The 144,179-nt window shown below is 33.9% G+C and overlaps 2 protein-coding genes and 1 non-coding gene across 4 annotated transcripts; 1 reads left to right on the forward strand and 2 right to left on the reverse strand.

Moving 5' to 3' along the window:
- Positions 1-841: 841 nt before the first annotated feature.
- Positions 842-914, reverse strand: TRNAF-GAA (transfer RNA phenylalanine (anticodon GAA)). The gene has a single exon. It is a non-coding gene; the product is annotated as a tRNA-Phe (tRNA).
- Positions 915-24,510: 23,596 nt separating this feature from the next.
- On the reverse strand, positions 24,511-53,637 carry TGDS (TDP-glucose 4,6-dehydratase). 2 transcript variants are annotated; one of them, XM_051984007.1, is made up of 12 exons: positions 53,420-53,637; positions 49,283-49,349; positions 48,325-48,393; positions 45,371-45,461; positions 40,393-40,535; positions 38,531-38,629; positions 35,838-35,897; positions 34,907-34,950; positions 34,163-34,328; positions 33,537-33,595; positions 30,474-30,571; positions 24,511-25,232 (listed from the first exon to the last, which is right to left on the reverse strand). In XM_051984007.1, the coding sequence occupies exons 1-12, from the start codon at positions 53,503-53,505 to the stop codon at positions 25,225-25,227; spliced, it is 990 nt and encodes a 329-aa protein (XP_051839967.1). In that variant the 5' UTR covers positions 53,506-53,637; the 3' UTR covers positions 24,511-25,224. The 2 variants fall into 2 exon arrangements, with proteins under 2 accessions (XP_051839967.1, XP_051839966.1); XM_051984006.1 differs by having other exon boundaries at positions 24,511-27,501; positions 53,420-53,636.
- Positions 53,638-59,581: 5,944 nt separating this feature from the next.
- GPR180 (G protein-coupled receptor 180) lies at positions 59,582-98,422 on the forward strand. Its single transcript, XM_051984009.1, has 9 exons — positions 59,582-59,805; positions 62,004-62,165; positions 75,630-75,830; positions 82,870-83,050; positions 83,189-83,238; positions 86,727-86,884; positions 89,096-89,287; positions 91,235-91,312; positions 92,626-98,422. Exons 1-9 carry the CDS (start codon positions 59,658-59,660, stop codon positions 92,782-92,784), a joined length of 1,329 nt encoding a protein of 442 aa, XP_051839969.1. The 5' UTR covers positions 59,582-59,657; the 3' UTR covers positions 92,785-98,422.
- The last annotated feature ends 45,757 nt before the right edge of the window (positions 98,423-144,179 follow it).

Genomic DNA, 144,179 nt, shown 5'->3' on the forward strand with positions numbered 1-144,179 from the left:
AAAGACCGTGATTCAGTCTCAGGAACAATCGGACAACACTCCGCTTCAGGCTACTGACAACAACAACAAACAAAAACAAAAATAGTAGCGATACTCCCAACCCCTGTAACAACGAGCCAGCCAGAAGAGAAGCACAGTGTTGAACAAATCCAGAGTGCGGGTTTTTCCTGACTTCCAATTTCTTCCTTTTTCTATCTTCGCTCCGACACATAATATTTATTCCTCCCTTTTGTGCCACCCCGTCTCTCAGCACTATTGCCACTAATAATTAGAATATAGTTATATTTATGTAATGCTTTAAGATTTGCAAGTCTCTTTTACAAATATTATCTCGTTTTATCCTCACAGCAATTCTGGAAGGGAAATGCCTACAATTATCCCCATTTTACAGACGAGGGAACCGATTCAGAGAGACGTTATTGGATGACTTCTCCCAAGTTAACAAAGTGTTAGTATGCATTACTAATGTATGCATTCTCCATTAGGTTCTCCAGTGTCAGCCTTTGTAAAGACGTTTTTGGGTTCAGCTCCTATAGGGACTCGCTATAAAAGGAAGTTCAGGACTTACACTGCAAAAAGAAAAAGAGCGCAGAATTATTTTGCACATATGTCCCACGAATAAAGCAAGGGAAAGAAACGAGAGGGAGAGAAGACCTATTCCCATCCGATCAAAAAAATGCAGGGATGGAGAGAGACAAAAAGCTAACGAACTGAACGCGCTGAAAGAGATATGGTCGGAAACTTTGAGATAACTCAATTCCGAAAGGTATTATTATTATAGCTCATTACTTGGGGATATCCCCCATCGGGTTTCTATATTTTGGAGACATTCAAAACCTTCTGCCGAAACCCGGGATCGAACCAGGGACCTTTAGATCTTCAGTCTAACGCTCTCCCAACTGAGCTATTTCGGCTCTTACGGAAGTGCTTTCTGAGTTGCTCAATCTATTATTATTTAACCCCCTTTCCTTTTGTAATCGGTTTTTCTAGTTTCTAATTTAGCATAACACTTCAGTGTTTATTCTCCACAATCTCAAAAGGTGGTGCTAAAAATCTTGTAGTATAGTTGTCAAGATTATATATATGTATATACTATCCACAATTTTATTATGCTTGAGAATGTCATTATTGTTACTATTTATTATTATAAACAATCTCTATTAATTTAATAAGCATTACTTTAATAATAACTTACATTTCTAAAATTCCTTATTAAAAAAAAAAAAAAACAATTTCCTAACTGCTCCAACCTCTGTTATTCAGATTAATTTACAGCCCAAAGCTTGAAAAAAATAAGGTAAAAAATTATGCAAATTTGAATAAAACATAAAACATTAAAAAAAATATCATTATATATGCTACCATAATTACATTGGTGACTGAGAACCCAGGAGCCATTTGTCAATAAATACAAGAGAAATCATTTATAGAATAGGTGAGAATTTTTTTTCTAAGCACGCACAATTTTAGCCCTTTTTGTAGTTGGATTGGCTTGCGACTGTCATTTCCTTGATAAATGGACCTTTAATTTAAGCTTTTTATTTTCAAATTATATAAATGAATAGTTTTCAACATTCATCCTTACAAAACCTTGAGTTCTAATTTTTCCCCTCCCTTCCCTTCACCCCCTTCCCTAGATGCAAGTGACACGATGTATGTTAAACATGGGCACAAATATCATGCTGCACAATAAAATTTAGATCAAAAAGGAAAAAAAAGAGAGAAAAAAAAAACCGAATGCAAATAAATAACAACAAAAAGAATGAAAATACTATGCTGTGGTACACACTCAGTTTCCACAGTCCTCTCTCTGAGTGCAGATGGTTGTCTTCATCACAAGACCATTGGAACTGGCCTGAATCATCTCATTGTTGATGAGAGTCACACACGACCTTCAGAATATCATCCTATATAATCTTGCTGTTGCCGTGTATAATGATCTCTTGGTTCTGCTCATTTCCCTTAGCATTAGTTCATGCAAGCCTCTCTGAAATCATCCTGCTGATCATTTCTATCATTTCTTATAGAACAAAAACATTCCGAATGGACCTTTTTCTTGTGAATGAAAAGAATAAGGTATAAATTAGCATGTTTGCCACTAAAAATCTGAGAAAGTTGTCTATGGTCCCAAAAGCATTTTTTATCTAGATCTGCCTAGATTAAAGATTGACTTTCCATACACCATCTTGTCTAGCTGAGGTTCGGCACAAAACATTTCTTTATTATGTTGAGGCAATTGTGGTTAAGTGATTTGCCCAGGGTCTCTCAGCTAGGAAGTAGTAAGTGTCTTGAGGACAGATTTGAACTCAGGTCCTCCTGACTTCAATCCACTGCACCAACTAGCTGCCCTAAAGAAAGAATCTATTAAGTGTCCATCATGCTGTTGTGCCACATGTGTTTAGCAGTAGAATACTATGATAAAAGGAGCTCCTCTAATGGAGGAGACAACATGCAAAGAAATATGTGCAAAAAGTGTAAACATACTATAAATTGAAAATAATGAATAGAGAAGGCAATAATATTAAGGATACTTGGAAAAGTTTTCTTGAACAAAGCACTATTTTAATTGTGGCTTTGAAAAAAGCCAGGAAGGCCAGGAATTCTAGGCATGGAATAAGTAAACAGCACCCTTAATAGGGAGTGTTTTGTTCCAGACATAGCAAGTACAACAATGTCACTGGATCTCATATTAAAGGAGATGAGAATAAGATGCAAAAAGACTGAAAGGGTAAGAGAGGCCAGATTATGAAGGGCTTTGAAAGCACATTCCATCTTGGAGACAATAGAGATCCAATATTGAATAGGGAGGTGTCATTATCAAACTGGAGAGTTAAATTACTTCAATAAGCAGTTAAGAAGTGGAAGCCAAGAATTATAGTCAAGGAAGAACTGTGGAGCAGAAAAATTGGTGGCCACAGAGTTTGGAGTGGCAAGGTAAAAGGAGATATAAAATGACAGATTTTAATGAGAAAAGAATCTCAGGATTTATGAATGTAGAAGTATAAAACTTGTGGTTAATGATAAGATCAATATATAATGACTACAGATATATGTATATGTCTGTATGTATATAAAATGACAGTATATAATATATGTGTAGCCAAGAGGAGGTGCCAGAATAGGCAATGAGAAAGAAGTGAAGGAACCTGGAGGATATGAGGGTAAATCAGTATATAAGTTGAAGTCTCCTACTACATGGTCAAGCATTAAGGAGGAGATGGATAGGCACTAAACTCATTAACTTATCAAAATCCTGATAGGATGGCAAATATGAATGTAGTGACATATTACAATGCTATAAGAAATGACAAATGTGATGAATACAGAAGAATATAGAAAGATCTAAATGAACTAATGCAGAAGAAAGGAAGCAGAACCAAGAAACAATTTAAATGGTGATGCAACAATGTAAATGGATAGAACTGCACCCCCCCAAAAAAAAAATCTAAGATGAATGTTGTAAATTGCAAAGAACAAACATGACACCAGAGAAGAGCTATGAGAAGACCTTTTCAAGTTACCCCTTGCAGTGATGGGAGGCCCATGAGTATGATAAATCACATATATTTTTAAACTTTTTTTGATGCTTTCATTAATTATCTTTTCTTTTTTGTTTTTGTTTTACTCTTAAAAAATATTATTTGGCATATGGGATGATTCCCTGGGAGAGGGGAGGAATATTGGGGGGGGGGGAATTTTGTGACTGACATCAATTAAAAAAAACTTTTTTGAAAAGACATTTGGATTTGAGTGAATCTCAAAAGAAGAGAGGTTACTGAGTGATGGAAGCAGAAAAAAGCCTAAAAGTGACAAAGACAAGCAAGGAATATTCCAACTTTCCCTCTTCAAACAATAAGTTACCAAAAATAGATTTCAATCATGCACAATATGCTCAATAACTATTTACAGATTGTAATGAAATGCAAACAGGTCAAACAAACAAATAGGCCTACCTTCTAATTTATATGGATCAATTTAGGGGCTAATCTAGAGGAGAAGAGAAAGCTAGCCCTAAAGAAAAGGATAAGACTGAGATAAAGACAGAGACTGAGACCAGCAAAGAGACTTTTGCAGTAAGTGAGATGGAAATCAGCTAAACAATTGGGAAGACAGAAGAGCATTAAAATCTCTAGCTTTATAACTTTCCTTTGTATTGTCTCTGATGGTACATCTTGGGCTAAATGAAGTCTTAATGAATGGCAGCAAGAGGAGGTGCCAGAATAGGCAATGAGAAAGAAGTGAAGGAACCTTGAGGATATGAGGGTAAATCAGTATATAAATTGAAGTCTCCTACTACATGGTCAAGCATTAAGGAGGAGATGGATAGGCACTAAACTCATTAACTTATCAAAATCCTGATAGGATGGCAAATATGAATGTAGTGACATATTACAATGCTATAAGAAATGACAAATGTGATGAATACAGAAGAATATAGAAAGATCTAAATGAACTAATGCAGAAGAAAGGAAGCAGAACCAAGAAACAATTTAAATGGTGATGCAACAATGTAAATGGATAGAACTGCACCCCCCAAAAAAAAAATCTAAGATGAATGTTGTAAATTGCAAAGAACAAACATGACACCAGAGAAGAGCTATGAGAAGACCTTTTCAAGTTACCCCTTGCAGTGATGGGAGGCCCATGAGTATGATAAATCACATATATTTTTAAACTTTTTTTGATGCTTTCATTAATTATCTTTTCTTTTTTGTTTTTGTTTTACTCTTAAAAAATATTATTTGGCATATGGGATGATTCCCTGGGAGAGGGGAGGAATATGGGGGGGGGGGGGGATTTTGTGACTGACATCAATTAAAAAAAACTTTTTTGAAAAGACATTTGGATTTGAGTGAATCTCAAAAGAAGAAAGGTTACTGAGTGATGGAAGCAGAAAAAAAAGCCTAAAAGTGACAAAGACAAGCAAGGAATATTCCAACTCTCCCTCTTTAAACAATAAGTTACCAAAAATAGATTTCAATCATGCACAATATGCTCAATAACTATTTACAGATTGTAATGAAATGCAAACAGGTCAAATAAACAAATAGGCCTACCTTCTAATTTATATGGATCAATTTAGGGGCTAATCTAGGGGAGAAGAAAAAGCTAGCCCTAAAGAAAAGGATAAGACTGAGATAAAGACAGAGACTGAGACCAGCAAAGAGACTTTTGCAGTAAGTGAGATGGAAATCAGCTAAACAATTGGGAAGACAGAAGAGCATTAAAATCTCTAGCTTTATAACTTTCCTTTGTATTGTCTCTGATGGTACATCTTGGGCTAAATGAAGTCTTAATGAATGGCAGCAATCTCTCATCTTTACTAATGAACAAGACATTTTCAGCTAAGCTAATATTAAGTTTATTATTTCTTAGATAATATAAAGTTTGGAAAAATATTTTTTTACCTTATACTTTTCTTGATATTGCCAGGCCCAAATTGACTTTGGAGGCTTTTTTGTTGTTATTGTTTCTTGTATGAAAATAGATGTAAAATAAAATTCTATTTCTCTGTTTCAAAGCTCTCTGTTTCTAACAGGCAATATAGTCTAATGGTTACAGACAGTCTTGGAGTGGGTTAAGACCTGTGGGATCTTCAGTGGAAAACTTTTAACAGTTCAGTGTCCCATGCAGCTTTCCATGACCATAAATTGCAGAACCCATACTGATTTGCATTAGTAAAGCAAACTTCTCATTCACAGCTCCTCACCCTAATGAAATTATATATCTAATTAAAAAAAAAAGTTCTCAGTAATATTTGTTGAATTGTTGAAGAGAAGATATGCGCTCTTTTGTACAGCCACATAGATCTTATTTTCTATGTATTTATTTGTTTAATTACTTTTTTATTCATGTTTGTTTGTTCACTTGTTTATTAGACTACTGAGCCTCCCTATCTCTCCCAAATTCATAGGCTCAATCTCACTGTTGATCATCACCATTTTACACCTAGGCAGTTCACCCAGGTCAGTTTTTCTAACCTTGGCTAGTTTGCCTCTCCTTAGGCAGCCTGGTCCCTAATCCAACTTGGGGATTGGAAGCTCCCTATCTTGGTGCTAGACTTCAAGCAGATATTTGATCCGACTTTTAGGATTCTGAGACTCAGAAATCCAGAGCTCACAAGATCTACTTCCTAGCAGCAAAGAATATGGATGTGTATTACCACACCTGGCTCTTACAGGGTTTCTAGTCACCTCTAACAGATCAGGCAGATTGCCTCTATGCCCTTGCATCAGCTCAGCAACTTTTTCCTGAGACCCTCCCAGGTGAAAGTGCCTCCCTCTACAAAGGTTACTGTGTATCTGCTTTGTGTGTATTTTGTATAATCTCTCTATATGCATACTGTCTTCACTTTGTTCAAATGTAAATTTCTTGAAGTTAGAAATTCTCTTTCTACTAGGTAGCACATTGTTTGGCACATAGTAGCTTCATACTTGTTTGATGAACTTTTTTTGGCTAGAGTGAATAAAGTGATTTCTCCTCAACTATAAATTAAAATTGTGATTTTTAAGAATATAAAGGAACAAAATCAGTGTAAATGGTTAATCCAAGGAAATGTACTTATTTAAAGCCTTTAAATCACATGTTGATGAAGATCTTATTGTTTTTATTGTCTTTGTAGACATCAACATAAAGCTTCTGTGTGTGTTTGCCAAGCCAAAAACAATTAACTCAATTATCCTCCAGAATATCCAACTAACTTTTCCATATGCACTACTCCCACATCCATCAAACAAATGCCTGAATAACCAAATGAATTTGGCTCAATGCCTTAAAGGCCAGAAAACTTGGATTCTGGAGGATGAGTCCTAGAGGCAAAGACTCTTCTTAAAAATACCTTGGCTCAAATCCCAGTCTTTACTTTAATGAAGTGTGTCAGACCCTAAAAGCAAGAGTCCTTGTTCACAAAGGATTAACAGCCTTAATCATACATTAAAAAATAAACCTTCCCCTTCCCACAAAAAGAAAGAAAGGAAAAAAAGAAAGAAAGCTCTGTTCAAGTGTTTCCTTTCTCAAATCAGTTTAAGAGCATTTTCCCCCAAACCTGTGTTTATTCAAAGTGAGTACACCAGAAATACTGATATAGCTTTTCTCTTTTCTTCCAATTTAAGACCTAAAGAGAGAAACAAGCAAAATTTTTGTGACTCCATATACCAAAATATCAGGATACTATAAGGCCTTGTTCCCCCAAACATATTCCCTAACTAATATTATCCTGTTTCTTCACTCCTCTCTACTATGTACTCCTGACTCTCTGGAATTTCTCTGCCAAGTCTCAAAAAACTTTTCACTCCTAGGAGTTTATTTCAATCCTGAATTTCTCACTGGAAATAATAATAATATTTAGTATTAATATAGAATTTACAAAATACCAGGTACTATGCTTGGTGAGGTTCAGGGCAAGGCAGGGAGTTGTGGGAACCCCCTTCTGATCAGAGCAGGTACTTTATAAATGAATTTATGAGCCCAAAAAGTTAAACTGGCAAAGGAAGTTTATTATTAGAACTGAAAAGTCAGCTTTTGCAGGCTGACTTCCTTAGTGGCAGGGTCATGATAGAGAAGTAGCAGAGAAAGAGAAAGTTTCTAGCAGAGAAATCCCAACAGAGAGGTAAAGAGGGATAGGTCCTGTTAGGAAAATAGGTGAGAGATAGATAAAGAGGGAGTAATACCAAAAAGAGAATGTCTTTTTAGCAGGTCACAATTATGCCAAGAAGAAAGGGTTCCTTGGCATGATTCCTGCTTTTGGGTCCTCTGCAAGGAAGTGAGCTGAAGGAAGCTTATTTATAAGGGTAGCTCTTGGTGGGGGCTGGGAGCAGTTTGAGTTGGAATCAGAATAGAGAGTCTTTGAATTGAATGAGAGTCCCTGGACTAATCTCCAACCCAATAGAGTTGGATAGAAATCTTGATCTCCAGCTCCTGCTAAGTAGGAGTGGTCCTGGACTCAATTAGTCCCATCCAGATAACAGAATGAAACCACTTTATCTTGATTCCCTGGGGTGAGTGTCTCAGGGGAGAATTCCCCTGAGGGAGTTTCCCAAGCTTTCCCCCCCCAAAGTCCCAGAGAGAGAGAGAGAGAGAGAGAGAGAGAGAGAGAGAGAGAGAGAGAGAGAGAGAGAGAGAGAGAGAGAGAGTGTAATTATCTGAAGCTGGATATCAATTCAGGTATTTTTGAGTGGATCCAGATCTTTATAACACTATCTAATTCTCTATCCACTATCCACTGCACAACCCAATTACCTAGCTCTGTCCCTTCAGCCATGCCTCTTGCTATGATTGGCTAATTAGTCCCAGAACCTCCATTTTAATATGCTGCCCAGTGAAGAGGTTGGAGTAGCAGTTCTTAGTTTGAAATAAACATGTTACAAAATCAAAATGGTAATTTTCTTTGCCAAAAGGTAGATTTATTTAGAAGTTACAGACAAAATAAGAGGAGTGGCAAATATTAAAGAATTGAGAAAGTAATAGGGTTACCAAAAAAAAAAAAAAGGAATTTGGAAGAACCTATTAAAGGAAAATGCCATGAGGTCTGTTTCTGCCACTGATTGGCAGGCTAGATCCATAAATGAGGTCAGCAGATTAACCAGAGTTAGCTAAAGCAAGGAGAAAGACACTATTAAGGGTAAGCACTATGAGGGGAAGAAAAAGTAACCTCGGGGTGGGTTTAGTCCTGAAAGGAATTTAGCGAAGATCTTCATCATTAAAAGATCTTTTACAGAGGAAATACAGCCCTTGGGATTTCTTAGAAAAACCAGGGAAGTTAGGGCAGAAACTCAGAGGAACGGATCAAGGAACCAGATGGAATACACTTGGCAGACCAAGTCCCAGACTTGGGTCTAAAGATATGCTAATCAATATCTCAAAGGTTGTTTAAAGATAACACAGAATTTTGAAAGATATTCAAAAGAATTTTATCCTCATAATCACTCTAGACATACAGGATAGTCTGGGAATTGGTTATATCTGATAATAGCCAAATGGACTTCTTCCTGACAGGGGATTAGACTGAGTCCATAACAGTGAGGTCAGCCATATCTTCATTCTTCTCCCAATGCACTTCTAATTCTCTGGACTTTGTCTACCATGCCCTTACTTGGGTACACTCCACTCTGATTTTCAACTTCCTTTTATATGTTATCTCTATCCTATTAGAATATAAATTCCCTAAGATTAGGGACTATGTTTTTTGTTGCTTGTATGTGTGTTTCCTTTCTTTAGCACATTGCCTGACACATAGTAAGAGCTTAATAAATGATTGTTGACTTGACTTTTCTCTTCCACTAGGATTGCTGAAAGTTAGAGGATAAAATCATAAAGCCTGTCCAACTACAAGTTCATACAATGTCACATAGATTTAGAGCTGGAAGGCAGTTGGCCATCTATCCAACTACCTTCTTTTACAAAGAAGCAAATGAAGGTTTAGGAAAGTTAAATGACTTACCCAAAGACATACTAGTTAACTTTAAAGCCAAAATTATTTATATTGCATCATAGTCTTTCAAACTTCATGTTTGTTGCTTAACAATCTTAATAGTCCACACTTTATATCTAACATCACTTGCCATCTTGGGCAAAACTGGAAATCCACAAAACTAGAAATCAAAATCTTATAAAAATAAATGTTGGAAATGAAAAAATTAAATTTTAAAAAATTAAGTCTATACTTATGAACTTATTTCTTTCTCCATAATTTTCCCCAGTCCTCTGAGTTCTACCTGCACCCTCAAACCACCCCCACATATTTATAACAGAGGACCTATCTCTCCATTTCAGAAAGTCCAACAAGCCTTCAACTTTCAGCCTCCATCGTTCCACAAATGAAGCTTCTTTCCTCCTCCCCTTTGTTCAAAGCAGAGAAATCTCTAGGACTTAAATATGGATTTGGCTATTTCTAATCCATCAATAAATATTTTAAGTGCCTACTATGCGCCAAAATGGTGTGATTTGGGGATCAAAATGATGTAGGTGATGTAGTTATAGACGCCAGATGATGGTAAGCACTAAAAGTTGTTTAAGAATTCACAATGGCTATTCTCTTAGGCAAGAGGTAGATTTATTTAGGAAAAAGGTTACAAATAAAATGAAAGGATACAAATAGATACCAGGAATGGTAAATATGAAATAGAATGGGAAAGCATAGAAAGGGGTTTTCCTGAAAGGGTTAGTTAACTCTAAGGAGAAGAAGTGGGGTTGAGAAGTGTAGTGGAGTTAGGGGAGATACCACATGGCTTGAAGGAAGAGGAGTTAAGAAGAAAGACACCACAGGGCCGACATGTCTTGGCAGAATGATCCAAAGGAGGATAGCAGCCATGGGATGGTCCATAAGTAGATTTTATAGGGAAAATTTAACCTCAGGGACATAACTGGAGTTTCTGATAGGTCATGGCAAGATGAGACAGTTGGAGAGCTCCACAGAGGGAGCCTGGGATAACTTGGATTTCAGATTGGTTGACCTCCCCAGACGATGGGACACTGGAGTTAAACCTATCTCTATCCCAGCTTGCCTCAGGATTTCTTCTTCCTCTTTCCAAAATACCATTCAGTTCATAGCAGATGAAGATAATATTCATAGTTTCCCATGTCCTATCTATAAACTCATAGCTAGAATCTCCTTATTCTATGGCATTGATGTCAATGAGATAATGAAATAGCTATCTCTTAGTTTGTAGAGAAAGGGAAGAATTGAAATTTTCTAAGAACCAAACAGATATAAATACAATACTCCTCCCAGGGGTATATGAGGGAAAGGGAATTGAGTTTTACACAGTGAAGCTACCCAGAAGCAAGGAAGAATGGCTATAGTTTTCTCTGATTCAGAAAACAAAGCTGATGAAACTTCAACTTCTCTGTCTCAGACCTCTATCTGGCTCTCTCACCCTGTATCTATATTCCATTACTTATTTCTTTGAGAATCTGTGTCTTTTCTTTATTTGATGAGCATTCTCAAAAGAACCAGTTTTCCAAGATACAATTGATAGTGTATGTATCCATCAGGGGATTAAAAGTTGTAGAGTGAGATTATGGATACCCAAGGGTATATAGAATGAAGGTGATTTTATGTGCTGTGATTCTTTCTCAAATGAGAGCTGAAGTAGGATAAGAAAGATTTTATAAAGCTCCCCAAAAGCAGTGAGAAGATTAAATAAATTCTGCTCTGGGTAGAGAATGAGCCAGCTGTGGCTTTCTGGTAGGAATAAGCTTTGTAAATAAAAATAAAAATAAAAAAAAGCTTCTTTAGCAGTGGCCTCAAGCAACTTTAATTTGCCTTTTCCCCTATCCCCCACCTCTATTAGAACTAATTTGAGAGCCCCATGCTCCTAGGCCCAACCCCCATCCCAGAAATAATGTGATACAGGGAAGTTTCAACCCACAGAGATACCTGAAGGAATATTAAGAAGAAGCAGCTCTACCCATCAGAAAGGAACTAAAGAGAACTGGCTAGATAATCTCCTACCCCCAATCACAAACTATGTAATCTTATATAAATTATTCATTTCTCTGGTCTTTAATTTCCACTGTCTGAGGGGAAATATCTCTAAAGTTCTTTTCAAATTTATAATCTTTGATTTCTAAGACTGAATTGCCCAAATGTATCTTCTACACCACTACCAAGGTGTGTATTACTCTTCTTCCCAAAAGGCAGAAATGGCTTCTTATTACTTCTAAAATAAAATATAAATTACTACAACTGGCATTGAAAGTCTTTCCCAGCCGGACTCCAGTTTACCTTTCCAGGTTTATTGGAGGTCTTTGGGACAGCCTTCCTTTCAGCAGAGTAATCATGATGAGAATAGCCAGGTGTTAAAGACCAATTTTTTTATTATCTCCTTCACAGTCTAGTTTCCTTGCCTGGGGCTCAGGTAGCTTTCTTGGGGGGCCTTTCAGACTAGCCGTGGTCTCAGAGGAGGAAGCAGGAGGACAGGCCAGCCACCATGTGGCTGATGAAGATGGAATAAATCTCTTTGAGTTTGTGCTGCAGCCTCCAGCCTTCTTTCTTCTCTGTCTCTGTCTCCAAGCTTTATGAGTCTTTCTCTGGCTCTGACTCTGGCTGAGTTTGTCTCAGCTTCATATGCTCTACATTGAGTATAAATCAATCATTATATCACTAGGAAACCATTATTTGTTGTAAGATAAAATCAATCATACTGAACTTAGAGAACTATTAATCATCATGCTAACCTAGATAACCATTTTCTCATCAATTCCACTGAGTTAGCACCTTGTAACAATCTTTGTTTCAAGTTCAGAGTTCTGGCCCATAATATCTCTTGCTTTCTTTTGTTTTAGAACATAAGATGGTCACACCCTCCCTGACTTCTCAGGAAGGTGAGAACCCAAAAAATGAGAACCCTGACTCCTCAAAAAAGGGATGAAAACACCAATAAAGGAGTTGATCATGCCCTCCCTGACGTCTCAGGAAGGGAGATGAAAATCAAAGGAAAATGGGGAATCAAACCAGATTAGTGGGTTTCTAAAGGGTCTCACTTGAAACAGGTATACATAAATACATCAACAATACATATATTACATAACAAACATGAGTCAATATGAGGAACTATATATGTCCATAAATCCTAGAAATAGTCCAAAACCAATCTATTGTCCATTACTTCATGTGACAGGGAATCCAATGATTCCTGCAGATTTTGAAGTCTTGCATCAGTCTTATCATGTCTCAGAGAATCCAATGATTGCTGCTGGTTCTGAAGTTCTGCAACAATCTTATCAACAATTTTTTATCTCAGGGAATCCAATAATAATTCCTGAGGGTTTTGAAGTTCTGTAACAATCTTATTATCAGCCATGCTCTTTCAGTGTCAAATGTTTTTTAGGTCTTCTCCTTTGTTTTGAGGTTTTTCTCTTTTTCTTTTTCTGTCTCTCTCTGATAGACAAGGCGAATACCACTTGTTGGCACCCATCTGATTCCTTCTCCATCTGTAGAGATACAAGCAAACCCTCTTCCCCAAGCAGTTAGCATATCTGGTCCCTTCCATTCACCACTTTCTGGATCTCTCCATATCATCTGGAGATTATATTGGAGTCGCTCTCACTGGACCTTCTGTTGGGTTAAAAAACCTGTATTCTCCCCAGTTGTAATCCCTTTCTCCCATCTGATTGCTTTTTGGCTGGTTGATTATGTAATCCCTTTTTCCCATCTGATTGTTCTCTGCTGATTGATCATATCATATCATATCATATCAATCCTGAACTCTATGGGTATATGCCATTATGCCCCACCTGTTTTTTGTTTGATGTCTTGGAGCTGGGTCCCACCTCTCATTTCCCTGGGTCAATCTGAGGCCCAGTGGAAGCCCTTATTGCATGGGGTTTTGGGTCTTTTTCTCTCACCTTGTCCTCTCACTCTATCTCTATGCCTATCCAGAGCTTTCAGATGCTCTACTTTACCACACTGAAAGCATTGACGAGTCTCTCTGGAAGTCCCTTGCCAAGAGGGATCCTGTCTTCCCATATTCTGTATCAGAGTCTGGGTATAAAAGGCATTTGTGCCCACTGTGGCACAGTGTCTTATGATCTCCTCTAAGGGAGCATCTTTTGTAGTCCCAGAATAATTCTTCTACAAACCTCATTAGCATTTTCCTTAGCTAGTTGTCTTATCATAATTCCTGTAGCTGCATTTTCCCCAATGGTTCTTGTGACAGCTGTTTGCAGACATCCCACAAAATCAGCAAAGGGTTCATTTGGACTTTGATCTATTTTTGTGAAGGCTTCCCCTCCATCTTTTCCTGGGAGGGAGTCCCATGCTTTGATTGTAGCAGCAGCAATTTGCTCACATGCTGCTATGGGGTAATTAATCAGTGCTTAAGTGTCTGCATACTGACCTTTACCTACTAGTTGATCAAAGGTGATTTGTATATTAACTCCAGTTTGCCTATTTCGTTGGGCTTATGCCCTGCATAGTTCACTATAGTCCAAAAGCCATGAAAAGTTTTGTCCAGGTTCTAAACATGTCCTTGCTATCAATTTCCAATCACTAGGGGTTAAGATTTCATAAGCCAAATTCTCTAATACCATCTTAACAAAGACGGTGTAGCCCCATAAAGAGTGCAATCCTTTTTTAAATCCTTGATTTTTTCCAGATCAAAAGGAGTATATCTTCTCCTGGTTTGACCTAAAGAATCAAATTCTTCAATCACAGGGTATGCATTTATCAAATCAGATATACTCTGTCCTTTTTTAACTTTAACTAGTGCCTTTTGTAATCTTGTCATAGGCTGCTTTACAGGTAGTGCTGATTGTGTTACTACCTCTCCCCCTCTTCCTTTTCGCTCCACTTATGAAGTGTTAATTGAGGGAGGGAGATCAAGGGTTGGGGAATGCGCTAATGACTCCTGCTATGAAGCACCACACTCCTTATTTTCATCAGAATTGTACTTAACTCCTTTATTGTCTGATTTTTCATCCTTTTCACCTAATTTGTCAGTATCCCTCCTGCACTTTTTTTCTTTTTCTTTATTCTAATACTTATATAATTTCTTAAAACCAGTTGTATTAAGTTATAAGTATAAACTGTTTCTTTAGAAATTGAATCGGTACCATTCTCATTGTAGTATTCTCCTAGTTGCTCTCCTACTAATTTCCACTCATCTAGATCTAATTCTTTTTCCTTAGAGAATCAAGGAGATGTGTATTGTAATGTTTTTAAAAGTTCGATGATCTGCTCCCAAGTTACAATCAAACCTTGGCTTTTAATGAGTTTAACCATGCTCTCTTCACATTTTCCTTGAAGTGGAAAATAAGGCTCCTTTCTAAACATTTGTCCCATTTCAGCTGGAATATTACTTTACCCTTAACAAAGTTTCCTTCTTGTCTGTTTTTATATTTACCCTAATTACTGGGTCACATATGATGGTTCTTAGCCCCAAGTTCGGACATCAAAATGTTCTTGGTGGTTTTCTGGGGGTCTTTGGGACAGCCTTTCTTTCAGCAGAGTAATCACCACAAGAATAGCCAGGTGTTAAAATCCAAAAGTCTTTATTGTCTTCTTCTCCTGGTGCTCAGCTAGCTTTCTCCTGACCTTCAGAGGGGATGTGGTTTCAGTGGAGAAAATGCAGGAGGCCAGGCCACCACAGGGTGTGAGATGAAGTGAGTCTGAGTCCAAGGGTTTGTGCTTCAGCCTCCAGCCACCACAAAGGTGGACGATGGAATGAATCTGTCTTTGCCTCTTTTGCCTGAGTTTGTCTCAGCTTATATGCTCTACACTGAGTATAAACCAAATCATTATATCACTAGGAACCCATTATTGGTTGTAAGATTAAATCAATCATACTGAACTTAAAGAACTATTAAGCACCATGCTAAACTATATAACCATTGTCTTATCAATTCCACTGACTTAGCAACTTGTAAGAATCCTTGTTTCAGAATTCTGGCCCATAACAATTTATTACATATTATTGCCCTCCACAGCTTCTGTGGTTCACCAAACTATTTTCAGCCTTCTACTCATTTTGTTTCATTAGATCTTTGCATATACTCCATACCTGGAATGTGCTCCCTTCTAATTTCCACTTCTTAGCATCTCTCACCTCCTTCAGAACTTAGCTCAAATGCCACTTCCTAGATGGGAACATTTTTGATGTTAACCTCAACCTGAAATTTACTTTGTATATAGTTACTTATATGTATACATCTTTGTTGGAATCCTTACTAACTGTTAACTAATTAGAGTTGATCTAATCTTACAAGAAGATGTTTTGGGCAGAACCTGAAACAAGGTACTAAGTAGAACTAATTAATACAAGGCTTGTGTTCACACCTTTACTCATTGGAGTTCAATGAGTTCATACCTCCTTTGAAGCTCTTTGGGCCAGAGAGCACTATGGGAGAAAACCCATAATCCCTCTCTCTGGAAGGAGCATAAATAGGCCAATGGGCCAGTCGAAGAAGTTCTTCAGAGGAAGACGCTACAAGTCGAGATTTCACCGGAATGACATGAAGACTGGAGCTGGCTGGAGGCTGAAGAAAGCAGAGTCAGAGGCTGAAGGACCAGACCTCTGGATTTAAAGACATTTGGAGAGAGCTCTTGGAACCAAGCAGAGAGATAGGCCTCTAAGCTAACCGGGCTATATTGGAGATAATAAAAGATCTGAACTTTTATCACCTGGCTGTGTTTTGAGAAGAAAAAGCTCACCACACATCTTATTTTTTTTTTTTTAAATATTAGTGTCCCTAAATCCAGGTGCAGTAGAGTACATATAGGGACGTAAATGCTAGTTGGCCCACCATAGATTGAATCCAGTCCCTTAAGCCTACCTCAGGACCTAAGTCATTCTTTCTCTATATATATTTTTAATTTTCTTTTTAATTGACTCCTTCTGATTGCTTATCAGGTCTCTGAGAAATAAAAGAAAAGAGAAAAAAAAAAAAAAAGAAAAGAAAAAGCATTACCTAGGGGCTTTATACTGCCTAGTCTATCTAACTTCCTTCTCACCTCCTCCTTTAAATGTTACACGTCTTTAAAAAAAAAAAAAAAAGGCTACAGTCAAAACCTTCACATCTTCACCATCTATAGCTGCCTCAATATCTAAAAATCTGGGATCTGTCTCTACCACTATTGAAACTGATTTCTCTAAGGTTACAAATGGCCTAGTCACTAAATGCAAAAAGTATTTCAAATCCTCACCCTCATCTTCCTCTTTGTATTCTTTTTTTTTTTTTCCTCTTTGTATTCTTAAACACTCACTTTCTCCTCCCTTGATTTCAGAGATGTCAATTCTTCTGTTTTTTCTTTCTTCCCTATTCCTTATGCTGCCTGGTTATGCATTTTTCAGCCTTCTAGTTCCCAAGGTTCTGTCTTTGGTCTACTTCTCTCAATTCTTTCTTACTTTGTAATCTCATCCACTACCATGGTTTTAACTGTTACTTCTGTGTAGATGATTTCCAAATATGTCCTGAATTATTTTTTGTGCCCTAGACCCATTTCTCCAGTTACCTATGAGACATTTCTATCTGGATGTCTCACTAGTATCTCAAACTTAATATGCTCAATATGTCCATTTCCTTTTTCTGGCACATGAAACTGCAAATCAATTATGTACAACTTGCTATTCCTTTTAAATATGTAATACTTAATGTGTAAATTTCTTTTTATTTCCTTTTCCTTTTTATCCCCTCACCCCTGACCTACAGATGGCTACTATTAAATACAAATATGTATGTAAAATCATTCTGTACTTGTTTCTATTCATCAGGTCTTTCTCTGGATACAGATGGCATCTTCCTTGTTATGTCCTTTATATTTTCAAAGTCATTCTTAAAACAATATTGCTATGACTGTATGCAATATTCTCTTGGTTCTGTTCATTGTACATTACTTTCTCTTTAACATACTCTGACTTCAATTTTTGTTAAGAGTATAACCTTTCATGCAATTTCTATGTTCAAAACTTTGAGGTTATATTCCAAACTCAGCACTTTATCTTTCACCTCTTATCCAATCAGTTTCAAAGCCTGTGGATTTCAGCTTCACAATATTTTTAACATCCATCTCCCCTCCTCTATCCTTACTTCTACCTTGCTGTTAAAGACCTTGAACATTACTAACCTGTACTATTGTGATAGGGAATAGGTCTTCCCTCCTCTATTTTCCTTCCTCCAAAATGTTCTTTTGGGGTATCGTATAAATAATCTTCCTTAAACATAAAAATGGTTATATCCTTATCTATTCAAATATCTTTAATGGCTTCCTATTATCCGAGGAATGTTCAGATTTCTTTCCTGGCCTTCAAGATTCATCATAATCTCATACTATACTACATTTCCTGTTTTGTTTAATGTTATTTTAAGCACTGTCCTTTATGCCCTAGCCAAATCGAACTACTTTCTTCATGAGTATCACCTCAGAGTGTTTCCTGTTTTCCCCAATACTTGATAAATCTTCTACCTTCTCACCTTCGTCTGTTTAATTCTTATCCACCTTTTAAGTCCATTTTAAATGGCACTTCCTCTACAAAACACCCCTGAACCTCCTGATCAGTAATAACCACCCCAACCTGCCACGCCTGAGTGAACTCCCCATTAATATGGAAGCATATTAAAAATCTCCTTTTGAGTTCAATTAAAAATATTCATAAATAAATATTTCTCTAGTCTGAAGTTCTTTTCTCCTTTTTTAGGTATAACCCTTTTCTTTCAGGAAATTGTTTTTAAAAGGTCAAGATCAAAGTTAAGAACTTAGAAAATAGACTGAGTGTGATAACCAAATTTAGAAAGAGAAGTACTTCTTCTCTAATCACCTGATTCCCTAAAGGGATTAGAATTATGATCCATCTAAATGTCAGTAACCCTTTTCCACATTTCCTGAACAGATTAATAATAACAAGAGCTAATTACATCACACTCCAGGCTCTATGCTAAATGCTTTACAAATATTATCTTGTTTGGTCCTCACAACTCTCTTAGGAGGTAAGTGCTGTTATTATCCCCATTTTACAGATGAAGAAACTGAAGCAGATGGAAGTTGAGTGGTTTACATGGGGTCTCCTAATTAATAAGAATCTGAAGCTATATTTGAATGAGGGTTTTCTTAACTTCAGTTCTGACTGTGTCTCATTAAAGAAAAGGAATCTCATTGTTTACCACAGGTCACTTGAGACTACCTGGGGGAGAGATTATGAGGGGTGTGGTCAAAGAAGGATGGAGTAAAATAAAAGATATCTCAATTAAAAGTCTAACAGTCTTGTGGCTCTTTTCAACAAAGAGGTGATTCAAGCCAATTCCAATTGCTTTGGGATGGAGTGAGCCATATGCATGCAGAAAGAGCACTGTGGAGATTAAATATGGATCAAATTATTGTTTGTTTGCTTTTTTTTTGTCTGATTTTTCTTGTGCAAATGTGGAAATATGTATTATTTAAGAGTGAATGTTGAAAACTATCTTTATATGTATTTTGAAAATAAAAATATATTATTAAAAAAAGTCAAATGGTCTTTTCTCAATCTTCATAAGTCTTGACACCTCTGCAGTCTGACATAGTTGATCACCTTCTTCTTGATAATCTCTTCTCTCTTTTCATTTTATTCTCTTGTGTTTGTCTTCTTACCTTGTAAGACCTCTATCTATTTCTTTGTCTTCTTTGCTGAATTTTCATCTAGCTCAAGCCCACTAGGTATCCTCCAAAGGATATACATGATTTGCCCAGGGTCATACAACTAGTAATTATCTATGATCAGATTTTTTTCTGTCAATGTTTTTGTTTGTTTGTTGTTGTTTTTTTATATATAATAGCTTTTTATTTGTCCAAATTCATGCAAAGACAGTTTTCAATCTTCATCTTTGTATTCCATATTTTTCTCCCTCCTTCTCCTCTCCCTTCCTTTACTCAGAAAGTAATCTGATATAGGTTAAATGTGTGCAATTCTATATTCATCATTCTGCAAAAGGAAAATCAGATCAAAAGGGAAAAGAAAAAAATAAGTAAGCAAGCAAACAAACAACAACAACAAAAAAGATGAAAATACTTTGAACCTTTGAACCACATTCAGTCTCCAAGGTTCTCTCTTTATGTGAATGGCTTTTTCCAGTCCAAGCCTATTGGAATTGCCTTAAATCACCTCATTGTTGAAAAGAACTAAATTATGGCCAGATTTTAATTCATGAAGATGAATCTTCCTGGTTCCCTGCACAATGCTCAATCCATTGCACTACCTAACTGCCCCTATGCAGGTGAATACTTTCTGTGATTTCTTTCCATTTACATTGTATATTGCTAATACTATAATGGTTTGGCAAAATATATGTGAGAGTATACACAATAGATGGCTTAAAATAGATTTTCAGACTGGGAGAACAGATTTTGTAGAAAAAAACAGTTTAGAAAGAAGAAAAAGTAAAAGAAAGAAATGAAAATCACTGTTTTGAGAGCTAAATGGCATAGTGGATAGTGTGCCAGTTGTGGAGTCAGGAAGACCTGAGTTCAAATCCTGCCTCAGACACTTGTGACTCTAGGTAAGTCAATTAACTTCTGACTGCCTCATTTTCCTCATTTGTAAAAGAGATAATAATAGCAGCTATCTCCCAGGGGTGCTGTGAGGATAAAATAAGACATTTATAAAGTCCTTTGCCCATCTTAGAGTGCTATATAAAATGCTAGTTATTGTTATTATTATTGTATCTGATGGTGAATATAGAAAACCTCTAAGGAGAGAGTTTAGAGAAAGAAATATGTGTTAAAGGTTTGCAAAAGTTAGAAGTGCAAAGATTTTCACTTATTAGTTAATTTATCTGAATGACAAACATGAAAGAAATATGGAAAGATAATGGAATCGATGAACTTGAATAGGGAAAAGAACATCTTTATTTCAATGTAATTAGTTTCCTTCATAATCTCATATATTTTATTTTATGTATTTCAAAACCTACTGAGAAGGGGTCCATGACACCAAAAAAGGCTAAGAATTCCTGTTTTAAAGGCAATTCCTACCCAGAATAAGAAGAGATCTGTAGATGACCTCAAATTCCTTCCCAACTCCACAATTCTATTATTCTGCTATTCAGAGGACAAAGTGTCTCTCTAAGTTCTTGCATTCAACATTTACATTTCTTGTTGATTTAGACCTTCAATTTTGACCTTCACAGGCATTGAGGAAAATCAGATTGCAGTAATTAGAATACTGTAGTAACACCATTTAAAACTGTGGCTTGATTAGTTCATTAGCTTAGCAAACCATAATTTCAGCTACTAAGAATTTAAACTGATTTCATTTTAGTTATATGATGTTATTCTTTTTTTGCCCCTAAAGATAACAGAAATATTTGCAATATAATATACCGAATTCATTTAAAGTGTTATTATGGTATTTTTTTTCAAGATGAAAAAAGCCTTTCAAAAGAATAAAATTAGTTTTTAAGGAAAATTTGTATTTTCTAAAAAATAATGATTAGGAATATTCACTTATGTATTATGCAAAAAATTGCATGAGAGCACCATGTTAGGCTGCTACTTGTAATTTCTCTGAGCAAACCCTTGTTATGTTTCCATTTTTAGTTTGTTACCTGAAATAAAGAGATCTGTGTGACTCCAAGGTTATAAATAAAACTCTTGCTGAAAATATAAAACATTTTTCTGATGGGCTTTTTGGTTGTGTTTCTATAGTTTTTTTTTATTTTTTCCTCTATTTACTAATTCTCATAAATATTTTTCAGGAGCATTTTTATTCTTTCACTAGGAATATAAAGGCATAAGCATATAAAAGTTTTAAGACAAAATAAAATATGGCATTGTATAAGAGTGTCAAGCCTGAAGTCAGGAAAATTCATCATCCTCAGTTCAAATGTGACCTCAAACACTCACTGTCATTCTGGGCAAATCAATTAATCCTGTTTCCCTCCATTTCCTCATTTGTAAAATGAGCTGAAGAAGAAGGTTCAGGTTTGTACCTTTGCCAAGAAAATCGCAAATGGGGTCACAAAGATTGGACACAATTGAAAAATGACTGAACAATAATACAGCTCAGAAAAGGGATGAGGATTATCACCTGAGTTTAGCCATTCAAATTTCTCTCCCCTCAACTCTGAAATTAGCCCCAAATCAATACATTAAGATGATGACAAGCCAGAAACTAAGAATACAAGGTAAGAGAGCAAGAGTATTTTAGGTTTTGAAATAGAGGTGTGAAAACACCTTAATTTTTCCACATGAAGAATAATGACTTCAAAGTTAAACACTGGAAAAGGTAACCAGTGGGAGTTTCAGTATCATTTCCCCCCGGATATTTAAAAAGAGAAGAGAAATATTTATCTGTCCTGAATATAATTAGGCTAATAAGCTGTCTGAAGACAGAATGATGAACTACTTGATCTCTGTATTCTTTTCAGCTTTATGTTGCTATGGCAGACAAGTCAGAGCATTAGCTGTTTTCAGTGTTTGAACACCAAAATTCAGCTAAATCTTAACTTCCTATTTTTAGTACTCTATGTTTAACATCTTTGTCTATTCCATGGATTCTAGTTAAAATATCAAAAACCTTGTCAAATTATTGATTTTTATGGGAAAAAAATACTACTAATAATAGGTAGCACTTTTAAGATTTGAAAAGCTCTTTATAAATATTACATCATTTGATCATCACTACTCTGGGAGATAAGCATTAGTATTAAAGCATGGGATGGAGATAAAGAAGAAGAAGATCATAACTTATCTTTTGCATATGAAGTCTGGGGCTGGATAAATGGATCTGAGACTCATTATAGAGATGATCATGATTGAATCCAGGGTAACTGATAAAATCACTAGATTGGAGAATATAGAAAGAAAAGAGGACCCAGGTCAGAGCGTTGGAGAACATTAGTTAGTGGGCAAAACTCCTTCAACTCTTGCCTCAGTGAGGGACCCCACCTGAGAGGAAACAAGATAAACAGCTTCATTCTGTCATCAAAGTGGGGTTGGTTCAGTCCTGAGCTAAAAGAATTCCAACCCTATTCAATTAAGGAAACTCATTCAATTCTATTCAAATTCAGCTCAAGCTGAAACCCAGTTTGTAGCCAAAACTCCTATTATAAAAGAATCAATCTAAAATCCTCTCTTTGCAAGATTCTAAACATACCAGGCTATGCCAAGGAAACCTCTGCCACCTGGAATAATATTCTCTTCCAGTATTACCTTCTCTTTATCCTCACCTATTTCCCTAATGAGACTTTATGCCTCTCTGTCAGGATTTCTAATTTTACTTCCCAATCTCTATAATAAACCTCTTTTATCAGTCTTAAGTTTTTGGGTTTGTAAATTCCTTTACAGAGAATCTCTGCACCGCCAGAAGGGGGTCCCCAAACTTCCTACCCTTGCACCGAATCCCAAAGGGGTGTAGAGGAGCCAAACCTCTCCATTTCGTTCCCTGAACCCTGAACCTGCCACTAGACTTTATCATTTAATTCCCTGACCACCAGAAACCCTAATTTCATTTTGCTTTCCTAAATCTAGATCTTATCTTTTGGTTCCCTATGAAAGGGAACCCCAAAACCTAAACCTCATCATATTTTGGTTCCCTGAAAGGAAACCCCCCCAAACTAGACATCCTCATCATATTTTTGGTTCCCTAACTGGGGACCCTGAAAACTAGACTTTACCTCATCCTATTTTTGGTTTCCTGACTGACCAGAGCCCCCAAACTAGACAACCTCATCAAGATGACTGGTCACAAAGACAGTTTCATTTGAGTGATGAGACTGGAAATTAGATTGCAGAGGGTTTAAAATCAATGCAAAAATGATCCAGATTTGGAAGTATGCCCAAAGGGATATCAAACTGTGCATACCCTTTGATCCAGCAGTTTCTCTACTGGGTCTGTATCCCAAAGAGATCATAAAAAAGGAAAAGGGACCCACATGTATAAAAATGCTTGTAGCAGCCCTTTTTGCAGTGACAAGGAACTGGAAACTGAGTAGATGCCCATCAGTTGGGCAATGGCTGAGTAAGTTAAGATATATAAAAGTAATGGATTATTATTGTTCTATAAAAAATGATGAACAGGATGATTTTAGAAAGATCTGGAAAGATTTACATGAACTGACACTAAGTGAAACTACAGAATCAGGAAAACAGCGTACACAGCAACAGTAAAATTGTGCAATGATCAGCTATGACAGACTTGCTTCTTCAGTAATCCAAGGCAATCCTAGTAAACTCTGAATGGAAAATGCTACTCATATACAAAAAGAGAACTGTGGAGACTGAATGTAAATCAATATATTACGATCACTTTTTTTTTTCTTTTTCTTGGTTTTTTTCCCCCTTTTGTTCTGATTTTTCTCTCCCAACATGATTCATAAGGAAATATGCAAAAAAAAATTTAATGTGTATATGTAACCCCCCCAAAAGTTGTTTCTACATGTAATTGAGGAAAACAAAAATTAATTAAAATAAACTGCTTTAGGGGAAAAAATTAAAATCAATACAAAGAGAAAGCACACTTAGAATCAAATGAGATGGAATGAAATTCTGAGTACAAATGGCTTTCTTAAAGACTTTAGCCAGGGAGAATAAATGGTAGGGCAGGTAGGATCAAATGAATTTTGTTTTTGTTTTTGTTTAGGGATGGGGAAAACACAGACTTGTTTGTAGATAGCAGGGAAGGAGCTGATAGATAAAAGAGAAATTAGAGATTGCCAAGAGGATGGAGCAGACAGCAGGGATGTTTTGCTAGAGATGGAAGGTGATGCGATCAAGGGTTCATGCCAAGAAGTGTGTCCTGGTAGTGCTAGATAAGGGACAGCAGTGTCCCTGCCACTTCTAGAGTATCCCTTTACCACCATTGCACAGCAATTCCTTCTTCTCCTCTGAGGATTATAATAGTATAATTCATTACCCAATCCCTATATGATCTATAGAACAAGAAACATTCCAACTCCTCCCACCATGATGAGTGAGGTCTAAATGCTTTTATATTTGTAATAATTCACTATCAGAAAGGGTGGGGAAAGATGCAGGAAGTATTTTTTTGGGGGAAAAGAAGTATTTCTCATTTTACAGCAAATCATGTAATGGAATTTCAACCATTAATTGGAATAAAAACTTTTGTATCACCTTTATTATTAACAGGTGGGAACCGGGTCTCAGTGAGTGCCAAAAAATGAAATGAGTGAAAAAGGGAGAGGATGAAGATTAAAATTTTGTTAACAATGGAGGAGGCATTCCAAAGAGCAAAATGGGAGGAGCCTGTAGATCCAGAATAGAATACATGTGAGAAGAGGGAAGGTAAGATTGAGGAATATGGAAGGAAAGGTAGCTGGAGATGGGGGGCAGGATTTGCCCATCAGAAATCTGGTGTTCAAAATGTTTAGGAAGGGGGAAGAATGAGATGGTGGGAGTATGTTAATTATTGAGGAAAGAGCCCAGGTCCACTGACGTTCACTGAGGGAGGCAGATGATTAACAATCATAGATACTGCTTATATAGGATTTATTATGTACCAGGGACTGTGCTAAGCACTTTATAATTCTCATTTGATCTTCACATTACCCTTGAAAGGAATGTACATGGTTATTGTTAGTCTCATTTTACAAATGAGGAAACTGAGGCAAACTTTAAGTGATTTGTCCAGTTACATAGCTAACAAATATCTGAGGCTAGATTTGAACACAGGTTCCTGGTTCCTGGCTCAACACTCCATCCACTGCACCATGAGGTGTCCTGATTAGATAGTTCAGTCTTCCTTTGAAGTTCAGCCTCATGACAGGTGGTGATGTTTCTGCCTCAGGTGAAGGCAGATATTACAGAGCTGAAAAAAAAAATGAGGGTGGGGGAGATTTGATTATTGTTCATCAGATGGTCTCTGCAGCACTGGAGAAGGCTCACAGGAAGCTAGACACAAGTAGCCAAGATTCAGGACTGGTGCAAGATATTGGTAATGGTCCTATAACAAAGACAGGGGAAACAGGTAGGGGGTGTGGGGCTGACATTGAAACACTGAATATTTCTGTCTTTGATTATCATATAATGTGGAGATATAATGGCAACCCATCCAAACTCTTTTGCATGTTCTTGTTCATTCTCTATCCAAATTATTGTTCTGACAAAGCTGGTGTCAAAGATGGAACACCCATGTTTTCCCTGTTTCCTCAATATCTGAATTGTTTGCACACACAGATGCACCGGGAGGCAATGTTGTGAAGCATCCACATCAGGCTGCCCAACTTCATTCATAATCTAATCAATTTAGATAGTCTCTAAGACTGTGGGACATTTACAAAAGGCATTTATATAAAACAAATATGTGAGAGTCACCAATGAGTCCATTGAGAAAACTCACTTTTCTAATCAAACCCTGGAGAAATACTCTCATATTAGGCACAGATAAATTAGCTCACATACTTTTGCCCAATATCTTTATGATTCTTGGAACTAATTCAGTTCCAAGAATGGCTTGAGGATATTTCTGCATCCAGTAATTAATCTCCACAATATGTGCTAAATTTATATCACTAAACCAACTTTCACATGTGTTTCCCTTTATCATATTTCCCACTGTCACAATATTATGTCACTTAAACCGTCAGCAAACAATAAACGCTAAATGACGTGTAAAAAAAATTCAATGAGACAGAAGAAATGTCAAAAATGTTTTACTAGAAAATTGTTTATGTAAACATAAACTAGAAATGTTAAAAATCTAAATAATGTTTCCCATCATAAGCAGTTAGTTAGAAGAACTGATGTTAAAAGACTTGAATTTAATGGTATAAAAGAAATTTTAAAAATGAAAAACAAAAATTTTTGATTTCTATTTTTTCTTTACTTTTTTTTTAATTTTTATTTAATAATTACTTTATATTGACAGAATCCATGCCAGGGTAATTTTTAAATTTTTGATTTCTAAAAAAGAACACTTTAAAAAAATATTTAAGTTCAATGATATGTACAAAGTATGCTCCAAAAATATTTGTTGAATGAATGTTTTAAGTTTCTAGTTTCATATACATTTTGGTCATGAATATAGATATTATACATATATATATACACATATGAAGTGTTTATTATATTTTAAATAGAATAAAAAGCATGAATATATCATTAAAAACATTGATATAATGATTTTGTAAATATAAAACAAAAGTGAGACTTGCAATACATTTCCTCTTCAACTTAAAATTTTTTTTGGAGTTAAAATAACTAATTTAGAAAATAACTTTAGTTAAAAAAAAATTAAACATACAAATCTTACATTCCTATTAAAAAATATAATCTTTTGGAAGTTTTTAAATTACACAGTAACTTTAATGAAGTTAATTATTAAAAATCAAGTACCAAAATTTAAAAGTGCTTAAAATGTTTCCAACTTGTTCCAACTTTATTGCTTTGCACAGACAGGTATTTCTCATTTTATGGTAAATCATGTAATGGAATTTCAATCATTAATTGGAATAAAAACTTACTCTGTATTACCTTAAAATTCTAATTTATAACAATCCCCAGCAAAGGGAACTAGATCCATAGCAAATTCACTGTGTAAGAGAAGAGGACAAACCCTGCAAGTGATGCCTTCCCTACTGCCAAGATTGATTTCTGAGCTATTAGACCATTTATGAAGCAAGCCTCTGACTGATGAACTTTTAAACCAAGGAATGGACTCTCTCCTTGTAGATACAGTTGTTAAATTGTGCATCTCTACACTTCATTCATCTCATTTTCTATTGTTATTCCTATTGTGCAGAAAAGTAGCATCATCTTTGGAGAACACAATTGGCAATAGAACAAAATTCCATCAAGTCAGTTCAAAACGTGATTCTTCTATGAACTGAGAATACCTATTATTTATAACATAATTCTGTCCTTGAGATTTTGTGCAAAAACACCCGAATCTACTTTCAAAAGGAAAGAAGATTCTGTTTGGTAAATTGGATTTTAAATTAAGTATCTATGAGGTAGAACGATTTTCTTCTTTTCTCTCCATAAATGTTTCTTCTTATAAAATGTTTATTCCACAGGAAAGGGCTCCAAAGCTTTTTCTGCATTCTTCCAGTTGTGAAAATTCTCTTTGTACCATTCAACTGATATGAAAAAGAAAGAATTTTAACTTTTCTTGTATATTTAAACACACAATATTTGAAGATTATGCTGCCTGCCATAATTTTTAACACTTTAAAAATTTTTTCTTCACATCAACCAACTTGCTAAATTATCTTTTAAAAAAATCTAGTTATGTGTTACCATTATTTAGTTACTTGAACATACAACATATAATACCCACACACTTATATAGGTATGTCATATATGTGATAATCAATATTATATATATATTTTAAAAAATAGCACAAGTAAATTATATCTCAGGGCACTGAAAACCTGTAGATGCAGACTACTAAATCTCTGTGGTCAACTTCAAGGAATCCTGATGAATGGGAAAGTCATTGCAAAACTAATTAAGAACTAAAACCCATCACAGAACAAAAGAGCAAATGACTATAACAATCTAGTATTTGACAAACCCAAGGGCCCCACCTTTTGGGATAAGAATTCACTATTTGAAAAAAACTGCTGGGAAAATTGGAAACTAGCATGGCAGAAAGTAGGCATAGACCCACACCTAACACTGTATACAAAGATAAGGTCAAAATGGGTTCATGATCTAGACACAAAAAATGATACTATAAACAAATTAGAAGAACATAGGATAGTTTACCTCTCAGATTTGTGGAAGAAGGAATTTATGACCAAAGAAGAACTAGAGATCATTAATGATCATAAAATAGATAATTTTGATTATATTAAGTTAAAAAGGTTTTGTACAAACAAAACTAATGCAGACAAGATTGGAAGGGAAACAATAAATTGGGAAAACATTTTTACTTCCAAAGGATCTGATAAAGGCCTCATTTCTAAAATATATAGAGAATTGGCTCAAATTTATAATAGTTCAATACATTCTCCAACTGATAAATGATCAAAGGATGAACAGACAATTCTCAGATAAAGAAACTGAAACTATTTGTAGCCACATGAAAAGGTGCTCCAAATCACTATTGATCAGAGAAATGCAAATTAAGACAACTCTAAGATACCACTACACACCTGTCAAATGGACTAATGTGACAGGAAAAGATAATGAGAAATGTTGGAGGGGATGTGGGAAAACTGGGATACTGATATATTGTTGTTGGAGTTGTGAACGGATCCAATCATTTTAAAGAACAATTTGGAACTATGCTCAAAAAGATATCAAACTGTGCATACCCTTTGATACAGCAGTGTTTCAACTGGGATTATATCCCAAAGAGATCTTAAAGAAGGGAAAGGGACCCACATGTGCAAAAATGTTTGTGGCAGCCCTTTTTGTAGTGGTAGGAAACTGACTGGAAGCCCATCAATTGGAGAATGGCTGAATAAATTGTGGTATATGAATGTAATGGAATATTATTGTTTTGTAAGAAATGACCAGCAGGATAATTTCAGAAAGGCCTAGTGAGACTTACATGAATTGATTCTAAGTGAAATGAGCAGAACCAGGAGATCATTATACATGGCAACATCAAGACTATAAAATGATCAATTCTGATGGACGTGGCCCTCTTCAACAATGAGATGATTCAAACCAATTCTACTTGTTCAGTGATGAAAAGAACCATCTACACCCAGAGAAAGAACTATAGGAACAGAATGTGGAACACAACATAATATTCTCACTCTCTCTGTTGCTGTTTGTTTGCATTTTGTTTTCTTTCTCAGTTTTTCTTCCTTCTTGATCTGATTTTTCTTGTGCAGAAAGATAACTGTATAAATATGTATACATATATTGGATCTAACATATATTTCACCATATTTAACATGTATTGGACTATCTGCCAGCTAGAGGAGAGGGTAGGGAGAAGGAAGAGAAAATTTGGAATAAAAGGTTATGCAAGGGTCAATGTTGGAAAAATCACCCATGCATATACTTTGTAAATAAAAAGCTTTAATTAAAAAAAGAACTAACACCCACATTGTCACATTGTACCAGGGAAAAAGTAGAAGCTTTAAACTATAGGTAGAGCACCTCTGAGCTCATTTACTAGGTAAAATTCCAGAATGGATTATTAAAGAGATGATTTCTCAGCATTTAGAAAGAGGTAAGATATGCAATAAAAAGAGCTCCTCAAGAACAAATCATTCCATATCAACCTTATTTCCTTTTCTGACAATTTTACTAAAGTTAATCAAAACAATGATATAGATAAGTAGTTCTCTATGGCAAGAGGCAGCAAGAACTAGTGGAAAAGACTAACCTTAAGTTCAGGAAGCACTGGGTTCAAGTTCCTGTTCTGACACAAACCAGTGGTGACCTAGACAAGTCCTCTCTACTACTCTAAATTGCATAATAGTCACTGATCTGCTCTGGTGGAAGGGAGTTCCCTCACACCAATGAAATCAGAACCCCAATCTCCCCACCAAGGGAAAAAAAGGTTATAGCATGACATTTGACAAGATCTCTTTAATTCTAAATTTAGGAGGTGGTGGGACTGATTGAATGTCCAGATCCAAAAAAGAGTGATTAATGAATGATCATTCTTAATCTGGAGGACAACATTTAGTGAAATGTCACAAGTTTGGACTTTTGGTCAGGTTCTTAACATTTTTAACAGTGATTCTGGTGAAAACACAGCAAATTTATTAAAACTGTGTTTGCCATGAAGTTAAGAAGACTTGTTAATATGATGGATGATAATATTAAGCCCCTGAAGTTTCAACTCATTATTCATTCTTTCCAAAAAACAAAAAGATGAAATTTAATAAGATAAATTTAGAGTCCTATAGTGGACACCGAAAGGAGCTATGTAACACATTATTAAATGTCTTTAAGAAGAATTTGAATGACAACTGATTAGCAAATGCTATAAGATTCTTGCTTGTGCAGGGATGTATAGCATCTGAAATTGAAAGATTTTATTATTCAAATCTAGCTTTATAGTATTCTTAAAATGTATCACATTTTCCTTTTCTACAAAATCCTAAGCTAACTCCAGAAAAAAAGTATTTAAAAACATACTTGTTTTCCTTATTCCTTCTTTCCAGGGAACTTTAGGTCTCCATCCTAAACCATGAATTTTTTCTGATTTCATGGGGTATCTCATATCATTGGAAGGTCTAAGAAAAAAATAACAACAAAAACAACAGAGTAAACAAAACAATAGACAACGATAAATAATAGAGTAAAAAAAAACCAATGACATTTAAATTTAAATCTCATATCAATTATCAATTGTAACTTTAAAAGATGTATAATGCCCATGACAATATCATCACAAATTCAGAATTTTAAGTACCATTAATCAACAATCCTGGCCTTTTTTTTTTTTTTTTTTTTTTGGTCAAGAAAACTGGGGTTAAATGACTTGCCCAGGGTCACACAGCTAGGAAGCATCTAGCCATATTTGACCTCAGGTCCTCCTGATTCCAGGGCTAGTGCTTCACTCACTGGGTTATCTAGTTGCCCCCTTGGACTTTTTTTTTTTCCTAAACCATAACTTTTAAAGTAAATTTTGGCCAGAATTTTACCTATGCACACTCATTTATTTACAGACAAAAGACTGCATATACTGTCCAAGGACCTAAGTAAAAGAGCAGGAACATCAAACCATCATAGATACAGAGTTGGAAGGGATCTTAGACTTACAGAGTTCAATTCCCATTTATAGAGAGCAGAAACTGAGGCACAAAGAAATTGATTAGTGGTTTTTGCCCAAAAATCATAGACATAAATGGCAAAGTCAGCACCTGAATTCTGGTCATCTGACTCCAATGCTTAATGAGTACTCTTTCTATTACACCAAGCTACCTCTTCTCCTATGGGACAAAATTTCAAACTTGGACTTGCGATTGAATCCTATGTCCTTATCTATGAAGGCTCACAGAGGAATAATAGTTTTATTTCAGAAGACTATGGGGACTGAATGCAGATCAAAACATAGTATTTTCACCTTTTTTATTATCGTTTGCTTGCTTGTTTTTTTTTTCCCCTCATTTTTCCCCCTTTTTTATTTGAATTTTCTTGTGCAACAAGATCAACGTAGAAATATGTTTAAAAGAACTGCACATATTTAACATATTGGATTATTTGCTGTCTAGGAGAAAGGAATGGAGGGAAGGGAGGGAGAAAAATTTGGAACACAAGGTTTTGAAAGGATGAATGTTGAAAACTATCTTTGCATGTATTTTGAAAATAAAAAGCTATTATTAAAAAAAAGGCACTTATTAATTTTCTACTCAATAGATGTATGAAGTAAAACTGAATGACAAGTAGCCAGGTATTCTGTATTATTCTGCTTAAAAAAAAAAAAAAAACTGGTTTGCTTTCAGACTAGACAGTCTTCAATATTCCTTCCAACTTTGAGTTTCTATGACTCTGTGACATGCTAAGGCTGCCTACTTTTATCACAAGATCTTTTTCCTATCATTAAACTATGGTGGGATAAGAAAAAATATATAAATCTATGATTTATGGTTGTAGGGGTTCAGGATGAGCTATTTGCATGTATTCTGAAAAAAGAATAAGGGGCTTAAATCTCACATGCTCTTACTTTAATTATTATTATATATAAAATATTCTTCAGAGTAAGAGTTAAAAACCAGGGATGACCTTTTAGAAATGACAATCTTTATAAATCTGATAAAATTTCATTTGGCTGGGATGATTTCAATGTTGTTCTATGTAAAAAGGAAATTGGATGACTTAAGTCTTAAAATTTTGAAGACTTTACAAATACTGAAGACTTATGAGATGATTCAGGCCAGTTCCAAAAACCTTGTGATGAACACAGAGCTATTTATACCCAGAGAGAGGAATATGGGAATTGAGTGTGGATCACAACATAACGTTTTCACTTTTTTTGTTGTTTGCTTGTATTTTATTCTCTCTTTTTTTTTTCCTTTTGGATCTTTCTTGTGCAGCAAGATAATTATATAAATATATCTGCATCTATTGGTTATAACATATATATCTTAATATGTTTAATATATATTGGATTACCTGCCATCTAGGGGAGACAGTAGGGAGAAGGGGAGAGGGGGGAATTGGAACTCAAGGTTTTGCAACGTTCAATGTTGAAAACTATCTTTGCATGTATTTTGAAAATAAAAAGCTATTATTAAAAAAAAGGCACTTATTAATTTTCTACTCAATAGATGTATGAAGTAAAACTGAATGACAAGTAGCCAGGTATTCTGTATTATTCTGCTTAAAAAAAAAAAAAAAACTGGTTTGCTTTCAGACTAGACAGTCTTCAATATTCCTTCCAACTTTGAGTTTCTATGACTCTGTGACATGCTAAGGCTGCCTACTTTTATCACAAGATCTTTTTCCTATCATTAAACTATGGTGGGATAAGAAAAAATATATAAATCTATGATTTATGGTTGTAGGGGTTCAGGATGAGCTATTTGCATGTATTCTGAAAAAAGAATAAGGGGCTTAAATCTCACATGCTCTTACTTTAATTATTATTATATATAAAATATTCTTCAGAGTAAGAGTTAAAAACCAGGGATGACCTTTTAGAAATGACAATCTTTATAAATCTGATAAAATTTCATTTGGCTGGGATGATTTCAATGTTGTTCTATGTAAAAAGGAAATTGGATGACTTAAGTCTTAAAATTTTGAAGACTTTACAAATACTGAAGACTTATGAGATGATTCAGGCCAGTTCCAAAAACCTTGTGATGAACACAGAGCTATTTATACCCAGAGAGAGGAATATGGGAATTGAGTGTGGATCACAACATAACATTTTCGCTTTTTTTGTTGTTTGCTTGTATTTTATTCTCTCTTTTTTTTTTCCTTTTGGATCTTTCTTGTGCAGCAAGATAATTATATAAATATATCTGCATCTATTGGTTATAACATATATATCTTAATATGTTTAATATATATTGGATTACCTGCCATCTAGGGGAGACAGTAGGGAGAAGGGGAGAGGGGGGAATTGGAACTCAAGGTTTTGCAACGTTCAATGGTAAAAAATTATCCCTGCATATGATTTGAAAATAAAAAGCTTTTTAAAAAAATACAGAAAATTTTAACTCACTACCAGTACTTTAATCCATTTCTTACCTATCATCAACATAATCAACCCAATTTTCCATTTCAGAGTCTGAACTGGTCTCTTTGATCTGTCAAAAAAGGAGAATGATTTAATTCACATTATAACAGGATGTAAAACATGATTAATTTAAAAAAGAATACATATCCCAAAGAAGGACAAAAAAGGAGGCACATCTATAATAAAAAAACATCTAAATTATTTGTTACGTAGCCTGAAAATGATTGGATCAGGGTTAAGTAACTTGCTCAGGATCACACAGCTGTCTGAGCTGACTTCAGAGCCAGTGCTCTCACCACAGAACCATCTAGTTGCCCTGATACATCACTTTTTTTTTCCTTAACAAATCTTTTATTCAAGTATAAAATATTGTCTCTCTCTCTCTCTTTTTAATGGAATCAGGGTTGGGGAGAATTTGATTGGCTTTTGTTTTTAACTCAATTTCTTTCCATCATCCTTAATACCAACAATGACAAATGAGGATCGGTAACACAAAAGTGTGAATTGAATACCTAAAATTATTATATTTTCTATAAATACATTTTCAGACAGTTTATTCAAGTGCTCATTTTTCTATAACTAATTAATTCTATTAATTAAGAACTTAACTGTAAAAATCCTGTCTTTTTATACTTACCAATTGTATCAACTCTTTGGCAAGTTGTGCAACTGACATCTCAAAGTTGGTTCCAATGTTATAAATTTCACCTGGTTTCCCTTTCTTTAGAACTGTGAGAAAGGCTTCTACTACATCAGCAGCATAAAGGAAATTTCTTTTTTGGAGTCCTGAACCATGAATGCAACTAAAAAGATTAAATAAAATTCAATCATGTATCATAATCAACTGAACATTTTTACTATAAAAATAGCAAAAAATGTTCCTGGGTGCTGATTTACAGGAGAATTAAATATTTTCTTAGATTCCCTATATTAAGAAAGAAGCCAGAGACCCAGACATCATAGTGTCAAGAGGACTTCCAAAGTGACTATTAGTCTTAAATGATTCTTTCAGGTTTTCTGACATAACATCAGGATTACAGGATGCTTTCTTAGGGAAATATGCTCCTATTTTATTAATTTTCATATCAGAAATGTATCCTGTAAATGCATCCAGTTCTAACCACAAGGTGAACATAAAGTTAAATTATATGTAAAGAGAAAATCAAAACTCCGATATCAGTGACTGAAATAAAACAGAATTAATTTAACCCCCAAAATTAATTGATTCATTAGTTCCCATTAAAAAATAAGGAGGACAATGGGAATTAGTAGCAACCATTATCAAAAATTAATAAGTCATTACACACTAACGTGTAATGTTAGAACATCTAGAGGTAGGAATGAGGAGGCAGAGAGAATTAAAAAAAGGAAGATTACATACCATTTTCTGTTGTGTTGCAATAAAGATATAAATTTTGGAATAACCTAAAGAAAATATTTACCATTATTTCTGAGTTTAGAAGTAATTAGGTCCCATTCGTATTTACTTGACTTTTCCCATAAGATTAGCTATTGTTATGATGTATATGCATATGAAGCATTACGCATAATCTGCTTCATTACTAAAAATGTGTATTTTGAATCTCCGTTAGTGAGCTTTTTTTTTTTTTTTTAAATGTGGGAAGTCTATGAAAAGGCACTATTATACATCTAAGTTTTCTCAGAACTCTAAGAATAGTTGAGACTACTTTATATCATATACTAATTATATCTGGGACAAATAACAGAGAGTCACTACATCATAACAAATCCAATTTTTTTGTGGCAAAAGAGAAAAAAAAAAGGTTTCTGGAAAATTCAAAAATAAAATACTTCACAGGATGTAACCCTTAAATGTGATTTCTTATATTAAAAAAATTCTGATTTTATAAGTTGAAAAAGTATAATATACAGGGCAAAAGAAAACTGCTACTTTCTAATAACTGCAATTCTGTCTGAAATACGCTAAAGCTAGCCTTTAATCTCTAAAGTGGCATGACCTTATTTGAAATGTGGCCAATATAACCATATGAAAAATGGAAACAGTTAGGTTCTTCAGATCCTATTTTAAGTTCCTTGAACTAGAAAGCAGACATTACACAATGCAATTAATTTGTGTTTAAGATACCATTGTCTAAATTTACTTAAATTTAAGTTTCAAATTTTTTTCTGACTGGTACAAGGATGATAATTTTGATAAGAAGGCAAAGAGGTAGGTTAAACAATATCTAGACGGAGGTGTGGACACAGACTGAACAAAGTTATAAACAATTTATATTTCACATTGAAAAACAAAACCAATGCTAGAAATGTCAACTGGAACCTAAACTTACCTTTTCTGGATATTGATGTGGTCCGTAAACATTACTGCTCCTTGTGATAACAACTGGAAACTTCAAAATATACAAGATAGAGTTATTAAAGAGGTGTTGTAAGCTTAAGACTTTTTTTTTTAAAGGTATCTGATTTTACATTAATCTCCCTGCATATTACAAACTATTTAATGCATAAACTACCAAAAAATAGAGACAGAGTGAAGTTAAGTGGAGGTCACCTAGGTAAAGAAATAGCAGAGTTCAAATTTGAAGCTAGTCCCTGACTCTAAAAAAACAATGATCATCTACTACAAATTCAGTTCTCTAACCAGATTAAAATGCCAAAATAAACAAAAATAAATACAAATCAGATCATGTTAATTTGTGATTTTCTAAATCACAATGTAGCTACATGGACGTATGTCTATTTGAGATTGACAACACTGCACCTCTAGAATTGTGCTAAACCTTTAAACTTCAAGTTAGATCTTTACACGTGCTACACAAATCTCCTTTTCTAGGGAAAAAATGGAAAATAAAGACTGTTATAAACTATTTGAAAACAATTCTTCAAACATACAAAAAGCACATCTTACAATCTAAATAATAAAGGCAGAGAAGAATGATGGTAGTAAATTACAAGACCTGGAGAGAGGGGAGAAATAGTTGCCCATCAACTGGGAAAAAGATCAACACTGATGTTATATATATTTAATTGAACTTTATTGTTTTAAAAAGTGACCAGATGAAGAATTCTAAGAAATTTGTGAAAATTTTCACAAATCTATAGTGAAATAAGCAAAACCAAGAAAACAATTTATATAATGACCATAATTTTGTAGAGGTATAAACAACATTGAAAAACTTAAGATCACTGAACAATACAGTGCAGAGGTATAAACAACACTGAAAAACTTAAGATCACTGAACAATACAGTAATTAATCATGACTTTGAGATATTGATGATGAAGCATGCCTAATGCAGGGAGGGAACCAGAAATGCAAAAATGAGGTATAAGTTTTGGGAGATGATCAATGTTTAGAAATATTTATTTGTTGAAAATTCGATTGAGAAATGGGAAATGACACAGTGATGTTTTTACAGTGAAAGGTAGTTAAACTACACATTTGAATTCATTTAAGTTCTCTGAGCCGCATGTCCTCATCTATAAAATGGGAACAATACCTCCAACACCTATCTTACAGGATTCTTGTAAGAATTACATGAAATAATATATGTAAAAGCACTTCAGGATTTTCTCCCCTTATTCTCCATTCATTGGACAGTAAGTAATGTACAAATGACCTCATTTAAATGTTTTTATTAAATCAATATTAAAATAAGTGAAAATTAAATTGCAAAGTAACTATAATTAATTTAAATACATAACATTAAATTCCAATCAGCATTTTTAAATATCTTTGTTTTCATTCACTTTTTTCATATGAATGTAATTAATATGTACTCATCTTCTGGTTCTGTCTTTTTTCACTCCTTTTTAAAAAAGTTTTGTTGGTTTTCATTTCATTTTTTTAAATAAAAGAGCATTTTTATATAAGTTATAAGAGAAGACAAGACTATAGATGACACCAAGTTTCTATAATCTTGCCTTTCTTTTTATGCATATTCAATATGTAACTTTCAAAGCTGTCTTGCTTGCCTGTGATTCCTTCTGTTGGGAGGCAAGGGGAAGATGAAGCAGTACTTTATACCTCTGTCTAATTCCCTCTTCCTCCCATGTAAAACAATGAAAATCTTAAAAAGCAAGAAAATCACCTGGGGCAGTTGGAATAAGTAATCCAAACTTATGTCCCTATAGCAGTATTATTTAGAAAATTATTATAGTACTGTGAACTGGATAGAAACAAATTTCATATCCAATAAGAATTACAGAGCAACTGTGAGCAATCCACTGGTTTTTTTTTTAATATTTTATTTTATTTTATAGTAACTTTATATTGACAGAATCCATGCCAGGATAATTTTTTTACAACATTATCCTTGCACTCGCCAATCCACTGTTTTTATGGGGAACCAAAAACATGGGCAAGAAGCAATTAATATTATCTCATGACTTCCTCAACCCATGGAATCCCAATATGAAAAGAAAGAACAAGATATCCTTTTTTTCCCCTCACCGTATCAGGATTTATTAGTTTACCTCTTTTGCTTGTAGGTATCAAAGTTTTGAAGTGGAAAATATAAAGCCTCCTTCATGAATGCTCATATCGTTTTTATGACACTATATGGTTTCAAATTTCCATATGGCATTTAATTTGAGAGGTCTATGGTCAATCAGAGGAGTATTATTCTTTAAATGTCATGTCATGTTTACTAATTAATCAGTCCTAAATCAGGATAAAATCAATGTACTTTTTGAAAGCACTGACGTGTCTACACATTTGTTTTTAAAGAACTTTGATTTTTTCAATAGCACAAGTACTTGTAACATCATCATTTTCATTTAATTTATCAAATTCTATTTCTAATGTTACAAAACTGAGCAATTAGTGATTTAAACACTGACATGTACAAGAGCATGTATTCTCTATTTTGTTGACATAAATAGCAAATATGAGAATTGTTTCTTGGTTTTTCTTTTTTTTAACAACACATAACTTTGCTCAGCACCTGTCTCTTTATCTATAAATAAAAGATTAATGGTTGCTATTATATATAACTTTACAAATTTCTGAAATGAACACTTACCTTATATTGTTCCCAGTATGACTGTACAAAACATTCTGCAGCGGCTTTAGATGATGCATAAGGATTTGTAGGTTGTTTGGGTGAAGATTCATCAAACTCCTAATTTTAAAAAAAGGAATATTAAAGAGCTTTTAGCATATATGTCTATGCAAGAGAACTGTGAAGCACATAATAAACTTCCATCACATTAAAGAAATAAATGCTTATCTTAACTGGACTGAAACAAGATATTTTTAACTTCTGCTCAGTCATAAATTACAGTACAGACAAGGACTAACCTGGGATTTCAGATGCAGACTGGCCCCTTCTCTGCAACTTAAGAGTCTTAGAAAGTTGCTCTAAGGCTCTGGAAAGTTAGGTGACTTTCCTAGAGCCACAAAGCCTAGATTAGTCAGAGGCAGAATTTGAACTCATGTATACCTAACTCCAAGAACAACTTTGCTAGCCATTATAGCAAGCTGCCTCTCAAACAATGGCAAATGTTTACTACTGCAACATTTAAAAACAAATTCTTAGAAATACATTAACAGAGGTATAGCAATGATGGGCCAGTCGTGACAAGAGCATGATTGTCTCCAAGCTCTGATCATCATACTTTGCAAAGAAATTAGGGATAACTATTTGCCTATAAAATCTGACTACTCATCCAGATATTACAAAATCACGCTGATATTTTATTAGTAAGACTTTTAGATTGCTAGCCACCATTTAATACATTGCATATGGATTACAGGGACATAAACTCTCAAAAAAGAAAGCACTTTGGAGATTTAACTAGTGTCTAGACCTGATGCATAAATCCCTAATACGACATTACTAATAAATGGATATTTAGCTGCTATTTGATCACTAGGAACTCACTACCTTAAAGAAGCACTCGTTTCATCAGTAGAGATGTATGTTTGAAAGTTCTCTATGAAGAGCCAAAATCTGCTTTCCTGCACCTTCAGTTCACTGGTTTTAGTTTTGCCTTTTGAGGCCACAAAGAAACAAAATCCTGTTAAATATGTGATGATGCTTACCTCTCCCTCCAAACTCTTCCCTTTTTCAGTCTAAATATTCTCAGTTAATTCAACTGATATGATTTCAAGTGCAAGTTCCCCTCTGAGTACCTTCCAGATTATAAATGACTCTCTTAAAATGTGTCCATAACAATGCAGAATACAACAGATTTAATATTCTTCTTGATCTAAACCCTATATTCCAACGGATGAAGCTTAAGGTCATAATAGCATTTCTAGCACTCATATCACCCTGCTGGCTCATGTTAGGTTCAGAATCAATGAAAATTCAAGTACTTTTCAAGATTAGTTTAAATTTACCCAGATCTATTTCATCTTACACATTATCCATGGCTGTTCTTGCCCACCCAGTTTTTTCTATCTACATCAATTCTCCTCTAGCTTTGTGTTTATGACAGGTTCACAAAGTGCCCACTACGTGCTAAAACAAAGACAGTATGGACAGGAGAAGGGGTACTAGATATGAAGGCAGAGAATCTTATATTTAATTCCTCAATTTGGCCACATTATTCCCTTTGAGACTTTGAGTGAATTAACATCTCTGGATCTATTTCCTCATTTGTAAAATGTCTGAATAGCTGACTTTTTAGTTTTCTTCTAGTTCTAAACCCACGATCCAATGAAAATCTCTACTCGTTTGATCTTCTTATTTCCAGCCTTTCTTTCATCCAATCTAACAGATATATAACTACCAAAAACAGCATTCACTCATAAGAATAAAGTGGATTCTATAAATGTCAATTTTTATCAAATTCCTTACTTTTCATTACTTTATAAAAATCTATTCTTAAAAAGTTTAAAACAAAGCAGATAAAAATATAAAATTTCTTCCAAACTCACCTCATCAAGGCTACCTCCATATACTTCATCAGTGCTCACATATATGAATTTCTCTACTCCGGCTTCATAAGCAGCACTCACCAAAATATGGGTACCATAAACATTGACATAGGTAAATTCCAGGGCATGGACAAATGAAAGATCTTAAAAAAAAAAAAAATCAAAGTAAAATCACATGATATTCAGAACTTAATACAGAACAGAATGAACCAGAACATCAAGAATTACTACATAATTTCCAGAGATCAAAAGAAAAAGGAATCATACATGGGAGACTATAATCAGTGAAATGGTAGATTCTGACTTAAGAACAATAAACAAAAAATCTATTAAGAGAAATTCTCCACAATTACTATTTTAAAGTTTTACAAATTAAAATAAATTTATAACAACCATCTCTATATAAAGGGAAATTATTCCTAATATTGTAGAAAGATAACAATTATGTTTCTGGGTGAAAGTTAAAGAAAAACCTCATCCTTTAGGCAAGGACCCACACTTAACACCACATACCAAGATAAGATCAAAATGGGTCCATGACCTAGGCATAAAGAACGAGATTATAAATAAATTAGAGGAACATAGGATAGTTTATCTCTCAGACTTGTGGAGGAGAAAGAAATTTGTGACCAAAGATGAACTAGAGACCATTACCAATCACAAAATAGAAAATTTTGATTATATCAAATTAAAAAGCCTTTGTACAAACAGAACGAATGCAAACAAGATTAGTAGGGAAGTAACTAACTGGGAAAACATCTTTACAATTAAAGGTTCTGATAAAGGCCTCATTTCCAAAATATATAGAGAACTGACTCAAATTTATAAAAATCAAGCCATTCTCCAATTGATAAATGGTCAAAGGATATGAACAGACAATTTTCAGATGAAGAAATTGAAACTATTACCACTCACATGAAAGAGTGTTCCAAATCACTATTGATCAGAGAAATGCAAATTAAGACAACTCTGAGATATCACTACACTCCTGTCAGATTGGCTAAGATGACAGGAAAAAACAATGATGAATGTTGGAGGGGATGCGGGAAAACGGGGACATTGATGCATTGTTGGTGGAGTTGTGAACGAATCCAGCCATTCTGGAGAGCGATCTGGAATTATGCCCAAAAAGTTATCAAAATGTGCATACCCTTTGATCCAACAGTGTTTCTATTGGGCTTATACCCCAAAGAGATACTAAAAAAGGGAAGGGGACCTGTATGTGCCAAAATGTTTGTAGCAGCCCTGTTTGTAGTGGCTAGAAACTGGAAAATGAATGGATGCCCATCAATTGGAGAATGGCTGGGTAAATTGTGGTATATGAATGTTATGGAATATTATTGCTCTGTAAGGAATGACCAGCAGGATGAATACAGAGAGGCTTGGAGAGACCTACATGGACTGATGCTAAGTGAGATGAGCAGAACCAGGAGATCATTATACACTTCGACAACAATATTGTATGAGGATGTATTCTGATGGAAGTGGATTTCTCTGACAAAGAGACTTAACTGAGTTTCATTGGAGAAATGATGGACAGAAACAGCTACACCCAAAGAAGGAATACTGGGAAATGAATGTAAACTATTTGCATTTTTGATTTTCTTCCCGAGTTATTTTTACCTTCTGAATCCAATTCTCCCTGTGCAACAAGAGAACTGTTTGGTTCTGCAAATATGTATTGTATCTAGGATATACTGCAACATGTTTAGCATATATAGGACTGCTTGCCATCCTGGGGGGGGGGGAGGAGGGAGGGAGGGGAAAAAACGAAACATAAGTGATTGCAAGGGATAATGTCGTGTAGAAATTATCCTGGCATGGATTCTGTCAATGCGAAGTTATTATTAAATAAAATAAAATTTATTATAAAAAAAAAAAACAAACAAAACAAAAAAAAAAAAAACAAACAAAAAAAAAAAAAAAAAAAAAAAAAAGAAAAACCTCATCCTTTTGGTATTCTCAGCCCTAGAGATTTGTATGAAAAACAAGGACCATGATTCCCACAGCTTCAAATGATTCCTCTCCAGTTTTGCTAAGAGGAACTGCTAGAAATGATCTGAGGGAAGCAGGAAATGATAAGATTTAAAATGAATTTTCTACCCTTAAACTAACTAAGAGATTCAAAGGACAGTTGAAGGGACCAAGTGTTTTTTAAAAACAGATTTTGTTTAAATGCTTAAAGGCTTTTACTAGCTAGTAAGCAGAGTTCAGGATGGCTGGGTCAAAATCAAAGGAGCTCAAGATGGCCTTTGGGCTATAAGCAAAAGGCTGTCAAACTGTTCCCACTTTCTAGAAGAAGTGACATTACACCTGAATGGCACCAGAAACCATGAATTGTTAAGCAGTAGCAGGCAAAACAGGGAGAGGAAAGCATTCAGACAGAGATAACTACAACAGAGGATTCATCCCCAAGAGAAACAGATGACATCACTAGAGGCAGCATCTGAAGCCAGAATTTTTCCAACCACTATGTACCCTCCATCACCACTTATGTAGCAACCTATGGGAGACTTTCATCTATATGAGAGAATTTACCTGGTAATTTATCTTGCTAATTTGAATGAATGTCCTTTTGCTGTACAATAGTGTCCTCTGTTTGCTATAATAAAGGTAAATACACTAGTGGAAGCTCATGAGTTAGTTTTATGCAGATGCTGTCTCAACAAATGCCTAATATTTGAAGGAGCTTTCTGGGGGTTTACATGCTAAATAATTAATTACTGATTCCTGGAAAATATGACTTTAATAGTAACAACAATAACAGCTAGCATTTGCTTCATTTTAAAGTTTACAAAGTGCTTTACAAATATCTCATTTGATCATCACAATAACCTGGGGGATAAGGAGATTGTTTTTTGTTAACCCATTTTACACGAGGAAACTAAAGAAGACTGTTAAATGATTTGCCCAGGTTCACTTAGCTAGTTAATGATTGTAGTTGGATTTGAACTTGGGTCTTCCTGAATCTACATTCAATAGTAGATTAATTGCTGGGACTCTGTGAAGGTGGAAAATGGGGGGGGGGGGAGGGAGAGGCGCGGAGGGGAGAGGGAGAGGGGGAGACAAACTTGGTATTAAGAGGCTATGAAAACACCAGTAAAGGTTGAAGAGAGCTAAGCCAAGGGATGAGATGGGGCTGGGATTTTTCTGGGTCTCTGGTTCAAGGGCATGGTTAAGTTAAGAGCTTAAGGGAGCCCTATGTTATCTTCTATATGACAAACTGTGGTAGTCATAGGAAAAGAAGGGTTATTTGACCAGGGCCCCTCAGATACAGGAGTAGAGCAACTGAGGCAGCTTTAGAAAGAATAGTATGCAATAGGATAACCCATGGCAGGATGAAGGGACAGGACAGGACAAAGGAGAGTACTTGTAGCAAGGAATGGCACTGTGCTGGATTGATTTATAATAGGCTGACATTAAGTTTTAATGAAATTTCAATCCAAAGGGATTAAAAAATTTGGAACACAAGGTTTTGCAATGGTGAATGTTGAAAATTATCTGTGCATGTTTTGAAAATAAAAATCTTAAAAAAAAAACATTATATGAAAGCTCTTAAACATACTAACAAAAATAGCTATGATACAAAAATTGCATGAATTGTGATATTTTCTTAAGAGATTTCTTAGGAAGACTTACCAACAACCTAATCTCAAAATTTAAAGACAGAATATTATTGAGGAATTTTTATTCCTCTTGTTCACAATAAGATAAATAATAAGGGCCTAAAGGACTTTGTCCCTGCCTTCTAAATTTGATGAACTGAAAAATCATACTAAAATAAAAAGAGAACTTGTTTCATATTCTATAACTCACATAGTACCTTGTATGGTTTTAGGAAGGAATTACTGCTTGAATGAAGAACATAAAAGACATAAACACAAGTCTATCAATATCAAAGATACATATTAACTTTTTGGAGTTTAAAAAAAAAAAATCCTAGCCCTTCATTACTATGTTCTACAGGAAATACTGAAGAAATGTTTTTTCTTTCACAAAATCAGTATAGAAATTTCTTTAAATAGGGATTTAAAATAAAGATTATCTGAAAATCTGCTGAACTTTATAAAAGTGACATGACTACACTTTCCCCAAGTGAAAGTCTATCTCCCTCTTCTGTTTTCCTTTACATCCCCCCTCTTGAATAACTTCTGAAATGATTGTTCTACAAGCCTGCAGATATACTACCTTCTTGTCTCCATTTTATAGAAATCTTTAAGACTCAGCTGAAGCACTATTATCTAATAAAACCTCTGCAGATTCTCACAACGAATAGTGTCCTTCTTTCAAAACCACTTTGTATCTATCATATATATACATACACACATATATAATATGCTTGCATTTGTATATATATGCATTGTGCATATATATTTGCATTTATTTCCTTTTTTATATACATGCTGTATGTATTTTTATATGTACATATTGTCTACCTCGTTTTACTGTAAGCTTCTTGCCAGTAAGGACTGTTTGCTTCTTTATAGTTGTATCTCCAGTGTTAGCTGAGTATTTATTACATAATTTGTCTTTAATACATACTTATGATTAATGTCATGCTCTTTTTTGGGAAGCTACCAAGATATAAATGACAAATAATATAGTAGTATCAATTTAAGAATAGCTTGTTTTCAACAGCTTAAAAAAAAGCAGACTTAATAAGCATTAAAAAAAAACAATTGTGCATAACCTAAGCAATTTATTTTTTTCCATTCATAAAGCAGCTAACTAAAAGAAAGTTTGAGACAATTCCTTGGCTGGAATACTCAACAATTATGCCACTCTTTGTGATCAAGCCATAAATTAATTTATAGTAAAATTCTCAAAGACCTTGAACTCTTGCCAATCTAGCTTCACTTGAGGTTTTGAGGACTGCCAGAAAGGAATAAAAAGTACAAAGTAGAAAAAAAAATTAGTGAATAGAACATTTGTTCTGAGAAAGCTAAATGTGTCAATCATTATATATAACAATGCTCACCTACATGTGTTTGGGCTGCAAAATGTAGTACTATATCTATCTTCTCAGTTTCAAAAAGTAGTTTTATGAAGTGAGGCTCACAAATATCACCCTAAATAAGAAAACAAAGAAAAAATGAGTTCCCTAAGCATCACCACAATCATTTTTAACAAGTAAAAAATAAAATTATAGGAAAAAATTTGAATTTGCACATAATATTGTAAACAACAAAGTAAACAATCAAAGCAAGTAAAGTACAGTAAAGACTGAGAAATAAAATATTCCACATTATGATTATTAAGTGTCATATATTTTAACCTTTTAAAATAGAAATCTTTCTGAAATGTATGATTTTTCTATTTTATTTTAAAAAGTACAATAAATGTAATTATTTATCTTTTTCTTAATGATTCAAGTCCATAATAAATGCATCAATTATTGCTTCGATAATTTTTTTTCTTTTATCCCTTTAGAGTTGTAGCTTCTATTGCAATAGCTGGGCCCTTGGAACCTTTCTTCTTCTAATTTGCTGTTTTCCAAGCTGCAGTCTCCAGAGGAATCAGATAATTAAAGTTATTAGAATTGTGTGTAAATTAAATCATTAAGCTTTAAATGCTGGTCAGGAGACTCTCCAGAATGTTAATGTCCTCTAATAAACATTAAAGGAAGTAGTTCCATATGGCTTCTAGGGTTCCCAAAATTTTCAATTCATCTTTCCAGAGACCTAACATTTTAATAAAGAATCTAAAGGTATTATCAAGAGCTAACCAGCTGTACGAAAACTGAAGAAACAAACGACTATGTTTGGGAAGAGAATTTTAGATGTGTCAGGCAACCTATCCAAGGTAGCAAAGGAATTTTAAGAGAAGGAAACGGGGATTTAGGATCCCTATAAGCATATTAAAGGGATAAGAAATTGTGTTCAGGTTCAGAGAAATCTTCACAATTTCTACAATTCCTAGTCAAATAAAAAACAAGAAAAAATTTTCCCCCTAATCTTATGAACAATTAAAAAATTCTTACTAAAGGCCTATTATATAAAAAGCAAACTCTTGTCTTTTGATGTAGTGTATTAAGCATTAGACTTGGACTTAGACCTGGGTTTGAATTTTGCCTCAGAAACTTCTGACTGGGCAAGTACTTCAATTTCGATCTTAGTTTTCTTATCTATAAAATCAGAGTTGGACTTTAAGACTGAATCTTAAGAAGCTCAATCTAGTGCTGAATCTATGAGTATATGTTCTTAAAAAAGCTTTTATTCTGTTAAATATATAATAAAATAACTGTGAGAACCAAGAAGAAATTTAAAGGTATGTACATTTCCACTTCACATTTTTGCCTCTCATCCAAAAGCAGTTTTTGTTTTGTTTTGTTAGGTTTAGTAAATGAATCAGTCTGTCTTCATAGAAAAGTCTAGTAGTTAGCTGTGAAGAAGACTGATTAAGGTTAAAAGAAAAAAGATTCAAGGTACTGAAAACAATGCAATTAATTAAAAAGTGTTTTTAACTGAAGGCACTTTCTTGGTAATTCTTTTAAGAGTTACCAAAAAGGAGCAGCTACCTGGTGCACTGGATAGAGCACCAGCCCTGAAGTCAGGAGCACCTGAGTTCAAATTTGATCTCAGACACCTAATACTTCCTAGCTGTGTGACCCTAGGCAAGTCACTTAATTCCAACTGCCTCAGCAAAAAAAAGAAAAAAAAAAGAAAAAAGGAAAAAAAAAGTTACTAAAAACTTAACTATAATTTTTTCTCAATTCTCAAAAATGTTTTAAATTTATAATTGTTCTTTAAACTTTAAAAGAAACTTTTCTTTACATTTGACTGGCCCTCTCTGCCAATTTACAAATGAGTAAAATCATTTTAAAATAGGCTAATATATGCATGTCGACCTTAACAGAGTGGTTTTATGGACCTCAAAATAAGAGCAATTATAATTATCGTATACTTGAGAAAAAAAGTAATAATAAGCAATGAGAAAGAGGTCATAATTGATTCTGAAAGGTACATGTTTCCTCCAACAGAATGTAAGCACCTTGTGTGAAGAACTATTGTATTTCTGGTTTTGTAACCCCAGCACATAGAAAAGTGCTTAAAAACACATATTGAGAAGTGAGATTTGAGTTGATCCATTGAAAACTTATTGTATTACATGGAATGAGATGCTGACCTAAATCCATTTAATTTTTTTCCCCAAACTACTTTCAAATTTTCCTAACAGTTTTTGTCTAGCAGGAGTACTTCCCTTGGTAGTTTGCATTCATTTTTATTTTAGCTGTTTTTAGATCTTGCTTGTCTGTTTTGTTTCATTTATCTACTTTTTAATTATTCAAAATCAGCACAAAATAATTCTGAGGATAACTGTTTTATAATAGTTTTGCAATGTGATAGTGCTATATCACGTTCATTCCTGAGTATCTACATCTTTTGCTTCTCTAAATGATTATTTGAAAATTATTTTATCTCCTTCTGTAAAGCAGTATCTTATTAGGATAACTATGGTAATACTAAATCTCTAATTTAAATGGCACTATCACTTGTTCATGTAGTCCAACCATGAGCAATGAATAATTCATCAATATTTTAAATTTTCCAGTATTTCTAAAAAGAGTTTTACATTTATATTTATAGAAGCCTTGAGTATATCTAGGGGGTTAATAATCAAATGTTTTATGCATTTTAATGGTATTTTAAAATGAAATTTCTCCATAAGTTCCACTTGGATTTCATTAATACTGTGAAGAAATGCTGGTTTGGTTTGTTTTGTTTTTTAAGAATTCGGAAGCTATTAAATCAAATTGTTAAAGTTTCTCTTTGCTTATCCCTGGAAGTTTTCAAAGTAATCATGCCATCTACAAATGAGAATAATTTTGTTTCCTCATTGCCAGTTTACATGTTTCTTTTCCCTTTTATGACTAATCAGATTTTAAATAAAATATATAGAAATGGTAAAATAGTAATAAGAAAGATGCTGTACCTGTATAAACTTGTAGTTTTGTTTGTTAGAAATGGTTTCAAGGTTCTTCAGGCTTGCACAGTAGTCCAGCTTAAAAAAGAGAAAAGCAGCAAAATAATTACTGATTTTCACCACAGAACTGTCCTTTATTAATTTAGATAATTACAGAAGCATCAGTGATAGCTCTTTTAAACTTTTCAGGTGGCAAGAGTACTGGATTTAAAATGATACAATCACAGTTCAAGCCCAGCTTTTCTACTTATTCTGGGCATGGCCTTAGACAAATCATTGAACTTCTCTAGACCTCAGTTTCTTCATTTGTAAAATAAAGACGCTGAACCAGATAATGAATAAGGTCTTTGTGACAGCCTACATCTCTTAATGACCACATCCTCTTATATCTGCAGTTGGCCACTCACTCAAGCCTCAGTACAAATCTTTGTGATCTAAATTGTCACCATTGGTTTTGTATGACCACCGTAATCATGCTACTTCCAATGAGAGCCTTTTCTTCTGAACATAAAGGGAAAACCTGACCTTCCTATATTTCTTCACTGTGCAGGGTTAGAGCTTACTACTTAAGTCAAACTGATTGAAGGCTTGTAAACAAAGTGTTGTAATTCTTACTTACAAGGGACATAGGTATTGACTTCCTGAATACAAATCACAACTTTTATTTGTCTCTCATGTATATCCCAGATGATTGGTCCAATATCATAGAAGTCTTTTTGGAAGTTTTCTTATATTTTCTCAAGTACCTGGGCTATCCATCTGTTATCCTCCCCAGTGCATATTATAATTACATAAGATTATAAGGCTTTATATTCATTTTACATTGAACACTGAGTTATCTATTTACCAAAATGATTAACTACAAATTATGATCCTTCTACATGGTAAGATAACATTTTTATTACTATATTTATTACTATATTTCTGTATTATTAAACTATACATGTATAATTTTAATAAAACTTACCTTGTCAAGATTTATGATCAAATAATCTGGATAATCTTCTACTAGAGAAACTATGACATGTGATGCACTACAAGAAAATAAATAATAAAATAGAGCAATTTATTTTTTAAAGAAAATGCTGACATATCCCCCAAATTCTAGTATGTTAGCTTTATATGTCTTTCATCTATATCAGCCCTTGAAAAAAATTAGATAGTTTATATCTTCTGACTTGCCTCCTAGTTAAAGACAGTAAAGGTCCTTTAAGTATTTTTTTTTCTGCTAAGCTTCCTCATTATAATAGCTCATATTTGTATAGTACGTTACAGTACTTTCACATGTATAATCTCATCTGATCTTTTTAACAATTCTGTGAGGGATTCTACTTTATTGCAAAGATAAAGAAGCTTCGTCACACAGCTGATCTATGTGTCAAAGTGAAAACTAGGATCCAGTTCTTTGCCTTTTAATCCAGCACTTGATCTACATAGCACATTAGTACTCAGTTCTTTTGAGCCACTAAACAAGGAAAAGAATTCTCACTTGACTCTAAAATTCTACATCTACTATTAAACAGACTGCCTGAGCTGACTGAGGTATTAAATAAAAAAATTAAAAGAAGTCATTAGTACTCACTGAAAACTTCTGTTTTATCAGAGGCTAGACAGGCCTAATTTGTTCTATTAAAATGTTTATAAGATATTGAATTGCAAATGTTTAAAGATAAATTAGGCACTAAGATTAATTTTATAAAATGGAATTCCACTGGTGTATGTTCTAAAATTTTAGTTCTCATCATCATAAATCATTTGTTAATTTTGGGACTTCATGTGGAGAAGGTCTCCTCTTCCCCACTTCCCCCTCCTCTTTTTGCATCTTCAATCTTTTTTTCTTTTCACTGGCTCCTCACCTCAGCCTGAAAACATTTCAATTAAACCTTTCTCAAATCTGCTATTCTCTCAAAGGTCATCAATGATTTCCTAGTAACCAATCCTACTGCTGTTCTTTAGCTCTCATCCCTCTAACCTTTCTACAGTCAAGTGCTACCACTTGCTAATCCTTTCCTGAAACTTTCCTATTGGCTTATATGGAAGTCTATTTTCTCAGAGTTTTCAAATACCCCAAACAAACTTTGTCCTCAGCCCTTTTTATCAAATTAGACTTGGGTATTTCTTGATCTTTGCTAATCCAATGTCTTTAATTTCTTCTTCATGAGAATTATTGTCAAATATCTCTCTTTTCAAGTTTTCTCCAAAGCTCCAATACAGCATTTCTAACTTGATAGGGAACATTTTCCACCTGCACATTCCACAGGCATTTCAAATAGACTGTCAAAAAGCAAACTGCTTTTCTTGTCCCAGAATGAGTTCCTCTTGACTTCTCTACTTCTATAAACTGCAGCAACATTCTCAAAGTTACCCTCACAATCAGTCTCCTTTACTACTCACACATAGAGAATATTAAAACATGATGATTCTACTTCATAATGTTACTTCTTTTCACTTCCACTGTCTCATTAGAGGCTATTGCAAAAACCTATTGCAAAAACCACATTCCAACCTACCTCCATAACATTTTACACACTACTGCCAGATTAAACTTCCCATTAAATCTGTTCTATTTCACAGGGTTAAGTAAAAGGATGAAATTTGATAATACCTAAGTATAATGAAGTAATGAAACTTTTTTGCGTGTGGCTTATGAAATCAGTCATTACTTTATGGTTATCTCTTATATAAAAGTGTTTTTACATTAACCAAGTGATAAATATATTTGTAAAATACTATTACTGGACCATTCTACATGGTAATAGTCTATGAATAAAAGAAGCCAACTTCTTGAGAAATAGCAAAAAGAAAAGTCAACGAACCATCCTGATTCTCAATGTAAGAAAACAAACAATAACAATAATTAAAGAAGATGTAACACCTACCATGAAAGTAGGTTTTTCTTTATCCTTCACAACTTACATATTAAGGCCTGATGATTGTTATAGTACTATGTAGAATTGATTACTAATTCATCTAAATTTATAATTGTAAAAAGTTAAACCTTTATTTCCTATTTATGCCCTCACTGGGGGAGGTAATACTTGCAGTAACTAATTCACAGGGCTACCAGGAAGACTCTGAGCTATACCAAATTATGCCAAATATCACTGACCCAAATACTAGTGATGTATGGACATCAGATGACGGTAGGCACCAAAAGTTGAGGTTCAGTCATGTGAAGAATTCACAATGGCTATTCTCTTTGGCAAAAGGTAGGGGAACAAGTTACAGACAAAATAAAGGGATACAATAAAATCCAGGAAGGGTAAATATGAAATAGAGTGGGAGAGCATATGAAAGATAAATTCCTCAGTAAAACTCACAATTATGGCAGCAGTTATGGGGTGGCTCACAAGTAGATTTTTATAGGGAAAATTTATCACAAGTAGATTTTATAGGGAAAATGTAATCTTAGGGACATGACTAGGATTATTGACAGGACATGGCAAGGTAAGACTGCTCCAAATCCCTACCAAGGGTGGATCTCAGGGATCTAAAAATAACTTGAATTGATAGAAATAAATGACATTCCCAGAATGAGTTCCAGGAGCCTGACATAGCTTGGATTTCAGACTGGATGACTTCCCCAAAGGGTGGGACTCTGGAATTAAACTGACCTCTATCAGTGCCTTCTCTCTTCCTGCCTCAGGGATCAATTCTTCAGTTTCTCTCTGTCCAAACACCATTCCAGACCTCATCACTAGGAATCATTGTCATTTACTGAATTCCAGGGACACTTGGGTAATTACAAAGCCTACCAAATCAACCTAACAGTTTTAAGCCCAAACTGACTCAGTGATATAGAAGCTTTGGTTCAATGGTTGAAAATAAAAGAATTATAAAATAAGGAACCTCTGCATTCATCTTATCTAACCCCCTCATAACACAGCAGGTACTTTATCCAGACAGGTTAAGGTTTTTGAATATCAGGAATAAAAACAGGTTTATTTCTATTTAGTTCAACTCATTTTCTAGCTTGATGATATAAAATAACCTGGTGATATGACTAAAATGCTGGATCTTGAGAAAAGAAGATCTGAGTTCAAATTCTATTGGGAACTTATTAGCAATAGGCAAGTCACAACCTCTATGAATCTCAATTTCTTCATCTGCAAAATGAGACTATCTATTTTTATTCCCCAAAATGGCCCTGGACTCGACCAAACTTGGAAATTGTTTAAAGACAGAATTATCAATTACTAGGAAAAAAAAAAGGGATCTCCGCCCCCCCATCCCCCCAAAATATCAAATCCTACTCTTCTGCAGAAGTGGGATAGTTGAATGTTAAACACTGCATGTACTGTCAGGATTTTTTTCATTTAAAATTTTTTTAATATAATAGCAAATTTTGCTAAATTGTTTTTCTTCCCCTTTAAAAAAAGTGTTAGATGGGATGGCTCTTCGGGAATGGGGAGACATGCAAGGGAAGACTCTGGCAATATAAGAACAAAAGATTCTAGTTAAAATTTGTTTTTTAATAAAAACAACTTGTCTTTAACATCCTCCTTTCTCTTTTCTGTAAAATTCCCACCCATCTTCATTTAACACCTTTCCAATCAAGCTTTTTCATGACTTACATTTCAAAGCATTTTTTTGTTTCTATTTAATGTAAGTTACTAATGAGTTCTCTTGAATTAGTATCTATTACAAATCATAACTTCATTTTAAACTGTAACATTAAGGCAGAATTTTGTCTTATTTCCACTCTGCACCTTTATCTTGATACACTCCACAGAGTAGATAGGTAATAAATGCTTGCTAACTGAATTGGCCTTGCGAATCTTCTGATCATAGATCATAGGTCTATGATATACTCAACCAAGATCTAAGTTTTTGAAACTTCTGAAGTGGTTAAAAACGAAGGAGAGAGAAAAAAGCTCTCTCTTTTAATCCCTCGCGCAGAATAATACTTCCCTGAGAAGGCCTCAAGGGCTCCGCACTAGATCCTTTCCAAGATCCAGGGGACGGACGATCGGAAGCGCCAGGTATGTCTCCCAGCTCTGACAAGCAGGAGGCGGGGACCACGCCCATGCTCGGCCCGGGCCTTCCAGCAGAGGGGCCATCACTTCCCTCCAACCCCCTGAGGACAAATATCATCGTTACCTACATGAAGCCAGCACCGCCCGTGACCAGGACTCGTTTGGCAAAGCCGCTTTGTGGACCCAGGGCTTCCCCACTAACGACTGCCGACATCTCTGACTCAGCTCAGCCTCGGAGTCTAACAGGAAACAGCACACTGCGACCTTTTGCGACTCACCCTTACCCTCACATCAGGCTTACTTGACGGCAATGCGACCGAACCCTTAGGCCAGGAGAGAGTCCCACCCCGCCACGCCACGGCCTAGGCTGGCCGCTCGCTATTGAAGATTACTGGGCATGCGTACATGCCTGCACATGCTCAGTAAGCCGGGGGATGGGTATGGAGGTGAGGAAGCGTTTGGCTAGTCCTCAACCACATTGGTGGCCACAAGGGAAGGGTTCAAGAAACTATTAACGAGGTTAAATTGAGACCTCGTTTCCTCGGACCAGTACTACGAAGAATTTGCTTTGCCTGGCTCAGCACATAAGTAGTGGGTGAATGCTTATGAGAAAAAACAGAAAATGCCAGTGAAACATTTTTAAAAGAAACAGGACAAAAAAAGGAAGTTCTGCAGGAGACAAACTGTCAGGACGTTACTATCATGTTAATTTTTTTTCAAAACTACACTAATGGTAAACGATTAAATGGGCAATCCTTTTTTGATGTTCTTTGAATCTTACCGAGTTCGTGCCCTGACTTAAGGAGTCCATCAAAGCTCTATCCTGAGACCTCTTTTTTTTCTCTCCTCCCTCTATATTACTTACTCACAGGATGCAATCCCTTCAGCTCTCATGGCTTTATTTGTAATTTCTCTGCTGATGATTCTTGAATTTACATATCCTGCCCCAAACTCTCTGATGGCCAACTGTATTTCAGACATCTTAAACTGGATGTTCAGCAAATATCTTAAACTCAATGGCTCGAAGCTTTCTATATCTGGAGAATATGTCGGTACTCCCTCGAGTGTATCTTAAGTTATTTTGATATGACATACCACCTGCTGATTAGGGGGGGGTCTTCTTTTGAGTGAGTAGTTTTGCTGCTGGATGCCATGGCTGATGAAGAGTTGAAGTGCTTGGTTTTCCCCCAACTGCTGACATCTTCCTCAACTCAATCAAATTGCCAAATTCTCCAAATGCCAGCTGTTTGCAAGGCTTAGATATATTAGAGTCCCCCAAAGAACAGGCTATTCTAACAGAGAATTATTCATACTTTGTAAAGGGATCACTTTTAACACTTTGTTTCCATAATCTGCCAGATTACTTCATCATTTATTACTATTTCCTCTGATAGGTAAAATAGGGGAGAGGAGAATCAATTTAGACACAATTGGATGACATTTGCAAAGGAAGAGCCTGAAGACTGAATGGAAAGGGAAAAAATTAGCCTAAACTGTGATTACCTTTGTGATTTATTCTTCCTTCTTGAAGAGAACCATGATATCAAAAAGGTGATATCATGACATGCAAGTGAATTGTATTTCTGTGATGGTGATGTAAATCGTATGGTATCCCTTTAATCTGTGGGGGAAGGGTGATTCAGGATCTCAAACCCTGGAGACCTGTGGGAGGGGCACACCCTTCTATTTATAAGGGAAACTCCCAAGACAAGTAATCTCATTCAATTGGAGATCTTGGCCAGAGGCATAATCATCACCCTCTATTGAATCGAAAAATTAGCCCCTTAATTTCCTCAGACTCAAACCTCAGAAGGCAAATAAAAGATGCCTCTGAACCCCAATCTTTGCTAAATGCCCTTTTGGATTTAGCCCACTGGGTCTTTCTCAGTGTAAATCTTTGCTAATTCCTAACAGGAGTTTGCCCCAAGAAAGCTGTTTTCTTAGTGTAAATGAACCCATTCTTGCCACAAACTTTGAGCCTGTATTCATTGAGGTTTGCAAATTCTTTCACAAAGCCAGCCGTGGGCCAAGGGGATCCCATTGCTGTTAAGGGATTTCTCAACCCTCAATTCTCAGATCCCATCATTGGAGGGCTGTGCAAAGTTACCTGCTTCACTTTCCCCTCCAGAAGCATTTGAGCCCAAGGACCAGATATAGATCATGATGACTGGAGAAAACTCTGGATGCAATGGGAGACCTTGGCCTATTTAAGCTTAAATTCTTCAATACTTAACAGTTAAAGAGGGATACTCCAGGGAGAGTGAGAGCTAAGAATGATGAGGATTACAAATTTAGAACTGAAAGGGACCTTGAAACCCATCTGTTCCTACCCTTTCATTTTACAGAGTAGAAGATCCAGGCTCAACTAGTTTAGTGACTTGTTCATACCTCTATAGGTTAAAAAGAGAGCCAGGATTGAAACTGACTCCAACTCTTGCCTCCACACCCAAATTAGTGTTCTGGCATAGTTGCTGCAGTATCCTTTCATATTTCAGATAAAAGTTAACAAAATAAATCAAAGTAGCTCATTCTAAACTTTCTATGCTAGAATTCTAATAAACTGATTTCCGTAAGCAAGTGCTCTATTGTTCCACATACCCTGTGCCTAATGAAATGTGGTAAGATAGTAGTAAGATGTAGGTTCTTTCCAATCAACAGTGGAAATTTGGAAGGGTTGTCAGTTGTACTCTAAATCAGTTCACTTTCAGCATATTGTGACATATTGTCAAATAAATAAGTGTTAAACCAAAATTTAAAAGAATAATGAATATTCTCATTAAAAATTTTATTACTGATAATAATTGATATTAAAATAAATAAGCAAGTTAGTGGTGCAAGAGATAGAACATTGGGTCTAAAATCAAAACATGTTTTAGAATTTTAGTAGCTCTATGAAATTGGCCAAATCATTTAACCTATCTGCTTCAGTTTCCCTACAAGTGAAAATGAAGGTTATAATGGCATCTATCTCCTAGAGTTGTTGTATCAAATATTCATTTTATAGAAATGTATTTTTCACAATCATCATACAATCTTCTGGACTTTTTCAATCAGAGGTTGTAGAAAAATACTGAAAAAAAAAAAAAGATTGCCATTTTAATTTAATGTAGGAGTTCTTTAGCTGGTTTTCTTTAATAAAGAGTATTCCATGTGTAAAATATTTGGAAACTCTAGTTTTTAAAAAATTGTATTTTAATATTATTAATCTTTTAGATAGTATTTCCTCCAATTACATGTAAAAAGAAGGAACAGTACAAAAGAGAAAAAACTCACACAAAAAAATGAAAATAGTATTCAATGATTTTCACTCAGACTCCATCAATTCTTCCTCTGAATGTGAAAAATATCTTTCATCATGAGTCTTTTCAAATTGTGTTAGATCACTGTATTGCTCAAAAGAGATAAGTCAACTGTGGTTGATCATCAAACAATGTTGCTGTTGCTGTGTACAATGTTCCCTTGGTTCTGTTCATTTCACTTTGGATCAGTTTGTGTGAGTTTTTCCCAGGTTTTTCTGAAATCTGCCTGCTTGTCCTTTACTAGCAGGGGTGCTCAAACTTTTTAAATAGGGGGCCAGTTCACTGTCCCTCAGACTGTTGGAGGGCCGGACTATAGTAAAAACAAAAACTTTGTTTTGTGGGCCTTTAAATAAAGAAACTTCATAGCCCTGGGTGAGGGGGATAATCGTCCTCAGCTGCTGCATCTGGCAGCGGCCGTAGTTTGAGGACCCCTGTTTAGTATAGCCCATCAGTATTCCATTACATTCATATAGCACAACTTATTTGGTCATTCCCCAATTGATGGGCATCCCTCAATTTTCAATTCTTTGCCATTACAAAAAGAGCTGCTATAAATATTTGTGTATATGTAAATCTTTTTTTTCTTTTTAAATGTTTTTAAAGCTTTTTATTTTTGAAACATACGCATACATTATCAGCAAGTTTCTTCTGAGCTGAAGGGGCTTATACCTTACTCAGAGTTTCCCCACTATATGTGGCCCTCTACATCTTATAGTATCACTCTTTATGTCTAAATCATGAACCCATTTTGGTATATAATGTTAAGTGTGGGTCAGTGTCTAATTTCTGCCATACTGATTTTCAATTTTCCTAGCAATTTTTGTTGAATAGTGAGTCTTTATTTCAGAAGCCGGGGTCTTTGGGTTTATGAAATTAGATTACTATAATAATTGACTATTGTGTCTTGTGAACTAACTTATTCCACTGATTGACTACTTTATTTCTTAGCTAATACCAAATGGTTTTGATGGCTTTTGCTTTATAATATAGTTTTAGGTCTGGTACAGCTAGGCTCTTTTCTCTTTTTTTTGTCTTTAAGATACAGACCAACTAGTAGTATTGCTGGATCAAAGGGTATGCACAGTTTGATTGCACTTTATATATATAAACTCTAGTTCTTAATTGTATTCAGGGTGAACAAAAGACTTTTTGAGCTATTAAATAAAAATTGTTTTAAAATATTTATTTTTATTTTTAAATTTCTATTTTTATACATACTTTATATGTATATATTAGTAGAATAGTACATATATATGACTTGTAAGTTATATATATATTATATATATATATATATATATATGCAGAGAGAGAGAGAGAGAGAGAGAGAGAGAGAGAGAGAGAGAGAGAGAGAGAGAGAGAGAGAGGAAGGGAGAGGGGCACATGCTCAAGCTTTTTTTCTGGGAGTAGTGTTTGATCAAAAAATTTAGAAGTTACTGTTCTGGCACATTCTTCTTACCCTTTTTTTCTTCTAAAACCCTATATTATGTTTATATTTGTATGAACATGTTAAACCGATGAAGAATCACCAGAGGTCCTTATATCTCTGTTAGTTATTATAGAGGCAGAACAATAGGAAAGGGCAAGAAAGTTCTCAGACTCAAATTTATATTTTGCCTCCAACATCCACCAGTTGAGAAACTGAGTAAATCAACTGATTTCCAAAAACCTCAGTCCCCTCACTTGTAGAAGATTATTAGTCATATTGACTTGACAAAGTTGTAGTGAGAATCAAAAAAGTTAATGTTAATACTGATAGCTCTTTGGAAACTAAAATACTATCAGGGAGGAATTTTTTATCATGGACCCCAGGTGAAAACTGGACTTTCTCAGAATAATGTTTTAAATGCAGAAAATGCAAAGGATTATAAAACCAAACCAATGGTGTTGATATAAGTTATTTAAATACTTAACTGCATTAAGACTTTGGAAACAGGTAAAGAACTTCTCCTACATTAAATTAAAATATCAGTATGTTTTTGAGTAACTGTATCTAGGACCAACTGTTTGAAAAAGTCCAGAAAGTTTTAAACATGACAAAAGGAGCCAAGTCTAGTGTGAAAATAGATATGTACTTAATAGATACTTGTTGCAAGAATTCTTTTTCTCTACATGAGCAGCTTTCAGGAGTGAACTACTTATTTATATAGATGGGTATATACAAAATACACGCATATTTGTATGTTGTTTCCCCATTAGATTGTAAACTCCCTCAAGACAGAAACTATCTTTTTGCCTCTTTTTGTAATCCCAGCACTCAGCACAGAGTCTGGTACTTTTGCTATTGTTCAGTCATTAACTAACTCTTTGTTACCTCGTTTGGGGTTTTCTTGGCAAGGATACCAGAGCGATTTGCCATTTTCTTCTCCAGCTCATTTTACAGAGAAGGACACTGAGACAAATATGATTAAGTGACTTGTCCAGGGTCACTCTGTTACTAAGCCTTTGACGCTGCATTTGAACTTGCAAAACGTCCTCCTGAGTTTAGACCCGACACTTTATCCACTTTGATAACTAGCTGCTCGTGGCAACTAGTGTCTAATAAATGTTTACTCAATTGAATTGAATCTCAGGATTTTATAATACTTTTCTTTATCTTAGAAGAGAACTCACCCTTTCCTATTCCTTTCTCATTTTTCCTTCTCTGAGGTAAAGGTAAAAACAGGATCCAAGCACTTTTAAAAATTGTTCTGAGGTTGCGCGAAATTTTTTGCGCACGCTTAATGGGGGGCGGGGAGAGGGGGGGCGGGACAAGTTTCTGCAGCCTGAAGCATAGTCCTTCCAGTTTTCAGGGAAAAGGCGGGAACCAGCCAGCAGGGCACGGGAGGGGTGAGTATCTAGGCCGATGTAAATCCCGCCCACACCGCGTCATGATTGGCAAGCATCTTCACTCTGGGCAGAGAAGCCCGGATTTCATTGGCTGTCAGTCGTAGCAGCGTTGTGTAGCCGGTATCTTGCCCCTCCCCTCCCCTCAGCTGTCGACGTGGGGGGATCCGAAGCTGTTTGGGGGTCCTACGTGAAGTGCAGGGTCTCTGCACAAGTCCCCTCGGGTGTGGGAGGCGGGGCGGGGATGCGGGGGCTTCGGCTGCTGCTGGCCATGGCCATCTGCTGCTTCTGGTGGCTTCCGAGCAGCCGGGGCAAGACCCTGAAGGGCAGCTTCAGCAGCGCCTCGGCCTGGGAGCTACAGGGCCAGAGTATCAGCCACTTCCAGTTCCATGGTAGGTACCTGGCGTTGAAGAGGGTTGCCGGGCCCTCTCTCCGGCCCCTGCCCGGTGCCTGAGCCACGTACGCATCGCAGGCCTCTGGGCCCGCGTGTCCGTGTGAGTGACAGCGGGGAAGGGGGCGCAACGTCTCCCAGCTCTCCCCTCCCCTTGTTTCGAAGCGGGCGGGGTGGGCAAAAGGTTAATCACGAAAGAAAGGGGCTCCCTCATGGCCTCAGCTTCCGGGCCTGCAAAAACCATGAACGGTCACCTTCCATTATCTTTCCCTAGTGAGTGGATCCATAGAAAGAGCCGTAGACGGTCCCCTCCACCATCCTTCCCCAGTGAGTGGATGGATAGACGTCATTTTACAGAAGAGCAAACAGATTAAGTGTCACACAGAGCTCAGATACCAACCCAGGCCTTCTGGTTCCAAATCCAGCGATCATCTTCCTCCTCCTCTTCATCTCTCAGTGCGTTTTCGCAACCTGCAAGCTGGCCTTTAAAAAGTACATCATTTAGGAAACCTGTATTTAAACACCTCCTGTGTAATAGATGGGGCAGCTAGGTGGTACAATGGGTAGGAGCACTGGGCTTGGAGTCAGGAACCTCTGAATTTGAAACATGTGATCCTGGGCAAGTGCCCTAACTCCTGTTTGCCTTAATTCACTGTAGAAGGAAATGGCAAACCATTCCTGTATTTTGGTTAAGATATACCGTTAGGAAGAGTTAGATAGGACTGAACATGTGTCGGAGAGTGTGCTGAGCACTGGGAAGTTAAATACCACCTTAACCCCCCATAGAGTCCGGGATCCCTCCCAAAGATCACACTCTAATTCTATATAAAGTAAAAGTATATTAATAAATTCTAGAAGAGCAGATGTTTTAAGATATTTTTGATTGCTTTCTGTAAGACCATATTTTCTTTTATCTTGTGAACTGTGTGCTGTATGATTTTTGGATTACACTTGTACAAATCAAGGCACTAAAAATTAAAAGTTTTCTCTGATTCAAAAAATTGAAAACCAAACCTATAGTAAAAGGAATTGGTTTAGATTTTGTGACTTTTTGTTTTTGCTCTCACATTTGTAGACCACTTAATTATGCTTATTTTATTTAGGCCTCAAAAAGATTTAGAATCTCAGTTAAAGTTCAGTTGTTCATGGCTTGAACAATTTGTATTTTCTTTTGTTAGGTCCTTGAGAAATAAAATAAAATTATACTTATACCTTTAGTTCCCCAAAGATATAACACAGTACATTATACCTAATTTAATATAGTTAATGAATTTTTAAGTGAAACTGTGGACAAAACAATTCACAATTGAATCCTGTGAGCATTAAGCTCTCTTCTGTCAATTATTCCTCATCTATCTTTCTATTTCTTCCAGAATCAAAACTGCCTATCACCTGACGGTCTTTACCCACATTTATTACTAATTATATGATTTATTCTGAATGACCTGTATGTATTCTTCTTATCTTGATAGATATTAGCTTATAAGCACAGTGTTTACTTAATTGGAATTTGTTTCACAGTTAAGTGGTGATTCTTTGGGTTAGAAAATGGTACTGTGATGATCAGGGTGTACTCTGGGGATGATGCTCAGGAGAAAACTTGGATAGAAGGCTTCTTAGGAAAAACTAGAATCACAGAGAATTTAGAGCTAGAAAATAAATCATCAGATTCTGACAGGCTTTGGAAAGTAAAATGACTTATCAGAAGTCACATAGCAAATTAATAATGAGCTCAGACCAGAACTCAGATCTCCAGGTTTTCAGTTGTGTTTATACAATACTACAAAGCATGCAGTTTTCTGCTATTTGGGTAGAGAAAAGAAGGAAAAGTTCTGTTGGAAAATTAAAGAAACACTGGCCACATAAAAAGAGGGAAACTTTTAAAAGACTACATGAGAAACATAATTGTATAACCATTTAACTTAATCATATGCTACTTTTATATACGTAGAAGTTGAAGTTCTAGAAATATAATCATTATTTACATATATAGCACATAGCTATATTATTCCTTTTGTTACTTTGAACATTGAACTTACCCTTTCATGTCCTCATTTGTAAAATGAGGAATTAGATGATCTTTAAGGTACCTTCCTATCAGACAATTATTATATTAACAATTATTGTATCATTTCCTTCATGATTTTATATGAGACCAAACTAGTGAGTAACATTTTTTTTCATGTCAATCATGTCAAGGTGACCATGCTCTTCTGTGTGTCAGAATCAACAACATAGCAGCTGCTGTTGGAAAAGAAGCTAAACTTTACCTGTTTCAAGCACAGGAATGGCTAAGTCTTCAGGAAAGTACCCAAGAGGATTATAGCTGCACAGAAAAATTATCCAAAGCTCCTTTGACAAGTGAGTTTTACACACACACACACACACACACACACACACACACACACTAAATTTTCCATGTCAATTTGATAGAATATTATTTTCATTTTTATGATTTTTTTGATTTATGTTTATGTTCGATAAATGAAAAGTTTATGGAAACATATTGTATTATTTGCCACTTAGTAGAATAAATTTTTTAAAATAGCCAAACTTTTAGAAAAATTTCCAAAATATTATAATTGACTTGAACTAGTATTGGCAAGCTATCTACTGATTGAGTTTTTTTGTTGCTTTTTATTTTTTTACAAATTCTGTAATTCATATTAATGAAGGTAGTAACAAATCTTTTGTCAAATGTATTTTGGCAACCTGGCAATAATCTGATTCCACAGAGGTTTGAATTGCATTTTAAGTGTTGATACTTTAGAAGCTGTTCTTGCTATATGAGACATAAAATCAGATACCTATTTGTAATAGTCTAATTCTCACTCTGGCCATGCTCACGGAAGAAATTCATTTTCACTAACCCAAACTAATTGTGGAAATCCTTCAGATTTTCCAAGCCTTTCAAAATCATTCCAAGAGCATGCAAGTTTAACTACCCGGAGTATACTGGAAATCTTTGGCATCTTTGGTTATTCTACCTATATCCCATTTGGCTTTTTAACTATTTTAGAAGCACACCTTTAAAAACAAATCTGTAATCTCATCAGTGTTGATAGTCCCAATTTAGCTGATAATATTTGTAAATCGTAAATCATACATACTTTCTCATCTCCTGTGAATCTTATCCATGGCCTATATAATAAAAGTGCAGCTACCCAATGTCTTTGGGATCTTACTGTTGGTCATTTAATATTGAAACCAGTGGGAAGAATTTCAAGTTCTGTAAGTGATGATTAGGTGACAACTAATAGTCAGATTAGGAATGATCTCCATATTTCTGATGGTTCCTAACTCATCAATTTCAGTCTGGGCATTTATTAAGTTCCCACTTCCATACGTCATGAATTCCTGCTATTTGATTCTCTTAAGTAGTGTGCTACTAGGTCAAACAGAGAACAGGGAGAAGGCAAGAATTGAATCATGTCCATCACTTGCCACTCAAACATGACGATTCTAATCCAAGTGGGTGAGACTAGAGACTATGGTTGGGACCAGAGAGGTCTGAGTGATTCAGAAGTCATAAGGGGCAATTTGTTACATAAATTTTTCTTGTCACCACGAACTTGCTTTTAGCACTGGAAATTCGTTTTTCCTTAGTCTAATTCTGCAGGACAGAGATTTTTGCTATTTTGCCATTTTCCTTTGGCCAAAGAATTTTCCATCACTTAGTTAAAAACTGTGGACAAGTAATTTCAAAACTTGTTCATATCTACAGTAACTGATTACTTATTATTAGAATATAAGCTCCAGGTACTGTCTTATCTAACCTTTATGTCTTCCCTAGTATTAAGCACAGGTCTTTCTTACTCACATAGTAGATGTCCAATAAATGTTTGGTATTAAAATTAGTGTATTTTGATCATGTCAAAATCATGAAACTTTGTTTTGAAAAATTGACTTTCATATTTGTTGATGTACTTAAGATCTCATGTTTGTGTGTGTGTGTGTGTGTGTGTGTGTGTGTGTGTGTGTATTTCAGCTTGTATGTTAAAAAGCAATCATCTTTAAAACTGCTACTGAATGAAAAAAATTTAAGATAAATCAGTGAAAGATTGTAGAAAATTTAGAAGTAGAATCTGTGAGAGGTTGACAGAATTTAAGATTGAAACATTGAGGAAATAAATCATTATTGAATAAAAACAATTAGAAAAGTTGAATAACAATACAGTTTTAAAATGAGTTTAGATCCAAAAGCTCAGATTTGTGATCTTGTTGATTTGAGTACATGTTACAGTAGTGATGATCATAACCCAATCTTGTGCTCTCTTTGTCCAAGTCATATAATAAATATATCACAGTAAGTACATACAGCGTCCTGGGAATTTCTTCAGATCATTTGATATGATGTATCAATAGATGAATGAATGTCAAACCAATTATTAAGTGCTTACTTTGTGCTGAGTGCCATGCTAAATAAACACTGGTAACATATATACAAGAAACAAGAGAATCCTTGTCATCAAGATGCTCATATTATAATAAGGAAAGACAATGCATATAGGTGAGTGGTGACCAAAAAGGATTATTTTGGTTAGGGAAGTAATAGGAAGGTTTAGTGGAGTCATAGGTTAAATGTCTTGTTTTTTCCAAAAATGCTAGTGTTGATTTGATTAATGTTTTCAGAACTAGAGATGGAATAGGGTATTGCCCTTAGTGATATGTAGTATTGTAAGGGGAAAGGCAGAGACATGATGTGAAGATGGGTCTGTGTCTGCCTTTTCTATGGAGAACACTTACCAAACAGTATCCCAGTATAGGAATTGTAATGCCAAAGTAGAAGTAAAGATTGAATTCAGGAAGTCCAATATGAAGATGCCCAAAGAGCTGCATGGTGATCTTAGTCTGAGTGAGATTGGGGAACACTCACGGGTCAGGAGCACAGAACATAGAGCATGGGCTCGCCATCTGTTATTCCTCGTTCTTGTTACTTGATTGTTTATCTCTTTGTCTTCAGTCATATCTCTGTGATCACTAGATCATAGTTTTCGTACTACAGAAGATCTTAGAGGCTGTCTAATTTAATCTCCTTTTACAATGAGATTAAGTGACTTGCTCTGGGTCACACAAGTAGTAAAGGTAAAGATGGTACTGAACTTGGGTCCTCTGATTCCCGATCTTTTATCATATGACCTTATCATGTTCTTTCTACTTTATCATGTCACTTCTCCAATAGTTTTTTTTACACTGTTTCTGACATGCAGTTCATTATAGGTAATATGGGTGCTGCTTATTTATATCTGCCAAGAGTCTTCATTATTCTTTGAGTGTTCTAGAATTTTAAATCTTTGAAGAATACCAAAATTCATGATTGATAGGTATATTGCATTATTGGTAGAGTACTGGAATGAAAAAAGATGAGTTTTTATTTTGTGAAGAAGTATGTACTCATTAAAAGGCATTTCTCAATTCTCCCAATGTACTCAGTCTGTTCGCTTGATATTCAATTCTAGACTTAGTTATTGTCCATCTTTAGTGGTTGTTTAAGATAAGTGTGATCTTGTACCAGCTCTCTGTTCTATAGATGATCATCCAACTGTATATCATAGTTTAGACAATAAACATTCTTTGTGTACTTAGTTTTTCTGTGTGATTTGCTTTAGCAGAACTCTTACTTTACTTTAGCAGAACATTCTACAACTATGCCTGCCCTATACATTAATGCCATTATGTACCACAAAAATTTAAATAAATGTTTAAAAAATAGTACATAAAGCTAGAATGAGTTTTTATATTGATTATAACACAATTGAGTGATAAAGAGGAACTTTAAAAATCATTTAGTCCAACTTTTACATTTTATAGATCAGAGAATTATAGAACTTTGGAATTGGAAGCATTATTTTCCTTAGGATATTTCAGTAAATTTATTAATGAAAATATGACTATGTAAAAGAAATTATCAGATCATTTCATTTTTTCTTATAACAATGTCAAGCCCAAGAGGGTGAAACTATATCTATTTTAAGTAATGTTAAGTAAGTAAGTAAAGTTGCTTTTCAATAATCCATTGCTACTCCCCTTCACAAAAAATAGCTGAGTAATTTTTTTTTTTTTAGATTTTAAAATAAGCCAGTGCTAACAAGTTCTATTAATTAAATGTACTGGGAATGGTTTATAGGTTTCTTTGTAGGTAATCTTAAGATAGAAATCAGCATTTATTGTGAGGTTATAAAATCACATGTAAATTTATATGTTAAAGTCATTTGTGTTGTTCTTGTTCATATCATAATTATTCATTTTATTTTCCTTTTATATTTCTCGTATTTGATAAATCGTTTAAAGACGATTGCATTGTCATTCCATGTAGTTTTAGTTATTCATTTCCTTTTATAATTTGATTCAACAATTAGCTGTAATACACCACTCTCTGTAATTCATATGTTGTTAATATTTGAGCTACTAATTATACTAACATAGAATATGCATGCTGTGTCTTTTGTTTCAAAAACAATTAAACACAGTTTTGTCAAGAGGCATGTTTCTTGGGCTTGTTGGAAATAGCATTGTTCAGAGGTGGCAAGACAAAACAAAAGACCAATGTTACCTTTATGGAAACCAAATTTATTTGCCTTTGATGAATAAATTCACATTCAAAAAAAAATCTGTAGTCTTTAAAATTGATTTTCAAATTGTTGATCAAGATAAGGAATAACTTATGTATCTGTCTAAAGTGAAAAATGACGAAATGGCAAAACTTTAGATAGTTATGACTGAAAGATATAATTGAAAATTGTCTAAATATAATTTCTGAATAATTATTCATATCATATTAAAAATTCTGATTAAAGACCTTTAGTTACTTAAAAGATAAGAGGCTAGAGATGGTATCATGATATAGTGGAAAAAAATATTGAATTTGAGGACAGTGGACTTAGATTCAAATCCTAGTTTTATTATGTGTGTAACCATAGGCAATTCACTTTGAATTTAATTCATTAATATTTATTAAATACTTACTCTGTGCATCACTCCACATAAAGTATTACTGTGATGTTTATTTGCGTCTTGAAGGTGACACTATTCTTGGGGGTTAGGCCAGTAGAGTACAAATACTAGAAAAATCCCACCAAGTGAGAAAGGCTTCAGTAGTTTTTAGATGTTATATCTGGAATTATCTGAGGATTAGCTTGGCTAAGTTTAGAAGGGACTCATCACCAAGCTGACTTTTTTTTGGTTATGGATTTTTTTGTTTATAGCCCTTTTTAAGAACTACCAGCTTATAGTGTATACACACACACAGACACACACATACAGAGTATATATATATATTTATATATATATATGTAGAGAGAGAGAGAGAGAGAGAGAGAGAGAGAGAGAGATGGTACGTCATCGTGAATAGAAAACCTTCCTTGGAGACAAGGAGACCTGGGTTTATTCTAAACCTAAGATGAATATCAGGCCTGATCAAGCTACTTAACCTCTCACTAAGACTAAAAGTTTCAGAAAACATAGAGATCTGCTTTGGCAGAGGGAGTCTTCTCCCCCATCATAGGGCCAGATCAAAAAAATCCAAAAAAGTTAGATGTTAGCTAGGGATCCACAGGGATTGTTTTTAAACATACAACCTTTAACTTCGTGGGGCTCATAGCCTTTTTCAATGTGTATGTATTTAGTAGGACTGATAGGATACCTATACAGCTAAGTATAACATAAAAAGGCTTGCAATCAGGTCAAATAGAGAAAAGGTACAGGCAAAGTGCTCTAGGAAAATTGGGGAGAGAATACTTTTAGCTGGGAGGATCAGGAAAAGGTATGGAAAATCTGTAGATGTGGATCTAAATTTTAGAGAAGGGATCTCAAAGGTCATCTTCTCTGATTCTTTCATTTTACAAAGGAAAAAATAAAATAGCATTATAGTTGATGTAAAGACAGTACTTTCCAGTTGTGGGGGACAATTTGGGTAGATTCTTACAAGAGGTAGAAACAGTTGATAGTTCAACTTAAATGGGTTATAGGGAACATGAAAAGGGAGCCAGAATTGGAAAGCCAGATTGTTGAAAGCTTTGGATTTTCCTTCAGAAATTTGTATTCTATCCTGTGAAAATAGTGAGCCAGTATAGAGCTTTGAGCAAAAGAGTAACACTGATAGATCTAGGCATTTGGAAGATTCTTTGGCAATTGTATATAGAATGAATTGGAGAAGGAAAAAACTTCATCTCAGTCAGCCTCAGTTTCTTCATATATAAAGCAGATGATCTTTACATCCAGCTCTAAATTCTATAAAACCACTCTTTAGTACTTTGAATGAAATTTCTGAGTCTCTACTTCAAGTTGCTCATGTACAATTTATCTGACATTGAAGATGGTAAATTCTCAAAATTTGTATTTTTAGCAAAAGTATTTTTGTCTTTATATTTAATCATTGAAATATTTTTGCTAAGAAAAGTAATTAAATTATTCATATATTTTGATCCATCAATTCACTTACTACATTTATACAAGAAGAAAGTTAAAACCAGTCAAAATTTCAATGTATGCCATAATATTCATAGCAACCCTCTTTGTGGTGACAAAAAACTGCAAACAAAATAAGTGTCCATCTACCAGGAAAGGCTGAACAAACTATGGTATATGAATATACGAGAATATTATTGTGGAATAAGAAATAATACATATGAGGAGTTCAGAGAAACAAAAGATTTCTATGAACTGCTACAGTGAAATAAACAGAATGAGGAGAACAGTAAACATGTTATAACTAAAGATTACTAAAAAGGAAATGAATTCTGAAGAAGCGAAAAGCCAATATTGGTCTTGCAAACTAGATAATAAGCACACCTCTCTTCTCACAGATGAGAGGCAGGGCAGGAGAGGGAAGAATGTTATATATATATGTTGTCAGAGTTTTTCTTGATCTTTAAAAAAAAAACCAGAAGGATTCACCTTTAAAATAAGAAGGGATTTATCATGACAGGATAATAAGGTGAGAAAAAAAGACATCAATAGAACTTATTACCCAAAAAAAAAAAAAATTTCCCCTAGGGTCAGTATTGTTATTGTTGTTGTTTGTCCTTTGCTTTCCAAGAGGACCATGACATAAGGGAAGTGACGTCGTGACGTGCAAGTGAATTGGATTTGAGGGAGGGAGGGGTGGACATAGTCACCTGCCTCACTTTCCCATCTAGAGTTATCTGGGTCCAATGCCCAGACATAGATCAAGAGGACTGGGAGACCTTGGCCTTTTCAAGCTAAGGCCTTTAGCAGATCTCAGTGCTTAAGGCTAGGTAGCAATTGAAGCAAGGAATGGTCACACAGTTAGTAAGCATCTGAGGCAGGATTTGAAACCAAGTTTGTCTGATGCCAGGCCCACTGTCCTTTCCATTTGGTTGGGCTCAGTATTGAATAGGAAGAAGACAATGGATTGCACTGGGAAATTATAATATGGTCTGTGGGAAGCCCTGTAAAACCAGTTACTGGAATTACTAACATGTTTGGTCTGCTGCATATCTTAGCTGTCAATGAGCCATAAAATTGCTATATTGATAAATACTATATCCGGTATTAAAGGACATTGAAGTATAGTGGAAAGAAAGCCCTCAGTATCTCATATCTGGATTATTACAATAGCTTGGTGGATCTCTTTGTCTCAGATGTATGTCCACTTCAATCATCTGTCAAAGTGATTTTCCTAAAGGGCAAGTCTGAATGTGTTGCTTCCCTAAACAAAGTCTAGTAGCTCTCTATTGCTTCCAAGATCAAATATAAAATTTCTATTTGATATTAAAAATCCTTCACAATTTGACCCCTTCCTGCCTTTCCAGTCTTCTTGGATTTTATAATATATTCACACTGACCTACTTAGTATTCCTAGAACATGACACTACTTATCCTAACTCTGCTCATTTTGCTTAGTCTTCTCCCAAGCCTGGAAATTCTCCCCTTCCTCATTTCAGTCTCCCGGTTTCCCTGATCATCTTCTAGGTTCAGCTCAGGTCCCACAGTCTGTAAGAATACTATCCCCTCTCCCCACACCTAAGGCCTTCTTTCTGAAATGATTTTTCATTACATATAATATATAATATGCATACATATCTATAATATGTATATACATATACTATATATGTGTGTGTACATATATATATATATATATATATATACCTAGTTATTTGTATGTTGTCTTCTCTATTAATATGTGAGCCCCACAAGGCCAAAAACTATATTTTTGCCTTTCTTTGTAACCCAGTGCTTAGCACAGTGCCTGACACATAGTAAGTGCTCAATAATAACAGTAATGATGATGATGATGATGATAGTAAGTTGGCTTTCAGAACCTTCAGGATTTTAAAAAAGTTCCCTTTTAAGCACTCAGTAAGTAATTGCAATGTACAATGCAATTCACTGTGATTCGCATTGAATATACAAAGCTGATTTTCAACTGGGATTTAAAAATATATTTTAAAAAATATTCTGTCCCATTATTGACACAAGTACAAACTTCTGACTAAAGTATCCGAGTTCTAAAGGAATGAATTCTTTTCTCCCTTACAATTTCATATAAGTATATAAGTAGATTTTGTTTTTGGTTAGGATTGGTTTGGTTTAGTTTGCAATCAATTAAATGAGAGAAATAGCTGAGAGACTCATTATTATATACCCAAAAGGTCTTTTCTTCCATTCAGAATTGATAATGTAATGCTGCAAAATGTATCATGATTTACTTTATTTAATAATTTTATTAACAATCTAGAAGGAATTATCACATCAGAATTGTTTTGATTGCATTAAATTAAGATGTAGATATAGAATTTGTGTCCCCAGAAGTATGTGTCTCTTTAAAAGCTTTGGAGAGCCTTTGAGAGCCTCAAGAAGATTATCTCTATTGTCTCTCCCCAGCTTTCCTTGTATATCTCTGGGCTTGTTTTTTATATGCTTGTTAGTGTTTGATACCTAGCAGGTCTTTTCAAATGTAATAGCTGCTAAGAGCTATGAATAATAGCAGATGTGCTAAATAAGCTGCTTCTTGACTATCTATTGTGATAGGGACTTGTGAGTTTAAGCAAAATTCATTTCTTCTTTTTTGGAATTTCAATATATATCCATTCATCATTCCTCCAGAATTTATATATTTCAGGATAAATGGAACAAAAATATCAAAGATAATCCCTCTAAGCAATTTTCTGGATAGTCAGTAGATCAACATGCATTTATTAAGCATTTACAATGTGACATGCATTTTATTAAGTTATGGGAATAAAAACAAACATGGCCTCTGTGAAGGAGTTCACATTCTAATGAGAAAATACTACACACACACACACACACACACACACACACGGTATATTTTGGAGTCAATCTCAGAAGGAATATTTGTTATGAACAACATTTTACATTTATAGTGAATTCTCTGAACCTTTTAGTCTACGGCAGGACAAATGTTATGAGATGTCCTATTTAGTATTAAGAAACCCTTAAAATAAAATGCAAAATTGAGTATATCCTGAAGAAAAGAAACAGACGTTTAACAAACTGAGGTCTTGCAGTTGTTCTTGTTTGCAAATGACACTTTACTGAGTGAAATAAGTCCCTTAGTACTGTAGAGCCTTCTTAATGAAATTGCTAACCACTCCAAAGAGTTTAGTCCAGTCATCCATAACAGAAAAAATCAAGTGGATAAAGAATTCTATTGTCTAGTCAGAGCTTCTTAAATTTTTTCCGCTCATTACCCCTTTGCACCCAAGAAATTTTCATATGACCCTGGATATATAAATATATAAAATAGGTATACAAATCATACATTTACTGATAATAAGTCATTATTTTGCAGCCCTTATATTCAATTATAAGACTCCACATGGAGTTGCAGCCCATAGCTCTAAACTATGCAATGCAATAGGAGCATTAGTATATTGAGTTAGTCCTTCTGTAAATAAATAACAGATAGATACTATGGCTGGAGGTTGAACCAGACCTCTTGGTTGGGTTGGACTGCTTTTAGTAAAGTCTGTAATATTTGTGGCCATTCTAAGTTACTCCCCAAAACAATAAACAGAAATTGATTTCCTAAGTAGATGTTGTTAGAATAAGTTAATTAACAAATAAAAGTAAATAAATAAAAATTTTAAAAGCAAATTAATAATAATAATAAAAAAACTCTGAGTTGTTCCCCAGACACAGAATTTAGAGTTTTTTCTTCCATACTGTGAAATATTAAAAGCTCTAGTGGAAGCTGTCTTCAAGTTAGATGGATCTTCTATGATGAATTTATGGGCCTGGATAAGGACACACAAATAAGGAAATATGAATTAGTAGCGATCTATATTGTCTAATTGGAACTTAAAATACCTGCTAGAAATTATAGTAGTATAGGGAATACAAAGAGAAAACAACAAAGCAGTCCCTAAAGAAGTATTCACATTGGTGAAATTATAGATTAGAAATGCAGATTACAGTGAAGAATTTCTTTTTTATAAAATGATTATTTAAATCATAAAGAGTAAAAAACTTTACTTATAAACACTTTATATTTACCATCCCTATCACATTTTTTTTTATTTCATGATGACAAAATTCTGGTGTTTTAAATCTATCTTACTGGACATTAAATTGTGCATCAGATTGAAAAGTTTAGTTGCTATTTGCACTAAAAAAAAAAAAAAGAAAAAGCACAGTGATTGCAAAAGATGGCTTCCAAATACCTTTCATTATTATAAACACAAGATAGAATTATATATGTACATATGCTTCAAAAATAGGCTAGTTTTGCAGTGTTGGGATTATATTTGATTGAAAATTCTATAAAATTTCTCAAATTTGATTCAGTTTTAACTCTTCCTCCTGAAAAAGTAGCTCATTACGCTTCTATAATGTGTCTTAAGATATTTGCCTCCAAAGTCATGTTTATCACATTTTAGATTCTTAAAACATGTGTAGGACACCTTGCTCAAGCCTTTTTTTTCCCCACTACATATTTATTTTTTTCTTCCTAATGAGCTGAATGGGTTTTTTTTTTTTTAAGTCAAGAAACAGATTATAGTTCTTAATTGTGTGACTATAAAAATATATTTGTTATAGAAAGGTGTTTATAAAAGCTTGTCTATTCAAGTTTCAGATTCCATCAAGGAAGCACTTGATGTTTTTATAGACTATTCTCATAAAAATTACAGAGAAAAAAAAAGAAAAATAACTTATTTATTGTTAATATGTTTTTAGTCACCTTTTTGAGCTGGTGAGAGTATTCAAATCTTTTTTGTATCTGTAGGATCCTTCTCCCCTTCCAGAATGTTTATTTTCTAAAACCATTTGGTTAGATGCAGCTGTTCTTCCTGTCTTCATCTTGTTAAATTTTGGGTTCTTGTGTATTAATGAGATGATGGAAATAGAGTTCAAGTATCATTGGTTTTTGGTTTGTTTGATTGGGATTTTTTTGCCTTGTAAAAAATTGGTGGATTTGTTCCATTTTATATGTTAGTTATTTGCCTTTTGGTTTCATCTTTTGGAACTCTCAGGATAATTTAGTTGTACCATATCTCATGCCAAGCTCTCTGCTCATTCTTTTTTTCCTAGGTTGCTTTTTTGAGGACCTTTGCTTGTAATCATCTGTCATCCTCCAATACATAATCCATAACATTTTTTAGTGTAAGTTTTATTGATGACTTTTGTTTTTAAATCATAGTCACTTCTGGATCTGTCAGCCCTGTCCTTTCTTTCCTCTCCCCAAGACCATCCTTGTAGCAAAGAAAACCTATGAAACAAAATCAATCAACCTTCAGAGCAGCTGAATTTAAAATTCTATACCTGCAATTCTCCTCTATTGAAAGGAAGGAGATGTGTGTTTCATCTATGCTCAAGGATCAAGATTGTTCATTACAATCACCTAGAGTTCAGCTTTATTTTAGTGTTATTTCAATTATATGAATGTCATTGTGTGTTGTTCTCCTGGTTCTGCTCAATTCACAATATATCAGTTCATGCAAAGTGTCCTATGTTTTCCTGAATTCATATTCATCATTTCTTACTACATAATAATCTACTGCTTTAATATTCCACACTTTGTTCCATTTCCAAATTGGTAGGCAATATTTTATTTCCATTTCCTTGTTACCACAAAAAGCAGTGCTAAAATAGGGCCTTCTCGTCTTTGATTTGGGAATCTCTGGATTAAAGAATATGAAAAGTTGGTGAATTTCTCATATGATTCCAAAAGGATTGTTTTCAGGAATTTTATGGATTGATCCTTAGCCACTCAAACTTTGACTTTTTTTCTGTCAATTTGTTGTTTTCATTTATATTATTAGAAAATTTGGTTGTTTATAGTTACAGTTACATTTCTTTTGAAAATTTCATATTCTTGACCCTTTATCTGTTGGGGAATTACTTAATCCATTTTATGATGAATTCTTCATTGTATGTTAGATCTCAGAGATAATTGCTGCAATGATTTGTTTCCATATTCACCCATTTCTCTTATTCTAGTTAGCTTGCTTTTGCTAATGTAAAAAGATATTTAATTTTATATGGTCAAAACTGTATTTCCTCCTTATGAGTGCTTTTTTCTTGGTTAGGTTAGAATTCATCTTCTAGGCATCGTTTCTTTTATCCTCTAATTTTTTTTAAAGTTATGTGACCTTTTATATCTTGGTCTTATGCATTTGAAACTTAATATCTTCATAATGTTTCATAAATAAGTTTATGTCATAAACCAGTATTGCCCATAGATTATATTGATCTATGAAATGGAATAAATTGATGATGAGAACTATCATATCTTACCACTTTCAAAGACCAAAATCCAATGAGGTTGGATATTTTAGAGAACGAAGAAAATTTTAAAACAGGAAAAAATAACCTTAGTACATCATCTGATTCCTTTGTGTAATAGAACAAAGGCCCTTGTTTTTGACATCATTTTACTTGGGATAATGCTGTATGGTTGAAAGTCATGGAGTACAACGGTTTCTAAACAAAGTTATGGGTCATTCAAAAACCAGTGTACATAATGGGGGGGGAAGAGTGTGGTGTATTTCTGATAAAAGAATTATACAAGTTAAAATTACTGATTAAAGCTACTGATATCATCCGAGAGATTTAGGTCAGAGCAAGAGGAAGATTCTAGCTAGAAAAGAGGTCATCCTGCTAAAGTGAGAGATAATTGCCAAATAGTCTGCATACTCTACTAATAGGTACTAAGTGATATCTAGAGGAATTTCTCCAACACATTGGGAATTCCTGGAGAGTATCTATGAGAGGATGTGAACAAGAGTTGGACAAGATTAAAAAGTATGAATGGATTGTGATCTGTATAGTTGAAGATAATACTTACTTTCTCAATTCCCAGAGCCATTGAAATAAGACTAGATAATGAAAGTGTCTCATTTTTTTCTTCTGCTTGAAATAATATTTTTTTAGAAGTAGTATATCAAGAAAATTCACATCTAAAAAGCTAATGAAAGTCTATAAATTCCTAATTTCAAATCTTTGTGATATTACATTTTTACCTTTTTTAGGTAATTTTTAGAAAAGTAATTTATTGCCCTTGGAAACTTGTTAGTGTAACTTTAAATACTTATGAATTGAAGTTCCAGGTAAACTGTATTAAAAGCCATAGTTTTACAATACAGTTTTTAAAGCATTCATCAAGAATATATAATTGCGACTTATGTTCAATTTCTGATTGCTGTCTTATACCTACAGTAATTTATCTACATTGCATTAAGTAGTTCCAGAGTTATAAGGGAAAAAAAATGAAAGGGATTGTATAATTTCAAATAGAATGAAATCACTGATTGAGAGTAGGATTGCATTTATTTATATTATTAAAAAATTAGTTTTCAATTTAAAATCAAGTACCATCTTCTTTTTTCTTTCTCTTTCAAGTGACTCTGAATCATACTGAACACAATCTAACTGTGTCTCAGATTCCATATCCCCAAATGTGGTATGTGTTTTATGTTGACAAGTTTACATGTGATGATGACTTTGAAAATTCTGAATTAGAAGACATCTCATTTGAAATGATATTACTAAATCCAGATGCTGCAGGGAATCCATTGGATCATTTTAGTGCTGGAGAATCTGGTAAGTATACTTTTTTGGGGATTATTTGATACTTTTTATTGTTGCCAAATTTTCAGTTACCTGACCCCATATGGGGTTGTTATCCATAGTTTAAGATGCTTGCTCTAAAGAAAGGTTGGATTAGTTCACAGGGTATTTTCCTGCATTCCCTGAAGCATTTGTCATTTTCCTTTTCAGTGTTCTTTTTTCTTTTATAATGGCATTTATTATTTTTTCAAGTACGTGCAAAGATAGTTTTCAACATTCACCTTGGCAAAACCTTATGTTCCAAATTTTTCTTCCTTTCTCCCCACCCTCTCCAAGACAGCAAACAATCCAATATAGGTTAACATGGTGCAATTCTTGTAAAAATATTTCCATATTTTCATTATGCTGTGCAAGAATAATCAGATCAAAAGGGGAAAAAACATAAGAAAGAAAAAAACACAATAAAACAAATAAGAACAACCAAAAAAAAAGGTGAAAATTCTTTGCTTTGATCTACAGTCTCCATAGTCCTCTTTTTGAATGATGATAACAAGTCTATTGAAATTGCCTTGAATCATGAATACAGAGAGCTTTGGAAATACTTACATGAACTGATGCTAAGTGAAATGAGCAGAACCAGGAGATCATTATACACTTCAACAACAATACTATATGAGGATCAGTTCTGTTGGAACTGGCTATCTTCAACAATGAGAGGATCCAAATCAGGTCAAGTTGATCAGTAATGAACAGAACCAACTACACCCAGAGAAAGGACACTGGGAAATGAGTGTGGTCCACAACATAGCATTTCCACTCTTTCTGTTATTGTTTGCTTGCATTTTTGTTTTTCTTCTCAGGTTATTTTTAACTTCTTTCTAAATCCGATTTTTGTTATGCAGCAAGATAATTGTATAAATATGTATGCATATATTGTATTTAACATATACTTCAACATATTTAACATGTAGGGGAGGAGGTGGGGGGGAAGGAGGGGAAAAGTTGGAACGGAAGTTTTTGCAAGGGTCAGTGTTGAAAAATTACCCATACATATGTTTTGTCAATAAAAAGCTATAATAAAAAAACAAACAAACAAACAAAAGAAATTGCCTTGAATCACCTCATTGTTGAAAACAGCCAAGTCCATTACAGTTGATCATCACAATCTTGTTGTTACTGGGTACAATGTTCTCCTGATTCTGCTCTTCACTCAGCATCAATTCATATAAGTCTTTCCAGACTTTTCTGAAATCAGCCTGTTCATCATTTCTTAAGGAACAATAATATTCCATTACATTCCATATATATATATATATATAGTATATATTGAAATATATTGAGCTCAGTATATCTTATTGAGGCATTCCTCAGCTGATGGATAGTAAGAATACTTGTAATTTAAAATATCTATGTATGTATGTGTGTATATATATATATATGTATGTATGTGTGTATATATGTTTTACATGTATATGCTCTGTGTGTGTATGTATGTATGCATGTAGTGGGCAGTTAGGTGGCACAGTGAATATACAGCCATAGGCCTGGGATCAGGAAGACTCTTCTTCCTTAATACAAATCTGTCCTCAGATACTTAGTATCTGTGTGACCCTGGGGAAGTCACTTAACCTTGTTTGCCTCAATTTCCTCATCTATAAAATAAGCTGGAGAAGGAAAGAACAAACTACTGTAGTACCACAACCAAGAAAAGCCCACATGGGATCATAGAGTCAGCTATGACTGAAAAAGGAGTCAATAACAATAATGTATGTATTTATAGGTGTGTGTATATATATATGTGTATATATACACACATGGACATATGTGTGTGTTTATTTGCACATATAGATATACATTTATGTGGGGGGAGAGAGAGAGAGAGAGAGAGAAAGAGAGAGAGAGAGAAGGAGAGAAAAAGAAGAGAAAAAGATTAAGGATTTGGGCAAGTCTGAAACTCATTAAATAGTAATAGAAACTGATCCAAATTCTACCCTCTGCCTTTTGTTTCATGCCAAATTTTAATTTAGAATTTTTACATGTGCTATTATACCATACTTGTATGGTGCCTTAATCATTCTGTATCTATACTACCTGTTCATCCTTACCATATAAGCCCAGACCAAGACTTACTGTGACCTCTTATGATCTGCCTTTTTGTGTATGTGTGTGTATGGGTGTGTACCTATTTATATCTATTTATAAAATTGGGAGTGAATACTTAGAATCATCTTTGACTCAAGGAAAAAAAACGGTTAGTAAAACTACCAGAAGATTTCTTTTTATAATGCATTGCCATCACATGGCACCTGAAGATTACATTATTCATTTACTATCTAACAAGTCTTATATTATTTCTTCAACACAGTTTAAAATATCTTAAGTTCCCAAATGTTTTAGGAACACATCAGTTTGTAAATTGAACCCCGGGAGAGATTTTCCTCCCACATGACATCATGAATGAAAATTGTGTTTCCAAGGAATCACTTCCAATTAGTCCATTTCTGGAGTGTTTGTTAGTCTGTAGTTTACTTAACTTATTTCTAGACTTCATCCTTAAAAAAAGAAATGTCTCAACTGTGCCATTTTCAGGAGAGGTGACCTACCAGATATTCATCAGAAGTATTTTGACTTATAAAATTAGTGCAAATATTTACAAGTAAAGCTGTATGTGATCATTATTTTTTTTTCAAATCAAATATAATTTTTTATGCCCACCCTACTTGAGTTAATCCTTTATTTTTTGTAGATTCACTCTCTGCAATGGAAAAAATAATTCAAGTCATTTTTGCTTCAGATTGACACAGTTTATGAACAGCACATTTATTTATTTTTGCTGCGGTGGTTGGGGTTAAGTGACTTGCCCAGGGTCACACAGCTAGACAGTATTAAATGTCTGAGGTCAAATTTGAACTCAGGTCCTCCTGACTTCAGGGCCAGTGCTCTATCCCCTGTGCCATCTAGCTCCCCATGAAAACCACATTTATAACAGAACAAAATAAAATGCTTTAGAAGTCAAAGTGGTTCTTCCTCATTTAAAAAAAAAAATGTTGTTATGCTTAATATTTATATGTCCAAATAGCATATAATTTATCTTGAAGAAAAAGGAAGAGATTCTCTTGTGAACCAGTGTGATGTAGTGGTATTGGACTAATTTTCATTGGTATATGATCCAATTAACTTTTTAACACCTCTACCTCACTGTATGTGAGAATAAAGTATCAGTATACAGTTCCATACCTGAGAGGAAAGCTAGTATATACTCACTTCCCTTGCCTTCATTACACTTCATTCTTGTACCAGAATTTCAGTATATCACTTGTAAAAGATTACCAGATTCCCCCCACTCCCTGCCTTGCTGTATTATTTCACTCTTATCTTTCACCATATTCATCTTAGGACTTGTGATTTGATTTCTTCATCTGCAGAAGAAAAAAGATAGCATTTGCCAATTACCTGTTTGAAAATTACGAAGGATTTTTCTCAATTTGGTTTGTATTTAGATTTATGTATTTCATAATATAGGTAACATTTATCTGTTTCATGCTACCTTTAAAATGTTTTTTCTTTCTTTTGAGTTTATATGTTTTATTCTTTAGTGCTATCTTTTAAAAGTAAACTTAGTTTTCAGAATTAACAAACATGTATTATTGTTTCTTTCTGATTAAAGGTAAGAAGCTGAATAAAATTAAAATTGGTGGTTGAAAAATAAATGAAAAATTTTTTCCCATTAGAACTGTATTTACTTAAAAGAACAGTGAATTCAAAACAAGGGGTATACATTTAAACTATCTTGTAGGCAATCAAGGCGAGAATGATTTATGCAAACTTCAGTGAAATTGCATTCTGTGAGCAAAATGCTACTCATGGCTGCACAAATGCCTTCAGTCCAATTCATTTTATGCATTGCTGTCTCAGTGAAATAATTTCCTCTGCTGATTATTATCTTAGGAGCCGGAAGTGCCATTCATACCAAAGAATCCCAAAACATCTTGCTGGGTATAAGAATTTCATTTTCAAAAGTCCTTTCTTCATGTTACTTGATAAATACTGGGGGACTTTTCCTTTTGTGACTTAAAAAATTTGCCTATTTTCTCCTTTATAGAAAGATTCTAAATAAAGGAAAGATAGTTTTAATTCACTAATATTAAAGAGTAAAAAGAAATTAGACCAGCTTGGTGTAGTGGATAATGGGGCTGGCCTTGGGATCAGGAAAACCTAGGTTCAAGTCTAGCCTTCAACACAGACCATTCTGTAATCTCGGATTAGCAATTTAACCTTTCAGTAGTAACAAGACTATGCTTATTGATCTGTTCCTTCTCTACGAAATCTTTCTTAGGCCTCATCTTCCAGCTGCTTATGCTTTCTCTCCTGAACAGAGGGAAAAACATTTATCTTGAATTCATTTTGTGTACACACACTCACACACACACACACACACACACACACACACACACACACACATCTGTTCATAGATAGATAAATAAAACATTCATTTTAAACTTGCTATGCCAGGCCCTGAACTAAACACTTGGGATATAAATACAAGCTAGCAAGACAATATTTGCTCTCAAAGAAATGTGCTCTGATGGGGAAAGATAACACATGAAGGAAAAGTGGTATGAATAGTAGGTGACACATATTGTGACAACAAATAAAGAGGATCTATAAGGAATGGGGAGAGTGGAGGAACTACATATGTGACAGCATGGGAAGCATGGTTTGGAGCTAATGGCAGGGGAATGAGAGGTAGAAGGAAATTCCACAATGGGAGTTCCTTTTTCCAGATAAAATCATAGGCCAGAGAATGAAAGCAAAAACGTAACAAGCATAGACTAACACAATTTAAATGACATGATTGATTTTAGTTATGTTACCCATATTTTCTGCACTTGTTATAGTGAAATGTGTAGCCTTCCTGGCCTCTATCTGAATTTCCTTATGAGAATTAACACTTACCTGGTGGTGACTTTGCTCCTTTCAAACATATTTACACTATACCAGTATTGCTATACTTCTCTAATGGGGGGAGGGGAGGAAGGGGAATGTATGCTTCCACCTGTTGTTTCCTTATTTATTCAAATCTAATATAGTGGAATGGTATGGCTGTAGAAGCAGGAAGATCTGGCTTAAGTCCTTCCACTAACATATATTAGCTTTGTGACTGTGGGCAAATCACTTGATATCTCATTGCTGCAGGCAGCTCCTTAAGATTAGAAGTTACAGACAAGTTGCTGATGTGCAGTGATGGAAGAGGTGTCCATATCAGGAGTTCCCTGTACTGATGAAATCACAAGTTTGAACTAAGTCTAAAAAGATTTTCATCTAGATTTTTAACAGTCCTTTACTGAAATCTTCATCAAGATTTGGAAGTGATCCTGAGAGAGTGCAAATTGTGATAGGTCCTGTAAAAGCTTTTAAGCATAGAATCAGTGATAGATTGTATGTCTGCTATCTAATCTATCCAAACATAGACATATTACTAGAATACTTTCCAGGTGATGAATTACTTTAGCCACAGGAATTCATGAATGTTGGCTCAGGCAAAATGGGAGTTATAGCTATGATTATTGCAATCATATTGATAAAATCAGGTCCTTGATGTTTTGTAACATGGGTGCCAAAATGGACTGTAGTCTAGAATTCATTTTATATGGAGTAAGTGGGACACCCAGTGGCTAAAATATTTATTGGTTTTTTCCTTTTTTTTTTTTTTTTTTTTTCATTTTCATATTATTCCTTGCTTTCATCAAACAATTAAGATTGGACCAATTATTGAATACATCCCATCCTGATTATCCATGTAGATGATGTTGTATGTCTTTCATAAACTATTGGGTTTTTTTTTTTCATTTTGTTTAATAAGAATGTTTATGGTAGAATTGATTATGCAATTATCTCTAAAAAAGTATTAAATTTTCAATTTGATCACATGATTTTCAATCTTAAATTTAAAACTTCTCAAAATTATTTTCCTGCTACTGTAAAATAAATATAGAAAAGTAATTGAGCACACCATTTAATTTAAATAAGGCTTGCAATAACAGTAGCCATTCATTTATTATTCTGCATTTCTTTTTTTAATTCATAAAAAAACTGATTATATAAAACCAACAACTTGTGAAAATTGCTTAATCTTGTTTTTTTTTAAACTTGAAACAACAAGAGAGGAGCCATTGAGAATTTGTATATATATGAAAGGTTCATCCTCCTTACTTCTCCTTATCATCCTTATCTTTTCTTAGCTACTGTTTACCCAGGAAGCCTAGTAATATAAAAAACAAGAGTTGACTAGAGCCATACATTCATGAGATTCAGATATTAACCAGAATCTTTAGTTAGGGAATTGACTCTATGAATATAAGATATAGTTTAACTAGCTGTCTGTCATTTAAAACTGTCATTTAAAATTTTTCCATCCTCAAACTTATTTCTTAATTAGCTGAGATAATTAGTTGTTGAACCACTTTTTAAAATGTACAAAATCATTGGTGACTATAACAACATATGTTTCTAAAAAAAAATTCTTAGCTTTCACTTAAATATGAAAAAACAACAGTTTTAGAGAAAGGAATATAAATATATAATGCAAATGGAATGCCTAATTAAAAACATTATTTTCATTTATTTCAAAAATAATAATAGGTACAGGTCTATTATTGCTATGCCAGGCACTGAACTAAACACTTGGGATATAAATACAAGACATTGTCAAAACATGGGTTCTGTTGGTGAGATTCTTGGAACCAGTAACATTTGTTTCTTTATAGTTTAACTGTAATGGAGGGGATTGTATTTATAACTGTTTAAATTAAGAGAGAGAAGATTATAGCATGACTTGCTTTTTTATGGTTGAAATTTCATCCTAAAATTAGAACACTGGGTTTTTTTAAGTAACTTATTCAATTCATGGCCAAAAGCAATTATATGTGAGTCCACTTTGCTTTGAAATACCGAGTGTGATTCCGATTTTAAAATTTTTCTAGAAACTTTTTGTCACAGGAATTTTAATAAGACATAGAAATACTCCTTTTATTTTTCAATTGATGCAAAACATTTTTTTCTTCTCTTCCAGGGTTACATGAATTCTTTTTCCTCCTAGTCCTGGTATACTTTGTGGCTGCCTGCATTTATGCTCAATCGCTGTGGCAGGCTATTAAGAAAGGAGGGCCCATGCACATGGTTTTAAAGGTCTTAACAACTGCATTACTCTTGCAAGTTGGTTCAGCTTTAGCTAATTACCTGCATTTCTCCAGGTACCATGCTACCATTGAGACTCACTCATTAAAGTTAATTTATTCTAATGAATCTTTCCAAATTATGGTTATTTTGAATATGAATTTTGTTTTAGAACTTTTTAGTTTACACTAACACTACTTGTTTCCATTTCTTAGTTACTCCAAAGATGGAATAGGGGTTCCTTTTATGGGAAGTTTGGCAGAATGTAAGTATCTTTTAAAATTACATATGTTTTAAGGATAATCATTAGTTTTTATAATTATTTTTGGTTATGATTATGTTTTATTTGTCTAGGGTCAGTAAGTTCAGTTGATTACACTTCAGCATTAATTCATCCAAAGTTGCAGATTCAATCTCTATTTGGACCAGTTAGTTCTTTTTTTTCAATAGCCAAAGCCTGTACCTATAATTCAATCATTTGTTCTTCTGAGAACCAGTTTCTTTATTCATCACTTAAATTTTTGCCATGTCTGGACCAAGGGAAAAATTTTCAGAGAGTAGTCTATGTGATAGTGATTGATAGATACAGTAATTATCATGATGATATGGGTATGTATTTAATCTCATTTTTCCTGCTTTTTATTTTTGGATTACAGAATTAAATTGGAAAAGTTCAGCTAGGCTTAAGTACATACCATTTCAAAATTGAGAATAAAAAAATATGAGGACAAATCTTGTAGAATCTACTTTCAAACTCAGGTTTTAAATAATGAATCTATTCATCAGGGTATAACATTCATTATTTCTGTCTCCCCCACATTTCATTATCAAATAGTTTTGTCATTTGACTGGTTACTTATACTGGTCCACGAATCTACTCTGCAATCCTATTATCTAAGATTTTTTTTTTAAATAGCCTGAATTTTACTTATATTCACAAGCAAGACATGAATGAACTCTTGTAGTCCATCTGTATCAACTTTGATTTATCAGTGGACTCATCCAATTAGTGGAGTGTTAATAGGTCCCTTGGTTCTTCACCTCTTTCATGTTATCAACTTTTGTCTTTTACAGAATCATAAGTTTCTCAATTAGAGATCATCTAGTCCATGCCTGTCATATGTAAGGAAACTTACATATAGTGAGTTTAAGTTATTTGCCCAAAGTCATATGACTGATTAATAAGAAATATGTAATTTGAACTTCTAGTTTCTTACTATCAGTGCAAGTGTCCTTTCTGTTACATCATATGATTGCTAAGCACTTCATTTGTATCTCTGCCCAAGGTGATCAAGAAAAGAAAGAAAAATTTAAGTGGTAATATTATTGTTACATATCTGTTAGGGTTGAATTAGTGAAGTATTTAAAGTTCTGAAGAAAATGGAATTTTTTGATATCTATATTCTGAACTCTCATCCATACAGTTTGTTATACCTGTAGGTTAGTGGTAATTCACTCCCTTTAAGATGAACCAAGCATTGTTATTTTGTTTTTAACATAATTTTCAAATACATAAGGAAATAATTTGAAAAATCAAATTGGTTATAGATATGTGCTCAGTATTTTTTGCAGTTAGATGACAACAAATATGATGATGATTATGGTAATAATAATAACTAGCATTTATATAGCTCCTACTTGTGTGCTAGATACTGTGCTAAGTGCTTAATATTATTATTTCATTTGATCCTTATAGCAGCTTTGGAGGTAGTTGATATTATTAGAGCCATTTTGGGAAATCTGAGGCAAATAGATTAAATGATTTACTAAAGGTCACCCTGATAGTGAGTGTCTAAGGTCACTTTTGAACTCAGGTCTTCCAGTTTCTAGGCCTAGCACTTTATCTACTGTGCTATCCATTTGCCTTGTTAATGTAGGATAATTAACAATCAAATAATGAAATAGTAACCAAATAGCAAGTTACATTTAACTCTTTAACTTAAGATATCCTGTATAGATATTGTATCAAAATCTAAAAATATTTATATATCACTTGAAAATATCAGTCATTTAATAAAACTGAGTTTGGCATATCTTAAAATGAAAATATAAAGCATAAAGGCAAAATAGCCCATTAAAATTATGACTGTCTGAGTTGATAGCAAATTATCAAATTATTTGATCCAATAGGCTAGGTCATTATTAGTTATATTTGGCTAATGTTCTTTGAACATAAGTAAACTTTATTATACAGTTAATCTTATATCACTTTAAAAAATAGCTTCAAATGAGAGTAGTGGCTTTTGGTAGCTTTCAAAAATGTAGAGAAGATTGTAAATTGTTAAATTGTGATAAATTTTAATTTGGACCAAATAAAACTTCATTAGTACATAAAAATAGTTCTATATTTTTTGGCTTACAGAAAAATAATTTGTCAAACAGCAATTTCATAAACTTAAAATAGTTTCAGGGTTTTTTGGTTTTGCTTGATTCTATTACTGTTTTATGTTTATGTCAAATTGCAATTTTAAATGATGGCCACCTGATGGCGCATCACACTAGGGCAATGGGCAATCATTTTTCTTCAGAACTTGAAACTGTGACTCTATACTATTAATCACCAGATAGCAAGTCATGTAATAATCATGTATCTGTTACCATATTGCTTATATTAATACTTTTGTTTAGAAGATACTCTAAATACTATAGTTAGGTAAAAGTAACAAAATATTATGGCTTTCTCTGATTAATAATCGCAACATTGCAACAATTTCAATGAAATAACAAATTATGTTAAGAACTGAATTGAGGAACATGTATAAAAAACTTACAAATCATTGTAGCTTGCATTTGTATAAGTTGTTTTATAGTTTACAGATTGTTTTTACAATAACATATGAGGTAGTACAAGTATTATTACCCCCATTTTACAGATGAGGAAATAGTTTCAGATGGAGGAAGTGACCTTCTCAGGCTCAGACAGGGAGTAAGTAACAGAGCCAGGGCTTGTTCCCAAGCCCAGTGTTGTTTCAGCTATACCACACACTTATTCATAATTAGATTTAAGATAGGTTTTTCTAGAGGTATAATACAGACACTCCTTTTCAACAAAACATTTACTCAAAGAATAAAGATAAAGACCTAAATGATCTTATAGATTCATTAAAAGCATTACCTCTGTAATCAAATTTCTCATTAAATAGGTTTTTTTTTTTTTGGTATAAAAGTTATACTATAGATATTTGGATTTAAAACAAATTAACACTGACTTGGCATGGTCTAGGAAAGTATATTAATAGGGAATTAAACTACAAGTTCTACCATTGATGAATATGGGACTTTTATCAATTCTGGACCTCAGTTTCTGTAGTTATAAAGTACAGGATTATACTAGATGATGTCTAACATCCTTTTCAACTTAAATTTGGTAACCATTTACTTAATGCCTAATATGTGCAAGTTATTCCACTAGGAATTAGTTCTTGGGCTCTGATATTTTTATGGGTTGAAATGTATCTTAAAAAAAGGTAAGAATTGGCTATTGCATAGTGATGATGATTCATGAAGCAATGACTAATAAAAGCTAATAAGTTTGTAGGCTAAATAAACAATACTGGCTCCATTTTCATATTTGTCTAAACTGTCTATATGTTGTATTGAGTTCTAAATGAAAGGTATAATTCTAGAGTGTCATTTTAATTCACAAACTGGTTTTCTATTCACTTATTTCTTTTGTTTGCTGTTCTCTTAGAAGGAAGGAATACTTTGTATGAAGAAGAATGACTATCGGTTTTTGTTTTCATCTTTGATCAGTTTGTGACATAGCCTCCCAGATCCAGATGCTCTACTTATTACTGAGTTTATGCATGGGTTGGACAATAGGCAGAATGAAGAAGTATCAAAGCAGACCCCTCCAGTGGGATTCTACTCCAGCATCTACTGGCATAGCTGTAGTCATTGTCATAATACAGGTTTGTGCTATTTAGTCTGATTTGCTTTGCTTTGTTTAGAGGGTAGAATTAAATTTGAGAAATGTTACCAGTTTTGAATATATTCTGAATATAATCTGAGTAGACAATCACAAGGACTTTTTGTTACAAGGTCAGAATTGAATAAAAGCATGTAATACAGAAATTTTTGTTATTTTTTCAACTTGAGGATGATACTACTAATATTTAACTTTTATGCCATTTTAAATTAATAGCATTTAATGTACCTGAATCAAAATCTCCTATGGAGGAATTTGTGCTATTTCATAATAACCCAGTGTTAAAAATGATTAATTATAAAGTCATCAGGTCCACTTTTGTTACTTAAGTATATCAGAATTCAGATCATTAACTGAAAAAATGGAGTTTGAATTTAACTGGAAATGCAAATCTAGAATAGGAAAGAGGCAAAATTTAAGTGAACTAGAGATTGATTATTTTGTTTTAAAGAAAATCTTTATAACTGATTTATCTCAACCTCTTTTTCTTAAACTAAATGTAGTATGTTAGTATCCACTTTATTTCAAGATACCAAGTTCTATATATAAGATATGAAAAGATATATAAAATTCAGAATAAAAAGGGAAATTTACTGATATAAAGGATTTTTGATTGATTAATATCCAGTATTGTTTTTAAGTAAACATAAATATTTTTTCATGATTCTGTAAGGTAAATTTGGAATAAAAAACTAATCATCTAGGGAAGAGAAACTCCAAGACTTATCCCTTGTAAATATATACACTCAGTATTAGACAGGAAACAATTCTATTATGCCAGGAAATGGCATTAAAATAAATAAAAAAGGACAAAATTTCTAGCACTTGTAATATTTTGATCCTAGAAAACAACTAGTGTACAAGATAGGTTTACTAATAATTAGATCAAATTTTCATTTCTCACTTTGGCTCTTTTTCTTCATAGAATTCTTACTATCTTTTACAAAGAAGAAAAGATTGAATGTAATGGAATTTGATCCCAAACTCTTTGATCTAATTAATTTTAACACATTACCATAGACAAATTATATATTGAGCATTCATAGGGTATATGTCATTGTGCTAAATTTTATGAGAACTTACAGAGTATAGATTGCTTGTCAAAGACCCCCAATTAAATAAGGTGAACATGATACTTAGATACTCTATTGACATAAATATATTCATTGATTATATATCAATTTAGGATAAAGTGAGAGTGAGCTTGGAATATGTAAAAGTGTCATGAAGAGTTTTAAACAGTATAACTGTTTAAATGTTAAAAACATTTAATGTCTGTTAAATGAAAAGCATTTTTTATATGATTGGGCTGAGAGGGGTTAGAGGTGAGGCAAGCTCTTCTAGCAATGGAGAATGACTTGCACAAAGGCTTTAACCTGAGAAGGAAGTCTCCTGTATAGGTAATGGAAAGGGAGTTTAGGTGACCAAAACAATGATATGTACACATTTAAGCTCTGTGAAACCCAAGAATATCGTAGGAACATTAATAAGGTGATAGATAATGTTCTCAAATTTGTATGTTGGGAAAGCCTCAAAAACAACACTTAAAAATGGTATTGATTGAAGGGGAGGTTAATGGCTAGGATTTTTGTAAAATATATTATAGCAGTTTAGCTGTATGGCATTCAGCGTTTGATGAAGAATTTTAGCAGTAAGAGGAATGATGAACTTTTTGTAGAAATTAGTGATTCTGATAGCAAGCCTAGGCAAATATTAAATCCAAAATAGTACTGAAGATTTAGAGTATACATAGTAAAGTTTAGAGTATATAAATAAATATACCAATCTGCATCCAAAGATCTTAAGATATGATTGGAGAAACAAGCCTTTAATAGATAGATTTCTTTTTAAAAGGATAGTGAGTATTAAGAGATTATCCTCAAGGTAGTAGACTTGGAAAATCAATCTGATCCTGGTAAGGAATATTAGAGCAGTGAATGAGTTTTAGAGGAAAGATGAAGTTTTTTATTGACATATTTAAAGAATAGCAATGTATCGTTGAATAAACAACTATGCCTAAACAACTATGCTTATACTTTACCAAATTACAGTCTTTGTGATTTGCTTGACTATGTAACATCTTCATTGATTTTTAGAGAAGCATTTGGGGAAAATTCTTTAAATAGATATAGCACATAAATATAATATTTTCTAAATAATATTTCCTAAAATCTAAGATTGCTATTTTTTACAGAGTATTTTGCTGCTTTGGGAACAATTTGAAGATATAAACCACCACAGCTATCATGCACAGCATAACTTAGCAGGAATACTTCTAATTATTTTAAGAGTTTGCCTAGCAGTATCTATAGGCTGTGGTCTCTATCAGATCATCACAGTGGAAAGAAGTACACTTAAAAGGGAGTTCTATATCACATTTGCCAAAGTAAGTGTTCTATGTGGGAAACAACTTTTTTATTATGTTTTCTTCAGACTTTTTCCATAAAGATAAATGGTGCATATGTATAAAACATCCATTTGGGAGGCTATTAGTATCATTAATTCATCCTATAATCATTATTCAGTATCAATGACCCATAAATTTATTTTATTTGTAAATGGAAGGATTATTCCATTTATAATGGATATCATAAATACCCTCTGCTGTTATTCAGTATTGTTATAAGAAATAAAGAGATTATACGAATAAATAATAAAGCAGTTTAGATTCCTCAAGAGGGCTCTGACTAATCCAAAATGTCATATCATGAATAAAGGTAGGAAGACCTGAATTTATTTAGACTTATACCTGACATACACTACCTGCGTGACCATGTACTAGTTACTGAACCTCTTAGTGCTTAAAGCCAGGGATATCAAATTCAAATAGGAACAAGAACTACTAAATTATACATAAGGATCTTTTTGGGCCTCCTATTGACTTAGTTTTAAAATATAATATTATCTGTGTTTTATTATATTTTTTTATTTATTTTGTTAAATATTTCCAAATTATATTTTAATCTGACAGGCTAGATTCAAAAAATGTTGTGGGCTGCATACAACTGATGGGCTTTATGTTTGAAACCATTCTCTAGCTAATTCTATAACTATCAGTATAGAGAATGATCTGTATTGATTAGAAGAGTTTTCTTATCAATGTTCCCTATATCACAAGTCCAGTCCCCAGTCCTTCATTAAGAGACATGTTAAATAAAAACAAGATACTACAACTGAAGGTACAGATTTTTTTGTAATATAGATATCATCAGAGATAGACATAACCAAGTGATTGAGATATGTTCTACATCCTACTTGGTCTGTCTCACCTCTAAATACATATCCAGAGAGCATTGTGGAAAGATGAAGAAGATATGGATAATGGGGAAAAGTATTGAATTTGAGACCTTACTTTACAAACTTTTACCACTTTGGGCTAGTTACTTAACTATTTTGGGTTTGTTTATTTATGAAATGAGAAGACCATATGAAATTACTTCTAAGTCCTTTCTAACTCTTAAATCCCATGATCTTGTATCTGACAGGGTCTTTCTGCATTATTGTTTAAAGGCAAAGAAGAGAATAGTGAAATTATACTCACAGTTCTCTTTTGCCTTTCTAGTTCTGTTCCTGATGTGATCTGAAGCCAATTTGATTTCATTTGAATGAAGAAAAAGAAGTTTTCACATAGATTCAGCAAAGAATTTAGAGGGGTGGAATAGAGGGTCGCAGTCCAACAATTCAACCTTACTCCAGGTCATATCTTCCTTCTAGACTGTACCAGCAGCCATACCTAATCTCAATTGTATCAATCCAGTCCCTTTATGCTTATATTGAGTACTTCAGATCTACATAATCAGGGAGTAAAATGCTACTTTGTTTTATCCTGAAAATTCTTTAGAGATTAAAGATTTTTTTTTTGTTTAGGGTACATTTAAGAAACCCTATTTGGAGATTTTTTAAAATTAAGTTTCAGTCTTTTTCTTTCACTATCTTAAGATTCAAAGTACAATAACCTTGAATTTTTAAAATTTTAAAACCTGTCATCTACTAATCAGTTTTTGAATTTTAGGGGGAAAAAAAAGACAATTTGGTATGTATGATAAATATAGTAAGTCTATAAATTGATAGATATGTAAAAGTTCTTTATTAGTGCATCAGGATAAGGACTTGTAGTATACATAGCATGAGTTTCTAAATGCTGTAAAAATGTAACCAACCGGTAAGACGGAAAGCTAATATTAATATGACAGTAGCAAAATCAGTACTTTATACGGTTCCACTTTGAAGACAAGTGGAAATGATTTTAATCAGCCTTGTACAATGGTACTATAGTCTTATTGTAGCTTTATTTTTATTTGTACTTATTTAATGTTTTATCCTTTTGTTTCAGGGCTGTATCTTATGGTTTTTATGTCACCCAGGTCTGGCAACCATTTCTGTTATTTTTAGTGATTACCAAAGACAGAAGGTGGGTAGTGTAAAAGGTTAAAACTATTATTTATAAAAACACATACACATATGTATGTACATATATATTTGGTTAAGTAATTATGAGAATATAAATTTGGTTACATAATTATGAGAAGACCAAAATTGGTTCTATTCAGAAGTTAAATCTATATGGAGGGGAAAGAAGGTCTCTGTAAAATACAAGTTAAACTGAAACAGTGAGTCTTTTTGCTTAAAATCTATGTGCAAATTAGAGTTTTAGAATAAAGTTCCCTAGAAGAAAAGTAAAGTTTTTTTTCCCTTAGTCTTTATTACAAAATCAAAAATTAGGCAAAACTGCTTTTAAAGAGACTACCCTAGACAAGAATGGAATCGATGTTTGCACCTCAACACCAGACCTTATCTTTTAGAGATTTAGAGATTTTCTTTAAATTTGCCTTTGGTGAAAATGTAGTCATTGCTTCATGTTGCTTTTGTTAGGATTTTTTTTAACTGGTTAGCCAATTCCAAAATAATGTTTTACAGAATCAAATTAATTAGGAAAACCATAGTACAATGTTGTCTTTGACTGGAGATTAATTTTTTAAAATTCATGATATGCTTTATTCATTTGGTAAACAACAGTAGAAATCAAGGTGGATTTACAGGAATCTATCTTGTTGCTTTAACATGCTGGGAACTGGAGTGAGGAGGCTGCCACGCTCAAGTATGCCATATTTTGATTTGTGTCGATACCTACCTTCTTAGGTGAATAACTCCATCATTCCAAAGTGGAGTGCTGCCAGCAGCTCTTTACAAGCAATGCAGTATGTGCTTGAATGCACAAATGTTTTCTGAGCCTGAGGTATTTTACAAAAGGTAAAATAGGGAGAAAGGTACTCTACAAAAATAGAGAAGTGACTTGAGGATTTGAAAGGGCTTTTAGAGCACTTTCAAGGTTGGCAGGGATTGGGGGGGATGTTTTATTCCTATAGCTATATTAGCCTGGAACCCAATTTTTCTCATTACTTTTAGAAACTTCTTCCCTCTGAACAACTTGCTTCCTTGGGAGGGAAGTTGGTCTAGAAAATTATTCTTTTGTGTCTCACTTTGCCATCTACAAACTCACTGCTGGAGGGTTTTTACATACGGACAATTACAGTTGTGAACATTTAATGGTATTTTCCTTTTATATTTTTCTATCTTAAAGTAGTCTGCTGACATTCAAGAAAGAAGTAATATTTTTAAAATAATAAATATGTAGGTGTATAATAAGTTGAATATAATCTCTGTGTTTCTTCATGTAGAATGATGGTTTTTACATATTGAAAGCATTTACTTTCTCTCTTTTAGGCTATTACAATTGGTGTTATCATCTGCCAATCTGTTTCGATGGTTATCCTCTACAGACTTTTTCTGTCTCATAGTCTATACTGGGAAGTTTCTTCACTTTCTTCAGTAACACTACCATTGACAATATCATCTGGACACAAAAGTCGGCCTCATTTTTAATACTTGGTTAAAGAGAGAGTACATTCATTTAACAAAGTGCAATAAGGATCCAAATACAGTGATGTTTCATAGTTTTGTTCAAATGTTCTGTGGGCAAAAATGAACAGAAAAACTTGAGCATGTTATAGTCCTGGCATCTGAACAGTACCCAAACTGAAGAAAGCCAATAAAAGAAATGTTATGAAATATATATGTATAAAGTATGAACTTTTAAAAAAGGTTATTCTTCTGTGGTGAGCATTTTTATCCACATGGAAACAAAGGAGAAAAGGAACTGTGTAATATTTTGGTTAGATATTTTCAATACATATACTTCCTCATCTTGTATCAATATAGCTGACTCAGGTTTGATGGCCATATAAAACGTAATCAGTTAAGTGATTACTTGCTCAAACATGTCTCAAATAGCCCAGTTATGAAATCAGTTAAGCTTTAAGGAAAATGTAGTTTATGTTTAAGAATTGTAAAGGGCTTGAACAATGAAATTACTTCAGGAAATGAATGTAAGGTGTTCACATCTAAATTTGGTAAACTTTTGTTTATTTGTGGGTAGGGGAAAACCTCATTTTTTTTCCCTATCACTATTGACTCTAATTCAGGTTTCAACTTGAGTAGCAAGGGACTTTTGATAAACAGTTATGTAAAAAATAAAACTTAAAAAATTGTATGGATGGTATGGACAGAAAGTCTAGAAAAAAAGCTTTTAAAAGGTCACAATATTATGATGGAAAAAATAGCAGACTTGCATGTTTAAAAAAATGAAAAATGGAATGTGTGATATGGTACTAAAATTTAATCCTGATATAATTCATTTCTCTTATATTGAATCCTCAATCATAATTAAGCCATATACACAGATTAAATTAACAGAAGCATTTCACATAAATGTTGGTTTCAGTCATCAACTACCCATGAATTCCTGCCCAAGGATACTTAATCAGGATTAAATTTTCTATGAATAATTGAAAAACAAAATACTCACTGGATTTGTTATAATCCTGGTTGGCACTGGATTCTAAGTAGTTGCCATCTTGAATCCATTGTAATAAAGCCGTACTTTGTGATGCCCCTGTATTGAGAATGCTAACTGAAAAAAATATACTTTATAGAAGTGCCTGTTTATTGAAATAGAGATTAAAAGGCTGGCAATCTCTTTTATATGAAATTAGCATTACCATTAATGGTCATTGATAGGAAATTTTTCTTTTCACATTTATCAGATCATTCAAAACTTTCATTATCACCACTCACTATGTCACTATGGTGAAAATTTTATTTGTAAAGATTACATTTTCAAAGAAGAAATGAAACATTAACTTGGGGATTTTTTTTTAAATTTAAAGTTAATAATGGAGCTCAATTTTAAAATGTCCATAACTTTCTAATTATTTCAGTGTTTGCCCTCAGTTTTAGACTTGTTTCATGTAAGGACTGAGTACATTTGATTATGACTAAGGCAAAATGGCACCATGACAAAGTGCAATATGCTCATTAAATCATCTCTTGAGGAGTTCTTGGTAATTTGTTTCATAAATGAGAACTGCAGGTTGAGGCTAGAAAATATGAGATATATTCTAGTTTCACATGGTATACAAATTGGTCATAGGATTTTCCTTTTGCTCCATGTTACTAATACTGATACTCAAGTGCTGTTGCATTCAACTGAAGTATAATTAGTTTTTTTTTAAAAGATATAAAACAATAGTTGTCAATTTGGAGTTTCTCTTGTGCAGGGAAAATACTAAATCCTCAGTTATCCATCCTGAGTTATATGAGTGCAGTGTACATATGGCACTTAACTTTTAAGAGGAAAGGATTCTTTTTTATTCTATCATTTATATTCATTGTATATATTTGTTGTAGGTTTGGATGCTTTTTAAAATTAATTTATTACAGTCATTTCAGGAATCATTGTTTACATGAAGGAAAACTTTTTTTCATTGTGAAATTGATATGCCTTTACTCTAGGTTTACACAAACTCAGAATTAATAGTATCTGAACTAGAATAAATTATTACATCTTTTTATTTCCCTAATACCTAGCAACTTCATCATCTCAGTTTGCAGCAAACCCAGGGTTGGTATATGTTGTGGAAATCCTTAGGGAGGAGATCAAAAGCTGACAAAATGTTTTTCCAGATTCTGTTACTGGCATTTGATCATCTGATTGCTTTTTTGTGTTTTTTGTTGTTGTTTTGAGTTTTATTCATGGGACCAATGAGTAGTCAGTATCTGGGGAAATACTTCTTTCACTCAAATTTCTTAATAAAATACAATGTGAAAAAATGTTCTTTTTATTACCAAATACCTCTTTTTGGTTTGTTTTTCTATTGTGATGGTCTAAATAATAATTGTGCTGAAATCAGAAATAGAATTGAGCATGTGTAGGACTTCTTAAAAATATAAGGCTTGAACTGAGGTTTTTGACTAATGAGTATTGTAGTCATTACTGCCACAGTACAACAGAAGGGCTTCATTTGAGAAATGTTTCCCATATATTCTTAAATGAAGTCTCATCCAAGAGACAAGTGGAGGTTTTAAAGTCATCTCTTTAAAGTACACTAGATAGTCCAGTGATGCTGCCATTGTTCATTTTTATAATTCCTTTTAGAATTGTCCTCAAGACCGGTGGCATAATCTTTTTGCATGTCCTTAACATAACGAGTCTTCCTATTTTGAGAAGAGATTTGATTTTTGAAAGTCATTCAGAGCCAAGTTTGAGGAATGTAATATTTAATTAAAAGTAGTTAATACTATTTTGGTTTTTAAAACATTTTTAGTTGTGACCAAAGTAATGAGAATAGTTTTCTTTTGTGGTTTGTAAATGGAATTCCAAAAGAGGAATTTCAGAAATGTTTTTGAGCAATGATATCATAATATCATAAGAAACAAATCATCTATATGGAACTCAATTATTGGAACAAAGTTTAAGACCAGGCTTTTAGTAAAAACAAAAAAGTCCACCTAAAATGGATGTCACAAAATCCATACAATAAATCCTATGAAATTTATTTATAGGAGAACCCCTTTGGCTTTACTTTTCTTACTAACTTTTCATATGTGAAATTTGAACAAACTTGATTATACAAGCTTTCATTTCCACAGTGGATCAAATGAAGGTCCACCAACAGCAAAAAATGATAGCTGACCACATGGCAGCAAAGCATAAATCTGAAAAAAATTGAAAATTAATAAAGGACTAAAAAAATAACAATTTAAGGCCACTCACAGTAAGAAAAACAATCCTGTACTGCTTTCTGACTTGTTAAAAGTTACTATTTCAGCCCTATGTAATGATTGGTATTTAGGTAAAAATGGGTAGTAACTTGCCAAAAAAAAGTTACATTGTATTTTTTAGAGTCAGGATATGTTCTTTAGGAGTCCATATATAATACAGTTTTAGAAATATTTAGAAATCTAAGATGATTTGATACTAAATTTCAGGGGAGAGATAGAGGAAAAAAAGGGGAAATTATCCAGAGTAACTTATTCACTAATGGTTCCTCGTTATTGAGGCTTGGTTGTACTTTTAAGGACAGCACTCATTTGGATATTTATATACTGACATGTTAATTAAATCTCTTTGCATTATAGTCACTGTGTTGATATTAAATATTTCAGGTTCCTTACCATCAGATGTATCAGATTATGTAAATATAGAAAGGAATCAAGATTCTCTCACATAGTAGTTTGTGGACCAAAAGATCTGTAACTCTTTTGTGCTTATTTATAGATATCTTCTATTAAAATATGAAGGAGGTGAAAATGTTTGTATTTAAAACATAACTTACATGTGTGATTAGAAAACAGAGTAGGTGTGATTGGAAGATGTTCAAAAGTGTAATTCACATATTACTACATTCCAGCTTACTCCCACACAAAATAAACATTTAGAGCTACAGTTAATGAATCTGCCTTGTTTCTATCTCATACAAACTTAAAAATATCAATTTAAAAAAAAACCCAATAATTCTTCTCAGGAGGTAGCATATTTATAAAAATTGAGTTTCAATGATTTTTAATTAACATAAGTTAATTAAATTTAGCTTATTAATTGGTATATGTTCTCCATTAGTAATATTCAATATATTTAGTTCATTTTTTCACAAATATTTTGCATAAATAAACTTAATGTTTTTTATTTTTTAGGCAATAACTTTATTTCAAAATATATGCAAAGATAGTTTTCAACATTCACCCTTGGAAAATCTTGTGTTTCAGATTTTTCTCCCTTCCTGCCATCCTATCCCCTAGAGATATATTAAACATATGTAGTTCTTCTATATATATTTCCACAGTTACCATGCTACATAAGAAAAATAAGATCAAAAAAGGGGAAAAATGAAAAAGAAAACAAAAAGGAAGCAAACAACAATAAAGATGAAAGTACTATGTTGTGTTCCACATTCAGTCCCCATAGTCCTCTGAATGCAGATGGATCTCTCCATCACAAGTCTATTGAAATTGGCCTGAATCACTCCAATGGTTGAAAAAAGCCCCATCCATCAGAAATGATCATCGCGTAATCATCTTGCTGCTGTGTACAATGTTCTCTTAGTTCTATTCACTTCACTTAGCATCAGTTCTCTCTCCAGGTCTCTAAAATCATTCTGCTCAATATTTCTTATAGAAAAATAATATTTCATAGTATTCATAAACCATAACATATTCAGCCATTCTCCAAATAATGGGCACTCAGTTTCTAGTTCTCTGCCATTACGAAAAGAGCTGCCACAACATTTTTGTACATGTGGGTCCTTTTTCCATTTTTATGATTTCTTTGGGATACAGGCCTATAGAGATACTCCTGGATCAAAGGGTATGCACAGTTTGACAGATTGCTTTTCAGAATGGCTGGATCAATTCACAGTTCCACTGACAATGTATTAGTATCCCAATTTTCCCACAATCCCTCCAACATTTATCATTATCTTTTCCTGTCAGCCAATCTGAGATATATGTACTTATACCTCAGAGTTGTCTTAATTTGCATTTCTCTGATCAATAGTGTTAGTATTCTTTTATTTTAAATTATTCATTAAAAGTCCATTAAATCTATCTTTGACCTTCCCTCAAAATGTATACTTTTGAGCCTAAAATAGATGATTGGATGCATTACCCATAAAAGAAATTGCATTTTTAAAATACTAGCAAAACTTAAGCAGCATAACAACTGGATTTGTTATGCAGAATCACATCTCTCAATTTGCATGGTATGGTTATACCTTCTCTGAACCTGCATTCCCTTACAGACAGCCAAGTTTGCTTATCCATTTCCATGTTCAGCACCCAATTTCAATCTCAGGACTAATTTTCATCATCTTTCATTCTTTTTGGCAAATCCCTTTTTAAAATCCCAAATCATCTTTTTTTGAGATCAGATGGGTTTTCCCCAAATCATTCATGGTAAGATGTTTCCTACTGTTTGCTTTCTCATTATTCTCCTTAATAATTTTAACTTTATCTCGATGTTCTTTGTTCTTGGGTCTTGATGCTACAGCAAGATTATTTATTGTCACGCTCAAGCTCTTGCCATGAGTTTCAGCAGTTATTACATGTTTGAACTATATTACCTTAAAAATGTTGGCACAAATGAAAAATTAAAAGAGCCAAATTCATAAAACCAAACAAATCAAAATGTTTCTGAGGATACAGTCTCTTTTGTTGTTGTTGTTACCAAAATAGTATTTTATTTTTCCAAATACATGTAAAGATAGTTTTCAACATTTATTTTTGTAAAACTTTGTGTTCAAAATTTTCCTCCCTACTTCTCTTTCTCCCCAAGACAACAAGAAATTGATATAGTTTAAATGTGTATAATTGAGGATATATTCTCAAACCATTAGGTTGAGTTTTACTTACAGTCTTTTCTCTACCTGCAGTATCATTTGTTCACACATTTGAGTGAGAATCATGGAAGGTTAGGAGCATTGATTATTGGAACTGTCATATAATGGGTGCCTTTTGCCTATAAAAGATATTCTTAATTAGATTATTTTGCTTTTGGATTAATATATGACTTTTATTAGAAACAAAATCTGTATTGTATAGTGGATATGGAAGTTCAGGGACAATTGTTTTATGAAGGGATAATCAGAGATTAATAAACATGTATTCTAATAAGAATAAAATCTCAATAGCAGATGGGAAAGTTCATCCTTTTATTATTTAAAGATGTGCATCTAGCATACTGTATCCAGAATAGAAGAAAATGATATTTCTTTATTTTTCATCAAACTTTTTGAGTTATTTGTTAGAGTGACTATACACACACACACACACACACACACACACACACACACCCATGTTAAAGTTTTGATATTTTTGTTTTGAGGTTGCTCTTTTTATCCAAAGTAAAGCTTCAGGGTTTAGATATAAATATTGCTAAAACAGTTTCCTAAATTATTGGGAGGGAGACAGAGGTGTGTCTTTAATAAAGATCAAATTATTTTTCATTTTAAAAAGAAGTCCTTTATGAATTTTTTTGCTTGAAATATTGTCCATATTGTCTTAGGAGTTTTAAGGAAAGCATACCCTTTATATCTTGGCCTTGTCAAACAGCCAAATACTGTGTTGTGGATTTGTTTGTACATAAAGAGAAGTTTTTAAAAAATCTTTTTATCCAACATAATACAAAAAAAACAAATTTAAGTTTTTAAAAAACCAAAAATTTTTATTAATAATTTTAATGATTAATTAGTAATTAATGCTTCTGTAATGCCTTTCATTCAAACATTTCCAAGGGTTTCATAAATGTATTTGGTTTCTATTGCCTACCAGAAATATGCATTGTTTCACATTGAAACAGTTTCTGAAAGATCAAAATTTTTGTAGAACTGGAAGCAATAGGTGTAAATAATTTAGTTTTAGCATATTGTTAACTACTTGTATGCAGGATATAGTATATCACCCAGGAAATATACAATTGTGATAGAAAGAAGGCAATCATGAAATGAGAACTTAATATAACACATGTATAGCCCAAGCATTGTACTGCAACATGAAAAGACTGAGAGGAAGATCCGTCATGTGTTGGGTTAATAATGATAACCAGCATTTAAATAGTGTTTTAAAGTTTGCAAAGTGCTTTACCTTTGATACTCAAAACAACCCAAGAAGGAAGTACTAGGAGCAGCTAGGTGGTACAGTGGAGAAAGTACCTACCCTGAAGTCAGGAAGACCTGAGTTCAAATGTGGCCTCAGATACTTAATACTTCCTAGCTGTGGGATCCTGGGCAAGTCACTTACCCCCAATTGCCCCCCCCCCAAAAAAATCAGTGCTATTATTGTACCCATTTTGCAGGTGAAAAAACTAATAGATTAAGTGACTTGCCCAGGGTCCCACAGCTAGTTAGTGTCTGAGGCACCATTTGAAGTCAATCTTCTTGCCTCTTGTCTAGTGGATACACTGTATCACCTAACTGCCTATCCTCTGAACATTTAGGAGATAAAGGTTTTGAACCTGCGATTCCTGAATCTACAGAGAGACTTTTAGGAGATATGTGAATTTGCATAGGAAAAAAATTATAACTTTATTTTCACTAACTCCTAAATAAAGTTTGGCATTTCCTTCTATTTTATTTTTTTAATTATTCTGACAAGAGATTGATAAGCTAAATTAGATTGTTGAGGAATTCATGACATTAAAAAAATGTTACGAACTCTTCCTTAAGGGAAAACCATGGACAAGAGTTCTGTAGGATGAAAAGATGTCAGTGGGAGTGCTATTTGTATTTTTGAAGGAAATATTCATATCAATGAGAATCATGAATCCATTGAATACAGATTGTCCGTCAGTTACCTTATGCAAAGCACTGTGCTGGGGACTATAAAGATTCAGCTGAGATACAGTCCTTATCTATATGCAATTTGTAGCCTGGAAGGTGAATATGACTTGAATATATATATTTATTGTGGATCAAACTGAGTATCTGAACCCTGGACAATAGATCCAGTAGTATGTCATGAAATAATTTGTGACTGTTATGTGAATTTTATGTATATGCCAATGGTATATGAGTTTTGAATATAAAACATTAATTTCTTGATAAGAGTTTTAGACTTAATACATGCAAAATCAGTATTGATTTTCAGAATCATTGTCTTAGAAAGTTACTCAAACCTTTTAAAAAATATTTTCCAGTTTCATCTAAATATAATTTTAACATTCTTTTTTGAAAATTTGAGTCCTAAATTCTCTCCCCTCATCAAGATGACAGACAATTTGATACAGGTTATACATGTGTAGTCTTGCAAAACATTTCCATATTAGTCATGTTGTGAAAGAAAACAGACCCCAAAATATCAGATAAACAAACAAACCACAAATGAACAAACCCAAGCAAAAATAAAGTTTTTTTTTTTTAAGTATGCTTTGATCTGCATTCAGAATCTTTCAGTTTTTTCTCTGTAAGTGGATATCATTTTTCATCATAGTCTTCTGGAATTATCTTGATCATTGTATTGCTGAGAAGAGATTAAGTCATTCACACTTGATCATTGTACAATATTGCTCTTACAGTGTATATTGTTCTGATTCACTTTGCATCAATTCATATGTCTTTCCAGATTTAATTCATCATTTATTATAGCGCAATAGTGTTTCATCATAATCATATAACATAATTTGTTCAGTTATTCCCCAATTGATTGGCATTCCCTCAATTTGCCACAACAAAAAAAGAGCTATTCTAAATATTTTGGTATACATATGTTCTTTTCCCTTAAAAAAAAAAAAAAAAACCTTTTTGGTGCATAGACCTAGAAGTGCTTTTTCTGACTCAAGGGAGATACATGATTTTGGAACTTAGGCATAGTTCTAAATTGCTCCCCAGAATAGTTGGATCAGTTCACAATTCCATCAATAGTACTTTAGTGTCCCAATTTTCCCACATCCCTTCCAATATTTGTTGTTTCTCTTTTCTCTCATATTGACCAATCTGATAAGTATACAGTGATACTTCAAAGTTCTTTTAACTTGCATTTCTTTCATCAGTAGTGATTTAGATTAGTAGATATGATTAGATAATTTTGATTTCTGAAAACTCCCTGTTCATATCCTTTGACCATTTATAAATTGAGAAATTACTTATATTCTTATAAATTTGACTCCATTTTCTATGTATTTGAGAAATGAGGCCTTTATCAGAGGTACATGGTATAAAAAATTTTTTTTACAGATGGGATTACTGTATTTTTCCCCTCCATCCTATTTTCTCCGATTTATCCTCTCTTTTTCCTTTCACTCCATCCCTACTCAAAAATATTTTGCTTCCAACCATTGCCTCCCCCAATCTTCCCTCCCTTATATCAACCTCCCATCCCTTCTCTTATTCCCTTCCCTTCCTACTTCCCTGTAGAGTAAGATAGTTTTTTTTTTAATAATTTTTTATTGATAGAACGCATGCCAGGGTAATTTTTTACAGCATTATCCCTTGCATTCATTTCTGTTCCGATTTTTCCCCTTCCCCCAGATGGCAAGAGTCCTTTACATGTTGAATGGGTTGCAGTATATCCTAGATACAATATATGTGTGCAGAACTGAACAGTTTTCTTGTTGCACAGGGAGAATTGAATTCAGAAGGTATAAATAACCCGGGAGGAAAAACATAAATGCAAGCAGTTTATATTCATTTCCAGTGTTCTTTCTCTGGGTGTAGCTGCTTCTGTCCATCTTTGATCAATTAAGGCTCTCTTTATCAAAGAGGTCCACTTCCATCAGAATACATCCTCAAACAGTATCATTGTTGAGGTATATAATGATCTCCTGGTTCTGCTCATTTCACTCAGCATCAGTTCATGTAAGGTAAGATAGTTTTCTATACTTCATAGAGTGTGTATTTTATTCCCTCTGAGCCATCTAAGAACATGATTCAAATATTGTCTGCCACCATCACTATTTCTGCATTGTAAAAACTTTTGTACCATTTTTTATGTGAGATAATTCACTCCCATTCTACCTCTCTCTGTACAGCTCTCTTTTCACCCCTTAATTTAATTTATTTTTAGATTATCATCCAATCATAGTCATATCTTTTAAAATTTAATTTAATTTTTTAAGATATCATCCCAACATAGTCCATTCACACCCATGCCCTCAGTCCATGAATAATTCTTCTATTTTTAAAGTGGTAACATTCTTAGAAATTAAAAGTAACATCTTTCCAGGTTAAAAATTTAATCTTATTGAATTCCTTATGATTTCTCTTTTCTATTTATCTTTTTATGCTTCTCTTGGGTCTTGAATTTGAAAGTCAAATTTTCTATTCAAATTTCTGGTCTTTTCAACAGCAATGCTTAAAATTCCTGTTCCTTTTTTTTTTTTTTTTAATTGAAGGATAATACTTAGTTTTTCTGAGTGGGTGCTACTCGTTTTTAATTCTAAGTCCTTTGCTCGTTAGCAAAGGACTAAAGGACTCTCTCCAGTCCTTTAATGTAAAAGCCACTATATCTTGTTATCCTGGCTCCTTGATACTTGAATTGTTTCTTTCTGCTGACTTGCAATATTTTCTCCTGAACCTAAGAGCTCTGGATATTGGGTATAATATTCCTCAGAGTTTTCATTTTGGGAACTTTTCAAGAGGTGATTAGTAGATTTTTACTCCCAATTTCTTTTCTTCCCTCTAGTTCTAGGGTATCAGGGCAATTTTCCTTTACAAATTCTTGAAATATGATGTCCAGGCTCTTTTAAAAAAAAATCATAGCTTTCAGTGATCCAATAATTCTTAAATAATCTTGTTGGGGATTTTTATTGTTTTGGTGAGGCTATATGGGTTAAGTGACTTGCCCAGGGTCACACAATTGGTACCTATCAATTGTCTGAGGCCAGATTTAAACTTTGATTCCAGAGTCAGTACTTATTCACTTTACCACCTAGCTGACTCTAGTCCAATAATTTTTAAGTAAACTTGTTGATCTATTTCCCAGGTTTTTTCCAATGAGATATTTCACATTTATATATTTTTCATCCTTTTTCTTGATATTTCATGGAGTGATTAGCTTCTAATTCCTAAGGAATTGTTTTTTTTAATTTAATAATATTTTTTTTCTCAATTACATGTAAAGATAGTTTTCAACATTCATATTTATGAGATTTTGAGCTCCATTTTTTCTCCCTCCATCCTTTTCTTTCTTCCTCCTTCCCCAATAGCATAGAATCTGATGTAGGTCATACATGTACAATGAGGGTAAATATATTTACATATTAGTCATGTGGTTAAAAAAAGACTCAGAAAGAAAGGAAGAAAAAGAAAAATGAGGGAAGGAATGAAGGAAGTGAGGAAGGGAAAAAAGGAGGTGGAAATAAAGGCTGTATTTAGATAATATAGGTTCTTTGGAAGCAGATAGCATGTTTCCTTCTCATCTTGGTTGCATTGATTTATGTGCAAAATCTTTTAAATTTAATATAATCAAAATTATTCATTTTTTATTTCATAATGTTTTATCTCTTTTATAGTCAAATTCTAAAAAATTGTTTTCTTCAGTGAGCTTTTTTTTTTAACCTTCTTTGACATTTGACCAATTCTGCTTTTTAAGAAGTTCTTCTCTTAAGTGAATTTTGGTATCTCTTTTTTTAACCATTTGACCTATTCTCTTTTTAAAGGTACTTATTTAATATTTTCTTTACCAAGTTATTGACCCCTTCCTTAGCATTTTTTTCCATCACTTCATTCCCCTTACTTTTCCTCTGTTTCTCTTGTTTGAGTTTTTAAATCCTTTTAGAGTTTTTTCAGGAGTTCCTTTTGGGCCTGAGACCAATTCATATTTTTCTTTAAAACTTTGGATATAGGTGTTTTGACTTTGTTGTTTTATGAGTTTGTGTTTTGATCTTCTATGTCACCATAGTAAATTACTATGGTTAGGTTCTTTTTTTTTCCTTCTTGCTCATTTTCCAATCTATTTCTTAATTTTTAACTTGATGTTAAAGTTGGACTCTAGTATTATATAGGCCTATATTTTATAGATGCATATGTCTATAGAATAATATAAATTAAGTTTTATCAATCAATTAATGATTATTAAGGGCAGCTACAGTGCCATGATAGGTGGAGTACTAGCCCTGGAGCAAAGAGACCTGAGTTCAAATCTAGTCACATATACTTACTGGCTTTATGATCCTGGCCAAGTCACTTAACCTTGTTTGCCTCAGTTCCTCATCTGTTGGAGAAGGAAATGGCAAATCAGCCCAGTATCTTTGCCAAGAAAATTCCAAAAGGTATCGTAAAAGTTTGGATGCAACTGAAAAATGACAAAACAATAATTATTAAATGTTCTGTCTTATCAAAGCTTAATGAATTCAACAAACATGCAGTTCTTTGTTACTCAGAAGATATCACTAACAAATTTTGAGGGAAAAAAAGTGACATTACTAAATGAGGAAGATAATTTTATTATGGAAAATGGATTGTAGTTAAAAAAAAGAATAGTGCTAGGAAAAACTTTTAGGAGGCTGTTTCAGTTGTCTAGGTGACAGGTAACCTGTACAATGGTGATGGTAGAAAACAGAAATGAAATTGTAAAGATATTGACAGTATTTACTAATTGATTGATTATGAAAGATATAGAAGAGGAAAAAGTACTCTTGTAGCTTCATAGGCCTGTCTTTCTAAATCAAAAATACTGCCAGGAAAAAAAAAAAAAAACAAGCATTTGTTAAACACCAACTATGTGCTAGATACTTTATGCTAAATATACAAATAATAAGAATGAAGGAATCTCTTTTTATAAGGAGACTGTGTTCTAATGGGGGGCAATAAAATAAGTAAGTATACATATAAGAATAAAAAGAATAACTATAAAGGGAACAAATATGGAGTAGTAAGGGAGGTAGGAAAACAATAGTAGTTAGGGGAATCAGGAAAACCTCCCTGTCAGAAGGGAGTTTACAAATTACCTCCTCATTTTGAAGCCAATTCTCTAACCTAATGACACAGTGTACTTAGCTGGACTTGCAGTTAGAAAGAACTGAGGTAAAATTCTATCTCAGCCACTAACTGTAATCTTGAGCAAATCATAAACCCTATTACTCTGTTTTATCATCTGTAAAATGTGGATAATAATAGCACCCATTACTTTATAGGATTTCTGTGAAGGCCATATAATGTAACATATACAACATAAATTTTGCAAACTTTCAAGTGCTATATAATGGCTATCTGGTTTTTTTTTTAATCAGTCATACCACATGCCAAACTGCTTTGAAATAACCACTTGGGATTCCTATTCAATTTCTCAGCTTGGTTTCCACGTTTTAAAAAAAGATAGTTCTGCCTAACATTAAATGGTGTTTTGAAATATAATTATTAGCTAATTAAAATTAAATGTAGGAAGAGCTATTAATGTATTCTTTAACATCTAATGCACTTTGTAATTGTGTAATTCATTTGCTTTTGTGAAATCTTGAAGAGAAATAATGCTTTGGAGGAAGATGTGCCTTGGGCCTCCTATACAATATAGAATGTATGCTGTAAGGATGATCATTTGAGCTCATTATAGAGCTCATTCATGGGCTCTAAACTGTCCAGAGCATGATGTAATCAGTATTGTGACATTCACAGATAGGATCATCTGAAGGATCTCACTGTTCCCAGGTACTCCCTTTTTCCATTTAATATTCCACTGGATATCCTCTACCACAGTGAAAAACCCCAGTGGCAAGCATTTGTCCCATTACTTTATGCCTTGTTCAAGGGCTGCTAAATAGAGTTATTTCTTTTACTGTGTCTTTCAAGAGATCTTATGATTTGGTCACATCCTTGTTGCAGAAGAGCATTTAAGATGACAGTTTGTTCCACCAAATCAAGTAAATACCCGACAATATTAAGACTGTAACATATAGTGAATCTGTAGTTTCATCAATGAGTTTTGCTTCCAGGAATGCAAATCATAACCCATCTTATATGACTGGTCCTCATCCTAGAATCTTAGGAGTATGGATTTAGATCTGAATGGCACTTCAGAAACCAAATAGTCCAACCCATTTTAGAGATGAGGAAGTGAGTCCCAGAGAGATTAAATGATTTACAAGAGGGCTTACAGGCTTTGCACTGCTTATCTCTCACTTTTGCTGCATTACTGACTCATCTTTTTCATTTATAGTTTCTTTGATAACAACCTTTACGCTTCTTTTCCTTTATAATTCCTTATCTGCAATGTGTTACAGCCCCTGCACACCCACCATTCAATTTTCCATTGTCCTTTGGATGAACCTTGACTTCAATTCTTCAAAAATATATAATATTCTTTGGCTTGGCAGCCAAACCTTTCAGTGGAAGAATTTTGGTATTCAGAAGATGAGCTTTTGTTTCCTGGAGGAGTTTGGAGTCCTTAAAAGAATTGTTGTATTTTCCAAAAGTAGTCTAGCCTGTTTTTCTCCTGTTTGACTGATTATCCATTTTTATTATTTGTCATATACATACATTTGTGGATATATCCATATGTAGAGATACATGTATACAGCTATATATACTATATAGATTTATTTGTTATTACGTCTTTAAAGGGATCTTATATGATTTTAAGATATTCATGGCACTTCATTGCAGAAAAGCCTTTAAGATGACAGCTTGCTCTATCAAATCAATACTACAATGGATGTATAATCTCATCAATATGAGTGTACCCTCTAGTGGAGAACATTTATGTGTGTATACACACATACACAAACTCTTCCAATTTACCTATCCACTTACATATCATAATTTGGACAATAAACATCCTTTATTCATTTGGTTTTTCTTTGTCTGCATGGTTAGGCCAAATTCTTTTGAGTAATTATGGATCATCTTATATAGAAAGCTCTGTAGAGTTTTGAGGATTATTGCCATTAATACAATATCATCTGCAAATGAGCCAATTAAGTGCCACAGTGGATAGAGCTCCAAGTCTGGAGTCTGGAAATTCATCTTCCTGAGTTCAAAACTGGCCTTAGACTCTTACTAGCTGTGTATCTCTGAGCAAGTGGCTTAATACTATTTGCATCAGTTCCCTCACCTGTAAAATGAGTTGGAGAAGGAAATTGCAAAATACTCCAATATATTTGTCAAAAAAAAATCCTAAAGAGCATTATAAAGAGTTGGATAAATCTGAAAACTATTGAACAACAACACCATCTGCAAATAAAAGCATCTGGAAAGCATAACCATCTAAGAAGACTCTATCTTCATCTTGGATACTGCTGTATCTTTTATACTTGAAGGTAACATTATGCTTTATGATATAAATGCTTGCATATAATCAACAAGCAAGATGCAGAGCAGGCTTTTGAATTCTCTGAATCTTTCAGGCAATGATGTGATGGCAAAGATATGAGTATTTTGTGGTATATCACTTTCAGAAACCTCTGCTTTTTTTTTCTAACATCTTCATCAAGATTGTTTACAAAAAATGTATTTGAAGCAGAGTGATACTTACAGAGTAAAGGTAAAAGACTGGAGCAGGATCTATTATATCTTGGATGAATTTTTAAAAAGCAGGTCTAACAATGCTGATCTCAGATCAGGCAAAAGCAAAAATAGATCAAATTAAAAGAGATAAGGAAGGAAACTACATCTTGCTAACGGGTACCATAGATAATGTAGTAATATCAATACTAATTTCATATTTACACTAAGTAGTATAGCCAGATTCCTAAAGGAAAAATTAAAAGAGTTGCAAGAAGAAATAAACAGTAAATAAAACAGTAGTGGGAGATCTTAACCTTGCCTCTATCAGAACTAGATGAATCAAACTACAAAATAAACAAGAAGTTAAGGAGGTAAATAGAATTTTAGAAAAGTTATATATGATAGATCTTTGAGAAAAACTGTATGGGGACAGAAAAGAATATACTTTTTTCTCAGTGGTACACAGAACCTACACAAAAATTGACCATGTATTAGGGCATAAAAACTTCAAAATGAAATGCAGAAAGCAGAAATATTAAATGCATCTTTTCCAGATCATGATGCAATAACAATTACATGTAATAAAGAGCCAGGAATACCAAGATAAGGTTGAAATGGGTTTAGATATAAAAGTTAATACTATAAGCAAATTAGGAAAACAAAAGATTGTCGACCTCTCAGATCTGTAGAGAAGGAAGGAATTTATGCCCCCAAAAGAGCTATAGAACATTATGTAAGGCAAAGTGGATAATTTTAATTATATTAAATTAAAAAGGTTTTGTACCCCTCCAAAAATCCAATGCAACCAAGATTAGAAGGAAAGCAGAAAACAATTGGGAGGTTTTTTTTTTGTTTTGTTTTGTTTTTTTTGTTTGTTTTTTTTACATCCAAGGATTCTGATAAAGGTCTCAGTCCTAAAATATATAGAGAATTGACTCAAATTTATGAGAATACAAGCTATTTTTCAGTGGACAAATGATATGACAGACAATTTTCAGATGAAGAAATTAAAACCATTTCTAGTCATATAAAAATGTTTTAAATCACTATTGATTAAAGAAATGCAAATTAAGACAACTCTGGGGTACCATCACAAACCTCTTACATTGGCTAGGATGACAGGAAATGATAATGGTAAATTTTGGAGGTGATGTGGGAAAACTGGGACACTAATTAATACATTGTTGGTGGAGTTTTAAATTGATCCAACTGTTCTAAAGTGCATTTTGGAACTTTCATCCAGGAATGTCTCTACTGGGTCTAGATCCCAAAGAAATCATTAAAAAAAGGGGAAAGGACCCACATATGCACAAATGTTTGTAGCAATCCTTTTTGTAGTGGCAAGGAACTGAAAACTGAGTAGATGTTAGGGAATTGCTGAATTAAGTTATGGTATATGAATGTTATGGAATATTTTGTTCTATAACATTGTTTCAGAAAGGCCTGGAGAGATTCACATGAACTGATGCTAAATGAAGTGTTTAGAACTAAAAGAACATTATACATAGCAATAACAAGATTATGTGATATGATCAGCTTTGATGGATGTGGCTTTTTTCTTTTTTTTATTATACCTTTTTATTGACAAAGCATATGCATGGGTAATTTTTCAATATTGACTCTTGCAAAAACTTCTGTTCCAAATTTTCCCCTCCTTCCCCCTACTTCATCCCCTAGATGGCAGGTAGTCCCATACATGTTAAATATGTCAAAGTATATGTTAAATACAATATATGTATACATATTCATACAGTTATCTTGTTGCGCAAGAAAAATCAGATTTAGAAAGAAGATAAAAATAACCTGGGAAGAAAAACAAAAATGCAAGCAAACAACAGAAAGCATAGAAATGCTATGTTGTGGTCCATAATCATTTCCCAGTGTTCTTTCACTGGGTGTAGCTGGTTCTGTTCATTCCTGATCAATTGGATCTGATTTGGATCCTCTTATTGTTGAAGATAGCCACTTCCATCAGAATTGATCCTCATATAGTATTGTTGAAATGTATAATGATCTCCTAGTTCTGCTCATTTCACTTAGCATTGATTCATGTAAGTCTCTCCAAACCTTTCTGTATTCATCCTGCTGGTCATTTCTTACAGAACAATAATATTCTATAACATTCATATACTACAATTTACTCAGTCATTCTTCAATTGATGAACATCCATTCAATTTCCAGTTTCTAGCTACTACAAAAAGGGCTGCCGGATGTGGCTTTTTTCAACAGAGGTGATTCAGGTCAATTCCACTAGACTTGTGATGGGGAGAGCTATCTGCATCCAGAAAAAGGACTTTGGGAACTGAATATGGATCACAACATTTTTTGTTTACTTGCTTTTTTTTCATCATTTTTTTCCTTTTTGATCTGATTTTTCTTGTGCAACATGATAAATGTGAAAATATGTAGAGAAGAATTGCACATGTTCAATATATATTGGATTACTTGCTGTCCGGTGTGAAGACTGAGTTAGCACCCTGGATACTTTAGAATCAGCTGGAGTCAGGATAAGCAAAAGTCCTTGGTTTTTATTCTTGGTTGAAGTGAGAGGAATGGACACAGGAATCTCTACGACCTCTCCTCTTGTCTCCTGGCCAGAAGTCACCCTGGCTTGTCTTACTCTACCCTCTAATTCCTCTTCCAATTCTTTGTATACACCAACATATCGAGCCAGTACAAAATAGTGGGAAAGGCCATTTTCCAAGCATATGCTAATAGAGTATTGTTCAATAAATAATTAGCATTAAGTGCTTGGTTGTTCAAGAGCATCTCCGGCTTTCTTTTGTTTTAGAACACAGGTGGTCATGCCATCCCTGACATTTCAGGAAGGGAGATGAAAAGTACCAAAGGGAAGTAGGGATTGCTAGCAGATTTCTTGGCTGAAGGGTCTTATTAGAAACAGGTATGCACAAACCTATCAGCATGGGAGGTATTACACAAGCACATAGCAATAACGCACAGGCTATTAGTGATGACTCTCCCCACAGCCAGTGCAGGTGCGAATTTAGTGGCATAACAAATATGAATTGTACGTGCAAGTAGTGGTATAACAAACAATATAAACCAACATGGTGTTGTAAAAGATTTCCAGAAGTCCTAGAAGAAGGGTATATAAAAACAGTCTCACATACGTCTTCTTCAGCAGCCAAGAGATAGTCCAAAACCAATTGCTTCATGTGTCAGGGAATCCAATGATCCCCTCAAGTTTTTGAAATCCTGCAACAGTCTTTTTACATATTAGGGAATCCAATAATTCCTACTGATTTTGAAGTCCGGCAACAGTCTTATCATTTCTCAAAAAATCCAATGATTCCTGAGGGTTTTCAAGTCCTACAAGTCTTATCGTTTCTCAGAAAATCCATTGTTTCCTGAGGGTTTTCAAGTCCTACAACAATCTTATCATGTCTCAGAGAATCCAATGATTCCTGAGGATTTTCAAGTCCTACAACAGTCTTATCATATCTCAGAGAATCCAATGATTCCTGAGGGTTTTGAAGTCCAACAATTTTTTATGTCCATGAGTCAAACACCATAACTGCCATGCTCATTCAATGGGTGGGCCCAGTCAGCAACGGAACCACTCGATGTTTCTTGGGTCTTCTCCTTCGTTTCAAGGGTCTGCTCCATCTCTCTCTGATGGACAAGGCTCTTTGGCACTCATCTGATTGCTTCTCCACCTGTAGAGATACAAGCAAACCCTCTCCCCCAAGCAGTTAGCCTATCTGGTCCCTTCCATTCAGTATTTTCTGGGTCTCTCCACATCACCTGGTGATTATCTAAAGATAGTAGAGTTGCTCGCACCAGACACTGCCCTTCCAATGGGTTATAAAGCCGGTCTGCTGGAGCCAGTGAATCTTTGTCAAAAATTAAGAAGTTAATAGTATAAGGAGCTAGATTTAGAAGTTCTCTGGGGTTAGGGTTTAAGTCTACTGTGCCTGGAGGCAAGGGATCCATAGGCTGGAGAAGAACAGATTTCACTTCTCCAGGGGGTATCTCAGTTGTCCCAGCTGCATACAACTCTATTTTCCCCAATTGTAATCCCTTTGTCCCATCAGGTTGCTTCCTGGCTGGTTGACTGTGTCATCCCCTTCTCCCATCATATGGCTTTCTGGCTGATTGGTCATGTCTGGGTACTGGACTTCTAGATACTCTCTGGGTGCACCATTGGCTGTCATCATGCCCCAAGTGTTTTTTGCCTTGGGCCCTGGGGCTGGGCCCCTCATCCCGTTTCCCTGAATCTGTCTACATTCTGAGGCCCAATGGAAGCCTCTGTTGCATTTTGAAGATGGGGGTATTGAGTCTTATTCTCCTACCCTGTTTTCTCACTCTGCCTCTATGCCAATATTGAGCTTTCAAATGCCCTACTTTACCACATCGAAAGCATTGACGAGTCTCTCTGGAAGTCCCTTGCCAAAAGGGACCCCGTCTTCCCATGTTGGGATCTTGGGAAGTCTGAATCATAGCCTGGCTATAAAAGGCATTTGTGCCCACTGTAGCACAGCATCTTATGATCTCCTCTCAAGGAGCATCCTTGCATAGTCCTAGTATAATTCTTCTACAAACCTCAAAATGGTAACATTTTCTTTAGCAAGTTGCCTTGTCAAAATGTCTGTTACTGCATTTTCACCATTGGTTCGTACAACAGCAGTCTGCAAATGTCCCACAAAATCAGCAAAGGGTTCATTTGGCCCTTGTGCAATTTTTTGTGAAGGCCTCATCCTTCTCGTTTTTAGTGGGGAGAAAGGCCCATACTTTGATAGCAGCAGCAGCAGCTCATATGCTCATATATGCTCATATGCTGCTATAGAGTAATTAATCTGTACTGAAATATCCGCATAAGAACCTACACCTGTTAATTGGTCATAGGTGATTGGAGTATTAGCTCCATTTTGACTGTTTTGTTGGGCTTGTATCCTACAGAGCTCACTATATTCAGAAAGCCATAGCAAGTTTTGTCCAGGTTCTAAGCATGTCCTTTCTATAGATGTCCAGTCACTAGGAGTTAAGACTTCATAAGCCAAATTCTGTAATAACATCTTAACATAAGCTGATATAGCCCCATAAAGAATGCAAGCCTTTTTCAAGTCTTTGGGGATTTCTATATCAAAAAGAGCATATCTTCTACTTTCTTGACCTGAAGAATTAAACTGTTAAATCACTGGATACATTCCTATTTTCAAATCACCTAAATCCTGTCCTTCTTCTGTGGCTTTAAATACTGCCTTTTGCAATCTAGTCATAGGAGGGGGTGATTGCTGGGGGAGGGAAGGGGTTCTAGTGATATCACTGCCCCTCCCACTACTCCTCCTCCCTCCATCCTGGAAGGTGGAGTTGATGGGGGCATGTCAAGGATCTGTTCAGTAGGTGGGGTTGAAGCTTCCTTGTGAGAAGGAGAATCATCACGCCCTTGAAACTCACTTAAATTCTCATGCCCTCTGGCCATGTCATTAATCCATTCCTTGTCCTCTTCTTTTCCCTCACACTTCCTCATCTGGCTTTTCCTAGAACTTTTCTTTTTTCTATAATTTGCAGGATTCTTTAAAGCCAATTGTATTATATTATATGTATAGAAATCTTCCTTGGAAATTGAATGAGGTTCAATTTATATTCATTGTAGTATTCACATAATTGCTCTCCTGCCAGCTTCCAATTATCTAGCCCTATTTCTTTTTCCTCTAAGAACCAAGGGGACATGCGTTCTAATGTACCCAAGAGTCTAGCAATCTGTTCCCAAGTTACAATTAAGCCTTGTCCCTTGATCAACTTAAGTATGCTTTTTATAGCACCCCTTTGGGGTGGGGGTGGAGATGGGGGAGAATCTTTTCCTAACATCTGCTCCATTTCAGCTAGAAAAGGTTACTAGTTTAGCCCTTAACAAAGTAACTTCTCTGTTTGTCTATTAAAATACTCACCCAATTTCCTAGTCACCAGGGACATCTTCAGTGAAACTAGGGTCCTTGGTCCACACATTGGGCACCAAATGTGAAGACAGAGTTAGCACTCTGGATACTTTAGAATCAGCTGGAGTCAGGATAAGCAAAAGTCCTTAGTCTTTATTTTGGTCGAAGTGAGAGGAATGGACACAGAAATCTCCATAACCTCTCCTCTTTGTCACCCTGGCTTGTCTTACTCCACCCTCTAAGCCCTCTTCCAATTCTCTGTATACACCAACAGATCGAGCCAGCACAGAATAGTGAGGCAGGCCATTTTCCAAGCATATGGTTAATAGAATATTGTCCAATAAGTAATTAGCCTAAAGTGCTAGGTTGTCCAAGTGCATCTGCCCTGAGTTTCAGCCCTTTACAGTCTAGGGGAGGGGAATGGAGGGAAAGAAGGAAGAGAAATTTGGAACAAAAGGTTTTGCAAAGTTGAATGCTGAAAACTATCTTTGCATGTATTTTGAAAATAAAAAGCTATTATTTTTTAATTGGTCAATATTACAAAAAAATATTCATCAAGGATTCCTTTTATGCTCCTATGGATTATTTTCATGAAAATTTTATATAAATTGGAAAGTAGGCATATGGTTTGTTGGGTTTTTAAAATTTCCTTTTCATTACCTTTTCCCCCCCAGTAATAAGTCTCAATTCTTTCTCTCCTTTCCTTCCTCCCTAACCTTTCCTTACTCCCCACACCAATAATTTTTTTAAAATTTCCTTTCTACAAACAGCTTGGAAATCAATTCTTTAAGGTCCTTCAAATTCTGTTACCTCTGACAAGGCTGTTCTCTGTATAAACTTTCTCTAAGATAATTGCTTTTTTCATTTTGACATGTCAAAGACTTTGATGTTACACAGTCCAAATGTGAAAATATGTTGGTTTACATGTACTGGGGAAAATAAAAAATGTTTAAAATAAAAAAAATTGATATGAAAATGAATTAGGCAAAATCATGCTGAAAATATTTAAAGATAAAATAAATTTAAAGATTAAAAAAAAAAAAACCCTTTTCATCCTCAAAGACAGCAAAGCCATCACATTTGGACTGTGTAACATTTAATCTTGGTTGCATTGGTTTTATTTATGCAATATTTTTTAAATACAATGTAATCAGAATTATCCATTTTGCATTTATAATGTTCTCTAATTCTTCTTTGGCCACAAATTCCTCTAATCTTCAAAGATCTGAAAAGTAAACCAGCCCTTGCTCTTCTAATTTGCTTATAGTACCACCCTTTATGCCTAAATCATATACCTATCTTGATCTTATTTTGGTATGAGGTGTGAGATGTATGTCTATGCTGAGCTTCTGATATATTGTTTTCCAGTTTTCCTAGCAATTTTTGTCAAATAGTGAGTTCTTTGGAGTTTTTGGAGTCTTTGGGTTTTACTATATATATATGTTTTATATAGGCTTTATAAACAGTCAATTCCTATAGTTATTGATTATTTTGTCTTGTGTATCTTACCTATTCCATTGATCTACCACTCTATTACTTAGCCAGTTTCAGATGATTTTGATGGTTGCTGCTTTATAATAGAGTTTTAGATCTGGTATTGTTAGGCCATTATCCTTTGATTATTGTTCATTAATTTCCTTGATATTCTTGACCTTTTCTTTTTCCAGATGAATTTTATTATAACTTTTTTTTTCTAGTTCTATAAGATAATCTTGTGGAGTTTGATTGGCATGGCACAGAACAAGTAGACTAATAGGCAAAATTGCCATTTTTATTCTAATAGCTCAGCTTTCCCATGAGCAATTGCTATTTTTCCAATTGTTTAGATCTGACTTTATTTGTGTGAAAAGTGTTTTATAATTGTGTTCATATAGTTTCTGGGTTTGTCTTGGACAGTAGACACCCAAATATTTTATTTTGTCTACCATTATTTTAAGTGGAATTTTGTAATGTTCAGACTAGCTCTCTGGAAGACCTCAGGATCAGCCCAAGTCCTTGGTCTTAGTGGAGGAGACCCATGAGGATGGATGGTCAAATCTGGACTTCATCTGAATTCTTCTTTGTGTCTGTTTCTGTGGCTGAGAGAGTCTTCTGTGTCTGTGGCTGAGAGGCCTGTTTCCTGTTCTCCCAGATCTTAAATATTCAGTAGGATTACATCACTTCAGCACCTGAGTATGTGCAACCATTACATCACCATATCACATTAAGTATATGTTTAGAGAAGCATTATCTCACACTGAGTAGGTGCTTAACTATAAGCACCCTATTGTCCTTGATTCAAGTATACCTTTTCAGAGTTCTGGATCTCTACATAATTTCTTTTTTTATCTCTTACTGCTGGTCTGTATTAGTAATATATAGTAATGTCAATGATTTGTGTGGGTTTATTTTATATCCTGCAACTTTGCTAAAGCTGTTAATTGTTTCAAGTAGATTTTTGGTTGATTCTCTAGGATTCGTTTAAGTATACCATCATATTATCTGCATAGACTAATAGTTTAATCTCCTCATTGCCTACTCTAATTGCTTTCTTTTTCTTTTCTTACAGCTAAAGCCAACATTTCTAGTGCAATATTTAAAAATATTGGTGATAATCAGCATCCTTATTTCATCCCTGATCTTATTGGGAATTTGCCTGGTTTCTCCCCATTACAAATAATGCTTGCTGATGGTTTTAATAGATGCTGCTTATTATTTAAGGAAAAGTCCTTAATTCTTATGCTCTCTAGTGTTTTTAATAAAAGATTTTTTTGCATCTATTCAGATTTTCATATGATTTCTGTTAGTTTTGTTATTGATATTGTCAATTATGGCAATAGTTTTCCTTGTATTGAATCAGCTCTGCATTCCTGGTATAAATGTCACTTGGTCATAGTATATTATCCTGCTGATGAATTGTTGTAATCACTTTGCTAATATTTTATTTAAAATTTTTGCTTCAATATTTAGAGGGAGATTGGTCTATAATTTTCTTTCTCTATTTTAGCTCTTCCTGGTTTAGGTATCAGCACCATATTTGTGTCATAAAAAAGAATTTAGCAGAACTTCTTTGCCTATTTTCTATTACTATGTAATTTGCATAGTATTGAAAGTAATTGTTCTTTAAATATTTGGTAGAATTCATTTGTAAATTCATCTGACCCTGGAGATTTTTTTAAAGGGTGTTCATTGATGGCTTTTTTTTTCTAAAATGGTGTTGTTTAAATAATTTATTTCCTCTTCTATTAACCTGAGCAATTTATATCTTTGTAAATATTCATACATTTCAATTAGATTGTCACATTTGTTGGCATTCAGTTGGACAAAATAGCTACTAATTATTGCTTTATTGGTAGTAAATTCAGCCTTTTTATTTTTGATGCTGATCATTTGTTTTTGTCTTTCCTTTTTCTAATCAAATTAACTCAAGATTTATTTTGGTTTTTTTTTTTATAAAGCAATCTTTTAGTTTTATTTATTAGTTCAATTATTTTATTACTTTCAATTTTATTCATCTTTCTTTTGATATTCAGAATTTCTAATTTAGTATTACAAAATATTATTATATATACTATAAAATACTAGTATTATAAAATAGATTTTAATTTGTTCTTTTTCTAGATTTTTTTTAGTTGAATGCCCAATTCATTGAACTCCTCCAGGTCTATTATTCATGTAAGAATTTAGAGATGTAAAATTTTCTCTAAGAACTGCTTTGTCTGCATCCCATAAGTTTTGATATATTGAGTCATTATTGTCATTCTCTTAGAAGAAATTATTGGTTGTTTCTATGATTTATTGTTTGACCACTCATGCTTTAGAATTAGATTATTTAATTTCCAATTGGTTTTTAGTTTATCTTTCCCTAGGCTTTTTTTTAAATGTAATTTTTATTGTATATGATCTGAAAAGGATGAATTTACTATTTCTGTCTGTCTACTTTGTCTGTGAAGTTTTTATGCCTTAACACATGGCCTGTTTTTGTTTAGGTGCTATGTACTGCTGAGAAAAAGATATGCTCCTTTCTATCCCTATTCAATTTTATCCAGAGGTCTATTATGTTTAAATTTTCTAACATTCTATTAACTTCCCTAATTTCTTTCTTGTTTATTTTGTGTGTAAATTTATCTAATGCTAAGAGAGGTATGTTAAGGTTTCTCCACCAGTATAGTTTTGCTGTCTATATCTTCCTATAACTGACAACTTCTCTAAGAATTTGGTTGCTGTACCACTTGGCATATGTATATTTAGTATCAATACCATTTTATTGCCTATGATACACTTTTTTATTATAGCTTTTTATTTACAAAACATATGCATGGGTAATTTTTCAACATTGACCCTTGCAAAACCTTTTGTTCCAACTTTTCCCCTCCTTCTTCCATCCCCTCCCCTAGATGGTATGTAATCCAATACATGTTAAATATGTTAAAGTATATGCTAAATACAATATATGTATACATATTTATACAGTTATCTTGTTGCACAGAAAGATTAGATCTAGAAAGAAGGTTAAAAAAAAACCTGAGAAGGAAAACAAAAATGCAAGCAAACAATAACAGAAAGAGTGGAAAGGCTATGTTGTGGTCGGCACTCATTTCCCATAGTTTTCTCTCTGGCTGTTAGCTGATTCTCTTCTTTACTGAACAATTGGAACTGGTTTGGATCATTATGATACCCTTTAACAAGATATTGTTTCTTTCCTTATTTCTCTTTACTAGATCTATTTTTTGCTTTTCCTTTGTCTGAGATAAAAATTGCTACCTCTGTTTTTTGTTTGTTTGTTTGTTTGTTTTTGCTTCAGCTGAAGCATATTTCAATCTGCTCTAGTTTTTTTTACCCTTTCTCTGTGTATATCTCTCTGTTTCAAATGTATTTCTTGTTAAAAAAAAACATATTTTAGGATTCTGGATTTTAATTCACTTTGCTATTCACTTCTGTTTTATGGAGATTTCTATTAAAGGGTCCATTCACATTCACAATTATAATTACCAACTGTGTATTTCCCTCTATCCTATTCTCTTCCCCATATATACTTTTCCTCCTCTTTCAACCTTGTCCCTGTTTAGTAGTGTTTTGTTTCTGACCAACTCTTCCCTTGAATTGCCCTCCCTTCTATCATCTCTCCTCTCTTCTCTTACTCTTTTCTCCTAGTGTTTCTGCCCTCCCTTCTATCCAGCCCCTCTCTTTTCCTTTCTCCTCCTACTTCCCTATAGGATAAGAGAAATTTCCATACCCAACTGTGTGAATATGTTATTCCCTCTTTGAGCTAAAATTGATGAGGTTAAGCTTCAGACAATACTCATCCCCATCCCTTTTTTCCCTTTACTGTAATAGATCTTTTGTGCCTCTTCATGTGATCTAATTAATTCCCTTTTACCTCCGCTTTCCTCTTCTCCTAGTAAAATCTTTTTTCTACCCCTTAATGCTTTTTCTTTAATATCATCACATCAAAGTCAATTTATACCCACAACCTCCATCGATGTATGGATCCTCTAACTGCTCTAATAAAAGATATAGTTCTCAAGAGTAACAAGTTTCATTTTCTCAAGTAGGATTGTAAATAGTTAACCTTTAAATGATTTGTTTTTCTTTCCTGTTTACCTTTTTATGCTTCTCTTAAGTCCTGTGTTTGTAGATCACATTTTTTTATTTAGTTGTGGTCTTTTCAATAGAAATGATTGAAAATCCTCTAGTTCATTGAAGATCCATCTTCTCTCCAGAAAAAGAATCCTCAGTCCCCCTAGGTAGTTGATTCTAGTTGTAAGCTCAGGTGTTTTGCCTTCTAGAATATGGTATCCCAGGCCTTTTAATCCTTTATCATAGGAGCTTCCAAATCCTCAGTAATCATAATGTGGCTCCTCAAATTGTGGGGTTTTTTTCTGGCAGCCTTTAGTATTTTTCCTTGAGATTATTGTTCTGGAATTTTACAATAATATTTCTTGGGGTTTTCCTTATGGGATCGCTTTCTGGAAGTGATTGATGGATTCTTTCAATGGCTATTTTGCCCTCTGATTCTAATATGAGTGCAGTTTTTCTTCATGATCTCTCATTGTCTCTCCTGGATCTATTTTCCAGGTTAGCTGTTTTTCCAATAAAGTAGTTAAAATTTTCTTCCATTTTTTCATTTTTTTTAGGTTTTTTTTTTTTTGACTGATTCTTGATGTCTCATAGAGTCATTAGCTTCCATTTGCCTGGTTCTAGTTTTTAATATGTGATTTTCTTCAGTTAGCTTTTATTATTTCCTTCTCCATTTGTTTAATTTTATTTTTCAAGGTTTGTAAAGGCTAAAATATTTTCAGTTCATAGTAATGCTACATCTATTTTTCAGGTATCCAGATAATTACATTTTATGGAATACATAGTGAAAGAAATTTTCCTGAGAGGATTTTCAAAGGAAAAAATACCTAAGTATGAGAAAAAGGTGGCTGACTTTGTTTTTGTTGTCTATTTACAACACAGAATAAAATTCTTATTCTTTTTACCTCATTTAAAGAAATATTTAATACAATGAATATTTATTTCATGATAATGAGGATATAATGCCAAAGACTTACTGCATATAGAGAAGCCTTATGCCTTTTATATCATAGGTTCTTCAAAAAGAGAGTTGAATGATGTTGGACATAGAACAAATAACATCATAAAAATGAAAATGATTACAATCCAATAGTCAGAAAATGAGTGATGATTGTAAGGGAGTCATTTTTCTTTCTTTCTTTTTTTTTGATAGAAGACTTTACATTTAATTTTTTTAATAACTTTTTTATTGACAGAACCCATGCCAGAGTAATTTTTTTACAGCATTATCTCTTGCACTCACTTCTGTTCCGATTTTTCCCCTCCCTCCTTCTATTCCCTCCTCCAAATGGCAAGCAGTCCTTTACATGTTAAATAGGTTACAGTATATCCTAGATACAATATATGTGTGCAGAACTGAACAGTGCTCTTGTTGCAAAGGGAGAATTGGATTCAGAAGGTATAAATAACCTGGGAAGAAAAACAAAAATGCAAGCAGTTTATATTCATTTCCCAGTGTTCTTTCTTTGAGTGTAGCTGCTTCTGTCCATCCTTAATCAATTGAAACTGAATTAGGTCTCTTTATCAAAGAGATCCACTTCCATCAGAATACATCCTCAAACAGTATTGTTGTTGAGGTATATAATGATCTCCTGATTCTGCTCATTTCACTTAGGATCAGTTCATATAAGTCTCGCCAGTCCTCTCTGTATTCATCCTGCTGGTCATTCCTTACAGAACAATAATATTCCATAACGTTTATATACCACAATTTACTCAACCATTCTCCAATTGATGGGCATCCATTCATTTTCCAGCTTCTAGCCACTACAAACAGTGCTGTCACAAACATTTTGGCACATACGGGGAGTCATTTTTCAATTAGCTGTGTATAGTTTATCAACTTGTTCAAGCAAAGATTAAAGTTTATGCCAAATTAGAAGAATGAAAATAAAATAAATTAGCCATGGCACCCAATAGAGGAAACTTAAATCTGTTCTATTTAATCAAATTGTTAATGTTAAAGAATATCAAATACAAAATGGATAAAAGAATAGATATAGACACTGATTTATAATTTCCTAAAGAAGTTTATACCACTGGTATAAAACTGGTATAAATTCATTGCCACAACAAGGAGAATTTAACCTGATCCAGCCGGGGGGGAAAATGAATGAGAAACACCAAATGACCACACTATGATACATAATTGGATGGATAACTTATGGAGCTCATTCATCAATAATATGTGGACTCCAGGAACCACTTTAGCAGCAAACATAATTTTCTGGTCAACCACAGAGATGTAATATCCAAGGCAACCCAGGTTTAAAATACAAATTTATTTTTAAAATCTGTAAAATCTGGAGGAGGATAATAAAACACTCTGCTCCTGGAGTACAGTATGCACTGTCCCAAGCCTCTTGCACTAGGAACACAAACAAAATCAATGTAGCCAAAATTAGAAAGGAAGCAGAAGGGAAACAATTTTTATTTGTTTCTGATAAAGGTCTCATTTCTGAAACATATAGAGAACTGAGTCAATTTTATAAGTAAATAAGTCATTCCTCAATTGATAAGTGGTCAAAGACTATGAATAGACAATTTGCAGATGAAGTAATTAAAAGCACCTATTATGAAAACATTTTCCAAATCACTATTGATTAGAGAAATACAAATGAAAACACCTCTGAGTTATCACCTCATATTAATCAGATTGGCTAAGATGACAGGAAAAGATGATAATAAATATTGGAGGGCATGGGGGAAAACTGGGACACTAATGCATTATTAGAAGAGTTGTGGTGTGAACTGATCCAGTCATTCTGGAGAGTGGTTCTCATTCCTTGAGAAGGAGGGAAAAAAAAATTTTGAAACTCAAAATCTTACAGAGATGAATGTTGAAAAGTGACAGTGCATGTCAATGGAAAAATAAAATACTATTGAAATAAAAATATAATTATTTAATTGAACTACTATATCATGATGAGTGATGGGCTCATCCTGAATTAATAAGGAAAAAAAGAGATATTTTGTTTTTTAACATGAATAAATCTACACTACTGTTATTGTTATATAAAACTAACTTGGGAGATATTAAGTAGAAATATTACTGGCAAGTGCTAAAAAATTAATGTTTCTTGTCAGTATTACTTAAATCTTGATTAGAATATTACTTTAATAGGGATTTAATAGGGGTATCACCCATGTAGAAGAAGCTTGGAATCTAATTTTAAGAAACAAGAGGAACATAGAATATATAGACATCCTGGATTTTTTTAAATGTATATATTTATTTAAAACTTAAGTGCAAAAATAAGAAAAAGCAAAATAGAAAAAGAAAGAAAAACAGAAAAAAAAACAGTCATGTGTACAGCAGAACATCAGTAAAGAGTCAAAATATGTAACAATAAAGTTCCATTTCAAGAAAGCATATATAATAATAAAAGATATTGTATTTATGACTGTCCCATCTTTGCTTCTTTATAAGGATTTTTTTGTTCTCTGCTATTTTATTCTTTTTTTCCTGTTTCTTCCCCCCTCACCTCCCTCAAGCAGACCTATAGTTAAGCCTGAATATATTTATGTACACACACACACACAGATACACACACACACACACACACACACATATAGGGATATACCTCCTCTCCCATTTAATTCCTCTGTCAGTTCTTACTCTCACATCTCATTCATGTAGTATAATATAATTTTACCTTTTTTCCTAGGTACTTTTGCTTTTTTAGAGTCACATTATACTCCACTCTACCCCTTATCTTTCTTTTGGACTACCCAATTACTACTATCAATCTTAGACATATACTTTACATTTACTCATATAAAACATAAACAGTTTGTCTTTAATGAGATCCTTGGAACTAATCTTTGATTTTGACTTTTATGTGTTAAATTTTCTTTCTTTCTTTCTTTCTTTCTTTTTTTTTTTTTTTAGTAATTATAACTTTTTATTGACAGAACCCATGCCTAGGTAATTTTTTTTTACAACATTATCCCTTGTACTCACTTCTGTTCTGACTTTTCCCCCCTTCCTCCCTCCCCTCCCCTAGATGGCAAGCCGTTCTATACATGTTAAATATGTCACAGTATATCCTAGATACAATATATGTGTGCAGAGCTGAACAGTTCTCTTATTGCACAGGAAGAATTGGATTCAGAAGGTAGATATAACCCGGGAAGAAAAACAAAAATGCAAACAGTTTACATTCATTTCCCAGTATTCTTTTTTTTGGGGGGGTGTTGCTGCTTCTGTCCAGCATTGATCAATTGAAACTGAGAAATCCACTTCCATCAGAATACATCCTCATCCAGTATCATTGTTGAAGTGTATAATGACCTCTTGGTTCTACTCATTTTACTTACCATCAGTTCATGTAAGTCTCTCCAAGCCTCTCTGTATTCATCCTGCTGGTCATTTCTTACAGAACAATAATATTCCATAACATTCATATACCACAATTTACCCAACCATTCTCCAATTGATGGGCATCCACTCAGTTTCCCTGGCCACTACGAACAGGGCTGCCATAAACATTTTGGCACATACAGGTCCCTTTCCCTTCTTTAGTATCTCTTTTGGATACAAACCCAGTAGTAACACTGCTGGATCAAAGGGTATGCACAGTTTGATAACTTTTTGGGCATAATTCCAGATTGCTCTCCAGAATGGTTGGATTCATTCACAACTCTACCAACAATGCACCAGTTTTCCTGCATCCCCTCCAACATTCATCATTATTTTTTCCTGTCATCTTAGCCAATCTAACAGGTGTGTATTATGTGTTAAATTTTCTATTGAGTTCAGGTTTGTTTGAGACAAAATCCTGAAAAATCTGATAGCTGAATATCCATTTTTTGTTCAATATTATACTTAATTTTGTTGGACATAATATTTTGGCCACAACCTATTTTCTTTTTTGATTGTCAGTATATAATATTCTAGGACCTGTAGTCTTTTATTGTAGCTGCAGATAAATCCTGAACAATTTAAATTGTAGTTCCAGAATATTTGAAATGTTTTGTTATTATTGTTGCTTGTAAAATTTTCTCTTTAAATTGGAAGTTTTGAAATCTAGCAGTGATGTTCCTATGTTTTTCTTGTAATATCTCTTTGAGGTAGTGATTGGTATATATATATATATATACATTTTTTTTCCTATTTTTACTTTCTCTTTTTATTCTGTTACTCCAGGACAATTTTCTTCATTTCTTGTATTATTATGTCTTCAAGTTCTTTTTTGGTCATAGCTTTCAGGTTTTCCAATTATTCTTATATTAGATTTATTTTCCAGATCTGTTGTTTTTCTTATGCCTCATTTTCTCTTCTATTTTTTCATTCTTTATATTTTGTTTTGTTATTTCTTGGTCACATAATTTCCATGGCTTCCCTTTGCCTAATTCTAATTTTCAGAGTTATTTTCTTCTTTAAGTCTTTGGACCTGGGGGCAGTTAGATAGAGCAGCAGATAGAGCAACCAGCCCTGAAGTGAGGCGGACCTGAGTTCAAATCAGGGCTCAGATAGTTAAACTTCCTAGTGGTGTAACCCTGGGCAAGTCATCCAATTGCCTCAGCAAAAAAAAAAAAAAAAGACTCTGGATTTTCTTTTCTGGTTAGTTGACTTTCTTTTCATAGTCTTTTGCTATTTGGTTCCTATTTTTTCTTTACTTTTTCCTCAATCTCTCATTTGATTTTCAGTCTTTTTTGAATTTTCTGTAATTTTTTTCTGAGTGATAACCATTTAATATTGCTCTTTGTGGTAGAAGAGACATTTTTTTACTTCAGTATACTCCTCTGAAGATAAACCATGGTTTTCCCTATTCTCATAATAACTTTCTATGGTTAGATTCTTTCTCCTTTGTCTACTCATTTAAAAAAAAAAACTTGATAGTATAATCACTTCTAGTCATGGGGTGAGCAGGGATAGTGCCTCTGGCTTCACTTCAATTTATCCCTCTGGTCTGGAACCCCAAACCAAGAACTCTGTCCTCCTGTTAAGTACTCACAGCAGCACCTTCCCTGACTCTTTGTCTTTTTTTTTCCCAAGATGCAGGAAGCAGAATCTATGATCTGGCTCAGGAGCATGGGGAAATCCAAATTTAGTGTTGCATCCAGCTCAGTAGTGATACCTTGAGGACTAGGATTTCAAAGACTTTAGTCTGATTCCTTTTTCCTTCCTTCCTTACAACCCAAAGGGATGTTTGTTTGTTCTTGGTAAGTCTCTGAAATAAATATCCTTTTGTATAAAAGCTAGCCTGATGTTAAGGAATTAAATGGAAGTGCTAGCCACTGGACCCCATATACTGTAGATAAATATCTAGAAGGGCAGAGAAATGAGACAGTTCAACTCCCTCAAGGTACTAGAGAACCCCTGTGGTTCTCCTTGGGAAATCCTTGAGAGAAATTCTTGCTTAAGACCTTTCCCAATTCCCCTTATTGCTAACAGAATTGATAAATTATGACATCTGACTCTCAGAGAGTATGATTACATCATGATCAAATTTTTAAGAGAAAAAAAATACATATATATATATTTTTTCCTATGAGGAAAGAGAAGGAATTTTTGTTTCAAAATTCAAAGAAATGTCTAAGAGACAATTTTAATAAAGTTAGGATATTTTATTGAACTGGAATAATATAATAAGGAAAGAGCTGTGTCTGTTTTTTCCCTAGAAAACCCTTAGAAAATTAATTTGAATCTCAGCAAAAAGAAATCTCAGTTAAACATAAAGTGATTAAATAGTAAAGTGTTATGGGCCAGAACTCTGGACTTGAAACAAGGTACTAACAAAGTGGAATTGATGATACAATGGTTACCTAGTTTAGCATGATGTTTAATAGATCTCTAAGTTCAGTATGATTGATCTAATCTTACAACAAATAATGATTTCCTAGTGATATAATGATTAGTTTATACTCAGTGTAGAGCATATAAGCTAGGAGCCTCAGCTAGGTTGAAGCAGAGAAGCAGAGAGGCAGAGAAGACAAGAGAACTGGAGGCAGGAGCTTAAGCTCTCAGAGAGAAGGAGAGAGAAATTCATTTTCATCTTCAGTCAGGTTCCTGGTGGCTAGCCTGCCCTCCTATACTTCCCCCGCTAGGACCAAAGCCAGACTGAAAGGCTCTCCAGAAAGCTGCCCAGCATCAGGCAAGGAGATAATAAAGGATTTGGACTTTAATACCTGGCTGTTCTCGTGATGATTACTCAACTGAAACGAAGTCTGCTTCCAGAGACCCCAAGAAAACTGAACCGAGAGAACATTATATTTTGGTGCCCAATGTGGGGCCGACAGGATCCTGAGTTCAGTGGGAAAAGTCTCCGATCCTGATTTCAGTGGAAAAGTCTCTGTGACCTAGAAATTAGGGTGAGTACAAGAAGGAAACTTTGTAAAGGGCTAAACTAGTGCTTCAGCTAAAATGGGACAGATGTTTAGAAAACAACTTTCTTTTTCAATTCAAGGAAAATGTGTCAAAAGCTTTGTTAGACTTATGAAAAAACAAGGTTTGATTGTAACTTGAGAGCAGATCAATGAACTTTTAGAAACAGTACAGTACACATCACCTTGGTTCTCTAAGGGAAAAGAATTAGACCCAAACAAGTGGAAATTAGTGGAGAGCAATTATGTGAATATTAAAATGATAATGGACTTGATTCAATTTCTAAAGAAACACTTTATACATATAACTTAATACAACTGGCTTTAAGAAATTATGTAAGTATTAAAATAGGAAAAAAAGATAGAGTAGGAGAGAGAGGAAACTGACAAACTAGGTGAAAAGGATGAAGAATCAGATAAGAATGGAGTTAAGCATAATTCTGAGAAATTAAGGAGTGTGATGCTTCACAGCAGGAGCCATTAGGGCATTCTCCATCCCCTGACATATCTCCCTCAATTAACCCTTCATAGGTGGAAGGAGAAAGAGGAGGGGGAGGGGCAGTGACACAATCAGCATCACCTATGAAGCAGCCTATAACAAGATTACAAAAGGCATTAATTAAAGCAAAAAAAGGATAGGATATATCTGATTTAAAGATAAATGCATACTCTGTGATTGAAGAATTTGACTCTTCAGGCAAATAAAGGAGAAAATGCACTCCTTTTGATCTGGAAAAAATTAAGGATTTGAAAAAGGGTTGCACTCTTTATAGGGCTACATTGTCTTATGTTAAGATGTTACTAGAGAATTTGGCTTATGAAATTTTAACCCCCAGTGATTGGAAATCCATAACGAGGTCATGTTTAGAATCTGGACAAAACTTGTTGTGGCTTTTGGAGTACAGTGAACTATGCAGGATACAAGCCCAACACAATAAGCAAACTGGAAAAAAGAAAAACCTTGAAACAAAGGAAAAGACCTAAGAAATATCTGACACTGAAAGAGCATGGCTGATAATGAGATTGTTACAGAACTTTAGAACCAGAAGGAATCATTGAATTTCCTGAGATAAAAAAATTACTGATAAGACTGTTATAGAACTTCAAAACCTGCAAAAATCAGTGCATTTCCTGAGATAAAAAATTGTTGATAAGACTGTTACAGAACTTCAAAACCAGCAGGAATCATTGGATTCCCTGAGACAAGATAAAACTGATACAGGACTTCAAAATCTGCAGGAATCATTGGATTCTCTAACACATGATGAGACTATTATAGGACTTCAAAACTTGCAGAAAACATTGGATTCCCTACACACATGAAGTAATGAACAATAGATTCCTTTTGGACTATTTCTAGGACTTGTGGACATGTATAATTCCTCCTGTTGATTCATGTTATTTGTCACATTTATTATTATTATTTGTCACTAGTCTGTGTTATATTGCTATGTGCTTATATAATTTATGTAATTATGTGTACCTCCCAAGTTGATGGATTTATGTATACCTGTTTCAAGTGAGACCCTTCAGAAACCCGCTAATCTGGTTTGATTTCCCATTTCCCTTTGGTGTTTTCATCTCCCTTCTTGAGATGTCAGGGAGGCATGATCACCTCCTTTTATGGTGTTTTCATCTCTTTTTTAAGGAGTCAGGGAAGGTGTGATCACCTCTTTTGGGGGATTCTCACCTCCTTGAGAAGTCAGGGAGAGTGATCACCTTATGTTCTAAAACAAAAGAAAGTGGGAGATGTTATGGGTCAGAACTCTGAACTTGATACAAGGTACTAAGTGGAATTGATGAGACAATGATTATCTAGTTTAGCATGATGTTTAATAGTTCTCTAAGTTCAGTATAATTGATTTAATTTTACAACAAATAATGGTTTCCTAGTGATATAATGATTGGTTTATACTCGGTATAGAGCATATAAGCTAGGAGCCTCAACTAGATTCAGTGATTTGGAGAGCTAAAGAAGACAAGCACACTGGAAGCTCTCAGAGCCAAGAAGACAGAAATTCATTTCAACCTTCAGTCAGGTTCTTGGTTGCAGGTTCTCCTCCTGCATTTCTCCACTGAGACGAAGACCAGTCTGAAAGGCTCTCCGGAAAGCTGCCCAGCCCCAGGGAAGGAGATAATTAAGGATTTGGATTTTAACACCTGACTGTTCTTGTGGTGATTACTGAACTGAAATGAAGGCTGCTCCCAGAGATCCCAAGAAAACTGAACTAAGAACATTACAGTAATGTAGTAGAGCTGACAAAAAAGGTTTTTGGATCTTTAAAAAGAGTATCATTGTATTTACTGGATTCAGGGGATTGGATGAAATGGTCTCTTGTGATTCTTCTGAGTTCCAGGATATGATCCAGTCATTCTTGGACTTGACATAATCTCTATTCTTCCACTTAATGCCAGTGTGATCTTAGACAAATCATTTAATAATTCTGAGTCTATTTTCACATGTGCAAAATTATTACTTCTAAGTTTTCTTCAAGGTCTGTATCCTTTGATTTTAAATCTTATAATTTTCCTGAGTTAGAAAATGCCTAATCCAAGAGATATCTCTTTTATCACACTATCATCTTCTAAGAATCACCTGACACATCTTACTTTCTGTTTGTCTTCAAGAATAACCTTTTTTCTCCAAACAACCACAGGAAAACTATGGAAAAGATTTTTATAGCCAACAAGCAATACAACTGGTTTATTTTAAAAAACTATTCAATCAATTCCAATGGTTCCTTATTACATCCAGGATAAAATTTATATTCCTCTGTTTAACTTTTAGAGTCCTCCATAATCTGGTCACTTTTGAGTCTTTCTATATTCTTCTCTTCTGCAGGAACACCGGCATTCTTATTATATTTCCCATATGACTTCTGATTTCTTGACCCCATACCTTTTCACTGGATTCCTATTGTTGGAATACTGGTGGTACTTACCTCTACCTCCTGGCTTCCTTGACCCAGTTCAAATGCCATCTTTTGCCTAAGACCTTTTCCCAGTTTCCCTCACTGCTAACAAAAGTGTATCCAAGATTTCCTCCTATTAACATGACATCTATATTTATACTCATAGCTGTATCTAATCTATATTGTATGTATAATTTTTTTCATGATGATAAAATTTGTGGTCCTTGAGGTTAGGGACTTTGATTTTGCCTTTTTTTTTGTTTGGTATCCTCAGTGCTTAGCACACACAAAATATAAGTAGTTTTTAAAATGATTTAAAATGTTTAACCCATATCAACTTGGGTTCAAGTTTACTTCTAACACATACCATCCATGTAAACCTGAGAAAGTGCCTTAACCTCTAAGCAACTCTATGATAGCAAATTGCTGACTTGCATTGGGAGAAGAATTTTCCTTACTAAAGAGTTCCTTATAGTTTTTATATTATGCTACTTTGTTATACATATATATAGAGAGAGAGAGAGAGAGAGAAGAGAGAGAGAGAGAGAGAGAGAGAGAGAGAGAGAGAGAGAGAGAGAGAGAGAGAGAGAGAGAGAGAGAGAGAGAGAATGAATAGTTTGAGATCTAATGTTGTTAGGCTCCCTTTCTTCCTACTTTTTCACATGATTTCTCTTGAGATTCTTGACCTTTTGTTCCTCCAAATGAGCTTCGTTGCTTGGGTTTCCCGCCCCCCAACTCTATAAAGTAAATCTTTGACAGTTTAATTGGTGTGACACTAAATAAAGAAATTAATCATTTTAGCTATTTTTTTTTTACAATATTGCCATGTCCCAATCATAAGCAATTAAAATTTCTCCATTTAGCTCTTTGTATTTCTATGAAGGATGTTTTATAATGTATACATATAGTTCCTATATGTGTGTTGTTAGGTAGATTTCTATATATTTTATGTATTGTACAATTATTTTGAATGGAATTTCTTTTTCTATCTCTTCTGCTTCATTTTAATTATAATATATAGAAGGGAATATAATACAATATATTTTAGATGTTGAGACAAAACCCTCAAGGGTAGGATTTCTACATATGTCCTCATTGAATTTTATTGGGTTAAATTTGCCCCTCAAATTCCAATCTATTGAGGTCACTGTTCAAAAATAGTATTTGATGTATTTGGAGTAGGGATTGATAGAAAATGTTTAACAAACAATTCTCCAAAAACACAGGATACACTTTTAAGTTATTTTTTCTTCACATTTTCTTCAGTAATACATTGCTGGTAGAGTTGTAAACTGATCCAAACACAATGAAAAACAATTTGGAACTATATTCAGAGTTATAAGTGTGCATATCCTTTGACCCAACAATACCAATACTAGATCTGTGTCCCAAAGTGATGAAACAAAAGGGAAAAGGACCCAAAGGTACAAAAATATTTATAGCAGCTTTTTCTGTGGTGACAAAGGATTAGAAATTGAGGGAATAGCCCATCAGTTAGGAAATAGCCAAACAAATTGTGGTATATGATTGTGATGAAATACTGTTGTGCTCTAAGAATTGATAAACAAAATGGCTTCAGAAAACCCTGGGAAGACTTATATGAACTTATACAAAGTAGAAGTTAATAGAACCAGTAATATATGGTACACAGTAATAGCAATATTATAAAGATGATTAACTGTGAAAGACTTAGGTACTCTGATCAAGACAATGATCTAAGACAATTTCAAAGAATCCAGGATGAAAAATGGTCAGCTTCTTTAAAGAGATAACAGATGAACTGTGAATATAGATTGAAGCATAGTTTTTGAAAATTTCTTTATGTTTATTGGTTTATTTGTTTTATTTCTTTTGCAATGTGGGTTATATGGGAATATGTTTTAAATGATGCAGCATATATAATCAAATTCAAATTGCTAGCTTCTCAAAGAAGGGAGGTCAAGTGGAAGGGAGAGAATTTGGAACTCAAAAAATTTTTTAAGCTTTTTATTTTCAAAGCATATGCATGGATAATTTTTCAACATTGACCCTTGCATAGCTTTGTATTTCAGATTTCCCCTCCTTTCTCCCACTCCCTCCCCTAGATGGCAAGCAATCCAATATATGTTATACATGTTAAAATATATGTTAAATCCAATATATGTAAACATATTTATGCAATTCTCTAGCTGCACAAGAAAAATCAGATCAAAAAGGAAAGTAAATGAATAAGAAAACAAAATGCAAGCAAACAACAACAAAAAGAGTGATATTATTATGTTGTGATCCACATTCAGTTCCTACAGTCCTCTCTCTGGGTATAGATGACTCTCTTCATCACAAAATCATTGGAACTGGTATCAATCATGTCATTGTTGGAAAGAATCATGTTCATCAGAATTGATAGTCACATAATATTAATGTTGCTGGGTACAATGATCTCCTGTAAGAGCATCAGTTCATATAAGTCTCTCCAGACCTCTCTAAAATTATCCTCCTGATCATTTCTTATAGAACAATAATATTCCATAACATTCATATACCATAACTTATTCAGCCATTCTTCAACTGATGGGCATCCACTCAGTTTCCAGTTTCTTGCCATTACAAATGTGCCACAAACATTTTTGCACATGTGGGTCCCTTTCCTTCTTTTAAGATCTCTTTGGGATATAAGCCCAATAGAAACTCTGCTGGAAGGATGAATACAGAGAGGATTGGAGAGACTTACATGAACTGATGCTAAGTGAAATGAGCAGAACCAGGAGATCATTATATATCTCAATAATGATACTGTTTGAGGATGTATTCTGATGGAAGTGGATCTCTTCGATAAAGAGAGCTAATTCAGTTTCAATTGATCAAGGATGGACAAAGAAAGAACACTGGGAAATGAATATAAATTGCTTGCATTTTTGTTTTTCTTCCCGGGTTATTTATACCTTCTGAATCCAATTCTCCCTGTGCAACAAGAGAACTGTTCAACTGTTCAGTTCTGCACACATATATTGTATCTAGGATATACTGTAACCTATTTAACATGTAAAGGACTGCTTGCCATCTGGGGGAGGGGGTGGAGAGAGGGAGGGGAAAAATCGGAACAGAAGTGAGGGCAAGGGATAATGCTGTAAAAAATTACCCTGTCATGGGTTCTGTCAATAAAAAGTTATTAAAAAAAAAAAAGAAAAAAAAGAAACTCTGCTGGATCAAAGGGTATGCACAATTTGATAACTTTTTGAGCATAATTTCAAACTGTTCTCCAGAATGGCTGGATCCATTCACAGTTCCACCACCAATGTATTAGTGTCACAGTTTGGAACTCAAACTTTTATTTTTATTATTATTATAGTTTTTTTTTTTATTTTCAAAACACATGCATGGATAATTTTTCAACACTGACTCTTGGAAAACCTTCGTTTCCAACTTTTCCCCACTCCTCCCCTAGATGGCAGGTAGTCCCATACATGTTAAATATGTTAAAGTATATGTTAAATACAATATATGTATACATATTTATACAGTTATCTTGTTGTACAAGAAAAATCAGATCTATTAAGAAGGTAAAAAACCCTGAGAAGGAAAAGAAAAATGCAAGCAAACAATAACAGAAAGAGTGAAAATGCTATGTTGTGGTCCACACTCAGTTCCCATAATCTTCTCTCTGCGTGTAGATGACTCTCTCCATTACTGAACAATTGGAACTGGTTTGAATCATCTCATTGTTGAAGAGAGCCATGTCCATCAGAATTGATCGTCTTATAGACTTGTTGTTACCATGTATAATGATTTCTTGGTTCTGCTTATTTCACTTAGCATCAGTTCATATAGGCCTCTCCAAGCTTGAAAAAATCCTGTTGGTCATTTCTTACAGAATAATAATATTCCATGACATTCATATACTATAACTTATATCATGATTTATTCAGCCATTCTCCAATTAATGGGCATCCATTCAATTTCCACTTTCTAGTCACTACAAAGAGGGCTGCCACAAACATTTTTGCACATGTGGATCCCTTTCCCTTCTTCAAGGTCTCTTTGGGATATAAGCCCAGTAGTAACACTGCTAGATCAAAAGGTATGCACAGTTTGATGACTTTTTGAGCATAGGAACTCAAGCTTTAAAAAAAATTGTTAGAAATTTCTTACATGAAATTATGAAATATTTAATTAAATAAATAAAAACAATTTTAAAAATCATTTTACCCATTTCTTAATTCTAGATAAAACAATAAAGACCTGGTTTTTTAGCATTTGCTGATTTTTGAAGTTTTAATGCTCATTCCCAGAATCTAACAATTATTGTCATAAGCCCCTACAAGCTGACTCCAGCATACTCCTGGTTTGGAGGGACATAATATCACATTTTCTGCCTTTCCCTATAGTAGTCAGTCAATAAATATTTATTAAGCATCTGTTGTGTTCCTGGCACCATGCTAAGTGCAAACAGGAAAAAAGACAGTTCCTATCTTCAAAGAGCTTACACTGTAATGGGGGAAAGACAATATACAAAAGGAAGGTGAAAAGGGTAGGGTACCTGACATGGGGGCATGATGGAAAAATCCAAAGGAGTGCAGCTAGGTGAGAAATGTAGGAAACCAGGTGCACTGACAAATATTGCATCCTGATTGTGATAAAATCTTCTGAACACTTTTGCACAAGAATGTGCATAAATGTAGTAATGTAAACAAAAAGGAGAAACTTAAAAGCTCGAATCATTATAACATTAATCTAAACATTCTCTTTTCTGTGTCAAAACTTTATTAGCCTGCATTTTCTCATACATTGATACCTTTAGGTAACATCACATGCTTTCCCATAGAACAGTAGTTGTCTATAAGAGCTTTGAGCTCTTCAGATGAAAGCTACATACACAAACTACTTATTTGTATTTACTTCATCTATAATACACATTCATTTGTCAGTTCTCTCTCAAAGTTTTGCTTTAGGATAGATCTTGTAATTAAAATTCTTTTATATGTGAATTCTAAGAGGGACATCATTTTCTCTAATGATACATTATTACATAGTCCCACAGTTTGTGACTTCATACAATAAAATAGAGTTTATGTGATACTGTGTAGCTGGCATCCATGAACAGTTTTTACTAGGGGGAGAGGGGCAGGGCATCATCATTTAGTGGGAAAAGTCTAGTGCAGTTAAACTCTTGCCCCACAGAGGTTAAAACAATTGCCAACTGAGAGTATCTCCCTGAGGCACAATCAGAGGTGATAAGTACCATTTAAAGGATGCTTTAGCTTCTTCACTGAACCACATCAAAAAAGATGGCGGATGGCTTCATTAGCAGCGTGCTTAGAACAATGTTTTCTCACTTTGAGATAAAATGTTCCAAACAGTTTGCTTAGGTCTACTAATGAATATTTAATTTCAAATGAGAAAGGTTCACTAGGGAATGCTATACAAACATGCAGTTTCATGAAGCTATCCACAGATTTGTTTGATTGGGGTTTGTGCATTTGATATCACTAGGATGAAACAATTGAATTCTGCATTATAATTCAAGAGTATAAGGCATGTATTAGAATTTAGGGTGAGTCAATATTTACATTGTAAACTTCCATTTTAAAGATTTTTCTTTTTTCAAATGGTGTCTTCTATATTTTTACCAGGCCAAAATGATGCAGAATGAAAGAGAAAGTATTACAAATATGTATTTGTATGAATGTGTGTTGTATGAGTACTTTCATTTAGGAGTCAAAAAAATCAACAAATAGTAACAACTTTGAAGTGTATCAGTCCTTACATGTTCACAAGATCGAGAACATCAGGCCCTTCATTTGCATTTTCATACTTTGTTTGACTCAAAATAAATTTGATTAAAAACAAAATTTGGCAAGAGATTAGTCCATAAAAGGATTTTTTGCTTCTGGGTTTTTTTTTTTTTATTTAAACAATGCTTTGCTTTGAAGTGTGACTGATGTGTCATGTGGAGTTTTTCAAACATACTGTATAGTGGTTTAGTTCATCTATATGTGTACTAGATAACAATAAGACAACATTTATATAGTGCTTTAAAGTTGCAAAGCACTTGACATACATGATTTATTTGATCTTCATGTGCTATATCATAATCAGGTTGTTTATTACATAGAATTTTTACAAAGTTTTTTTAATGAATTAAATTTTTAAAAATTATTAAGGATTTTTTTCTTCTTTATGACCACTGGGATGGGGGTAGGATTAAAAAAAATTGTAACAAACACATATAATCAAGCAAAACAAATAATCACATCAACCATATTCAGTAATGTGTGTTTCATTCTGCATATTTAGTCCACCATCTCTCTGTCAGAAGTGGGTAGCATTCTTCATTATTGATCCTCTGGAACAGAGAAACTGAGTCTTTTAAAATTGTTCATTTTTACAATGCTGTTGTTATTGTATAAATTATTCTCTTGGTTCTTCTCATTTTACTCTGCATCAAATTGTTAGGAATGCAGAATTTAATAGCAGTTCTTATAAATGGTGGTTTTATCATTACATTTTATAATGTATTAATTCATTAATTTTTTATACTGAAAAAAGAATTCTTCAAAAGAAGAATGTCATTGGAGTGATGTATAACTCAGTTCAGTCATAAAAGTATACTGATGGGAATCTTTCATGTTCCCTTGGTATCCACAAAACATCAAGAGAGTAGAATAATACCACCAGCATATTGGATAGATCCCTGTGGATGATTTATGGGAGGACACAAACAGGACCTCACAAAATAATGGACACAGATAGGTTGAGCTTCATCATTCAAGAAAGTTATCACATTGAAATTTCAGATCCATTAAAGTATCAATAAAAAAATCACATGGTTATTTAGGATTTCTTTATAATCCTAAACTATAGGATTACTTGCTGACATGGAACTAAATATAATCAAAACTGACAATCTAAATTAAACATATTCAAAGAAAGAGTTCTAACAAATGTGTAGTACTTATTACCCTAAAAGGATTGTTTAAGTTTAAAATAAAAACAAGCTCCAGAGAAAATTAGGCAAATTCATGAAATGTAAATACATAACATAATCAGGAAGCCTACTACCAGCCTGTCATGTAAAACATGTCTTGGATGGAGTATACTCAGATTTTAACAAGGAATTTGACATAGTCTCATTCTGTCCTTGTGGACAGGATAAATAGATATATGCTGGATGGAAAAATAGTTAAGTACATTCAGAACTGATTGAATGACTGGACCCACAGAGTACTGATTATTGGATCAAGAAGATGCTGAATAACCAGCAATCAAGGTTAATGCAGAGGATTCATACTGTAGGTAGAGTTGAGACTAGATATACTGAATGATTCAATCTGATACTGAGATTCTATCATTCTATTATTGATTCCATCTTAAAGGCTCAACACAGAATTTCTTATAATTGTGAAATATATATTCCCAAGCCTATATTTAAAACATTAATATTCAAATGGTAGAATAGTGCTGGTTAACATCAGAATTTACATTTTATTGGATCTTTCAGATCCCTAAATGAAATTATATTAGTTAATATAAAGCACTCTAACATTTGCAAAGTAGTTTACCAATACATTATTGTATTTTAATCTCACAACAATCCTGGAAGGTAGGTCCTAGTAACATTTTACGAATGAGGAAATTAAGACAGAGATTAAGTGACTTGCCCAATATCACATAGCTAGTTAGTGTCTGTATTTGAATTCAGGTCTTTCTGACTCTAGGTCAGGTTCTCTATCTAATAAACCACCTAAAAATATACTGGTTGTTAAGACTATTAATTGTAAACAGCTTATTATTAATGGTGAGTACTTCTTACTGGAAACTGACAGATTTAAATAGCAATGTTCTGAACTTGGTAGAACTAGAAAGTAACTTCACTGCTAGGAAAGGCATGCTACAACTTTAAAATATTGTTTTCTTAGATTTAGCTGTTGGAAATATGAGCTTTGCATGGTGATAACCTCTAAGTAATATAGACTACTTAGCAGGATCAGAGCTTGTAAAGAATAAAGTTTGCCTCTTCAAAAATTAAGAGGATGATGTGGAGTGCTCTTGTTTGATGAAAAAATAAAGTAAAGGAGTTTTGGTGAATTATAAAGAAACAAAAATGAATAGATCTTTAAAAATGTATCCCCATTTTTGTTAGTGTTGGCAGTGGAGTGTGATTTTTATCAATGTAGGGAATTCTAGTTCAGGAAAATTCTTTTACCCACACTAAGAATGTCACCTGCTTTGCAATTTATATAGTTTCAAAAGAGTAACCTGAGGCACTGTAAAATTCACAAGACATATATGTCAGGAATAGAATTTGAAGCCATATCTTCCTGACTGAGACCAGATTTCTCTCCACTCTGATCTGCTTCTTTTTAAACTAATTGACTGATGAAGAAACAGAGCTTATAGTGCTTCTCATATTAAAACCTCAGACTTTGACAAAACGAGAGTACTCAGAGGTTAGTCAAATAACAGTCATTTGCCACTGTAAGAAAATCCTCCTCTTTCTGAAGAAGACAGAGGAAATTCTGTGTCTTGAGTTATTGAATTTATAAAAATAACCTCTATTTGATTATTTATGACCAAACCATGATTTGGTCATTTACATTTACAAATCATATTGGTGATTATTTATATTAATTCAGTATTTCAACAATATTGTGTTCCCCTTGCTTTAACAGCAAGTTGCAAAATCTGCATTGCTGCAGTTCAATTAATGAAAATAATTTAGGGAAAAATCCTCACCTTGTGGCCAGCTTTCTGATAATAAACTGCCATTATTAGACTAGCAGTTTTTCTTGAATTTATAGTCTCCTGGTATAATCTATTGAGAGTCCTTTAAGTTAAAATAATGCATTAGAGAAAAGCTTTTATTGAAGGTTAGTGCTTATTAAGCAATTAAAAATACCATAACATTAGAAATATGGAGTAGTAGGGTTATAAATAATTGACCTGAATGCTTACTTTTATCCCCAACTTAATATGTAGCACCCTCATTCTTACCTAACAACATATTAACATGCTTGGCCTTAATAACTTGGATTTAGCATCTGGATCCTTTATAAGGGAATATGGTAGAATGAAAATAATGTTAGATTTAGTTTCAGAGGACTTTGGTTTGAATCCTTTAGTTTAGCAGATTTGAAGAGGAGCCAAATGTTTCTCTGATGGCCAGCCTTGCTTTCCATATCCTGCTGGGCCCAGTGTATCCCCCCAAGGGAAGGTAGCAAAGGGCTGAGCTGGTGGTCTTCCATTCATTCCAAAAGTACAACTTCCATCTGTGCTAGCACAAGGTGACTTCTGCCTCTTGCTTCCAGTTCAATATCCCATCTGGGATGTGGAGAATGTCCAGTGCAAAAAGGGCCAATCTTATCTTTAACCCCAGGCCTTCCATCTCATGCCTGTCCCTTGAGGAAACTGAACAAGGAAAATTGTTTCTCCTGTTGCATAGATTTAACTTCCATCTCCTATAGTATTTGCCTACCAGATCTCCAGTTTCCTTTGGGGAGAAAAATGGTGCCCTCTACTCAATGATGAACATTCTTATATCTGGTCATACTCTTCACATCTCAGTGATTCTATATCCTTACAGGTCATCTCCAAATTTCATTCTCCATCTCCCACCACCTGATTATTTACATCTCTCTCTAAAACCCCCTCATGCCAAAATTTTAACCTAATCTTTCCACTGTACCCTCTGCAAAATGTCTATTCCATAGGCTACAAAATTCCCCCTTCATACTAAATTGTTTCTTTTCCATTTACTTGTATTTACTACCTACCCTTCTGTCCTGCTACATGCCACAGCTTCCCTGGCCACCCTTTCTAATACTGAATGCACTTTCATTCATTCTCCTCAGCTCACTTCTTAAGAAAAGGGAATTGGAACACTCCTAATTTCCACCTGCCACTTCCTCCATCATTCAGTAACCATTCCCTCTTTGAGGTTCATGCTACTTATACCAACTACCCAATCAAAATCCTGACAATTATTGCCTATAGACCTTAAGATCACTCCCCTTCTTTCTTCAATGAGTCTGATACATGGTCACAATTTTTCTCTCCTCCTCAACTTCATACCAGGGACATCAATATACATATTGATTCTCTCTTAAATACTCTACTTAGTTCCTTAACTTGTTCATTTCCCCTGACGTACTTTTACAATCCACCTCAGCCACGCGCAAAAATGGGAAAACCCTTGATTTTGCTATCATCCACAAATAGACTACATCTATGTCCAAGAATTCTGACATCTCCTTATCTGACAATAGCCTACTGGCTTTTCACCTCTCCCTCTGCCTTCTCTTACAAACCATCCTTTTCTATATTATCTCCAATGCCTTAATTCTTTTGATTCTCTCCTAGGTTATCTCCCTTGCAAAGCCACTTTCTCTTCCCTATCTTGGCCCTTTGTAGAACCAATTCAACTTCACTTTGTTTTCTTTTGACTCTCTAGGTCCCATGATTGCTTCAGGGATTGTTCCCTGTCTAGCCTTAGCCTTGGATCACTCCCATTGTTCACTGCATTTGCATTGTTGAATAAAAGTAGAGAAAACCATACAACATTTTGATGGGGTCAACTATAGATTTATGTTACATAACCTCAATCGAGTACTCACACAGAGAAATCCTTCTATACCTTCCTTGTCAACTCATTATCTCATTCTCCACAGCAGCTCTTAATTTTTTCATACTTAAACTTCCCTTGACTTATTTCCCCCTACCTTCTCAGCTGAGAACCTTGCCTCATGTTTTATAGAAAAAAAAAATTGAGATCATTGAATGTGAGCTCCTTTTTCTTCCTTCATCCTCATCTCTTATTACCTTGTGGTCTTCTGCCACTATCTCCTTCTTCTCCCTGTCTCAGATGATATAGTGGCCTTGCTTCTTATTAAATAAGGGATAAAACTATTTTGGAGGGCAATTTGGAACTATCTTCAAAGAGCTATAAAACTAGCATATCTTTTGATCCAGCTGTGCCAATACTTAGTCTGTATCCCAAAGAGATCATAAAAGAGAGAAAAGGATCCACATCTGCAAAAATGTGTGTAGTTCAACTATTTTTGTAGTGGCATGGAATTGCCTATCAGTTGGGGAATGGCTGAATAAGTTAGGAATATAAATGTAATGTAATATTATTCTATAAGTAATGATGACCAGGCTGATTTCACAAACTGAATTGGATCAAAGCATAATATTTTCACCTTTTTATTGTTTTTGTTGTTTGATTATTTTTCCTTTCTTGTGCAACAAGCAACAATAACAACAAAAAGATGAAAATGCTTCACTTTGATCCATATTCAGTTTCAATAGTTCTCTCTCTGGATGTGGATAGACTTTCCATCCCAAGTCTATCGGAATTGTCTTTGAATCATCCTATTACTGAAAAGAGACAACCACAGTTGATCATCACATAATCTTGCTGTTACTGTGTACAATGTTGTGATTCTGCTCACTTCACTTAGTATCAATTCATGTAAGTTCTGAAAATACTTCCAGCACCACAACATAGTATCCTCGTTCTCTCTGTTGTTGTTTGCTTCATTTTGTTTTCTTTCGCTGTTTTTTCTTCCTTCTTGATCTGAGTTTTTTTTTGGGCAGCAAGATAACTGTACAAATATGTATATATATATTGGATTGAACATGTGTTTTAACATATTTAATGTATTGGGCTACCTGCCATCTAGGGGAGGGACTGGCTCTCCCACTGTGATTAGAGTTTTTTGTTTTTTCCTTGTATAATAAAGTCACAGCCTTAGTTGAAAATTTACAATTAGGGCCAGCTAGGTGGTGCAATGGATTGAGCTGTCAATATTAAAGAATATATATATATTCTTTAATATTTACAGTTATTAATGATATTAAGTGGAGCAGAGCAGAGAATTTCAAGGTTGAAAGAACCTCAGAGGTCTTCTAGTTCAAAATACACTTAAACAGTAATCCTTTCTGTAACATTACCTTATAAATGATTATTTACTCATTGCCTTTGTGGTAGTTGTTCAGTTGTTTTTTAGGATTTTGTTGTTGTTGTTTTTGTTTTTCTGTTTTTCAGACTCTTTGTGACCCCATTATTTTCTTGGCAAAAATACTAGAGTGATTTACCATTTCCTTCTCCAGCTTATTTTGACAGGCAAATAGAGTTAAGTGACTTGCTCAGAGTAATATAGTGGTAAGCTCCTGAGGCCAGATTGAAGAAAGATGAGTCTTCTTAACTCCAGGCCCAAAATTCTACCCACTATACCACATAGCTGCTCCAAGCTGTGTTTGAAGAACCTTAAATGAAGGGTCTCCATTACTTCAGGTAGCACACACATTTTATTTTTGTACAGGTTTAATAGATAGGAAGTTTTCCTTTACACTGTCTAAATATTGTTCATAACATTTACTCAGTTCTATTATGTAGGTCAGAAAAGAACAAATCTAATTCCTCATCTATGTGACAGTCCATTAAATAGTTGAAGGTGCCTATTGTATTGATGGGTGGCTAGGTAATACAATGGTTAGAGCACTCAGTTTGAAGTCAGGAAGACTTTAGTTCAAATATGACCTCAGACATTAGCTGTATGAGCTTGGCTAAGTAACTTGACCCCTATTTGCCTCAGTTCCCATTGGAGAGGGAAATGGAGAGGGAACACATTGGAGAGGTAAATGCCAAACTATTCCAGTATTTTTGCCAAGAAAACTCCATGGACAAGTCTGTGGTGTCACAAAGAGTCAAACACAACTAAATCAATCATATTGATAGCTAATTATTAGGAAGTTCTTTTTTCCCTCACATTAAGGGCAAATTCCCATTCAGCTTCTTCCTATTGTTCTTAATTCTAGTCTTCACGATCAAGCAGAACAAATCTAATCTTCCTTTCCCTTCAAATACTCATGATCAACTTTCATATTTAAAAAAGTAAAATGAGTAAAAATGTTAGTCTTTACCTTTCCCTTTGATTAGGTATTTGGATAAAAATAATTTTCTGTATTTTGATCCTTGGATAAAATATTCCTTTGTATATAAATTGAGAATATTAACAGAATTTTCCATTAGGGAGAAAAATGTACTAAGTACAATGATGGCCTACAAACAGTGTTAATTTGCTGGAATTGCTTATTATCTAATAGAAAAGGCAGAACCAATGAAAAAAATTTCTGAATTCGTGCAGAAGTATTAACTGTGCACCTGTACAGCACTATACAATTACATACATGATAAGACAGTTCTGGAGTAAGTAAAATATCTAGCTATGTTTGAATCTAGTCAAGGAAGACATCTTGGGGGTAAAAATGAGTTTGAATTTAGAGTAGAGAGAGATTGGGTCTGTTGAGGAGGCTATAGAAGAGATCTTGGAGCAGCCCCAGTTGAGGTGCAAGAAAGAGCAAACAGGTTTGACTGATGAACTGAAATTCTAAATAAATATGAAGTGAGCAATAAGAGGAGAATTGTTATATGGCTATAAGGAAGAAGCCAATCATTAGAGCTCTTTGAGGTACGTTGCCCAATTAAATTTGATAAAGACCAAAGCATATGTCTAAGCTGAAGAGTGACTCAATCCAAATGACATTTTAGGTAAGTATTATTTGCTACCATGTATAATATGACTAACCCAGTTCCCACACAAGTAGGGTGAAGGAAAGGCAGTCCTGTGCTGCTTGTGAAGGGAGATGTATGACTCATGATTGGTGGAGAGAATTTGGAGGTTAACACTGTATCCATAAGCAAGGATTTACTCTTTGTTCCAGAATTTCTTTGGGAGAGAGAAAGATAAATGGAGTATACTTCTGGAAGGCAAGAAAGAAAGAATATATAAATAGCAGGCATGCATGAAAATCTGGACTCATCATTTCTCTGGATTTGATTGAAATTCTTTTTTTTTTTTTAAATTTGTTTATTAATTTATTTTAACATTCTTTTCTTTTTAAATTTTGAGTTCCAAATTTTCTCCTTGTATCTCTCCCTCTCCCACACTGAGAAGGTAAGCAACATGATAATCATCTAATCATATGAGATCATGTAAAACATTTCCATATTAGCTATATTTTTAAAAAGCAAGAAAAATAAAGAGAAAAAAATTAAACTTCAAATTGCAAACAGAGTTCATCAGTTCTTTCTCTGGAGATGGAGAGCAGTTTTTTCATCATGAATTTTTTGGAATTATTTTGGATCATTGATCAGAGTAGCTAAATCTTTCAGAATTAATCATTATTAAAACATTGTTACTGTGCACAATGATTTCCTGGTTCTTCTCACTTCACTTTTATGGCAAGATTATACTTCTTGCCATGTTTTTTTTTTTAAACCCACCCCACACTTGTCATTTCTTATAGTACAATAGTACTCTATCACAATCAT

The sequence above is a fragment of the Antechinus flavipes genome, chromosome 3, assembly GCF_016432865.1.
Source record: "Antechinus flavipes isolate AdamAnt ecotype Samford, QLD, Australia chromosome 3, AdamAnt_v2, whole genome shotgun sequence".
In the NCBI taxonomy this organism is placed as follows: domain Eukaryota; kingdom Metazoa; phylum Chordata; class Mammalia; order Dasyuromorphia; family Dasyuridae; genus Antechinus; species Antechinus flavipes.

Bases quoted from the DNA above. Each gene is read 5' to 3' on its own strand.
- TGDS (XM_051984006.1), bottom strand. From the start codon at position 53,505: ATGTCGGCAGTCGTTAGTGGGGAAGCCCTGGGTCCACAAAGCGGCTTT. The intron at 40,536-45,370 runs GTGAGCATTGTT...TTTTTTTTTAAG, and splicing joins TGCAGCCCAAACACATGTAG to ATCTTTCATTTGTCCATGCC. The intron at 38,630-40,392 runs GTGAGTTTGGAA...TTTTAAAATTAG, and splicing joins ATGGAGGTAGCCTTGATGAG to GAGTTTGATGAATCTTCACC.
- GPR180 (XM_051984009.1), top strand. From the start codon at position 59,658: ATGCGGGGGCTTCGGCTGCTGCTGGCCATGGCCATCTGCTGCTTCTGG. The intron at 83,239-86,726 runs GTAAGTATCTTT...ATCTTTGATCAG, and splicing joins TATGGGAAGTTTGGCAGAAT to TTTGTGACATAGCCTCCCAG. The intron at 89,288-91,234 runs GTAAGTGTTCTA...CTTTTGTTTCAG, and splicing joins TCTATATCACATTTGCCAAA to GGCTGTATCTTATGGTTTTT.